The 144,179-nt window shown below is 46.3% G+C and overlaps 1 protein-coding gene across 1 annotated transcript; it reads right to left on the minus strand.

Moving 5' to 3' along the window:
- Positions 1-28,013: 28,013 nt before the first annotated feature.
- Positions 28,014-119,949, minus strand: LOC121833298. Its single transcript, XM_042286465.1, has 2 exons — positions 116,705-119,949; positions 28,014-28,113 (listed from the first exon to the last, which is right to left on the minus strand). The coding sequence occupies exons 1-2, from the start codon at positions 119,947-119,949 to the stop codon at positions 28,014-28,016; spliced, it is 3,345 nt and encodes a 1,114-aa protein (XP_042142399.1).
- Between the last annotated feature and the right edge of the window lie 24,230 nt (positions 119,950-144,179).

A 144,179-nucleotide genomic window follows, 5' to 3' on the forward strand; every position in this document is an offset into this window, starting at 1 on the left:
TAAGGTTGTTTGACACTAATGGCCTCAATTCACTTCACTTCCTGTCCTTTGTTATTCATTCTTTTGTCTCACGTTCCATCTAAATGTTTGTCTCTTGTTTGTTTGTTTTTACCTTCATTTTACTTTTTATAGTCGGTGACAGGTTAAGACTAAAGTGGAAGCTCCTCCCACCTCTTTCCACTATAGCAGGGTCAACGCTGGAGCGTTGGTCAGCGTTGGCTTTGCTAAAGTTGAAACAGGTGGGAGTAGTCTCCCCTGAACTCTTAACCTGTCAACGACTATAGGTCTGTCTCTCTTTCTCGTGCTGTCTTTCTCTCGCTCTCTTATTCTCGTCTTGATGTCTGTTCTTTTATGGGGTGACTTAACACTCAGTGAGATCCGAGACGATTAATGTGAACGCCGGAAGAGTTATTTGAAAAATGTATCGTGGCACAGAAGCCGGATGAGCTAAATAAAGTATGAAAACTCTAGATCATCTACAACATTCTTTAGCGTTCACCGCAATCGAGTTACATCTCTTTAAAAATCTGAATACATTTTCGAATATTATCCAGATATAAAGCGATGTCAAAAACGTACTTTAAGGTTTCATAACTTTCAGAAAGTAAAATTTTTTTTTCTAATAATCCGTTTGATTTTTTGTTTAGAACACTACCACAAAATGTCATCAAATGTTGATTTATAACAATGTTATGAAGCTTCAAAATAGGTTTTATTCCACGGAAACTTTCCAAGTGGTATATATAGTCTGCATTTCAAACTGTCAAGTTCACCTAAAGAGCATTTACTCAAAATTAGTCCCGTGAATCGGATCAAATAACATTCTTTGTTGCCATCATTCAAACAAAAAAAAAGGAGGACATTTTAAAATTAAGAATTCGAATGGATATTGAATTTACATGAAAATCATGGATTCTGATTAAAGCTGGAGGAAAAGCAACTGGTATTCGAGCTGAAATGGGGCTTCCTAGGAAATTTAAACTCGAGTGAAGCCGAAAAAAAAAATATATATATAAGCTCTAAGCAGGGTCGCTGGATTAATGCGTTCGCGTGCACTCAGTCAGCACTGCCGATGTTTATGGTTCTTTTGAATAAAAACTATAAAAAAACATCATTAATCATAAAGTAAAATCAACCTTCGTAATAAAAAGAAAAAAAATGAAGAGCCGCTGTATCTTTTTCCGAGCGAAACAAGTTGATTTAGTGCTCGAGCATGTCACAACAGGGGGACATACAGACTAATTATTCGCCGGATGAAACGATGGTTATAAAAAATTAAAAAAAAAAATGAAGAAGGCTAGCTACTACAAACTCAGAGAACCATATAACAAAATAGCCGAATACGCGCATAAAAAAAATATAGTCAGCATGTTTCCCGTAGAACCTAAAGAGTCAGCCGACGATCGCGTGTATACTCAGAAACGTAGTGAGCGCGCCTGTCAGCTCGGCGCAGCTGCGAGTCTTACGCTCGACACAAAGTCGTAGTACGCGACCGCGAATGTTCTCGCGCACTGTTCGCCTCCAACCCACCTGAACGCCGCGTGGGAGTATACTTCCAACTCAACTCAACCCTAACGCTGCGCAAGACAGACAAACGCACACCGAACAGAAAAAACGCACAGTTCGCCGGAGTGCCGAGAGCGGGCGAAAATGACGAAATGCGAAAGTTGGTTTGCCCGACTCCGAGAGTGCTCGGGGTGACGCAATATCTCCGACAATGCAACAGGCGCGCACCTGCTGCTCTGCCAGGGCTCGGCCGCAAAAAAACGCGCTACGTCCGTCAGTCGAGAGCAAACACTGTGCGGTTGCTGTGCGCCGATCTCGTTGGCGCAATGACAGTACCTTTCACAGGGGCCTGTTGCGATATGGAGAGAAAGTTTGCCGAGAACTTTTTGACGACTACTGTATTTGTCCTGTCGCAAAAAAAGTTTCCGTTTCGTGTCCTCAGTCAGGATCGAATATAAGAGGCCGAGTTTCTCGCGTTTTACTTATTCCCCTTTCCTCATCTACACCCTCTCTGCCCTCTATTTCTCATTCTCATCACGTTTTCAATATACAGCTTTACGGGCGTCACTTTGCAGCGATTTTGAGCTTGTGGGCTGTCGTCGGCCGCAATGGAAAACCCCTTTTCTCTCCCCTCTTGGCGCGAGGAGAGGGAAAATGAGTTTTCCCGTCGGCAGCGCAGCGCGGAGAGCAACGAGGTTATAAGTACCAGGAGGGGGCACGTTGCAATATTGGTGAAGCCTAGTCATAAAAAGTTTAGACGATGATGAGCCCAACGTGACCGCCGATCTCTCTGGCGATTGGTGCGCGTGACTTGTCACGTGTCAGATGGAGGGTTGATTGTAGGAGGACTCCTTGCAGGCTTGCGCGCGCTCCGTCCGGTAGGTTTTATCAGATCGAAGGCCAGACGAAGGCAAGCTACGGTAACGTGATTTGATAACGTTGGCCTGATAAGTTAGAAGAGTAAGGAGGAAAACGAGAAACGGCTGACGTACATGCCCTCTCCCACCCTTCTATCCTCCTTGGCGGAGAGAGAAGAGAGGGGAACCCCGGCATCCCGCCACTAACGGCGTGGTGAAAGGAGGGTGTGCCTGTCGTCTGCTTCAAACACTCGTTTTCAAACATTCCTCGCGTCACGCAAAATCCCCCTTTTTCACTATCCAGTTGCAATGCGTTATGTTAGATGGTTTTAGAAACTTCCGCCGCGCTTACCCACTTACTTCATGGAATACCAGGCACTTGTGACGGTCGTCAGTGGCGTCTACGACGCCAACCACAACGGCTATGAGAATTAACCACCACCCTCAGGCAAGTGATGGCACCATTCCATCCACATCGCGCGATCCTGCTCCAGCTATCGTTTTCGTTTGTTAGCACAATGTGGGCGAAAATACGACTTTTTTAATCGCTTTATTCCTTCCCCTAATCCCCTTCGCTCTCGTTTATCCCCTTCTATTCTTCATTTCTCATCCTCGTCCCCATTCATCTACCTTATCCTTATCCCCCTTCATTTCTCATCATCATCCCCCTTTTTATTCCTTTACCCCTTTCCCTGTGCACAGCAGCCAGCTAGGACACAAGTCCAGGCTTACCTCTCTGCCCTTCAATCACCATTATAAAGAACAAAAGAAAAAAACTAGGAACGTTGTGATTTTTCGTCGCACCCGAGGTTCAACCGGATCGTCGACCCCTCAAACTTTTCGCAAAATGCGACGAAATTCGACTGAAGAACAGTTCTGCCCGACGCCTACACTAAAAGTGTAAAATTATGGATAACTGATTGATGATATAGCTTACTATCTACCTTATAAAATTGTGACCAATATTTACACGATAAAAAAGGAAACATACCGGGCGTTCGTAAGAAAAAAAGAAGCAGTGTTTCCTGGCCCGTGTATATGAACCATCATCGCAGACAGCTGACACGCCGTAAAGATTGAAAGTATAACGTTACTTGGATCAAAATTTAATCGAGAAAGAGTAACTTTCTTCCTAATATCGTCAAAACAAGAAACGACACTTTTAGGCTTGTGTGGCATTTATGCCTGTCAAAAACCCTCGTCAACCAGCGAATATTTTTGTTTATTGCTGACAAGTTTGTTTCACTGATATAGAAGCTACAGGCGCCCACAATGCCATTTTTTGTTTTGACTATATTTTGTCCTAGATGTATGTTCGCGTGTAAAGAAATTTCATCTTTATCAATTATATTTTGATTCAAGGAACGTCATGCTCTCAATCTTTCATGTCCAATCCCAACCACTAGCGTCACATTTTCACGGAGTTCCAGCTTCCTGCGATGCGTATAACTCATTTCCGCGGGTCGAAAAACACAGTTCCTTTTTCTCGCGAACACCCGGTACTTTTAAAGCTTAAGTTACCTTATTCACCTGATGCAATATAAGACATAAACCCAACAAATATTCGCCCCCCCCCCCCCCTTACGTACGCCAGGTGGCGCCAGTTTGTTCTTAATTTCAATTGCGTATATGCGAATATTAGTCGGACGTGTAGCTCAGCTCCGCGATTAAAATTAGCAAAACTCCAACCTGGTTTCGCTCCCCAAATTGATTGATTCAGTTTCCTCTGAACGAGCGGAAAAGCTAAAGGAACCTTGCCCCCCCCCCCCCCCTCCCCCCTCTCTTTCCTTTTCTGTGTTTTCATTCTCCCTCCATCGCTGCCTCGCAAGCATGAGAGAGGAGGATGATACGGAAAGCACCTTCCTTACAAAAAAACAAAAAAAAACAAAAAAAAAAACGAAGTTGTACGTCGCAAATCCCCAGCGCTTCTGGTCAGAATGCGCACAGGGACGAAATGTCCATCGAGTCAAAAATGTACCACTGGTCAAGTGATACGCGTGTCAAAATGTCCACCAGCTCACAATGTCCAAAAACGAATGAACACGATGGGAATAACGACAGAAAACAAGGATCACGAAAGGAACAATTACGACAGGACTAGAGTTATACTCGCAACTTTATTACTCGAAAAAAAAAAAAAAAAAACAAGATTCGCAGCGACCTCTACTATCAAAGTGTTATAAGTTATGAAATGCATTATAGGGAATTGGTGAGGAAATTAGTGTGTCACGTGACGTATATTTCCCCGCTAAATTCAGCGGGGAAACTGGATTGGTGCCTAGGTCAAGACGTGAACTTCCCCGCTAAATTTAGAGGGTGGCTGAATTGGTGTATAGGTCACGTGACATCAGTTTCCAGCTAAATTTAGCGGAGAAACTGAATTTATGTTGTGGCCACAGGACGTGAATTTTCCCGCTAAGTTTAGCTGGGAAACTGAGTTAACGTATTGGTCACGTGACGTAAATTTTTAGGCTAAATGTAGCGGGGAAGCTGAATTGGCCTCTTTCCCGTGATGTCAGGTCATGTGACATCAATTTTCCCGCTAAATTTAGCTGAGAAACTGAATTCAAGTACAGGACTTTTTATCAGGTTTTCCCCTCTAAATTTAGCGGGAAATGGACGAACGGCCGGACACAATTTCGGGATTTGGGAGTAGGGTTAAAAGGTATTTCGTGCTTTAAAAAGGAAAACAGATGGCCCGTCATTATCGAATTACATTGTGTGCACAAAAAAACATCGCCTTACACGTGGTTTTTATTTTCAAGGGAGGCTTACTGGACATTACTTGTGCCCATAATGGAAAACCGAATAATGAAGGGAAAAAATTAGATTTATTTTATTTCAATCAGATATATTTGATTTATATCACCGTAGCTAAAGAATAGTGATTCTTTACCACTAGGATCCATATTTTAACATGGTAGATTGTTTGATCAATTTGTCCGATCACTGATAACTTTGCAGAAGAAAGAATTACTCTAAATGTAAAGTACACTTTAATTAACTACTGTTTTGATCGATGTAATCCCCGTCATATTAGAAGAAAAACAGCCAAGTTGCTTCGCTAGTTAAAAAGATATTGTAAGAGTTGAGGAGGATTGATGGGGCGACAGTTGACTGAACGATAGCAGTCTCGGAAGACCTGACTTTTTCCTCTACTCCATATTCACCAGAGTCACTCCCCCGTAGAGAAAAGGTCGGAGCCCGGCGTTGGAGCGCATGACGGTGTTAACGCTTGAAGCGCCCAACATGAGCAATGTCCGTTTGTTCTGATCGATGGTCCGAATGTGGTGAAAATGGGGCGACCTGGTGGTCAGAAACGGGGTTGTGGAGATTCAGCGAAATATTTCGTGTGGTCCCTTAAACTTGTTGAGCTGTTTATCGCACTTTCCCTGCACTCGAGACGGTGTCCATACGAGCACTTCCTCACCCACCGTGTATTCAACTGGGGTATGAGTATCGGAATAGCGGAGAACTTGCTCTTGTCGACACCTTAATCTGTAAATTCGTGAACGCTGGCGAGTTTCTTCCACACGTCATGATATGTCTTCAGCGCAACTATCAAGGAACATGTCATCGAGATAGGCCAAGAAAGCGTCCATCGTTGACAGGAGTTAACATGCGTACAAAAGATGAGATGGAGAATAATACGGGGAATTATAAAATAAATATGGAGAATTGTCGGTTGGCGTCGTCTGTTTCTGCTCGTCATGGCGTCTGGGCGAGTGCTCGGCAACTGAGTCTTGGGCTGGAGTTTGGTCCGCTACTGCGGATGACTACTTCAACGAGGCGGGACGGCAGGATAATAGTGGTGGCGATGTTCAATGTAAGGGACGAGGATGGCTCCGCACCTCCACCATACTGTTAGGACGATGCAGTCGGCAGCTTAGAGGACAGGACAGGTGATGGCAAACAGAAGATGATGATTTATCGACGACGAGCCGACCCGTGCGGCCTGGTGCGAGACGGTCGTGCTCGCCACTGCCCCGTCGTTGTCTTCACCTTCCTAACAATATTTATTAGGTTTTAGAGCGCAGCTCTTAGGCGCCCGTTTCCGGCTTGAGCCGCGTTGCCGTCGCCGTCGGCGTCGGCGTGACCGCGCGGTGCAATATGGGTAAATTTCCCCGCTAAACTTAGCCGAAAAAATTCCCCGCTAAATTTAGCGGGAAACATTTTACGCCAAATCTAGCGGGGAAAATTTTCCGCTAAATTTAGAGGGAAATTTTCCCCGCTAAATTTACCGGAAAAATTCCCCGCTAACTTTAGCGGAAAACATTTCCCGCTAAATTTATCGGAAAAAATTCCTCGCTAAATTTAGCGGAAAAATATTCCCGCTAAATTTATTCAAAATTTTCCCGCTAAATTTAGCGGAAAATTTCCCCTAAATGGGAGGCGAGCAGGAGAGGAGGAGAGGCATAGCCTCCTCTCCGTACCTTCCCCCCCTCCCCCTCCTCCTCAAGAGCTTCGCTCTAATTCGGCGTTACAGGGAATTGTAAACGTCTTTAATTTTTTTTTTTTTAAGTTCTGACTTTATTGCAATGGGAAATTACCTTTCTCGTATCCTTTTTGTTCCCCTGCCTGTTATTTATTTATTTACTTACAATACCTTACAGGCTCACTAAGACCAGATACAGAAATAAAGTACGCCACAAATATTACACAAAAGTAAAGTACAGGAGCCACGCAGTTTTACACAGACAAGTCAGTCAAAATATAAAAAAATGAATACATAATCGAATATACGACAGAAACCGATAATAATATACCATAATAAACGAAGCAAATGCAAGTAGGAAAGATAGACAAAAGTGCTGCTGCACACTGATCCGGGTCGTTCCTCCCAGTGTCGAGCGGTGAAGCTAAGATGACGAAAGATCGGAGTGTACGTGTTGAAACATATTTCAGACGCGTATCCTTACACCTGCATCTTAACTGCGTTTATTAAAAAAGCGCCTTTCGGCGGTATCCTCCTTCGGTGACAGGCATTCCATTCCGGTTTCCGTTTATTTTTACTTACCTTACCACACTCCGCTTCCCACCACTCTCTTCGATTCGAATTCTAATGATAAGCCAAACAGCAACTTAGCTTTAAAAGGAAACTGAACTAATTTAACTAATTTACTACACGTGCCCCCCCCCCCCCCCCCCCTATTCCTTTTTGTGTGTGTGTGTGTGTGTTATTGCACGAAAAGCAGTTATTTTAACACTGAAGCCGGGGATTAAGCCAGAAAAGCGCATTCAAGACAACCTTCGCTTGATTACTATCAAAGCAGGGCTAATACTCGTACATGACGCTTGGGGCGAGTGGCTCCATTTCACGGCAACAGGCCCCAATCTATGCGACGACGTGCCTTCAGAGGCGTAGTTTCTTACAGACGGTGGTGCTAGAATAGGGTGCCAGTAACTCTTTCCTGATTGATGTTTTCACCGCGTCACAATTTGTGGTCCGCTGATTTCCACCCGATGACATCACCCTTCTGTCACGCCGGAGAGCCTCTACGACACAGGGTTTCCAACTGCTCGATTGTGGTCACTTGGGCTATGGGCAGCTTTTGCAATGCGAGCTGTGATGAGGTACGAAAACATTGATTGTCTGCAAATGTCTTCGCCTTTCCGCCTGCATTCCTCCTCGCCACAAAAAAAATAAAAAAAAAAATAAAACAGCGCATGCGTTGTTGTTTGCACTAAACTCCGCAGGAGTCGTTCTTCATTGATGGACCCTCTCTTCAATCAAGGCTCTCTACATGGAATGCCGCGATGACAGCTCCCTTGCGTACGCTTGCGTTTCTCGCCAGTATTTACGCAACCAACCGCCAGGTTCGCTAGATCCGACAGCATGATAGGCCAGCTGGTGCGACGCAGTTTCTTGCTACCTTGGGGGCGTTTTTGATGCATGGGTGGGAAAGGATGCCTATACTCCGTGTCACTAGTTGCGTGCAGTAGAGGCGAAAGTAACGCCAGGCGAGGGGAGAAGGGGCAAGCACTAGGGAAGGCTGGGGACCGAGGAGAGAAACTTCCTCTCCTCTCTAACGTTCCTAGTGCTCTCCCTTTCTCCCTCACCCTCCAATGCCCTCCTCTCCCGTCCCGCCTTCCTAGTGCTCGCCCTTTCACTCTTCGCCTGGCGTTGCCTTCGCCTGCACTGCACACAACTTATGACACGGAGTATAACACACCGGTGCTAGTAAGTAAACGTTTCGTAAAATGAAATGTTTGCTTAAATTCTCGAATGAGCTTTGCTAACATGTTTACCGTGCTTTTGGGGATTCTAGGGCAAGATATGATAGTCATAGCTTAATTATTTAGTTACACAATTAATTATTAAACGTTCCCGCGGGCTTTTCATATTTCTCCTCTAACACTCAAGTCAGGGTGTGATTTTTCACATTGCGGACTTAGCACAAAAATGAAGAAGTGCACGGAGCTTTTGTGAGAACATTCTTTCGGAATATGTTTTAAAACATAAATAATTTGTGCCACAATGGCTTATTAAAAACAAAATACTTTAAAACAAGAATATCAAAAAAGCTGCCGTCCACTGTATATATATATATATATATATATATATATATATTCGTTTATTTTCACTTCAAAGGAGTTTGGAGAGCAGGGAAAAAAGCTGCAGTTGCAGCTTGACAGGCCCCCCAACACTTGACACACAGTGGAGTATAAAAATCAAACTAAATAATCACTCAAAGCATAACATTTACATACAGACCATTTAAAGTCTAACCATCAAAAAGGTGGAGTAACGATAATGCAGAAATAAACGCATAAAATGTATTCCGGGTGAAGTAATAATAAGGTAATGATAACGCCAATATTAAGACGGGTGAATTGGCATAAATGACATACATACTTACATACATACATACATACATATATACATAGCCAAGTAAAACATGAGGTGAAGAAATTGCAGACATCATGATGCACAAAAACCATACAAAAATACTATACAACAAGGTCACATAAAAAAAATACTTCCGTGAGCATTTGGATCATCCATATAAGCATAAAGAAAATTTTGAAAAAGTCGCATCAGTAAAATATGAAATGTGACTTCAGGGACTGTTTTGTAAATGTTTCGGGTGCAATGTTTTGTTTTGCGAGGCTGTTAAGGAGAACAGGCATGGTATGAAATATAGACCGATGTCCATACGATTTTCTGACTGTCGGTATTTCCCATATTTCGGGCTGTCGTATGATATATACGACGGTATATGTTTAATTAGATCAAATAATTGTAGCAGTGGTGCATTGTTCATTGTTACTGCATTTTTACAAAGAGAAATTAGTCTGAAATATGACAACATTGAGCACGCGGTGTATTATTTTCACCCTCTTAATATTGGGAAAAAAATTACAATCTATTTAGATCATTACCTTTTCAATATTATAGCTTCCCTAGAATCCCCAAGAACACTGGGAATATGGGCAGCAAAGTTATCTTTGCGTGTGTTTTTAGGGGCGAAGCTCCTTAGGGGCTAGCCATGTCCGTATGTCCGTCCGATGTCCGGCGTCGGGTGCTCGTGCACACGAGCACGTGAGCACGTGCTCCCGTGCTCGTGTAGGGCAAAAAAAAAAAAAAAAAAAAAAAAAAAAAAAAAAAACCTGCATCTTTACGTGGTGAATGATGTTGATTGGGGCGAAGCTCTGGCGGTGCCTGTCTGCGTAGACGGTGAGCCGCAGCATGCCGAGCCTTTCCTTCGTTTTCATTAAAGGGAAGATAAGGCACTTCTACATTTGAGAAAAAACGCTTGAATTGCGTTCATTTGGCCTTTAGAATAACAGATATCAAAATTATATTTCAATGCGACGCGCCGGAGAGCCACAAGAGCAATTTCAAAATAGGGCTGAAGCCCCGCCCCCCTAGCCTTGGGCAGCCAAAAGCCGTCGATGACGTCATGGACAGCGACTGTCTTTCGCGTTTTTCTCGCGTTTAACAATACTTACGCAGCAAATGGTTTGGGTATTCGGGTTCACGGGGTAAAAATACACTAGAATTCACTTCTAACTCATTTTTTCGAAGAAGCTCCGTAGCTTCCCTTTAATGTCAGAAAGAGAATGTGTGGTATGGAACGTGGTTATATACGCATTTGAGCATTTGACCGCAGAGTGACATGGATGAATACGAACGAAATGCTCGGCATGCTGCGGCTCACTGTCTACGCAGACAAGCACCACCAGAGCTTCGCCCCAATCAACATCAATCACCACGTGAAGATGCGGTTTTTTTTTACATTTCTTTTAGTGCACTCAAAAACCCTTTGAAGTCATTTAAAATGACCGCTGTGGGATCAGCGCCCTAAGGTGAAGTGGGGTTCAATGAGACGAATCTATTCTTCTAGGCGTTTTGAACTTGTAAAGCACAAATCCGACCACTGGGCAGTCGCACTTTCTAGCGAAACGCGAGGAAGCCCCGACAAACAACGGGCCTGCCAAGTTGGAAAAAAGAAATTCCAAAGAGCCCGAGCGAAAAGCTCCCCGCTTGGGAAACAGCCCTCTGACATGCAACAAGCCGCAGCCCGATGAAAAGAAATCCCTCGAACTCGCTCTGACAGGTGCGAGATTTTGAAGTCGCTCGCCGCCGGCGCTTGCGAAAGGGGCACTCGGTTGAATGCGCTTTAGTCGCCCAACCTTGAACCCAGAGAAGTGCAACCGCGTGATGTGGGTGAGATCGATGTGATTTTCTTATGTAAGTTTCCCCGCAATCGATGACTCGTCGTCGCCTGGAGCTTGCAACCCGCAGAGGCCAACTTCGCTTCGTGATTGAGGCACGTGGAAACTTTCTTTCTCACGCGCCGAACTCCCCTTTGGTCAGCTTCGACAAGTGTTGCAAGTTTGCGTAACTCCAGCGACAATAAAAGAGTTCTGACACGGTGTTTCTCGAACACGCCAACTGTCGTATACCGATGTCAACGAACGCCGAGGCGATCGCTGTGTGTTACGCGCTTTGGGGAGCGGGAGTGCCGGGCAAGACTCCCGAGCGAAGTCGTGCTGCCATCTGGTGGGAGGCTAGAGAAACGCGCGCGATAGGTGTCCGACGTTGTGCGATGCTAGCGCGACCTGGCATAAAAGTAGAGAAACGTGAACGCTCGATAATTGAGCGCCGTTTTCGAACTTGGAGAGATGCAGTCGTTATCGGCTTTTCAAGAACATAATAGGCAGTTTTAGTGAATCGTTCCGACCAGACTTGCGCTCGTTACTAGAAAAATATAATGGATTGCAATTACAAATTACCGAGCCTCAAATGTAATGGATTACTGTTACAAACTACTTCAGCTGAAAAGTAACGGACTACTTTACTCGCTACGTTACAGATTACTTTCACGTTACTTTTCCGCACATTTGTCCAGAAAAGAACAGAAACAATTTTGATATTTTTCAAAAATATTCTGCAACACTATTTTTCATTTCTCATACGCCCGTATTATGGTAAAAATGTAAAAAATGTAAACAGAAAATATTGTATATCAGAAAAAGAGTGTAGGCGCACTCGGTTCACCTGTAAGCTGACAAGGCACCGAAAGTTGCAACTACACCGGCCATCCCGCTAGCTTACGGCCTCCGGAAACGATCAATGGAGTTGTGCAGACAAAGCTAGCGGTGCGCATGCTCAGCAGCAGCGTCTACCTCCGCTACGAGATTCGGAGCTAAAGACGCGATCTACGAAAGCTCCCATTTGACTCGGGTGTTTCGCCCGTTACTCACAAGAAGAAAAGACTTGGTTATAACGTTACAATGTATAGACGCTTTGCAGCAGCTGTGCATGGACGCCGCCATAACTGACCTTCAGTTTTTGTTTCCTCTTATTTCGTTTACTTCACTTCATCATTACCATAGCAGGCCAGGTTATTGCCACATTATATTCAATTGGGTCCTTTTCTAAAGCATCGGCCTTTGTAGAGGATCGTCATCTACCGTTTCAGTTGCTCGGCATCTTGGTAAGACAAGAGAAGGTCAGCAATGGCGGCTGTAATTTGGCGCGTGTGTAAAGCGTCTATAGCCAACGCAGAATGCAGGTGTCCCAGCTTACCTTGATGTGTTTCCGTAGATCGAATTTGTTGTTCTTGCTAATAACAATGTGTGTATGTTTTTTTTTTTTTTTTTGCAAGTAAAGTATGCACTGAAATTCTAGGTTTCCGTTCTCCTTAATGCCCTGAATTTTGAACATCTCATTAAGAGATGGCCATGGAGACGACGGACACTCCATGGTTGAAAACTCGACCAGTCAAGGAAAAAGTGGCGGTTACAGGTTATCGATCGTTCATCGGTTCTCACTTTCATACCAATATTCGTGGAGATCAGGGGAAGAGGGTATAGAGAGCGAGAGAAGCCGTGGCCATCGGTCTGTCAAAGCAATAGAGGATCACGCCACTTTTACGCGTTCTCTCTCTCTTTCTATCAGTACTCCTTAGATGGCCTAATAATCCCCCCCCGGACCCCCCTTTATGTTGACAGTAAAGTGCGGAGTGGACTCAACCACCATTCCCAGACAAGTAAACCAAAAGAAGTATCGTCCGTGCCCTCGAAGACGATGCTAGACTCGCGCCGGGCGCTTTTCAGCCGTGCCTCAAGAGCGTACTAGAATAAAGTAGCTCACATCAAAGACAAAAAGAAGTCGACTCCCTTGCGCCAGGCTGCATCGTCTGTTACGCGAGTTGTGAACCCGCGAATCGGGGGGTGGGGTACGGACCTGCGTTTGATGTATGTGCAGGTGGCGGGAGACGTCGAAGAAGTTGGAAAGGGTGAAACCATAGGGATCATACATACTAACTCTAGAGGAAAAGGTCCGCCATTTTCCCATGCATTCTGGCTGCCGCAAGCGGCGAAGCATGCAGGCAGACCTTCGGGGTCCCACACATGGTTACCAACTGCCTACGATTTTACGAATATAATTATATCATCAGAGCAGTTTCATAAACTTCAACAATCCACAAACTTACCGGTGGAAAGATATTCGCTTTCCTTTCGAAGCTTTCTTTTTGCATAGCGCGCAGATGTACGGGCTCCCGTCAACACTAAACTAAACCAGATAGCCGGCTTCGCGGGTGGCCACGTCCCAGGAATACGAAACCGCGCAACCACCAGATTTCCGAGATTTCAACAGAAAGGAAATTAATGCAGCGTAATGAGTATACTGCTTTTTATAAGCGTTAGAATAGCTCACAATTTAGTATACAACGTTAAACTATCCCTGTCTATATTGATGAGAGTTTTCAGTCTTCGCGATTACCATTGCGACTGTCGTACTTCAGCTGGCAACCATTTGGTTTCTTTCTCTCGTGTCCTGTCGCTCTCTTTCGCGATCTTTCACTCGGGACCCAGGATGTCGGCGCACGGGATTTGCCCCTCCTCCTCACCCACCTTTACCCCCCTGGGTGAAACGGAATAAAAGACACAAACAAATAAACACGACGAGCTTCCTCCTGCCCGGAAGAAGAAAAACAGGATGGAGGGCAACGGAGAGCCTGCTCGGCGTTGTCTTACTTGATCTTTTTGTCTCGTATATTTGTACATGCCTTGCCCGTTTTCCTTGGTTCTAGTGACCAGTCACACAAAAAATCGTGTTTTCTTTTCGGCTATTCTCCCCTTCCTGATGTTTCCTATTTTGTTGAACTTGCTCTCTCTATGCTGCTGAATGTTCTGTTCCTATCGCTCCAGCTACTGTATTATAATCATATTAAAAAAAAAAATAACGTAGTAATTAGAGTAATCCGTTACCGAAATTATATTACAGATTACTACCGAAAGAAGTAACGTGGCAATTACAAAGTTACCTGAAAAAGTAGCGGTTTACAAGTAATCTGTTACTTGTAATGGATTACTTCCCAACTCTGGTACTGACACCTCCGATAGCGATACCCGGACTTAACTCCTTGGTATCAAGTTTGCTTTTAGAAGCTAATGTTCAGCTGTTAGAAAGCAAGAGTGGAGTCAAAAGACTAAGACATCTACGCTGTTTTGTAAATACATTTTTAATGTTATCAGTGAAATATATATACATTTTTGAACACCGGTTCTTCCAGAATGAATTATACCTTGACATTAAACCAATTGAAGCTTATACATTGTTCTCTCGTGTATTATTGTTCCCTCGAGCAATTAACGAATGGAACTCTTTGTCAAATTTAATGACGACCCTTCCGCCACTTGATGGCTTCGCAGACTCGATTACTTCTTTCGCGAGATAATTAATGGCCGCGATTCTAACATGGCATGCTGAAACATAGTGTGCCTTTTATGTTCCTGTACCTGCTATGGCCCACATGTGTGAGGTGAAGTATCCTTTAAATAAATAACTAAATAAATAAATAAATTGGGAGGGGACGAGCCAGGCATACCGGGCCGCAGAAAGACAGTGCTGCCCCTGCCGCAGATTCTTGAGCGCCCGACCTGTGGCCCATCATTGAAGAAATACGTGCGCAGCATATAAATAATATTTAAAAAGTGAATTGAGCATGAATGATGTAATCAATCACGGCTTAAATGTTAAAAAAAAATGCCCAAGAAGAGGTAGTTTTATTGCACGAGAAAAACGTTTCAAACACTCGCATTAATGATGAAAGCCCTCGATAACACGAATTGGATAAAACATAATCTAGCATGGCAAGCAGAGCAATGGCTGACCTGCAATTGGGTAGGAGGCCGAACGATAGGGGGCGCTTTATCGAGCTTGTTGTCACCACAACCCGGGGTTTACTAACAAAGCATAACATTGAGATTGAACCTCGCCTAGCACGGTGTGGGCACGAGCGCTCTGTTCTGACCAGTGCTTTGGTCGCACGAGGAGCGGCCTTCGAATCGTTATCTTCGATTTCTTGGATGAAAAACAAGCAAGAAAATTCGGTATGTTGTCCTTACAGATGAAGCGAACCGCTAGAGGCATGACCGTTCGATCTCCTCCCCAATAGAGAGTTTTAGTAGATCGTTCCCATGACTCCGATAACGATACCCGATACTCCGCCACAGCCTCCCTTGCGCTTGCATAGTATCGTTATCGGGGCTATCGGAGGTATCGGAACGATCTACTAAAACTCTCTAATAGTGCGAAAAATGTCTGAGCTCAACGAGCGAACCAGGACTTCCGTCGTTTCTCCGAGCGCAACTGTGCAAGGCAGTGAAGCTCGACGCACTCGCGCAGGTGTCACGCAGTGAAGCGTGATGTAAAAGCGCTGGTGCGCTGCGGCGAAGCTTGACGCGAGGACGCGAAGAATTCCTGGAGGCATTATTCGTCACTTTCGAATATATTTTGAAAAGCGCGAATACTCCAAGCACTAGAACTGTCTGGGAATCGAATGGAATAGCAGACAATATTCCAGAATCGTTAGAAGTTTAGCATACTAGCAGATCCCAATACTCACTGTACAAAAAAGAAAAAAAAAAAAACACACACACACACAAAACAAAAACGTAGCATGTTAGTTTTTCGAGGCTCGAATAAATTGCTAAATAGCACAAAGGAAATATTTGTTTGTTGACATTGAACAATCTCTACGGTTCATTTCAGTGCCAGATAAAATGAATGGCATTGAAGAAATTCAATGGTACATTTCAAAAAGCGCAGCTCGTCGATTATCGTGTCACCCTCGTGTCCTAACTTCCGCCACGCCCAATAAAGCTTTGCAGAAGGGATCATTCTTTAATTTCAAGTGCCTTCTTAAAAAAAAAAAAAAATTCATCCCACAAAACAACAACCGCAACAACCTGTATTTTCGTGTAATGATTATGTAGTTGAAAAGTCTGACTTGCTAGAAAAAGAAAGTCATTTTGATTGTTCAGACAAGCACGCACGCAGCATTACTACACTTTTATTACCCTTACCTTATGCCAGCGCTCGAGTCCAAGCTGTGCCACGCACACGATCAAGATGACGTAAATAATCCAATGAACAATATTCGTGCTGGGTGAACATCAAGCTCTGTGGAAAACGAGAGGGACAAAGCGCCCCCTATAGTTCGATCTTCTCGCCGGTAGCTGCCGTTGTTTGACAACTTATGCCTTCGCGATGACTGCTGGTCATGCAACGTCACCTACAGAACTCGTCAACCGACAATGCCGACAAAAGGCTGCCCCAGCCCAACACTGGGCAGAGCGTTCGTGTCAGCTTCTTTGTTTCTATTCTCCGAGGGCAATTAGCGTGTGCGTGTCGTCAGAGAGGGAGAGAGAGAGATGCGTGGAACCTCCGGAAGAGCCGCGTCACTTAGGCTGCTAATTAGGGTTTCCTTGTTCCCACCGTTAGTTGACGCGGTCGCCGCCAGAGCGCGTCGATCTCAGGGAAATGGAAGATGTACGGCGCTTTTCGTATTGCTACCGAGCCTGAAGCGCGTCTCTGACCAATGCCACCTAGAAGACTAGGCCTGCGCATGACGTCACCACTAGTGGCTCCCCGACCTTCTCCAAGCGGCAGACGCGTTTGTCTTGGCGTCGCCGCGTGCTAGCCTCAGTATCGTTGTGAGACGCCGCAGCACGCGCTGACGGCGATGCTGAAGCAAGGGTAGGCGGCGCTGCTTGCATTCACTAGAGATGATGATTTAACATCATTGCTATTGGATGCACGCAGCGATTTGGATGCACGAGCTCGGGTCGCAGAAAAGCCGGCGTCGGCCTCGGTGTCGGTGGAATGAGAAAATCCTGATTGGTCGATAGGGTCACGACGTCACGGTCACATGACCTCGCGCGGGAATGTTAAGCAACACACAACGCTCACGGGAAACGTCACGTTGCGCGTGGAATGAAAGTGATTAAAACGTGACATTAATTCGAATTAAAGGTCGCCGAATGTCTCAATGACTTCACTTTATAAAGTAATTCACTTTCCTCAAAGGCAAAATTCAAAAATATTAGGCGGGATTCGAACCCATATTTTCTAGCTTGCGAGCCAGACACGCCACGCAGGCACTTCTTTTTTTCTTTAATGCATGGAAATTTTTACACCAGACATAAAATGTTGATACTTATGGGTATATACAGTTACAAGACATGCACTTTCACACCGCATATACATACCAATATCGCAGAAACACCTTATATTTCGCATATAGTGTACATGTGGCCAGTAAGTATGATAAATTTTCACACAGAAATTTAATCGACAAGCGTAATACAATGGCTACAAAAGGATATATCGTCAACGGAGCTTTTCAGAAATTTGGGTGACCCAGACATGCATGCATCGAACAAGGCAAACCACTCTGGTTGGCTGAGAGGTGAAGCGTATACTCTCTTCACTTGCGCTATCTGTTCCAGAAAAAGCGATCTCGTCGTACGGGGTCTTCTTACACGTCTAACCAACATTCGACATTTGCATTGACTGTGAAGTCCCGTACCGAACATGTCGTATACGGGGACGGCTTCGTTCCTAGCGAACGGGAGAAAACGGAGACTGTAGTCATTAAGAATTACATATTTTTCAAGCGTGTTTTGCAAAACATCTCCCCCCCCCCCCCCCCCCCCAAAAAAAAAAAAAAAAAATCGTCGTTGCAGTAAACAAAACAGTGCTCTATGGTGTCTGACTTGTTACAGAGTCTGCAATTAACAGTCCACGGTACAAATATTCCTTTTCCATGGAGGTACGTTTTAGAGCGCAGCTCTTAGGCGCCCGTTTCCTGCTTAAGCGGCGTCGTCGTCGCCGTCGGCGTCGCCGTCGCCGTCGGCGTAACCGCGCGGTGCGTTATGGGTAAATTTCCCCGCTAAATCTAGCGGAAAAATTTCCCCGCTAAATCAGCGGAAAAATTTCCCCGCTAAATCTAGCGGAAAAATTTCCCCGCTAAATCAGCGGAAAAATTTCCCCGCTAAATCTAGCGGAAAAATTTCCCCGCTGAATCAGCGGAAAATTTTCCCTGCTAAATCTAGCGGAAAAATTTCCCCGCTAATTCTAGCGGAAGAAATTCCCCCGCTAAATCAGCGGAAAAATTTCGCTGCTAAATCTAGCGGAAAAATTTCCCCGCTAAATCAGCGGAAAAATTTCCCTGCTAAATCTAGCGGAAAAATTTCCCCGCTAAATCTAGCGGAAAAATTTCCCCGCTAAATCAGCGGGAAATTTTCCCCTCTAAATCTAGCGGAAAAATTTCCCCGCTAACTCAGCGGAAAACTTTCTCCGCTAAATTTAGCTGAAAAATTTTCCCGCTAAATCTAGCGGAAAAATTTCCCCGCTAAATCTAGCGGAAAAATTTCCCCGCTAAATCTAGCGGAAAAATTTCCCCGCTAAATTTATCGGAAAAATTTCCCCGCTAAATTTAGCGGAAAAATTTCCCCGCTAAATCTAGCGGAAAAATCTCTCTGGGGGTCATGTGACCCCACCAAGGTCACGTGACCCCCCCCCCCCCCCCCGAAAACACGTGAACCTCAGTACCCTTCCCTCCTCCTCAAGAGCTGCGCTCTAATTCGGCATTACAGGGAGTTGTAAACGGCTTTCATTTTTTTAATGGTAAGGTTGATGTATGCAATTTGGAGAAGAACGTCTTGATTGCGGGAGGCATGCCCATTTTCTTGGCTCATTTGAAAACATCATTGATGGGTTCTAGCGCGAGACGGGTACGATAAAGTGGTATAGAAAACAAACTTTCCGTAATATTCCTCGACAGTGTCTTCCTTGACATGCTAAACAAATATTTCAATGAAAATTGTGTTTTCAGAAAATGGACCTGGATGGATGGATGGATGAATACGGCTGAGCCCTTTGGATCGGGCGGCAGCTTACGCCACCTAGCCATTTTGTTTTACCATTTAAGCTTAGAATATTTAAATGTGAAATCTATATTCACTCCGCAGTGCAAAGAAAGTGAGGCTATGAAACCCCCTTGCCATCAGTGAATAAGAAAATACCTAGTTTTCTCTTGATTTCTGCCACCATTCACTTAATCTTTGCTTGGTAATCTCTACAGTCTTGAAATCCACTCTCCCTTTGCTGTCTCTAAAACCCAATGACTTTATTAAATCTATATTGTCTTTGGTAGGCATAGGGTGAAGCCCTTTACAGTAGAGTATCAAGTGCTCAGCCGTCTCGTCCTCCTCTCCACAAGCAGTGCACACTGTATCAATTTCCTGGTACTTCACTCTGTATGTTCTGGTTCGCAGAACACCCGTTCTTGCCTCAAACAGCAATGAGCTTCCCCTAGAATTGTCATAAATGCTTTCTTTGGCAATAACTCTTTTGTTTAATCTATAGCTTTCCAGAGCCGTCTTTGTCTGCATTCCCTCAAGCCACCGATCTCTTTCTGTGGCCTTAACTTTCTTCTTAACTGAGACTTGCTCTTCCGTATCTTCGCTATAGCCCAAAAACTTTCCTCTTAATTTCCTAGCGCGCTGCCTCCACTTTGTGTCTACACTCCTCATGTATAAATAGCTGAAAACCTTTCGTGCCCATTGCTCCCCGTCCATTTGCCTCAACCTATCCTCAAATTCTACCTTGCTCACCGCTTCCCTGCTCTCAAATGATGCCCATCCCATGTCTCCCCGATTTTTTTGGCGACAGCGGGAGTGTACGCATGCGCAGAAGCTTACTGGAAAAAGGTCCATTGAAGGTATCGACTACTTCCCTTTAAAATCCCCAGGGCCTATTTTTCGACGTTCTGCCCTTTGAAACTACAAAATAATTTGAACTCTCAACAAGGCGTGATTGGAGTATGACTAAGGAACCTGTGATTCGCTTTTTTTAAAGAATAATAATCTGGACACTAACTAACTGACAAAAATATGACGTAGTCATAGTTCTAAACCACCAGATTCGAGAGGAAGGAAAAGGTTTTTCCTTTTTACACGTTCCCACGTTGAGCACCATATCAAAGTGGCAAATATTCGATGGAATTTTTGGATTTCTGTTCAAGCGGAGTGAAGCACTTGAAGAACGTACATAAGCTTCGAAGCGAGGAATATATTACAGAAACTTGCTCTAGTAAAAATAGAAATGTATCTATCTTTCCACGCATCAGCCTTCCTTTTCAGTGTGGTCGCAAGGGAGGACCAGTACGTCGAGCTACCACGAATTTGTGAGACCGGTACTCCAAGATACGTGATCAGACATAAATTCCACGCTATCTACACAAAAAAACAAAAAAAAAAAAGAGAAGAAAACGTGGTTTTGTGGTTTAGGAATCGTAGCAGTTGCCGTTGCATTTGGATGGATTCACTGAAGCCCCTGTGATTGCGAAGCAACGCGCTATTTGGTCAAGCGCTTTCTCCACACTCTTCTTGTGAACGCGAAAAAATCCAATATCGTCTGCGTTTGCGAGGACTTTGACCTCAACATTTGCCACAGAGTATCCACGAATACACTATGTTTTCAGAATGCTAAGGCATAAGGGCTCTAAATACAATACAAAAACGAGGGGAGAGAGAGGGCAGCCCTGCCTTACGGAAGATTTGATCTTAATTTTATCTGAAAGTCTGTTATTGATTTTCAGTCGTGTCGGGGCGGGGGGGGGGGGGGGGGGGGGGGCCATGCATGTAGCAAAGTCAGATTCTTTGCAAAAGTGTCTCTCCTACGTTTACGTGCTCAAGAAGGGCAAATATAAATGAATGACTCACGCGGTCAAAGGCTTTTGTAAGGTCCATTTGTACAAGTGCAACCTGGTCATCAGTTTGACACAGACTCCAGGACGGAACGGGCAACATGTACGTTCGTCTGACTAGATCTGCGGCGTATCCCACAAGTTTGGTGCTCACCTACCAGCTTTTCTATTACGCACTGAAGTTTTTCATTGAGCACTTTGGCGAAAATTTTATAATCTGCGTTGCAGAGGGATATTGGTCTGAAGTTTTCTATCTTTTTAAGCATTTCAGGATCCTTTGTCTTGACAGCAATACCGTGTTTCCACGGTAAAATGACGTGGGAAGAGTCTTCTGTTTGTAGGATTCTTCAAATACAGCCATTAAAACAGGAGATATATAATGTCTTGGAAATTTTGTATTATAAGTTTCCGCTTAGTCCGTCTGGTCCTGGTGTTTTCCAAATTTCGAGAGATTTAAGGGGGCCCTAATTTCGTTTAATGTCTTGGGGCCTTCAATTAGATTGCGGTCTTCGTCGTCAAGTGTTGGCATCTGTGTGAGTAGCTGTTCGATCTGTCTTCTCTTTCGTGGGTATTACTGATTCAACAATATTTGTGTAGAAGAGGTGAAAAGATTTAACTATTTCTGTGGCATCAGTGAGTATCACTCCATCTTTGTTCATTTCTACTATTTCCCTTGACAGCGCGTTACGCATTTTGTGCTCTAGAGGTCGTTTCGTAGGTTATTCGCCGGGGAGTAGGCGTTTCTTCCACGAGTGCATTAAAGCTCCGCGGTAGCCTTCAGTTTCATACTTTTGAAGATGGGCTCGTACTATGTTAACATCGTCGCTGTACGTGTCTGAATTTAAGCATTCAAGCTCGTGCAGGGTTACTAAATTTTTAAAAAGGTCACGCGGCTGTTGTTTGTTCGTTTATGATCAAATTGTAGAGAGTTTGATTGCGATGTTTTTTTTTTACTTCTTGCTTGAAACTATCCCACTTTGCGAAGATGTGCATATCAGCGTTTTTAATGTATTCTAAAAAATAAGGAGATGTTGAAAATTGCTCATCACTTAGAAGCTTTAGGTTGAGCTTCCATCGTTCCCACTGCTGATGAACACCTCAGAGTCTGCGCGGCCCAAAGCAGACATAACAGGCAATGATCAGGAAACGAAACTGGTCTGATTCGGTAATTACTCATTGAGTCAATTATACCGCCCGAGACGCATATTTTGTCTAATAGTGCCTGAGACGTTTATTGGAAATGGGTGTAGCGTATCAATTCGCCTTTTTTATAAGCTACATCAACAAGGTTATGGTCTTGAAGCGTGTCCCGTAGAGCGGCTGCACTTCCGTCATACCTAAACTGTGTCAACGTTCGGTCGTCTGCGCTGCAAACACAGTTAAAATCTCCCATTGTAACTATTGTTCTGTTTGTGTTAAAAAGCGGCAAAACAAGTTCAAAGAACGATGTTCTTTCTTTATGAGTATTTGGAGCATACAGGCAAATGAAGCACCAATCTATCTGCCTAAAACAAATGTCGCAGGAAATAAGGCTCCCTTCCAGGTCATTAAGAATGGAAACTGATAATAAGTTAATAACTCAAGCTGTTTAAGAAAAAAAGGAAACACCTGGCAGAGACTCTTTTGGCTTTCCTTACGCACATTACGTAATCCTTAAAAAGAGGTTCTAACGCTTCCGCGATGCCTTCAATTGTAGATATTTTTGTCTCCTGTACTGCCGCAGCGTTCACTTTCTTTTTTTCAAACAGCCTGAACAGCTGAAACTGTTTCCTACTAGACCCTAAACCTCTTACATTTAACGTTAGGATATGTAGTCGAAAGGCGGGATACATCAGGACATTTTAGTGGTTGACCTTGGTACCCTTGAGGTTTACCAGTAGCTTCGAATACGGCTTGTGCCGCATCAATGCCGGCTGGCGATCTTTCTTGGTCCTCATGGAAGGGAGCTCGTCGGCAGAGGAACGTTTGATCGGGCGGGGCGTTGAAGTGTCTTCGGGTTCATCAGATGGTCTCGACGTCTCAGAGGCCGGTATGATGATTGTGGATTCCGCGTCCATATCGTCATGCTCTTTGCAACACTTTGTAATCTCTTCGCCGAGAATTGTTGACTCTGATGATGAAGATGACGTGCCGTACTCATCAGGCGGTGGAAGTGACTCTGAGAGGCCCTCATCCTTGCATACGTTGATGGCAAATGGTACTTTTGGGTGCTTCTGTTCCACGAACGTTTCGATCGTTGATGCCGCCGGTGTGTGCCCCGAGGCGTCGAGGACCTCGCTGGCATCCATAAGCAGCTCCCCTTGTTCGTCAGCCTCTTGGGTTCTCGATCCAAGGAGCTTGCTTGCATACGTTGTGACACAATTATCAGTCGTGTGTCCGTACCGTCCACATTAAAGCAGCGGGGGGTCTTGCACTGGCGGCGTACATGCCTCACTCTATTACACCTGAGGCATAGAGGTGGACGTCCTGGCACAAGTAGGAGGCACTGGTATCACAAAATCTTCAGGAGATGTGGCCCCTTCTCAATCGTGGTTCCGTCGCGAAGTGTGATGTTGACTTCTCTATTTGAAGCGCCCATATGTTCCATGCCGGGCCATCTCCATTTCTCCCGGCTTATGCTCCGCACGGTTCCGTAGGCACGCAGGGCCTCAGCGACACGTCGATCTTCAAGATGGTCTGGTAGCCAATGGTTTTAATGTTGATGTCGCGAGTGTCTGAGTTTATAACCAGACATTTTCGTCCTTTCACGAGAAGTACTTTCGTTGACACAGCTTCGCTATCGCGAGCGCGTTTGTGCAGGTGACCATCCAAATGTGACTTATCTGATATTGTCCGGTTGCCTCTACGTCTTGGAGATATATTACGTCTTTAAGGGCATCGTGAAAGTCTGGCGCTGAGTAAGGCCTAGCGATTATGTCGGCATAAAGGAAGACGGAGTTTAGAACCAGGTTGACGGTTTATCCAGGGGACCAGGGTTTATCCAGGGGACCAGGGGCCCGAATCTGGACACTTGGCGAAGACAACGGGGAGAAATCTGGCAGCCGTGATTGGCCAACTCCGCGCTTGACCTTGCCACCGGTCAATCAGAGCCGCCAGATTTCTCGCCGACTTTTTTGCCAAGTGTCCAGGTTAGGGCAAAGAATAATTAATCAGGGGGCGGGGGGCGGAAGGGTGGAGGGGCTGCGTGATTGTGCGCCAAAGGGTTGTGTAGTTTTTGTAAGGACATTCGTGGGTGTATTCGGCTCAGCCTGGAGTCTGTTGGGGGTGTGGAGGGTGCGTGTATGCATAAATAACTGCTAGCGGAGGCACGGCGGTTGAGGTGTTATCCGGCTGAAACCTTTTCTGCTATTCACGCTCAGCCGCTCTGACTCTCAGCTGCTGTTCGCTTTCAGCTATTCAGCTGTCAGCTCGACCGTGCACAAAGGCTGCCGCGGCAACAAGATGGAACGCCGCGAGGACAGCGATTTTCCCTTCCGCTCCTCCGTTTTGTCAGTATTTTTGCAACAACCGTCCGGATTACGACATCGAACAACAATACTGGACGGCTCTTGTGACCTTACTTGTTGCCTACGAGACGCCTTCTAGGCAGAGTAGTATACGGCTGCAGGCGCAACTGCGCTCCCGAATGGTTGTGAGGGTTCGGGTGGGCTAGTTCTTACGCTGCTTTGTTACACACTGTATCAAGGAACAAAGCGATGCGCGGCTAGAGCGAACGAAAGCGCTGCATACAGTCGGTGTTGCAAGCTTGCAAGGATCGTACCTTCGTGAATCAATCAAATATTGCGGAACATTTGCTCCAACAAAGACATTGACGAATATATGGAGATCATAGACGACACGAAGCCGGGAGTATAGTCGCTGGGAGCTTCCCGTTCTGGCACTGAACAACCACGTAACCACTAAAGCGAAAAAATTTGCATCTTTTACTTTCGACATTGTTTATTTGTCACAAAGGGCAGGAAGCTCATCTCCTTCCTTTGAAATGTTGCGGTTCCGCCGCGTAATCGCGAGGCGAAAATTAGAATATTTCCCGATCTGCAGCCACGAGCGGCGGCCATGAGAAACACGCGGCATGACGTCAATGGGGGTCTTGTAAAAAAATAGGAAGTTGTGCAAACACCTGCTCGATAAAAGGTAATTTTTCTGTAAATCTTGTCGTTTCAGCATAAATACAAATGCGTAAAAAACCTGGTATCATCAGCAAACTTTTATTACACGGAGTTTTACTGGCGCCATCTATCCGATGTCAACAAAACCGTCAGCTCTATCTGCTGCCGCGAACAGCCACCAGAAGCCGGAGGGGGATGGGGCAGAGCCGGACGGGGATGGCCGGACCCGGATGAGACTTTCCTCCTTTCACCATATTGTTCGCGCTGTGCCTGCAAGCACGTGGTCACGCGGTCGCGAGCGGATGAGTTCTTGCTGCTCACTGATGGCTCTAAACAGAGAGCTTCACCGGAACTCCGCACGTCCCCCATTGACGTCACAGCGCACGCAACTCGAAAGATGATGAAAGAGTTGAGAGGTGCCGAAAACCTCAATATTCGTCCATTTTTAAAATAAAAACTAGGACATGCAGGCAGAATCGGTTTTTTATTTTTGTTCTTTACTTCAGAGAGGTCGAGACACCAACTCCCAAATTATTTAATCAAAGCATTGAAATTGTTGCACAGCTCCTTTAAAGAAAAACAGCTGTGCATGAAAGCTGTTTTGCACGCTGTGCAAACTCTATTCAAGCTATCCCAGCCTTGAATAGAGTTAATGCAAGCAGCACACACCGTGCGTAACGTTGCTATGAACGAATCTATGAATTATTCAGTTGCCTGCACAGGTTTTATGCGATAACAATGTATTCCAAAATGCAAAAGCACGGCCCAACATCCGGCGCTTTGAACTGGATAAAAAGAAAATAAAAAAAATAAACAGGAAAGCTGACAGTGACGCATCCTCTCCAAAATAACAGAGAAAGAAAGCAGCAGCAAAGAAGCGTAACAAACGTACTCTTTTTCCTGTTGTTGTCCTTTTGTGCATTTCTGAACGCATTTCATCGGAATTCTATGACTACTTCAATCCAACGCCTGTTCTGATTCCTACGTAAAGTAACCTCTTATTTTTAAAATAAAATATAAAGAAATAGAAACATATATAGTAATCACGGAGAAGTTCACGGAATTTGTTTTGTCAGTTTTGTTGCTTTTATTTCAGTGTATAGACTGACACGCTGTTTACAAACAAGCCCGTGTTTGCCCACACTAGCTGCGGGCACTGCACGTGCGTAGAAACCGAATTCGCGTGAAGTGAAGCGTCTGCGCATGCGCAGGGCTGCCGACAGCGCCACCGCAGCAGCGTGACGTCAGGGCCGCGTGTTGGTCTATAGGTAACTAGTACACTCTAAAAACAAAACACACACACACAAAAAAAAATCGTTCTTTAAAGGTTTTTCGACGCCTCAAGAAATCTTTGGACTCATGAAGAACGGTTTCGCGCACCCTCGTGTACGCAGTCCTTGTGTCTCGGGCCACGTACGGAGCTGTGTGCTTCCAACTGACAAAGACCCAAGTCGAAAAACTGGAGACCCTCTACCGAGCCGCCCTTCGGGTGATCACCGGCTTGCCTCGCCACACCCGAGTGGAAGAACTATATCGCTACGGAAGACTTCCACCCCTACGGTTCATTATACAAGATTGCCGCGAGGGAACCCAGGACCGCCGTCTCCTCACTCTTCAGGGGCAGCGCCTCCTTCTCTCAGACGACCCCACCATGGCGGCCATTTTAGACGAGGTTCCACCGCACGTGCCGCCGTGGATGGACTTCCCCGTCACGAACGGCAGACCACTCAGCCGGAAGACCAACGCCCAACGCTATGGGCCGCAGCGCGCCACTATCGCCCGCGCACTCAACGAGCCCTCAACGGACCCCACGGAGATGCGGCTTTTTACGGACGCATCCTGGAATCCGAACACTCAGATCGCTGCCGTTGTGGCGAGAACCGAAGACGGCTATCATCGCCTACAAAATTACCACCTAAACGAGACACCCTCCACCACCGAAATGGAGCTCCGGGCGCTTCAAGTCGGTGTAAATTGGATTCTCACAGACCACCGAATTGTGAACGAGCAAACCAAGACGGTCACGATCTGCACTGACAGTTCCACAGCTACCCACGCCTTAATCGGTCCTCCCAGAGTCGGAACCACGGAGTACGCCATAAAAAGCGGCTGCAACATAATAAAAGCACAAAAAGACGTCGCAGTGAAAATCCAGTGGGTGCCTGGGCACTCCGGTCAAGCGGACAACGAGGCCGCGCACGACCTGGCGAGCGAGGCTTGCACTTCTCGCCGCTCGCAGGGAGTGCCGATCTACCGTCCATCGCTTGACCACAGCCCGGAGGAAGAACGACGACGACGGAAGCAAATTCGGAAAAACCGGTTGAAAGATCATGTACCACCCCTCGAGAATCCATTGCCTAAAGGTCTACCTCGGGGGGCCCAAGTGCTTGTTGTTAAAGCGCGAACGGGCTTCGCTATCACAGAAGACATGGTGGCGAGGTGGCGGTACAACCAACTGTGCAATCAAGAAGGCGATCCCCCACCACCTCCAATCACACGTTGCAGCAGCTGCTCCGCAGATCAAGCACCGACCATCAGACATCTCATCTGGGAATGTGACGGACTAAAAGACGTCAGAGAGAAGCACCGACCACCAGGTGTGACCTCCTACGAGGGGTGGGTTACTCCGGTACAGGACCAAAAAACGACCTTGCTCGCACTGTGGAGCTTCGCTTGTGAAGCCTCCATAGTGCGCCGCCCCTAACTCGTAACACCCCTTTAGCCCCTTCCCAAACAGGCCAAGTGCCACCCTTTTTCGGAATAAATTTGTTACTACTACTACGCCTCAAGTACTATCGCCCCCTGGCGCACTAAAAAGGCAATTTAAAAAAAAAAAGACTCTTTCGCATGAAAAAGAAAAAAAAAAAGAGAACAGAAAAGAAAGAAAAAAAAAAAAAACGGAGCTTAAAAGTACTTTTTATAGGGTTTTCCCGAAAAACCCTTTTAAGGGGTGGTTAAAAGAACTTTTAAAATGCGGAATAGGGACAAGCCGAAGAGTTCCTAAGGGTTATTTTACGACCAGATTATTTTTAAGGAATCCCTATCGCCAAAAGTCCCATGAGCATATCTGCTTCGCGCACCTTGAGAACGGATATCTCGCACATTTCTACATTCTCAACAACGGCGTCCCTGCAATTTTCAGTTCTATACCAGTCTTCTGCGGACGTTTCTGTGCACCGTTCACCCCCGCAAAGCCGCAGGTGCACGCTGCTCGGACGTTATACAAAAGACACGGCATTCGCTGGAGACACGGTGACAGAAGTATGTGCGGACGTGCCTCGAGCGTGTTGAAATTATGTTCGCTTCGCACATACGCGTGCCTCGCGTCGAACGTGTCTATAAAGACAGTTTTCGTATCAGCAATGTGACCACGGACCCCGTGCAAGGAAGAAAACACACAACAGACAGTGTTTAAAAACTGGATTTTTTTTTTTTTTTTGCACGATGCATAAAGCTACGGTTTTAAACATTCGAGAAACACATTCAAAACGAAAGCGTGCTTATGTATAGACCCTTGCATCGCCTGTCACCCGGGCGAAAAATGCCGAGTCACTCAGCTGTGAACGCATGCGCAGGGTCTTATATACTCCACAGGGGAGCGACAAACAGCGCATGCTCAGAAAGCGTTCCACAACCTAGCAGACAAAGATGACAGAGCGCAGAAAGCGATTTGTGTAAAGCTCTATAAAGCAAGCATAACGTGAACGAGACGTGTCCGCAGGTACTGCTGTTATCTTCAGCGAACACCCTCTCTTCTGTATGATGTGTGAGCGCGGTGCGTCTTTAGGGGTGAACGGAGAGCAATCATCGTGCCGCTCCTAACTCGGAGGCACGCTCGGAGGCGAGCGTGGATCCATTCGGTCGTTGTGCACGCGGGCAGATGCGTATAGGGAGTATTCACTAGACGCCATATTTGTGGGTGCTGTTTAGAGCGCATGCTCAGAACGAGCTCACATCAATAGGCTGCTAAGACCGGCACTCTTGCTGGTGCGGAATGCACATTGCAAAAGGACTGTGGAAGCTCGCCATCAGCACGCTCTCAGCATTCGCGCACACAGCTATGGCCGCCAGTGAATACCCCCTATACGGCGGTCGGTGTCTACGATTGCTCGCCTGTAAGTGAAAGAGCCACTTGGCGCGTGTCAGTGAGGCAACCTTCGGGGAGGGATGCGTAACCCAACGGCCACAGCTGCGATCCGGAAGCAGCGCGTTCCTCTCGAGGTTTGCCTCACGCCGGCTCTGGCGAAAGCTGCATGCGCTTTCGTCTGACCCCGGCGGTGGTGCAAACGGCGCGTCGAATGAGATCGTGCGCGGCACGGCGCATAACACCACGACGCCATGAGCCTTTCTTTAAGTGCGCGGATTTTAAAGTTACGCTAGTGTAAAGTGCGAAAGAGCCGTTAAGAACGTTGTCGACGGGACGAAAGTTACCTGGGGGACGCTTGCCGAAAAACCTTGCTTGCTGTATACGGGTGGGATTCACTGAACGTCATATTTGAGTGCAATGTTTAGAGCGCATGCTCGGAAAGAGCTTACATTAATAGGCTGCTGTGGCCAGCGATCTTGATGGTGCGGAATGCACGTTGCGAAACAACTGTGGAAGCTCGCCGTCAGCACGCGCTCAGCAGTCGCGCGGACAGTCTTTTGCAGACTGTCTTTTGTATGCTGTATGCTGGACTACCTGAACAGTTCAGCAGTGCAAGAACTGACGCATTCGATTCATCAGGAAGTTGCACGGCCGCTGCACTGGCGTGTTCGATTCACCCCAGTTCTGTATGAGTTCAGACCCAGTTCCTCAAAACCTTTCACCGGCTTCCGAGCCAGTTCAGCGCAGTGTTGTACGGAACGTCTTTCCAAGGAACGGCGTTCCTGGAACGCGTTCCTTTTAGGAGGAACGAAGAAACGCCGCCGTTTTATTTTGCATCGCTGGAACTGGAACGGGAACGCGTTACATTTTTACTGGAACGGAAAGAGTAACGGCGTTCCTTTTTTTTGTTTAGTGGGGTCATTTTCATTCTATTTTTACGCGGGAAATTTTAAAAGTATAAAAGCTATATCTTTACGAAAATATTGTTTTTAACTCGTTCACGTTTTGGTTACTTATTTTATGACTTATATTGTGTGGTACTCGTTTAGTAAAAGTCGGTTGCTGGAAACTTAGTAAGCATCAATGTTTTTTTTTTTTTTTTTTTTTTTAAGTGCCCGAGACTGCGGTACAAATACCAAAACGTTTAGTCGCACGAAAAGACACGAAGAGGGACGTTTCAACTCAGCTACGTTATTTGCTTCCACGAATCCTCATACACCCAGAAATCTAAGGCCAACTACAGCCATTTCTGAACTTTCATAAAGAGACCTACAGTTACAAAAAAATCACAGGTTACTATACATCGAACGCACTTTTGTTTCCCGAACATTGGTCACTTAAACGATACACAGAAATTAACCTTTAATCCTTCTCCCTTTGTCCCCCACCTTCAAACTGAACAACGAATCCAACCTTCACAAAGAACTACTTGTAGTTTTCAAGACTGACCTTCCAAAAGCATACCCTCTCCTTCACTTGCTAGTCTTGAGGACAGCAACATCGAGGAGCAACTGCTGTTAAGTTCGAACAAGGGACTTTGTTAGATTGAAACGTGTCAGGTTGTTGTAAAACGCTCGTGCAATGTGGGGTAACAGTAGATTTGGCTTGTCTGAATCGTTCACCACAAACATGAATCTGGTTAAAAGCTGGGATTTTTAAACTTGAATATATCAACAAATAAAACCTTGATTCCGCTTGTTTTCTTCTCCTGGTGCCCCTCCATCACGACATAAAAATTCGTATGTTCCCATTTGATGGGATAGAAAAAAAAAAGAAGAAGAAAGCTTTGCTTGATCTAACCAAATATGGTAATTAGAAAAATACAAATGTAAGGTACATGTAACGGAACGTTCCATTTTTTAAACTGTAACGGGAACGAGTTCCTTTTCTCACAGGTGGAACTTGTAACGGGAACGCGTTCCCAAAATTCAGAAGGAACGAGGAACGAGCTTTCGTTCCTTTTTTTTGAGGAACGTGTACAACGCTGGTTCAGCGTTCGTGCAGAAGCAGACGACGAGTGCAGGCGGCGATAACAGACGACACTTCTCGTCCGTATCTGCTCGCGGTGCCATTTTCTCGGAGTCCTTGTTCAAATGTCTGCGATGTTTAACAAGAACGCCGAGACGAAGGTTACATTTCCTTTAATTGATGAAAATATTGTACCCGTGGTGGACGCAGAAGCGGGAGCCTAACGGAGGGTAGAAATTAGCTCGAATATATGATAGTCCGAAAGCGTGTTACGCCTGCTCGCGCGGGTTTGGCTCCCCGTGGTAAGTGTTGAAAGATTGGCTTACGTAACCTGTTTGTTTTTGATGCTAACCGAGTATTCAGAGTGTTTATATTCTTCCTAAAACACAAAGTAAACGTTTCACACTTTTGAAAATCCCCCATCTTCAGTAGCTCTTAGCTGCAGATTGACGACTGGGATACAATGCAGAAGTTCGCGATTTAGTACATTGGCACCCGCATGTCCCTGCAGCTGAGCATAGTACTGCATGCTTTGTCCGCTGGTGCCTGTAAACGCCCAATAACGGACCTAAAAGAAAAAAAAGAAACGCCGGGAATCGGCATTGCCGGCGCTTGGTGCAGTTTCGCGCGAATATCTCTTGAGAGTCAGAATAGGCGCTTCAGTGCTTACGCGCATTTCACGCATACAATTCAGCGTCAGTTCCAATAACAAAATTTCATTGTCAAGGTTGATGCTCCGGGTTATACGCTCATCTTAATACACTGTTAGTTTCGACCACGAACTTCTAGTGGCGCCAATAAGATGCAGAAACCCGGTTTTCGCTTGTCATCGCACTGCGCGACACTGTTAGCGCGAACATGATTTCGGCTCGTTTTCGCATTTTTTTTTTTCAAAAACGTACTTACTGACGATCATCAAACTTTACCTCTTAGATTATTACCCCAGCTGAGCACTTTCCACCACAATAGTAGTTTCGATGGCAGGCATTCAATATTTAGAAAGAAAAAAAAAAGAAAAAAAAAATCTTCGATGGCTTGTTTGCGTTCCTTGTCATGGAGTGCATACTCTGCCGCGCAGTGCACGCACATTTCAAAGTACCTTTCAAACGCTGGATTATGTCGAAAGGGGTCAGAGTGGGGCTGCAACTTGTAACCTCGTCAGAGCATTAGCTACGATCATGCGGTTCCCGTGATGCCGAAGTGCATTGCGTAACACACTCGATCGTTCGGCTTCTCTTTCTGAGTGCCATTGTAACCTTTCTTGTTCACTCGTAAAAAGAATAAAGAAAAGATATATCGTATATGTCGACCTCGAATACCGCGATACCCATGTCGCCGCGCATCGCTGAATCCTTTGACCGCAGACGGAAACGAGCATTTAACGTGCGTCGGTCCGCAACCGGGAAACTCCAGCCTTGATTGCTTCCGATCGTCGTAGAACTGCACATCGACCCAGCGCACCGATCTAGAACACTTTTTCACAGTCGCGTCTCAAGAAAATACACAACGACATAAAAATATTCGGTCAATACGTTAAAAAAAAAAAAAAATAAGTACACAACTTATCCTCTCTTTTCGAGTCCCGTATCCAGTCGTTCCACAACAGTCCAATTCTGCAGCGAGAATACGCCGGAAGTTTTGTTTCTGACATTTTATAGACATTTTCAGTTTGTAAAATGATACCAAGAGGGCAGGTGTGGGTTCCTAACGGGGCCAAAAAACCGGGCGCAAATGGATCGCGCACCCTACAGCGCACGCTGGCACAAGAAACGTCCAACTACGTAATACATAGTAGCCACCAGTGCACATAAGTCACTGACCACGAAGCGATCGCTTAGAAAGTTGCAGTTTATATTGAGGTAGCGTTAAGAGAGATATAAGAAGGGCATAAATGCACTCCGGTTTTCGAATTGAAGGGTGGTTACGTGGCCGTGATGCCCTGTTCCTTTTCGTAACTAGCTTTCGCTGGAGCCGCGTGAGTTACTCGAAATTTTACCTTTTAGTTCGATTTATTTTAATTTAGTTAGTTGCCTCCTCCTATAAAGTTTGACGCGAGATTTTGATAGCATACTCATGCATCGCACAACAACTGTCCTGTTTCCCTTCGTCTGTGTCCCTGTATTTTTTTCGGCGCTTTTTTGCTTGTAACTTCGCAAACTTCACACTTTCCGCACGGAAGCGACAAGCTCTTCCATCACCGAAATGAGCAAAAAAAAAAAAAAAAAAAAAAAAAAAAAAACTTGTTATATTTTTTTAGCTCGTTTAAAGGAGCGATGCAACAATTTTTGTACTGTGCACAAATACCGCTTAAATCGGATCCCTAACGTTAATGACCTATGAAACACGCGTTCGTTTTTCACCCCACGCAATAGAAGTCCCAGAAAAAAATTTAAGAAAAACGAGCGGCGTTCACCCCCTCAACTCGCAGCCAGAACAAGCGGCCACGTGATCTGGAGCCGATTATATGCCGCCAGTGTTGATCATAGCCACGCGCAGGGGTTGGCCAAGCGCAGGACACGCGCTGAGTTCCAGACATTGTTATGGCTCGGCTGTTGTCGTCGTTGCAGCGATTGGACACGGGTCACAACCCGAATGCTTCTCGAGCTAGCAATTGTCACGAGCCCAAGTCGAGTGCCCACGCAATGCTCGGGTCCAATCTGTGAACCGCATTCAAATATCGTCACTTGGGTGTACTGCGATCCCCGAGTTACGTCATCAAATTTTGCAAAGGAGAGATTGAATGAAAATGATCGCTTTTGTCCTTGAAATTACACCACAACAAAGGAGTTTCTTGGCCAATGGTGTTGCGTGTGAGTATCCTTGAGTCCGAGGTGTGCCAGTAAGCAAGTGTAGAGAGAAAAACATTCCAATTGAATATCGTTGCACAGCTCCTTTAAATATGCATGTTCTAAAAATAGACCAGTTGTCGAAACCGCGATGTACACAGATAATACATCACATATATTGCGGATGTTATAGTTGTACTAACAATGCCGCCTATTCCTTCTTGTGTACACTCATGTCTCGTTAATATGAACCCCGTTAATATGATTACTCCGCTTTATAGATAAAATTATCAACCCCAAACTACGTAAATAGATACAATTTTATTATGAACAATTTCGTTCTTGAAAGGGGGAAAAAAGGAGGTTAGGGAGGTACCCTTCGATTAACGAGATATAATCTGAATCAAATCAACATTTTCACTGACAAACCGAACACGTTCGGATGTTTCCGGGAGGTAATACGCGGTGGGGGAGCAGGGTGCATATTGGCATAAATCGTAGCTCTTCTGATATGGTAATTGAGAGCCCGTAAATCTCGCATCGGGAACGCTGCCCGATGATGCTACTGGCAGAACAGAACGATTCCCTGTTTCCGTATGCGCGGTTGCGTCCCCGACCTTCCACCTTACGCCTATTCCGGGTCTTGCACATACGGTCGGTTATCGCGGTGCTACGACGAGATCTTCGCGCCGAAAAGTCCACGCGTATGTATTTATACCGGCTCGACCCAGATCGCCAAGTTCAACTCAAAAGCTCGCGCACGATTTATTTTTAGACGCGGCGACATTAGGCGCTGTAAACAAAAACAAACAAAAAGAGTACATGACAGAAAAAAGAAACCTGCACGAAAAAGGAATACAAGAAGGTGACCACCCTTCTCCTCTTTCCGCTCCTCTTGCAAGCAGAGAAAGAAACGAAAAAGAGCACAGTTAAAAAAAAAAAAAATTAAGAGTGAGCGGGCAAGAAAGAGTTCCCAGGGCCCGCGTAATAGTCGCAATTCCTAAGTCGCCCCACAGACGCAGTCCCAGAGGCCGGTCTTACGCGCGTCGTATCGCCGGCAGTTTCTCTTACCAGAAGTAGACGGACTACTTTTCCTCCCATAATCTCTCGGCGCTTTTTACTTTTCCCATTGTTAATTTTAGTCCCATGTTCTAGCGTTTAATTACGATTCAGCGACGCGCTCACGAACCTGCTCGACACCAGAAGCAAGCCCGTGCCCGGCTGCCAAGCGACATCGCCATCTCGCTTTTCGTCCAATGGAAGCGGCGGCACCTGATGTCGTCACGGACCCTCACCCGCCACCATTGGTCAGTTTGAAAACGCGACGCCGCCGCGCCGCCCCCAACGGTCAATTCACCCGAAACGGTGCGGTCGCGTGTATGAGGAAGTGAAACTAACTGAAGGCAGTTTAGTGTACTTACTAACTAACGAAAGAAACAAACTGTCTGGTGTTCCCCTCTCCCCCTCTGAACGCCCTTTCCATCCCACGACACGCTGCCGAGCGCGCCGAGCGCGCGCTTCGTTCTCATTGTCGGTCCCTTAATCGCGGTGGCGACCGTGTTGGTGAACTGCGAGGCGTCGGTCATCACGAGCCGGGATCTCTTTGCGCAAGCCCACGGCACGGTACATCTGACGAGACCGGGGCACTCGGAAAGAAGCACGAATTAACAAGAAACGGTAAAAAAGCAGCGTCTCCTTCCCCTCTCGATGCGTGCGCGCGGAGGAGAGGGCAGACCCCAGCAGCGACCTTCTACGGTGCATTCGGGCTTTCCGAGGCCGAGAAGTTTCGGCGCGATTCCTGTTTCACCGTCCAGACCACGGTCGGAGAACCGTCTGCATTCAAATTCTCGTCCGGAACCGGCGGCACCGCAGCAGGCCGCTGGAAGGCCTTGGCACTTCTCCTCGGGATCTCCGGTAACGCGCGGTGCGTACGATTGAGAAGATATCATCGCCCCTTCTGCAATCTTCGATATAAACACGTCTGATTCACCTTCACCGAGTGATCCCGCCGCGAAGAAACCAAGGTGTGCTGGTGATTGTTGGGTGAAAACGTGCTTCTGGATAAGTGAGTGAACGACTGGTTCAGGGGATTTTCATCTTCACGAATTCGGATATTCCATTCGACTCCGGCTGAAGCTGAAGTCAACATCGGTTACGACGCCGAGGAAAGCTAGTGCGGTGATCTGTGAAGTGTTTTCATTATTATTATTTTTTTTTTTTTCTGACGCGAAGACAGCGGGAGGATACATTCATCGTACCAGATCAAGGACTTCGAGTGATTTGTATCGGTGCAGAGCTTATCACAGCTGAAATGACGATTTTCGAGTCGTAGCGTATTCTCTGATAGACAAACCTGCTTACGAAGTGCAGCTGTTGCTTGTTGGTTCAAGCCTGAGCTTGCGACCTTTCGAACGGTGTCGTGGCGTTTAGAATGTTTACGTCCAGCGAAGATGCTCTGGATAGTCTGTACGTGGTGGACGGATTTCTGGTTTCGACAAGGTGTAAAGCAGGCTGCAAACTGGACATCGACGGCACTTCATTGTGAGTACAGCCATTTCTATTTTCGATTTTACCAACTGCGTTGTAACTCATTGAATGAATTCATATAATAGTTGTATTATGTAAAACCCATCGTTTTAAACATTTATGCTTGAGGTTCTACGCAGTCTGATTGCGTAAATTAAGGGAAACGAAGATAACGCCAATATCATAAAATAATATTATCGCTTGCGTCTATAGACGCTACACTGTACAGGCAACTTCACATTCGAGGCGTAATTTCAGTATGGAAGACTCAGATTTAGTCAGCGATAAACCGGCTACAAGCTTCATAAATAGACTTTCTGCATCAAAAGCTATTATCGCATACAGAAGTTGTTTTTTGTATGTGAGGACCGTGAACAAGCACTGAGAGATTTGAAGTCGCCGTCAAAAGTTGTTTGCAGCGCCCTCATGTCTGTTTGCGATATGTCTGCTGATTGCGTTCACTGCAAACGAAACGACCACAAGAATTACGTCACCGGGACCGTGCTTCGTATGTCGAGTGGCAACTAATCCAAGGATTAGCTGCGAGGAGCAATCACGAGCGAAATAGGCGCCCGCCCTTTTTGTTTTCCATCTGTGATTTGTCGGTGAGAGCAACGTGACCCACCCGTCTACATCATCCACGTAATATATGAAACATGACTCTCCCGCTGCCTCTGTCGTTGCTATCGTTTCGGTGGCTACAAAATACAAGATTTGTACGCCACGCGTTTCTAATAACCCGTTACTTATATCTAGTTTTCTTTTTTCGGGAACGACTTAGTTGCTTTTCGAGTGGTAAAGCACTTCCATTACTTTTTAATAGACTAACGAGTAAAGGTGAAATTAGTTACATCGCGGGAGAGGGGGGGGGGGGGGGGGGGAGTGTGGTGTACAGCGCAAGTTACCCATTTTATTTAAAGAAGAACATTCGCTCTAAGGATCTTGCTGTGCTCAAAAACATAGAGAGGTATATGCGTCAGCAACTAGCTAGTTCGTCAAAGTCAGTACATACCTTTTGTGATGTCCAAGTGTCTACATATATGCATAACTGATGCTTACAAACGCAGCGACACTAATCCCTAGTTGATTTTTCCAATCAAAGTATTGCATCATGTGGGAGTTTAGAACGTCCATGTCCAAAAACCGGAAGGCAGCCTGAGAAGAACGATACGTTCAGGATAACATAAGTAATGCGTTTCTTTGGAGCTCAAACAATGAGCTCCTTTTTAACCTCTGTAACGTAGAATTAAAGGACTTAGTTACTTTTAAAACAAGTAAAGAGTGACGCACTCTAAAAAAAAAATCCGTTTATGAAAGGTTCTTCAACGCCCCAAGAACTCTTTCAGCTCGTGAAGAATGGTTTTGCCTCAGGCACTATCACACCCTGGCGCACTAGAAAGGCAACTGGGCGATGAAAAACTCTTTCACGTCAAAAAAGGAACTTGAGGAGAATCCTTTATAGGTTTTTTTTACGAAAAGTAATTTAGGAGTTGCTTAAAACAAACTTTTTAGGGTGCAAAGTACGTACAAGCTCTAAGCCCTAAGGACGGGGTCACACTGCTTATACATCGTACAAAAGACAATCTGCGTACAGATTCGAACCCGAGTCACCGCGAGATCCGTGCTTCGAATGCCCCATGGCAATGAGTTCAAGGAGAAACTTGACACGCGGCATTCGAACCACAGATATTACGGTGACTCGAGTTTGCAGACTGTCTTTTGTATGATGGATGTGCAGTGCGACCCCGGCTTAAAGGGATTGTCCGGTCAAGTTCCGTATTCAAGAAAACATTTAGACCTCATTGTCAATTGCTGGGGGAACATCTTCTACGACAAAGCCAAATTTTGTGTGTTTCCTTGGAGGAGTAATTGTATTTTAACCAAGCGTGCATAAACGGCGTGTTCCTTTTCCACCTTCAGAGTAGCGGAGTTCCTGATGTAACATAACGCAAAGAACGCGCCGAACTGAAGTGCACTTCGAATTTTGTCCTCCATGCGAACTCTACGACATGGTTCACACTTACTGCTGCGCTGGAAAGAAAAGCTTTGTGAATGAAAGGGGACTCTCGTTGTGCTGGTGTCACGCTCCACACTTCTCCCCGAGATTTACAGTGACGAGTAAAATGCAACGCTGTGGTGCGTTGGGGTTACTGTGTTCCCACGGAGGAATAATAAGATCTGACAATTGCAAGCCTCGTGTGAGGTCACATCAGGCATGGGAGTGCAGCCATTGATACTTGCGAAATTCGGCATGGAGTTTCGTATAATTACACGTCATTGATTAGACTAAATTCGAATGTGGTTTAATGGAATAAAAATGGTCATGTTACTAATCATTAGGCTCTCGCCAGGTAACCATCACGAGATATTGAGAACTTCCGGTTTTCACCGGAAAATCTCTTTAAGAGTGATCTTATGACCAGATACTTTTTTAATGTGTGGTATTAAGTCACTTTTTTCAGTAACGTGCACTTGTCTGCAAAATATCACCGACGCCAATGTCTAGACCAGATTTATGCGCAAAGCGTAGGTGTGCGAAGTCCTCTCTTTGCGTGAATAGACGTTTTCTGTTCTGGGGAAAAAAAAAAAACAAAAAAAAATTTCAACCTGGTGTATACGAGAAAATACAGGTGAGGCAAAACAAGAATGTGTGACAATCACGGATTTTTCGTAAACACTTTCCAGTGACGTGGAGAGATCAAATCGACGTCTTACCGCATACCAGAAGGGACGACATTCAAGATGGCTGCGCCCTTGTCGAAAAGATGTATACGAGTGAAAGGAGGGCATTGTTCGAGGTCGTGCGCTCGCGTCCGTGGCTCCAACATTAAAAAAACTTTGATGCGTATGAATTCTATCAAAGGGCTTTATTCAACAACGCTGCCAGCACTCCAGTGGTTGCAACACACTCACTTCTAAAAAATTAAAATTTGAGGACTATTTTCTTTTTTACTGCGTAGAGGCGTAGCATTTTAACACGCGCTTTGTATTCACGCAAGTCCAGGTACACTAAATGTTCCAAGAATAAAAATAATAATAATAATATATAACAAAACAAGAACTTGCGAGCTCTGCCTTAGAACCGCGTGACGGAGCTGCAATTGGTGGCTTTCAACGCTTCGCTATCGCAACGGAACGTTGTTATTCGGCAAGAGCTGATAAAGCCTCTTTCGCCAGCAAAACGAAGGCCGGAATTTGATCTCGTTTAGGTCGCAGTTCTACTGCTCTTACATCGTACAAAAGACATGGTGTTCGCCACAGGCATGATGATATAACTATCCGCGGATCCGCCTCACACATCTTTGAAGTATGTTTGCTCCATGCATATGTGTGCTCCGAGCACGTCTGCAGAACGTTTTTGCTTGACCAATGCGACAGTTACACGAGAAAGAAACAGCGAGTGTCGGCAAACTGTCTTTTTGTATGGTGTATTAGCATTGCGACCGCGGCTTTAGCAGAATACGATTACGGGCAACTTTCCAACACGCCTATCAGAGCTCCCGCGTAAACGTCATTCAAATGTTTCTCTGCCTAGCGTGTCTATGACTAAAACTTGCCATCGTTTTAGACAAAAAAAAAAGTTTCAGACGTGTCATTGCTTCTTTAAGCCGAAACGAAGTATTGTGACGTTGCTTTTACAGCAGACACGCCGAACCAGTGAAGTTCGTCTTCCTCCAGCACTTTCCGTTGACGTCACTAGCAAGCCATATAGGGCTTTCATGTAAAGTTTCCCAGGTAATGACATCCATACTGCTCGGTCCCAATCAATACCACCTAGAAAACAAAACCCGCAACCACCCCCACCCATCCACCCCCCCCCCCCCCACACACACACACACTCGCGCAAACACACACATGCACACACACACTTACACACACAGGCAGACAGACAGACAAACAGACAGACGTTCTCACCAGATAGATCCAAGAAGCGCTACCGCCAGGGCGTCTTGCACCGTCTTATAACAAGTGGGACGCTATCACGCGGCGACGCCAAAATGCACGCGCTCGCCATTTTGCGTCATACTCACGTCGAACATTGGCATGTTTGTCGCGAGTCAGCGCTGTGTTTGTGAGCTCCTTTTGCTTGTCTTCCGCCTTTTGAGCTGTTTTTTTCACTTCAACGTCTTTCAAATGGAGCAATGGACGAATGGATGATATTGACTGTACCCTTTGTATTGGGCGCTAACTTGCGCCACCTAGCCTAAAAAAAAAAATAAAACACACACACACATTTACACCTTTCCCCTAAATTTTTGCTTTAAATTCCGATTTTCAATAAATTGCTTATCTCGCTCCAGTTTAGCTTCAAACTCCTCTAGACCATCTCCACCAGTCTTCTTACCCTAAAATAACATGCGCGAGCAATGTTGCGGACACAATATATATTCCCCGCAAGTTGCAAGTCAAGTGATAAAAAACGCTAAATTTAGGGTGATTAAAACAAGGTTTTTGATTCTATGCTAATGTTGATCGAAACATAATTAAACGAGGAAATTTTACAATGACAGCTTTCTTTTGGTTGAAACACTCGTGTCAGGTCAGTACTTTAACTTGCTACAATTATATATATGCGATAGCTTTGCGTCCAGAAAGGATAACGCAACTCTAGAGTTTTGTTTCTTTATTCGCACTATAAACACTTTATATTGGTGCACGACGAAACCCTAAATTATGGGGCACGTAATTTTGTGCCCCGTTTTCATGATTCTTCAAGTACAAGTTTAAAATGCTTAATTATCGGGTATAGAAACGCCAACTCAGCTTACGTCGAACAAAATATATGGTGTCCATCACGGATTTACCAGGAAAAAACACATAACAAGCACTTTTTTTTTGTTTCTACACAAATAAAATAGTTTTCATTATGTCTAAAACATACATCATCGCGAAGGCACTTTTCATGTTAGTTTCCTGCATACATTCAAGATGGCATTGACATTTTAGCTGTGGGTAAAGTTTCCGAAATGTATAAAACAAAACTCAACAGTCAATATGCATCTGCTTCAACTCTGAGCCACTGCCAGACTGTTTGTCGAGCTACTTATTTGTGACGTTTAGCGAACCTTTGCTATGTTCCGCGTACCGCACTACTGGGGCCTTTGAAGCATGCTTTTAAGCTCGCGCGCCAAATCAAGTGCTTACGCAATGCTCGAGTTCAATATACGAGCCGCGTTCAAATATCGACACTCGAGGGACTATGCCAATAATGTGTCCGAGCCACGTCATCAAATTTTGCGAAAAAGAAATAACAAAGAAAAATCCCCGCTCGATTTTATTCTTAATCTTACACCGCAACGAAGACGTTTCTTCAGTCTTGTGCGAGTATACCTGGATACCACTAGTGCCAGTAAGCTTAAGGTGAAAAACATTGCAACTGAATATCCTTGCACCGCCCTTTTAAGCTTCGAACTAATCGATCATGACAAAACTCAGGGGCGGCACATATCAAACCCGGCCGAAGTTTTCCTGGTCTTTCCAGTGATATGATTTGTGTTCTCCTTTTGTCACTTGCCATTGTCAAAGTGAGTGAGTGATTGCGCGAACACACGTATTTATCAGCGGGTACGACCAGCGTCTTGCCTAGCGGCATCACCGTCATGTTGAAATCATCTATCAGGTAAATTGTGATGGTCATTTCGAAAATGCTTGGAGTAGACACGCACTCACTTAAAACCTTTTATTTTTTCGATTCTTATACAGGAAATTCAAATCCTGCGGTGGTACATTAGCATAAGCGGGCTCCTAGAGGCTTCGACTTCTCCGGGAAAATGATAGAAAGACAATCTACCGCCGCTCCGATGAACACTGAGAAAATAATTAGACGTCGTCTGGACCTCCATCGATTTCCTTCATTCGCCATTCCGCTGAAAGCTGTCAGCATGCGATCGCGAAAGCAACCAGAAACGAGGTGTTCAGAAGTCGCCGAGCGATCTGCTCTGGCTAGACCGCAGTCTTCTTGCTAGGCACGCGTCACTTCTGCTGTAGTCTCGATTCGGAAATTCAGCTTCATACGTAAAGGATATATCAATGCCTGAACGAAATGCTCACATTTGCAAGCCTTTTATGTCTCCACGCTATCAGGACACTCTTAGCATAGACTCCGTCGTATACGCAGCCGCGTATAATTCGGCATGGCAATATTAATTTTATTTGCTGACTTCATGCAAAGATTTGTTACATGAAAAAAAAAATCAGGAAACAATAGGCCTACAAAACACTTAAATAATCATGGATGAATAGAAATGTATAAATACTTGTAAATTTCTCGCAGTACATAGATAGGTCTTACCCAAACACACACCCACACACACACAAAAAAAAGAGATGTAGAGTAGCGTTTCGGTTCCGGTTGCTTTTCTACGTAATTTCTTTAAATCGTGTGAGGAAAGCCATTCGACCGACACCTTGTGATGAACGTTTTTGTTCTTGTACATCTGGATTTGTGTTAATATTTTCCACTCGCTTGTTGTCTGTTTCTTGATTATTTGAGCTCGCAAGCAAAAACTCGTTGTGTTGCACGAAGGTCTTGTGCAAGGAAGCCAACATATCAAACCTACCCCTTAATGTGGAACAAAAGCAGTACGCCCACGAAGCAAAGTAATCCGTTAATCGGAGAATTATTCGATTTAATGAGTGTACCAATTTATCGGGTGGAGAAATTTAATCACCGTATGGTCTTGTTTTAATTACAGTAACCTTTGCGTGTATTAAAGCACCACGATATTCCCAATTTTTACCAACTCAATGGCAACAGGCAACACTTTAATGTCCGCTTTGATTAAACTGCGGTGTAAAAAATCAGAAAAAAAAAAAAAAAAAAAAAAAAAAAAAAAAAAAAAAAAAAAAAAAAAAACGACACTCAGTGCCGTCCGTTGTAATCTTTCGCAGTGCAGTAATTAGTCCGAGCACGAAAAAAACAACTAGCCAAATCCGAAGCACAGTTGATATTCAGTTTCATTGTTGCACTTGACACATTTTATTATGTATGGCAGTTAAGATATCCGGAGTGCATGTAAATTATGCAGATTTATCAGCAAACAATACTTACGAGAAAAATGATTTGAAGAGCATTTGTATTTGCGACCCCAGCGACATATAGGGGACGCCTTTATCGGGCAAATATGGCGGTCTAATACAGGTCGTGCAATGCCAGGTGCCAGCCCAACAACGCACAACGCCGGGGCATCAGCGAGCGAGCATTGGACTCAGAATGGTTTGCCCCGTTTTTTATCCTCAGCCATGTTTCGAACTTGTGGTGATGTGTGGGCATAAGCGAGTTTCCAGAGGCTGCACTTTCTTCGAGGAAGCAATGAAAGGACTGCCTAGTGTCCTTACACGGTGCTGATGAACGCTGATAAACGCGGAATGTCTGGTTCACGCCGTTGCGTAGGCTGCGGGCAGAGCAACCTGGATAACGAGCTGATACTACAGTTACCACAGAGTCACTGGGGCAACTATTCCATCGCGCAAACCACCGACAACGTGTAATCACGGAAGCCACGAAAAACGAGCAGAAATCGCAAAAGGACTTGTTCCGGCCAGTTCAGTATTTTCCCTAGCGAGAAAACACTGAACTGGCTGGAACGGATCCTTTCGCGATTCGAACTGGCCGTTCGTTTTGCTGGAGTCGCGACTCGCGAATGCTTCGTTCACCGGAGACTATATAGCCAAAGCTACAAGCGCCAGCTAGCCTGCAGCTGCGGCTTTGAGGCGTGAGTTCCTAGCGCGAGCGCTCGAAGAACGTTTCAAAGCCTCGACATCGTGCTCTCGCACTTGTAGCATTGGGGTCAATCTCCACTTAATATATATATATATATATATATATATATATATATATATATATATATATATATATATATATATATATATATATATTTGTGTTATAATGCAAAAAAGAAAAAATCAAGGGGGAGATCTTACACTGCGGAAGACTCGTGATTGTAGACATAACTCGCGGCCACAAGAAAGCCAAAGCCGCGGTCAGAATACGCCATACAGACACTGTCTTAGTCTACAGACACTGTCTAAAGCGTGTTTCGCTCTTGTGTGACCCGTCATGTTCGTGACACGAAACCTGTCTCCAGACGTGTGTATAGCATACACGTATATGGACCAAACGTATTTCCAACATGCCCTTGTCCGCAGATACTTCTGTCAAGATGTATGCACACCGTGTCCTTTCGTACGACATATTAGCAGCGTGACAGCGGCTTCGTTTGCAATAGAGAACGTTGGATTAAATACTTTGTTTCACCTTACGACAGCCTGCAGCGGACTTTACCAGTCGTCCCCAGCGAATCCCGGACTGTGAATGTTTCACGTCACAACGCGCTCGGCGCGTTGTAACATAGAATCCTCTATACTGACAACGCCTGGCAGATGGTGTTTTGACCGAGCGGGGTCCGTGGTGGTGGAGGGGCGACTCGAGCCAGGAACTGGGCTGGAGCTCAGCGGGAACAACGATGAGCCGCGATCTCTCTCAAAATGTACACTGTTTATTTACATGATGTACAGTTGGTTCAAGACCAGAGAAGAAGTTTGCTTGTCAAAGTTCGCTCATTTTAAGCACTTGGTTCTCCCCAGGTCCCTAGGTAGGGACCCCTACATCGGCGGATAGTCGGCCAATCACAGAAAGGTGTCTAGTTCAAACACCGCCCCACATTCCACTATTACGCACACTGAGCCGCCGTAAACACTTCACCGTCGGTCTAGACGGCGCCGAGAGTCTCACCAAAACACCGGCTCGTTGGAATTCACGCAGCTGGTCAAAACACCGTCCGGGGCAGAGACGTGACGTGCCGACATTCGACTCTTCGTGTCTACGCGTCGAATGAAGGCGTCCTGATGATTTCATCGCCCCGGATCGTGCCCTGGTGTGAAACCTGAGATGTTGTTTTCCCTCTTCGGATGCTATATCCAGACGTGTGTACACGGCAAAGTCTGGCTGTATCACGGCGCCCGTCTGGTGCGCCCGCGGGGCAGGCGTGCTTCCGAAGCGATGCTTGCACCAGGCTCACTGAGTCAGATGACCTTGAACCCGCGGGAGGCGCTCGACGAAAACAAACGGCCAGATGTAGACATTGTGAAAATGGTCCGGGGGCCGTTCATAACAATGGGCACGAGACGCGGCCGCCGAAAGGGAAAAGGTAGAGCGGAAGACAACGGATGAGAGGAGAGGCATGTAACGGGCGCCCCGCTGCGGAGAGACGCCGAAACACTCTTCTCCCGAGCGATGGAATGTCTACTCGTGCTCCTCGCGTTCCTCGCGCTACCGCTTCTTTGCTCGCCGGGTTTGAAAACCGTGTTTCAGGTCGTCGCCGCTGCAAAAGCTGTGCGCTGAATACCAGATTCCCCGAGAAATTCTCTTTACTACCAGATTCTCGCGCTCCAAATCTACGACCGGGCACTCTATGGCTCCGCCGTCGAACTGCCAGGCTTTGTGAGTATAAAGGAAGCTATGGTTCTGTAGCGTCCCTCCCCAAAGGCAACGTGACACTTACACTTCATTGGGTTGTCTCGAATGGCTCGTAGCGTCCGCGGTGGTCCAAGGTTTATCGAGCATCTTGAAACGCTGAAAATGCGAGTGAACTGCGATAGGTAAAAGCTTCAGTTACACGGAGATTTTAACCTCCCTGGTAGATTGGTTATTGGACCTTGTAAATAGTGGCGATTTTATCGCGTCAAATGAGGCAGCTGGGTTGCCATCTTTTATACATTTTTGTGGACTGAATCAGCTTACCAGCTTCGAAAACTCCGGGGGTAATGTTCTTGACTTAGTGTTTTCGAATATTCCGATCAAATCAATTAGTACTGTTTCGATCCCTCTAGTACAAATGGATGGATATCATCCACCTCTCGAGGTTCAAAAATGGCTTCCAAGAGAGTTGCACGCATTGAACAGACCCTCCGCTTACTGCTACCCCGAAGGAGATAATCTGGGAATGTATGGATACATTCATGATTATAACTAGAGCGATATTCTTGCATTAGATGGTACCGATCTTGCAACAGAAGCGTTTACTTCAGTTGAGCAAGACGCCTGTTAAAACTTTCTTTATTCCAAAGCGGATTTGTCAGCTTTCCATTTTCCAGGACTGGTGTTCCAATCAATTAAAACGTAACTTCGGGAAAAAAAAATTTTTCAATAAGCTTAAGAAGAAAAAAAAGGCAGTCTCTAGTTTTTGGTACACTAAATTTAGACTTTATCGTGTTCTCGCCAAAAAAATTGTACTCGTGCGATAAACAGATACATGTAATAAGGTGGAGAACTGGGCCAGTTGGTTGACGTTATACATGATGGGGAAAACAGCTCAGAAAACACGAACTACGAAGAGGAACACACACGACAGGACAGCATTGTCCTGTCGTGTGTGTTCCTCTTCGTAGTTCGTGTTTTCTGAGCTGTTTTCACCATCATGTAAAACAGATACATCTTGATGATGTCAAGCTCAGTCTGAACCGCCGCCCCAAAATTTTCTGGAAGCTTGCAAAACATCACTCCCGTAACAATGCACATGAAATTTCACTGCGGGATTGTTTTGACGGAAACACTTTGCTTAACTTCAGGTGTCCACTAGAGATCTATTCGTGAGCCTCCTCTGTTTCTGGTATTTTTAACCATAGAGCGTCATGTGTCAAAAAAGCTGAGCTCTTACTGTTTGCGGATGATATTGAGGTTTTTATGCGCGTTGATACTCGTCTTGATCGCAACGCAATGCTCTTTAGGACGACGTGAATAACATACTGCAATGGTCTTTGGCGAAAAATTTACCCCTAAAGCCTACCAAAACGAAGGTTCTTTCTTTGAGCAGACGACACGCTGTAATGCACTTTACTTACTCTTTGGGAGGAACTCCAATCGAACGCGTCATTGTAATGGAAGATCTCGGTGTGTGCCTTGATAGCGCGTTGTCATTCCATGCTCATGTTTCTTTTATTGTTGATCGTGCGGCATGAAAACTCTCGGTATAATATCTCGTATAACTTAAATGTTGAAACACTCCGCTTGTATGATTCGTTTGTTTTGTGATTTAGTTTGTTCACGGCTGGAATTTGCCTCAGTAGCTTGGAATTCTCTAACACGTACACAGCCTTTAAGCATTGAATCGGTTCACAAAATAATGATACGGATTGTATATAACATACACTTTCAGCGTCCCCATTATTATGATTATGAATTTCTTTTCAATAGTGTTTTACTTAGGCCTCTGTCGAATAAAAGATTTAAGCGTGATTTTTTTTTTTTTTCTTTGCACAGGGTGCTAAATGGTTGGATCGATGTTTACCTACTTCTGAGTTCTGTCGATTTTCACGCTCCTTGTCGCGTTACCAAAAATATTACTGTCTTTTAGGTTCAATCTATTTTCTGAGCTCTCACCAGTGTCCCGTATGCAAATTTCATTTTATAAAATCGCATCCTCTAGCTTGGACATTTTCACGGATCCCTCAGTGTTTCGCCTACTGAAAGTTGAAACTGTAGCATATTTTGTGCGAAGTACGCGGGCCCACTATTTGTAGACACGTTAACTTGTACATTTGATGCTGTCCGTGTGTTGGGTTTCTTTTGATCTTCTTGGGTGCGCCAATGCGAAAACCCGCGTGGTTGCTTTTGGGCACATGAAGTAAACATTAGTACTATTATTACTATTATTAATGCGAAAGTGTTAACTGTCTCATGGAGCGAGCGGACGTCATCGGTTTGAAGCGACAAAACGGCACCTAGTTTCCTTCGGTTTCATTGGCTGGCGCATGTCGACGGGGCTCCGATTGGCCGATGCGCTCGTCAGTTTCCACGACCGCTCACCCCATGGCGCAGCGTGTCCATCAGCGCGGAGCGTCCAAGGTCACCAGGCGAGCACACGCGCTGACCGGCGACGAAAAGTACGCAGCAGACGACAAAGGCAGCGGACGAGCGGCTTCCATGCTTTCGCATTCACAACTCATAAGGACTGCCTAGGTGTACCTCGATCTTTTATTATTGTGATAAGGTTAAGCCGTGGTCCCCACTGCTCATGTATCATAGAAAAGACACGCTGTTCGCTGCAGATATAAGGACAGTATTATCCGCACGCCTGAAGCATGTTGGAAACATGTCTTCTTCCTACATGCCTCGAAGATGTCTGCAGACGGTGTTTGTTTGACCAACGTGACCGTCGTGTAAAAAATAAACACACCTCAGACACTGTCTGCATGCTGTCGTTAGCATGATATATTAGCTGCGTGACCGCGGCGGAAGGTGAAACGGAGCATATAGATTTCTGCGTTCTCGGTGTCTACTTTATTCAAGTTAGAGGGGATGAATAAATGGAGGGATGGTAATGGCTATACCCTTGGTAACGGGAGGCAGCTTGCGCCACTTAGCCTAACATTTCGTCATCCCTTTTTTTGTTTTTAAATTTGTATAAATTGTATTATAACAACCCCCCCCCCCTTTTTTTTTTTAAAGTGATTCCATTGCTTATTTTTATCTGCATCATTATTTTGCTATGGGCATTTGGTGTTTCTCGGAAACAGCACACGGACACAAGATTCCCCAGCTTCCAACCGACATGCGCGTACGCCGACTATTTGGATCTGCTTCCGGTACCGATGAGAGAAGGATACGAGATAAAGGACGGAGGTTCCCGAAGAAGCCTCGCGGACTTTTTCAATGTAGGTTGTGAATTCTTTCCGGGTCAGCGCAAAATAGAGCTGAAATGAAAGAGTTGTTCTTCCCGGGGAGCTAGGATTTTCCCGGGTTTCTGGGTTTTGGCTTTCCCCCCATTTGAACAAACCAGCTCGGGGTTAATTTTTTTTTTTATTTAGTGTACGCCGAAAACACTTGACCCTAGGTACGGTGTATTACGAATTAAGAAACCACGGACTCCGCATAAATTTTAGGCGGTGAGAACTATACTATGATTCGTTTTTTTTTTTTTTTTTTAGATCGTGCTTTATGACGAGACGTGACAAGTTTTGAACTGGAGAGTATGATGATTTGTGTATGACAGAAGATTTTTTATGATTTAATAAAGCGAACACTTCTCAAGGTGCTCGCTCTATTGCGGGTGTAGGCCGGTTCGTCTTGTGCGCATTCGTCATAGGCCAACTGGTTATGGGCACATTCGTCACAGCGGAACATTCGTCATAGGGGAATTTGTCACTAGGAAAGTTTGTCACTGTGCGAACCGGGTATCCGAGTTTGGCCAACTTATATTCACTTGGCTTTGCATGCAATACAAATTAGTACGCTACATTTTATTTTTACTCAAGAGAAGGAAGATCCAAACAAGTCATCTTTGTACTTAAAAAACAACAGGTTTATTGAGCGAAACAAAGATAAATTAAAAAGCGATATCCAAAGCTGTCGCCCTCAAGGTGTCAAGACGATTGCGACCATTGAGGCGGCTCACAATGATCTGAAGACGCCGGTTGCAGTCGGCGTGCTTCTTCGACGCACCTTCGAAGGTGTCGTGCCGCCCGCTGCTTGAGCCAGCTTCATATCTGTCAAGGACTGCTCTCTCTTAATGCAGCCCAGGAACGCCCAGATATTGGGAAAACTGCGGCCCACGTTGCTCTGGCATAAAAAGAAAAAAGAACACGCACACACTCGTGGAGAAAGCTTTTTGAGTGGGCACCGTACTGAAATTTTGAGCCACAAATGCAAAAATATACTACAGAAAACTTCCAAGTCCTCAGAGGATTAGGTCAGTTCTTACCTGCTGTCCCCGGTGCCACGCTTCGATGCTGTTGTTCGTCCTTGGCCTTTCTGCTAGTGTTGATTCTCTGACTGACCAAACCAGAGGAGGGAAGGTGACCGACGACAAGCCGTTTCGACACGGTTTCCCGATATACATGTCTTCGAAGTAGTCCAGCACGAGTGAGGCATCGGTGGGGAAACTTCGAGGAGGTTCTGGAAGGCCCCGGGAATGTCGGCGATTGGCAAGAAGGTCAATGCTAGAAGCATTCTGATCTGAAAATCCACAATAAATAAAGTAACCAATTGGCTTAACTGAAGACAACAATAAGACGTATAAATAGAATGCCGCATACCAGAACAACAAACTCGTCATCTGAATTGTAGCGACTCTGATGACCACTGGAGCACACCTTCCTGTACACCGACTGGGATAAGTGAAAAAAAAAATCCCTGCAATTTAGCACCGGGAATCATGGCTTGTATTGAGTTGAGGGCAGCTATCTCGAAGTCCGTGTAAGCCACCTCAAGGCAGGTTGGCCCACGAAACGCTCGGTGGCCCTATTATTGGATATGTGTTCAAACACTTCAAAATATATTCGCTCGTTTTAAAGTTTTTCGACGTCGTGCTGAGTCACAGGTTCATGTGACTCAGCACGACGTCGAAAAACCTTAAAATGAGTGAACATTTTTTTTTTGAAGTGTTGGAACACATATCCAATAATATTGCCACCGAGCGTTTCGTTTTATACGTTTATAACAGCTCTTGAATGCTTACCTCCTGTAGCTAGCTTCAGATTTGTTAGGCAGCAAGCCGTAAACCATTGGCACTACCACGCCAATCACTGTGGCATGCACCGTGTACAGTTGGTTAAACTGTGCCGGGGTGGCTTTAAAGGTCCCGTCCGCGAACAACGTAGTCGCCTGAGCCAGACAGTTCAAATTGCGCTCGGTAGCAAAGATCAGGATTCTTTCGCTCTCGCCTCTCCGCTGCAATACACTTTACCTTAAACTGTATAGGCATTCGTATGTCGGCTCGGCAAGATGGTACGCTGTACTCGAAATTAGCCTGTTGCCTTTGCTTGCGGATTGTGCGCCGAAGTGTTGACGGAGCAGGAATCTGCGATGCAGTGTCGTCACTGACACAGGCAACCGCATCCAGAAATATTTGGTGCGGTGCTAGACGGCCTTCTATCAGAATAAAGAAGCACGTTAGTGAACTTGTTTTGGGAATAGAAAAGCAGGAACAGATTTTGGCACATACCAGCCTTTTCCTTCATCTGATGACGAACCCGAAGCACGTTTATCTCGGTGGGGTCATCGGCATGCGCAAGGTCACTGGAATAAGAGATTACACGAGACTTGGCGTGATCGGTGACTACTTTAGTTTGACAAACTCCTCTTCGCCGGCAGGCCCAATACAATGTAGTTTCGTTAACCTTAATGCAAGTGTATACGAATGTCCTTCGTGAAGAAGCATATGGCCACCTCTCTTAGTAGTAACTATCTCCATTTAGAAATCGGGAGTGAGATGGGAGATGGGGAATCCGAGAACAACCGTCATGATAAATCCTAAAGCGGGCCACAAAAAAATAAAAAAATAAAAAAGAGAATTGGGTTTGGTGGGTTTTTTTCCTGTTGTGTACTTTATGTTCTCGAAGGTTTTTGTTAGTAAGGTGACCCAAATAAGACGACATGCAGGATATAAAGCCTGCATGTTGCCTTAACTTGGGGTCATTGGGATATGCTTTTGTTCCCGTTCGTACCGGAGTCAACCTCGCTGACCTTGTAGGGATTTGGTTGGGTGACCCCCTTTCGCAACTTTCTTAAGAAAACGAAATAGAAAAAAAGAATGTTGAATGATCTTGGGGTCATTGTGTGACGAACTGCCAGCGTGCCGAATCTTCCTATGACGAATTTTCCACTGTGACGAACGGGCCTGTTACCAGTTGCCCTATGACGAATCGACATGTGACGAATGGGCCGTATCCCCTCTAGGGTATGTATGCTAACTTTTTTTTACGGGCGAACCAGGTGTGAACATCTAAGAGATGTTAAGCCGAGGTTTCTTTTTGTGGGCTATAGACCGACTGTGGTTTATAATCCGCAAAAGACGGTGTATACCATACAAATAATCGCATCCTGCGCGGTGCCATCATTTCCGGTGCCGTGAAACACGTTCTGAGCATGCGCAGGATCTCTCTTTTGTAGGGCATGGCAATTAATCGCCTTCCGACTAATCAGTTAATGCATAAATATGACTTGGTTTTGAGTTTAATTTTCAGGAAAGTAAAAATGTTTGGGATAAAGAAAAGCAGCGTGAAGGACGAGAACAGGATGTAGTTGTCCTTTCTGTTGTTCTTGATCACCGTAACTTTACCAGAACGCTCTAATTATTCGAGTAAAATGCCTGCTTTACTACTTGTGACGAATGGAAAAGGCTACACTGCTCCATTCCACAGTTAAGCACTTTAGCACTGCCTACGATTGTCATTTAGAGTGAATGCGAGGCTTAATATTAATCTTCTGTTTTTTACTTTTTTTTTTTGTGACACAACGTATAGTTTGATGTGACACTGGAGATTTGTCATTAGGAATATAATAAAAATAGTAAAAATAAAACAACGTGTAGCATTGACTTTGTTTTTTAATATTTTGCCCGAGAGTTGACGGAACCGAAAAATATAATAATTAATCGATTCAAAGCTCGCGATCAATCGGGCTCAATTTTTTAATCAACGCACAGCCTTATTCTTTTCTGGAATATCAGATGCCACGCATGCATCCACAGCCGTATGACTCGGCATCTTTTGCCTGGGTCATAAGCGCTGGAAAGCAGCATAGCACCTCGATACCATCGCCGAACGCATAAGAAAAAAAAAGTACTCGTCGTGCAAGGACGTAGAGAAGGGGATCACGACCCTTCGCGTCCAACAGCCACGAAGACAGGCATTTAACGCCGTTCGGCCTCCGACGTGTTCTCCTTGAGCGCGCTTCCTATGGCTAACCCGTTGGTTCCGTTTTCGACCTTTCGAAAGGTCCAGTTTCCCGCTCATACATGACGTCACGGACCGAAACCGGTCGCATAGAGAGATGGGTTTCGCCGCACCGCCGACAGATGGCACAGCGCTCCTGCGGTCGTCGAAGCCCCGCGTGAAACTTGCTGCACGCGTCGCACGATGGCGCTCGTCGCTTTATGGTCTCGGGGGCTGTGAAGTAAAGCACTGCACGGGTCCGGGCCAGCCCGAAAGCCCGAATGTACGGTCAAGAAAACGAGGGCACTCCAGTCGCAGGGCGTTTTTTCCCCTTTGCTTTCCAAACTAAAAAAAAAAAAAAAAGAAGGAAACGTGAGCTTGATGTGCACTTTCTCGAGGGGGCCTTTCTATGCCACAAAAGATAAGCTAACTATACATTGATAATTTTATGATTATACAGCCTTTTGAAGCTGCGCTGGCGTGATTGCGATTGTTCCTTCACACACAAAAAAAAGAAGAAAACATGTAGATAGAAAAGTTCTCTCTGAAGCGAATTGAACAACGAAAAGTCCACTATCTCTTCAAGAAATGCTACAGTAAATAAAATATTGCCCACTTTTTTCCCCCTCAAAATCACTTACGAAGTGCACATTTCACCCATATTCTCGAAAATACATAATTTAAATCCAGATATTTATTATGTCAAAAAAAAGGAAACTCGGCATAAGTTTGAAATAAATTTACATCAAATATGCTCGGCGCTTTGTGCACGCGCGTTCTTGCTTAGTCGCCGGGAGGCCGATTCTTTCGTTTCTGACAGCTTCGCCGCGTGGCGCCGCTTCTCGAAGCATCCGTATTCTGCGCCAAGCAAAGTTCCCGTAATACGGGAAATTTTGTCCACGACTGTACCTACTAAGAGGATGTACTTCAAGTAAAGTACAAGTATTTAAAACCTCCTTAAAATAGTACTTTTAGTACAATATACTTAAAGCACTTCTCAACACTGTCGTGGTCACGGTTAGAATTGGCCGCAAATTTAATTAAGCTGATTTAAATGGCACGCACTCTAGCGCTAGAGATAATATTTGTTCGCAAGAAACCGCCCGACCTAAATGAATCGACCGCAATTTGTCTCTTCTGAGAGTCTGACTTCGTCTATGATCCTATTAGAGATGTGTGCGGCCAAAAGCGTCGCTGTGGTCAGCTTTCCACGATTGGCCAAACCATCGGCATATGAGCACGGTCAGATTGTCAACTTTGGCGGTGTTAGTTTCAGATTGCGATGGCTCCTAGCTTCTACTGTGCTCTTTAAACACACCATGGAAGTCGCCGTCGCTCCCGATAGTAAGTAGCCAGAATAACGACTGGTGACGTCACGGGGAGGCAATTCCCAGTCGTGACGTCACGGAGGGAAACTATAAGAGGGCGCCACCGAAACATCTCGGCGCTAATAGGGCCTATTATAGGCAGTAAAATTAATCCGGAGAGCTATCCTCAACATAAATGGGTCCCACGGCTTTGTATCCCCCCCGAGAGCGTAAATGACCAATCGCAATGATCTACAGAGAAACCTGGCGAATGCTATGACAGAAACAAAATTCTAGCCGAACATCAGCCGATGATTTTGTCCACGTGCTCGAGATGGTCGAGGCTCGACTTCTGCGTCAAAGAATTTCTCGTCGCCTCGTAGTTCGCCGATCTCTGTGATTGGGTCTTTGTGATTGGTCTGTCTGAATGATGGCAGTGTGGTCAGGTTCCCGTGGTTTCTCTCTCTGATTGGGTTTCCGAGCCTGGGTTTCTCTGATTGGTACCACCGATCAAGCCTATGTGATTGACTACCCGTAATAGACCTAGGGTGCCTTCATGTGCGCTTTGCTTAGGGTGGAGACATCTGGCCATTTTGTCCCACACTTTTATTTTTATTTTTTGTTCAGAAGCGCGTGAAGGAACGTGTCCCTGCACGCGCTCGTGGCGCTGACTGCGCTATGGCGACATTTTGTTTTCGTCGATTTCTTTGTATTTTACCCGTGAGCGCGTGCTGTCGGCATCGGGTACTACAAAGGGTGGCATCACCCTTAACAGAAGGACATTGAGGCACCCTAAATAGACCATTTGCTATATTACCCATGCGTCAAGGTGAATGCAGGGATTGGTGTTCCACGCGCCACATGTGCGCGCCTTCCCCGTATAAAAGATTCGAAGTAAATAACCAAAATAAAGCGTTGACAAACGCGCGTGCAAGATATAAATTGTTTTAGGTATTTGCTTTAGAAAAGTTACTACTTCTGAGGCCAGCACGTGCGGCGCGTGGAACACCAATTCCTGCATTCTCCTTGATGCTTGGGTAATATTGGCGACGGGAGCGATCGAAAGCGTCGCTGTGGTCGACCCATCCCAACTGGCCGAATGCTGACTACGACGTCAGCAAAGGAAGTCTCATCGACGGAAATAAGAGGAATGTAAGAACTTCAATTTTGACGGTGTTGGCGGTGTTGCTTTGAGAGCTCTGTGATTTCAGGCTTCCACCATGCCCATTACAAACACCATCGAACTTGTTGTTCACAAGGTAATGACGTCACGAAAGGTCACCAAACGAGGGTGCCACCGAAACATCTCGCCGCTAATAGCAATAGGTCTATTGAACCGTTCGATTGGCCCATGTGATTTTTTAATTGTACGGGGTTTGTGTGATTGGATCTCTCGTGATCGGTATTCACGACCGAGCCCTTTGTTATTGCGCATCCGTACCTATGTGTTTGTGGCTGAGTCTTTAATGACTGGGCAACTGTGATTGACTCTTGTGGTTAGTCATATGATTGGGTCTTAGTGAATTGTTTTTTACGATTGGAATCCACGATCGAGCTGCCCTAATTACGCATCCCCACAGGGTCTTCGTAATTTGACCTGTGAGAGAGAAGCTTAAAATTGGTTTACATGGCTAGGCCCCGGGAGTCTGGGTCTCAGGGAAGGGCCGACGTGATCAGGTCTACGTGGGTGCGTCTCTGTCATGAAATCTGACCCCGTTCTGAGAGGAAGACCCGAGATGTGCTTCCACTTCAAACGCGCGTACGACTACAGTTGTCCGCGAAATTTCTGAAAATAAACAAACATTAAGGTCCCTCCTGCCGAGCGTGGGTGCTTGACCCCATTCCAGATCGCCTGGATTCAGGAAACGCCGTGCGAGGAACGGCAGAATACGTAATCGACTCTATTTGAAAGGGAAAACGCTACTCTTCTTCGACTTGTTTACTTGGGAGCTAGTTTGCGATATAAAACAAGAAAAAATTGCAAATGATGATATTCGTTTTGCGAACCGTGACTAAGTGGTGTGTGCTCCACATTTCTTACGTCCTTATGGAGAAACATGACAGCAAGCGAACTGATCAAGTTCAAGTTTATCATTAGGAAGTTTTAGTAGATCGCGTTCTCATAGCTCCGATAACGATAGCCGATGCTCCCCCGACAACTTTGCACATACATCGTATCGTTATCGAGCTTCAGAAGATCGTTCTGATAACTCTGATAACAATACCCAATACTCCACTGAGGCCTTTACGCATGAGTCATATCGCTATCGGGTATCGTTATCGGATGTGTCGGAACTATTTACTAAGACCCCTATTGACGGCAGCGTAGAATTATCGGTTATCGTATGTTATGTCAGCAGAGAGGTTTTTGTTTCTATGATTTTGAGGGTGCCTTAAAGGCCGACGACCGCTTCGCGCTTTCCACTTTCCCCCCGCTTCCTCCTCTCCCCCTTCTACCCTGTCTACCGTTGGCTGTTTCCTCCTCCCATATGGTGAGGAGGATCTTCTGCCTCGCAGAATCTCGAGTCTGGTCGTCGGCCTTTAGTGTGGATGTGTCTGGGAGTGGTGGCGTTACGCCGCGATGGCACTGCCGATACATTTTGCGATAGATAGTCTGCGAACACTGTCCCAGGCACGTTTTTAAGACGGTCCTCTCACATTGGTCATACAAAAACTGCCTGCAGACATGTTCGAAGTATGTCTGATGCAAATGTGCTTCGAGCCCTCAGATAAGAGACCCTACTTAAAGTTTCATCACGCAACATTGGCCGTCTGTATACGAGAATACGTGAATACAGGTAGGTGGCGCAAGCTACCGCCCGTTATTAAAGTTACAGCCGTTAGCACCCATCCATCCATCCATCGGATACGCGTATTCAGACCAACTAACTTAGGTAACAATTCCCAAACTTCCAACTTCTCCTTATACAAAGTAGAGTCACCTCCTTTCCAATTAGCGAGCTTTATGTTTGCAAACATGTCAAGTGTGCAGTGCTCAAGGAAAGGATGAGAGGGGGGGGGGGCACAAGAGAAACTTCGGTATTGCAAAGTTAATAAGAACAATGGAGCTGGGGTCATTTCATGACTAACAGACGCGTACAAGTGTAGCAGCAGCAAGCAACGCCAACCTGTACAGTTCACGCACCACTAAACCTCAAAACCCAACACGTCGCAAAAAAAAAAAAAAGTTGTTTTGGGATTGTTGGTGCGGTTTAGACAACCTCACGGTCTCCTAAATTCCAGGGGGCCGCCAAAGTTCTCGTCAGCGGACCAGTAATTCGGTTGCGGATAGCGACAGCCAGCCAGCTCGTAAACTGGAACTACCGCGCGGGAGTGTGTGAGCTCTACATTCTAGACGAAACCGAGCCGCGGCGAATGGACACTTTGCTTCGTGTCTTTCTGCGGGCCGTATCCTTCTTGTCCACGTCAGTTATGTGCGTCTTTCTCCGCGTGCGAGTGCAGCCCGCACAGATGCCCTCGTTCTGCGCGATTGTACTGTTTTCTGCTCTATTGTGTCCGTGTGTCTCTCTCTGAATGTGTGTCTTTGTGCGCCTGCGTCCGTACGTCCACGCGTGTAGGGTTGTCAACGTGTGCTTGTGAGCGGACATCAGGTCTCTGTGCGAGCGCACGTTGCGTGTTCGGGATCGTTTGCGTTGGTCGCGGTAATTCGCTTAATTCTTAATTGTTGAGGCTGGCCAGTGAGCGATTTTCAGTCCCATAATCTTGTGCGCGATATGAACTATGAACTACTAACCCAATGAAGAACCCTCACGATTCAAAGAAAGCTTCTCTGAGCTTACCACTAAAGGCAGGTTCACACCATTGCGTTTGCTAACGACCGAGTTGTGATCTCTGACGACGAGAAATAAGCCGGCGCTGACGTCGTGTATAAGGTGGCCCTAGAAATGAATTTCACTAGACCGAAGGTTTTGGGATATCTGCGAGATTGAATATATGTACTATTCACGAAAAATGAACGTTTGGAACATTGTCAAAGATTTTAAAGAAAGTAAAAAGATTATGATGCGCGAAAGAAATAGGTTTGGAAATCGCAAGGGTTTTACGGCTGCCCGATGGATGGCGCCAGTGTGTTATCTCGTCCTAAGAGATCACACGGGGTTATAATTGTTGCATGGTTCCGTGTTCCCGGGTAAAAAAAAAAAAAAAAGCTTTTAGCTTTTTTATTTTGGTGAAGAAGGAAGACCAGTGAAGCTGTACTATGGTGGGAATGAAGTAATGGCCGGCCACAAGTTGGCAAGCTAGAGTGGAAAGGCTGGAAAGGTTGCCGCGATCTATGAGCAACAGCGACAAGTAGACAACCGGCAAGCCGGTTGTCCGGTTGCCGCCGTCGCTTTTAGATGGCGGCAGCTGCCCAGAGTTCTGTGTCATAAGGTCATTTGAGGAGGAATACAATCCTGGGGAGACTAGCCCCTAACAGCTCCGCTGTAAAAATCCGAAAAAAGCTCGCCGGCAATTTTTTTGTCAACTCGGATTTTCCCGCACATGAAGGCACCCTAGGGAGCCTATTCCCTAGGGACCCTATTCCCGGCAAACCCCCCCCCCCCCCCAAAAAAAAAAAAAATAAAAAAAAATAAAAAAGGAAAAAGCTGAGCTTTACAAATGAACTTTTTAAGAGCACAGGCTCAGTGGTCCTGAGGGAATCCCCATTCAGTTTCCTTTCAAGGAAACTGAAGTTTCTTTTTAAGGAGACCCCAAAAGGCAGCAAGCGCTCGGTGTACAGGCTCCTGCTTTTTGGTTGCCTCAGGCTCTCGGGCGTGTTGACGCTAAGGCAATAAACACTTTGGCTTTGACTTTGAAGTCTAGAACAAGTACTGACAAAAGGAGTTTGCCTTTTAGCACGTCGACGTTCCTCCAGGGAAACGCGGGCCATGGTACGCGGGCCTCATTTTTTACTAAAATAAAAGTAAAGAGTAAAATAAACTCTGAATTTAAAAAATGGGGATCTAACAAAAATAAACTTTGATAAATCCGGGATTTGTGGAGAAAAATAAACTCCGAAAAACACCCTCCAAATTTTACGAGAAATAAACTCCGAAAACACGTAATCCTACTTATAAGGCACTTGGTTGTAAGCTTTCGCAAGTGTGTGATCGAGTATATTAATTGTTGGAAAACGCAAAATATGCCGCTCTCCGCAGTCGAAGCTTTGTTTTGATTTCCATTACCCATCAAAGATATTTTAGTGAATTCTTATTTGTGGTTGGAGTCAGTGACGTCGTTGGTGCGTTTATGTTGCAACAAATGTGGCAGTCGCGCGCTCGCAGTTGTTAGGTGAAGTACCGCCTGCACGCAAACTTCCTTGTGAGGTCTACTCAATCAAATCTGTCACGACTGATGCAAATGCGATCATTTTCGACAATGGCTCACTGTATTTTTTTTTTACAAAAAAAATCTCTAGTATATAGATGCATTTCATTCTTTTGTCTCAATCTGCACGCAGAAAATTTGTTCTCCGAAGCGCGAGAAACGAAGAAACGAGCAGAAAGAATGCACAAACAATCCGCAAAAATAATAATAATAAAAAAAGCGCGTATCGCGAAACTACGTAAGAGAATGCACACGATAAACTGCCTTCCCCAACGCGGGTGTTTCACAGTCTGTAAGAGGTTTCTCCAAGTCGTCGTGAACGTCCGGCGGCGGGCCTCCCAACGCGCCTCATCCTTTTCATCGCGCGCAGCGCAGTTGCCCAGCTTACCCAATACCATCTTCAGGGAACAAGGCTTGCGTCTTCCCCCCCCCCCCCTCCCCCCCTAAAAAAAAGAAGAAATGTCATTACTAGTTGATTTATGCAGTGCCGCCTAACTTTTGTCTCGTCGAGCTGCGGCCTGCTTGCCGCTTGAGGTGGGTCGCGGGGATCCACCAATCATGACGTCACTCGCAGGCCTTGTCTTCTAGGCGGTGTTGCCTTACCCAACCGCGAATCTGCGACATTGTTGGAAGCCCTATATACCGACGCACGCCGGCGCACGTCGCTCGCACCGTAGAGAGACTTTTGCAAGCGTCGCCGCCACCGCCGCCGCCGCCGCAGCGAGGAATTGCGTAAGTCGCAGCAGCAGCGGCGGCAGGAGCCCCACACTAAAGACACTAATGCCCCTTCGCATCCCCCCTGGGCGAAGCATCGTCTCGAATGACCAACGAGATGGAATGCGAATGCCCGGAATCCAGCGCGGCGGCTATTGTCTCGTAGCGCGAGAACGCCTCTGCATTGTCTACGGCGGCCCGGCGTCGTGGCGGGGAGTGCACGTAGATCCGAGGAAATGTCAGAGCGTCGTCCCCCCGAGAGCGAGCGGAGGACCGAGACCAGCGTCTCGTGAGCGTTCTGTGACAGGCGTATATCGTTAGAAGGTCTAAGCGTTTCTTTTTCCCTCGATTTTATTGCTCGTCTGAACGGGCGTTGTTCATGTAGACTGAAAACCGGCAATGAGTGGAAGGATGCGCGTGGAAAATCGTTTAACTTCTGAGTACTCATAGTTTGGGGCAGGGTGAGAAAGTTTGCTGGTGCCAGTGAGGCTGCTTTTGAATACTGTGATCAGAACGGGTATTGCAATGCCGCTAGATATAGCAGAAATGCAACTCAAGAAATTGCAAGTCACAACGTTCTATTTAATGTATATTTGTGGGACAAAATAAACGTAATGCAAGCAAACGAACATTTGCAAGCAGACACGCTTCAAAAGCTAGTCTAGCTACGGCCACCGTGTGTAAATAAACCTTTTCTTGGTGAACCATTCCGGCCCCCAGGGCATGCGAAATGCTTGAGCATCAGACGATTAAAACACACAGCAGCAAAATGACGGCACACAGTTGCCGTACTTAAAAACGGGTAGATACTAGTTTTCTCAAGATTACATCTTACTCCTTCGGATGTTTGCGGGGCGTTTTCTTGCCACGCGAGAGAAAGGAATTTATAGAAAAATCTTTTAGCCTTTCCACTCTGGTGAAGAAGGAAGGGCAGCGAAGCTGTACTATGCTGGGAATGAAGTAATGGCCGGCCGCAAGTCGGCAAGTGAGAGTGGAAAGGCTTGAGAGGTTGCGCCATCTATGAGCATACCTCGGCAAACCTCACTCATGAGGGCCCTCACTCACCCTCACTCACCCTCATCTTCACAGGTGAGGTGAGGGTGAGTGAGTTTTTAAACCAGGAAAATTCATGAGTGTGAGGGTGAGTGAGGGCCGTGAGGGCGGTGAGGGCCGTGAGTGCGTGAGGGCCGTGAGTGTGTGAGGGGCGTGAGGGCGTTGAGTGGCGTGAGGGTCATGAGTGCGTGAGGGGTGTGAGGGCCATGAGTGTGTGAGGGGTGTGAGGGCCATGAGTGCGTGAGGGCAGTGAGTGGCATGAGAAGCGTGAGGGCCGTGAGGGCGGTGAGTGCATGAGGGGTGTGAGGGCCATGAGTGCGTAAGGACGGTGAGTGCGTGAGGCCCCCCTCAGACGGAGCATCTTTCTCAGAAATTTTGGTGTTGATGGCGGGGTGTTCTCTAGCTTTCCCTAGATCAACACGAATTGCTGAGATCGGGTCCGGCTCGAAATAAGCAAGCAACTCGGAGCAATTCGAAGGCATTTGAAGCGGCTGCATCTAATCAGGGACGCAAAATTTTCACGTCATACCTCGTGCCGGAGATGATGACACCGAAAGACATGGTTCTGGTTTGAAATCGATCGTTTTTGGAAGTAAACTGTTTCAGAAAGGTGCATTTGTATTCTTAACGAGATTTAGATGCATAAAAATAGTGCAAGAAAAATAAAATTTTATGACGACGATGGCAAACTGCAGCAATTGGTTGCTTCGTGTGATCGCGGGTGGCCCGTATTGCTGGTGTTGCGACGTCAAGTTTCTGGGCGAAATTGCCCCATCTGAAGCTGGCCTGGGTGGCGTGAGGGCCATGAGTGCGTGAGGGCCATGAGTACGTGAGGGGCGTGAGGGGTCTGAGGGCCGCGAGGGTGGTGAGTGCGTGAGGGCGGTGAGTGGCGTGAGGGCCAGGAGTGCGTGAGGGCGGTGAGTGCGTGAGGGGCGTGAGGGCGGTGAGTGGCGTGAGGGCGGTGAGTGGCATGAGGGCTATGAGTGCGTGAGGGCCGCGAGGGCCGTGAGGGCGGTGAGGGCGGTGAGTGGCGTGAGGGCCGTGACGGCGGTGAGGGCGGTGAGCGGCGTGAGGGCCGTGAGGGCGGTGTGTGGCGTGAGGGCCATGAGTGCGTGAGGGCCGTGAGGGCGGTGAGGGCGGTGAGGGCCGTGAGGGCGGTGAGGGCCGTGAGGGCGGTGTGTGCGTGAGGGCGTGAGGGCCGTGAGGTTCAGTGAGGGTGAGTGAAGGGCTGAATGTGAGTGTGACTGTGAGGATGAGGGTGAGTGAGGGGCTGAAGGTGAGTGTAGCTGTGAGGGTGAGGGTGAGTGAGGGGCTTAGGTGAGTGTGGCTGTGAGGATGAGGGTGAGTGAGGGTGACCTAAAATGCCGACCTCTGTCTATGAGTGACGGCGGCAAGCGGACAACCGCAAACACAACACTCTGGACAGCTACCGCCATCTATGAGCGACGGCGGCAACCAGAGTTTTGCGTCGAAATTCTTTTGCGGGGGACACGATTCTGGGGAAACTAGCCCTTAACAGCTCCGCTGTAAAAGTTAACTCTTTATTGATTGCTCTCCATCAGCAGCATCAGCGTGACACTAAGTTTGTCAGCCATGACTCTTTCGCGAAGAGCTAATCAGTAGCTCCAAAAGCTCCACGAAGATGGCTCCTCGTTCGCTGTCCGAGGCTAAATCCTTCCCGGAACTCTACAACGAACGTTTCTTTCACATTACGTCTGCACGCACGTTTTTAGTACTTTTCAAGCATTTCAGAATTACCATGGGGTTGTAAGTTTGGAACGGTTGCTGTGCAATGTTACTTTATTAACTAGGGCCACCCAATTTCGATTTTATTAGGAATGAAAAAAGAAAGTTTCGAGAGCAGGAATTGGTATGTTCGAGTGAATGGAAATGTTTTTGTTTTGGATGCTCGAAAGAACTTGCCGTTATACTTATTGATCTTAAAATAGAACCACGTCACACGAAATACCTTACAGTATTTTCTTACGGCGCATATTTCTTCACCTCGTCTTTCCAGCAATAGCCTGTTTGTCCTAAGTGTGAGGACAACTTATTTATTTATTATTTTTATTTTTAGTCGACGAAGGATCTGGCTCAGTGAAATCGAGTGCGAGCTAGGCACGTGCACTAGAAACACCCTGCGCGTCGTATACGATCCGACGACGCTGAATTGTGTCGGTGGAGATCCGGACGAGTCGTGCGACGCGTCAACCCGTCCTCGCGCACGTCGCTAATAGTCGCTGAGACCTATCGCTAAGAGTCGCCACGAGAAGCGGCCACCGAAATGAAAAAGGTGGAGCGGGAGACAACGGATGAGAGGAGAGCCACGTGACTGGCGCCCCGCTGCGGCGAGACGCCGAAACACATTTCTTCCGAGCGAACGAGAGTGTTTCGGGTTCTTGCCGCTGCAAAAGCTGCGCGCTGACGTCCAGGTTCCCCGAGAAACGGATCTCTGATGCTCTGTGCTACCAGATCCTCACGCTCCAGATCTGCAACCGGGCACTCTATGGCTCCTTCGTCGAACTGTCAGGCTTTGTGAGGGGCGCGCTTCATTATGTTCACGCTTGCCGCTCATTGGCCGCTGAGCAATAATAAGATGTTCAAGTCTTCCCGTGCTTCTTAAGCTGTCATTGACTGTATCGCTTTTACTGTGGAACTAAATTCTAATGAATAGATTAATTTAAATTCCTTCTGATATAGTAACACCTTCTATAATAATTTTTAGTTTAATTTTTTTTTTCGAATAGGGAACCAAATCGTATTTAAAGTTAATTAACAATTACCAATTTAATAAAATAAACTGAAATTCTTCAATATTTTTAACTGAAATACATTTACTCGAAACATGACTGAAATGCAGTCGGTTATCTCAAATTTGAAAACGAAATGCCGAATAAAACACACAAGATGTTTAAAAAAATTATTAAAAAAAACAACAAAAAAACGAGACAGCGGTAAGGCACACGTGCAACATAGCGACGTCCGACGAAATGTTCAAAACCGCACGCTTGGCGTAGCAACCAATCTCGATGCAAGCGAAGTAGGTCTGTGGGACACATACATACATCGTCCCAACAACCGCACACACGGTCTTTCTTCGGAAGAAAGGTTCGAACTTTCCGTAGCGGCATACAAACCGGATCTCTCGACGGAAACTATACAGTTTCCGACGACGGAATGATACGAGGTGCCGATCGGACTTCACGGTGAATCGCTTCGCCAGGCGAAGAACAGGAAACAAACCCGCTTTCGTCGCTATGCAACCTTGATAAAAAAAATAAAAAAAAAGGAGAAGCGAGGCCAATCAGTGATGCCCTGTTCGTGCCATCTTTGCTTCGGACGGGCAGTGGCGAACAAGGTCGTCTGCTTGCTCAGGTTTGCGGCGCCGATATATCCGGCCAGCATGAGCACTGCTTTCAATGATGAGGCAATCGTCTCCTCTCATTTTCTTCGTGCGGGTCCACTTTTTGAGCCTGGAGTTTTTGCACAACGTATCACCTCCGCCACGCAAAGTGGCGCGGAATTTTTGTTTTCTAATGGGACACATATAGTGTGAAATGAGAAGGGTTAGAAATGCGCTTTCGGTGTTCACATGCCCGTGTTAGTTTAAAGGAACCATGAAGGCAATTTAATTTTTTTTAAAAGAGAAGGTGTTTTCGGAAGCATTGGGGTCCTGGCATGTCACACAATTTTTCTAGAACGCTGTGACTCTTATTTCTGTACCTGCAAATAAATTAGCGAAACCGAAACAAACATTCAGATTTCTTCCCTTTTTCGCCTCTGGAAAGAGAAGTGACGTCAAGGAGCACTGTCGGCATCGATAGGATTTAGTGCACTCTCAGTGTGGTGCCCGTGGTTCGCTCTAGTGCATGGCGGTCTGTGAAGAAAACCTGGAAGAAATGGACGACAACGCCGCGCTCGCAAACGTGTTTGAGCTCCCGTTCAGCGACCTCACGCCGAATGAACGGGAGATGCTGCTAAGGACGCAGAACTCTGGATTGGCGCTTTACGAGGGCGCTTTACGAGGGACTAAAAGCAAAAGTCCGCCGCCCCCGGCGCTCGTACCTCTTTTTCCTTTTTTTTTGTCCATGGTTGCTCGGTGCTTGTTACGCGCCCCCCAAGGTAGCAGTGCGGGATGCGTTCAACCAGTGACAAACGGAGTGATCGCTTCAGATTATGCTTTTACACACGGTATGAAACCTATTAATTCCCGACTACAACTTCAAAAGATTATCCAACGTTCAAATAAACTTTTTTCATCACATCTCACCACCGAAACCGAAACCAAGAGCGCGTCTATCGTTTGAACCAATCGCCAGACGAGGAGCCCGTTGTCGTCACGCTTCGGCGCACTTTAGTTCACCTTTCTGCCGCCGCCTCGGTGGGGTCTCAGGCATCGTTCCCGGCGCTATTATTACCGCGCCTGTTTGCTCGATTGGTGCGGCACCCAAACTTCTGTTCGGGCTAGAACTTGGTCAACAGTATCTGAGACGTGCCTAACATCCATTTCAATCGTCGAATAAAACTTCGAAACTGCCTTCATGGTCCCTTTAAACGCGTACTTCCGGCGAGGAATCAAGAAATCGCAAATAGCTTGTACGAGTTCATTAACTATTCGAGTATTCGAAAAGCGAACGGTCTAATGCCTAAAATATTGAATATTGTAGTTTCTTTTATTTGATTTTTCGTGTCCGCAAACCTAGTTGGCTCACTTTGTTTTTGATGCATCTCAGGAATGGAACTCAGTGAGCTTGCAAGGCATTCAGCGAACTAAAACCTATACCTCGAAAACAATGACTAATTACGCCAGCATTCCACCGCCAAATTCACAATAAATACAAAGATAAAGTCGAATAACTTTTGCAGCAATCATCTTCTCAGTTCCCTTCTTGCTCCGTTAGTGCTCTTCGTAATTCATCTTATTTCGCACGAATAAAAAAGAAAAATAATCTTTGCCAGCTTGCATTTTAAGTAGAAAAATATTAATTCTCTCGAAAGAAAAAGAAACATAACTTTTTTAGAAAAATGTATGTATTGAAAGGGGTAGGAACGAAGTGGGCGCTTCCGCGGTATTTTACGTACGTTGAATACGCCCGCACAAATAAATGCAACAATCTCACGCAAAAGAAAAAAAAAAAAAAAGAAATACAGCACTGAAATTTCGTTTTGGCAAGTTGCGTTTTCGAAAGCCAACGAGACCAAATACGTTCTGGCAACAGCGAGGCTATTATATACAGCGGTTCCACAACACCCGTTGAGCGAGGCAAAACGAGATGTAGATCATCTTTGTTCGTCCTTGGCTGAAGAGAGTTACTGCGTCCTTCAAAACTGCCGGGATTCCGAGCTGCACCTCCCAGTACAAACTCGACCCTTTTCCTTTTTTATATGGCTCACAGTGCGTTCGCTCGAGGAAAAGTAACTTTAAGAGAGCTTCATTCCCCTGATACGCCATCTGGAAAAAAACACGACGATGTCCTGTTCTGGCCTGGAAACGGCCCAAGATTCCTCAAGCAACAACTCCAGAGGATATTTTCCTCTTTTTACGGCGTTAAAGTTTCGACACGCTTAGGAAAGTCAGCAGCTTCTTTTTTCATATATTTACGTGAAGACATGTAACAATAAGGAAAGTGTCACGCCCGTGTTTATATCAGTCAGAATGTGAGGATGGATTCCAAGCGTTCCGATCCGCAGTGCACATTTTTTGAGCCAATCCTAGTTATCTCACCGTAGAGCCGCGTGGAAACTTCACTGTGAATCGGAAATAAAATTGTGCAACTCGCTACTTCAATATCCTTGGATTGGATGAAGAGAAAATTGAATTGACTCCAGTCTGCTGCAGAAAAAAAAATCTACAGGAGAAGTTCTATTTCCAGCACTCACTCATTGCATGCCTCCTATCTGCATTGGATACACATGCTCACTATACACTGAGGTACTATCGAGGATAGAAAGCTCACACTGGAAGCGAAGCTTCTACTGCACATATTATGTTGCAACAGACTACAGAGTGTGAACATCACCAGGCATGCTTTGCAGAAAACGTAAACGCCCAACCAAAACGCCTAACAAGTCTATCGAAGTAGTTAAACAAGAAGGGCATTGCAACATCTGCCGGTTAGTTGCACATGAAATCGACATGGCTACACAAAACACCATTTATTTGGTCTCTTCCTCTTTCTCTCTGTCTTGACATGGCTATTCAACAAAACTTAAATCACAAAAAAAAAAAAAAAAATATCATGCCTAATTGCAGGAGCAATAGCTCAGTGTGGCTTAGCGACTCCGGATCGGTGGCGGGGGGTCTCAGACCACCTGACAATATCGGAGGGGGGTCCGAGACCCCCCGTGCTTCTATTGACTTTAGGCACTGGCTGTGGTCATGCTCCGAAATTCCAACGTTTTTGAACGAGAAAATATACAATGTAACTTGCACGTTAAGTCTACCACGCTACTACTGACGGAAGGACGAAATAATTTTGCAAGCTCCCGGCTCAAAATGCTTATAAAGTGGACTTCCATTCGTCACACATTCACAAAAGTAACTGTATTCTGTGGGCCCTATATTTTGTCTTTGAAATTTGAAATGTTCACTTCAGAATGTCATATTGAATAACAATGTATATTATGGCAACTTAAGAGCACTCTCTTTGAACTGTAAACGTGAATGTCCCCGCCTTGTTCACTTCCTTCGAAGACCTCTAAGGTCTTCGAAAGAGGTGAGTGAGGGAAGTGAAAGAAATGATTTTATTTTAAATAAAAAAAAAGAATTCGTTTAATAAGGAACGTTTGGTGTCTGATAACATACAGCAAATATTAGGAGAACAAATAGAGCTGGGCAACGTTTCGCCCGCCTGTGACTTCATCTCTTTGTACCGACCCCCTCCCCCACTATTGATTCCAGGTTCAAGCACATCTTTATAATTGAAAGAGATTGTACTCTGAAGCCCGTAACATTACATCTCTGCTGCCCCCCCCCCCCCCCCCCATACACACATACACACAGACACACCCACTGAAATATTCGGGTAGAATAATGAACATTTGCTGTTTCGCATTCATGTCTCAATATGTATGCCAGCATTCATAGAAGCTTGTAGTCCGCTTGGGTCATTAAGCACTTTTAGCCATCTTTCAAATTTTATGAAAAAGGGGCGTTATAAATAATAATACGGCGGTAAGTCGACCTGGATTCGAGATCATGCAATACTGGGAGATATTATCCACATGTGTGTTGCATTAGCAGAAGTAATCGAACCATGGTCTTATCAGTCAATTATCTTACCATATAAAGGTATTTTCTAAGGTGAAGTTTTGACTACAGTTTTATTTTCTAGATGTCTGGCCTCCTGAGAGAAGAGCCAAACCCTCGAAGCACACTTTCGAAATCCAAGATACGAGGCACAAGATATTCCCCTACAAATCCTAAATTGACCCTTCCTTTCCAAAAAGATTAGCATTCCAGAACCAAGAGACGCACGTTTGTTCTGTTTTAATACGGAATTATTTAAACCTCGAAATTTCCAGGACACCAGCACTTGACCATCCGCAAACCTTCGTCTCCCTTGCGTTGGTTTAAGCTTCCAACTTGAAAGTCAAATTTCAAAAGTGACCGGGACGAGCACCCCCCCCCCCCCCCCCCAAAAAAAAAAAAACAAAGTAAACCCAACGGAAGAAACCAGACACGGGAGGTCGTAGACAGCGCCATCAGATCAAGCGTGCAAAACCAATTTGTCAGTCGCGCATACCACGCGAAGACGCGCTGCCTAGCCTGGGCCCCAAAGGAGGCCTTCCTCGCTAGATGGCAGGCGAATCGAAGCGGGAACGGGTTTTGAGGCTTTTAAAAGAGGGCCCCAAGGGCGGAGACCAATGGGGGTTTCCCTGGTGGTACCAGTAACCGATTCCGGAGTGATATATGTCTGCAAATGGTACTGCATGGACCGCGCCTCGATTCTGGAACACCTCACGTCACGGAGATGGTTCCTTCCAAGAGTTCTCCTATCTTTACGGACTTCGAGTAGATGCTGAAAACCGAGGTATACGATAATAAAATAAGCGGAGAAGGAGTTCTGTTTGGGCAAGGCCGGAGCGTGCGACCTTGCGCTAATGGATCACGATCGGCCGCTGCATCTTTTTTTTTTTTCCTCCGGGCAAAAATGATTAGTGGTTCGGGATAATAATTTATGATTATGGACACTGTGATTCGTTCGTATGATTTCTCTGGTCGTGTGCCCATGCCACCTCCAGCGCTTAAGGTTTTTCTTTTTTTTTTTTTCTTTTTTTCAGTGTTTCCACTAACGTCAAGAGAGGGGGCTTGAGTCACGTTTAGTCTGTAGTGCACCGAGGGTTTCCTTGAAGTTTTAATAACAGGGTGTTTTTTTTTTTGTCTCTAGTCACGACGTCTTCTTGGGAGACGTTTTCCGTTTACAAGTTAGGCTTACTCATCATTTCTTTCTTCTCGTATTTATGTGATATCTGGCAAGGTTACTTCGAGAGGGCTTTGAGCCAAGACAGCCTCACGGGTTTTATTTCGATTTTTTTTTTTGTGTGTGTTTTTATTATATCCCGATTTTTCGGGGTTTCTGACGAAAACAATTTTCAACAAGTGCTACTAAAACGTGAACCGCCACTCATTCTTCACCCGTTGAAGTCACGATCAAAACTTTCAGCAGCACAAAAACACACAAAAATATATCTTTTCGAAATAACTAAGTAGCTGCGCTGAAATCGATGATGTAAGGATTTACCCAGACGACCACCCGGTTGCGGTGGTATTTTCTTTACTCGTTAACTGACAGACATCTTCATGAAAGGGTTGATGAAACTAAACACGTTTCATCGGCCCCTCCATGAATAATAATAAAAAAAGGCATGTACAGTGTCTAGTATTAAAATTATTTATTTGTACAGTTGCAGTATGCCTTTAGGCATACTGCAACTGTACATGTTTCATTTTGTCCTGAGTTGCTTGTAGAACGACACAGTTAACTTTGATGAGACCATACACAAGGTGGCCATTCAGAACCCCAATGTCAGTACATGTTTCACGATATCATTTCTCCACAGAGAGCACATAAACCAAGTTCGGGTTTTGAAAAACAGCTTTTTTTCTCAACCGCAGCATGCAGCAGTGCACCTGCCCGACCAGTGAACTTACTAATGAGTAACAACCACATTAGCGAGCGGACAGCACACACATAAAATTCGTTGGCTGCGGCAGAGCCTCGCCTTCGGGGTACCTTGTACACAAAAACCGTTAGGCACACAAATTACGCGCCTCATTACGAGACCCCCGCAGCGTTTACGTGTCAAGGACGCCTGTCGGTTCTTCCTAACTGAATTAGCGCCGTGTTTGCCCGCTGACTTTTTGTACCCTTGTTTACAACACTTTGCGGTCAAAGCTGACAACCTAATTTACTGGAGGCTCTTTAATTCTGGAAGAACTGACTGCGTTCGAAACAAAGCACGCCTAGAGCTAAATATAATTTTCAGAATAATAGTAAAAAACAAAAAACAATTGGTAGACTTTTTAGAAAATTGTTACAACCCGTTCATTAGCTGTTCAAAAAAGTTATCGTGTTTTTTTTTTATTATTCTTTAATCTGTACATTTGATGATTTCTCCGAGAAATGCGGCGTGTTCCGACCTGTCCAGTATCTTATACCTAAATCACAGACGGTCTAAGAAACTCAGGGAGTGATTTAATATGCTATTATGTATGGCGTCCGTTATTCTGCAGACGAAAGCTACCGCGCATGCTCGGAACGCGTTCTACAGCCCAGTAGACAAAGATGGCGGCGCGCATAGGCGGCTATTGGAATGGTCTACGCTTGGTCACACACAACCCACTGCGAACTATACAATTGAAGCTGCTACCAACCGGGTCAAGTGGGCCCTTTTTAAAAGAAAATACGGCAAAGTTAGCAGACGCCATTTTTGGGGCACGAAACGTGTGATTGGACCCGAGTTCACGCCGAGAGCTGATGTACACGTTCCCGAACGTTGGTGGACCCGGAAGATTGGAGCAGCTGATACTAGATGGCGCGCGCTCTGAAAAAAAGAAAAAAGGGCCACTTAAAAACCGGTTATTTCTTTTTTCCCCAACGTGCTTCTCAGTGCGCGAATCTAAGCGCGCTGAAAAGCTTTTGTCGGAGCAAACCATTGCCACATTTCTGGGACATTCTGTGGAAGGAAAAAAGCTTTCGAGGGAATATCAAAATTCTAAATGGTACCTAGGCAATTCAAATTCTCTGGAACATTACAATCGTTTGTCAAGAAAAGCCGAAATTCATAATTTTATGAACGTGGCCAGTATGATTCGATGCAAAGAAACTGAAGAGAAACTATATTTTTCCAAAAGTTTAATTTCTGCTTATTGGTATCGTACGACTGCCATCCAAAATACTCCCGGGAAACATTGCGCTGTTTGTTGTTGTTCGGTTGTTTTGGACACTCGCAGGGCGTTGATGTCCAAGAAAGTTAAGAATGAATATCACGTGGTGCATTTCTCAAACAACAAGCAGTGAATAGTTAAGACGCGCTCAACACATACAGGTGTAGGAAGCTACAAACAAGTTTATTTATGCTGTATGCCGAAATAATTATTACGCCATCTGGTGTAGATGCGAGGAGAATCTGTACTCTGCGAATTTCACCGGCCTGTAGCCATCAAGTACTCCAGATGGATTGTTTCCTTTTTTTTTTAAGACAGCCTAAAGCCCATGCGCAGGAACGGTGGACTTTAGGCAATCACGCATCTAAAAGTTATCACGGGGAAAAAATTAGTACCTGAATTGTCACCAGGATTAGAATTTATATTGAGAGTTCCTTTCAGAAATTTCGCGCTTCATTACATACAGCTTTTAGGAGATGTCTTTAATTACGAAAAAGGCTCTGCGCCAACAAACCGGGCTGGGAAAGAACCCCTCTTCAATATCCCGGATAACGTTTTTTTGTTGTTGTTTTTTGTGAGGAAGTAGATAAACTCGGCATTTATGTGACATCTCATTTACACGCAGGTAATAACACAAGGTAAGGGCGCAAACGAGCTGGTGGTGGTTAAACATTTCGACAAAAACCCCGAGACTGGGACAAAAAGGGGCGGACAAACACAAAGTCTCTTTAGAGACTTTGTGTTTGTCCGCCCCTTTTTGTCCCAGTCTCGGGGTTTTTGTCGAAATAATAACACATCGTGTATTAAACGCGCTACTTCGCTGGTGTCTCGGTATTTACCATCTTCGTCACTCAGCTTTTCCTGAGCACATTTATGCGTAAGCGTCAAGGAGAGTTTTCTCTCTTTTGTCTGTTTTTTTTTCGGTTATACACAGGATGACTCTACACATTTGGCAACCATTTCGTTTTGCTTTTCGATTAAAAACAGTGGCTAGTTCGGTCGCTCCCTTCTTTGTTTTAAGAGAAACTCAAAGGTCAAAGGGCAATTATTATAGCCAGGACCCACATTTATCTGCTGGTCATTCCAACGTGTTCCGTTTCGTTCTATCGCGCCGTATCCTGTCATTGCATACGCGCTTATTTCTATCTAACTTGCCTTAGGAATCTCCGTACATAGCAATGCCTCCCTAGATAGTATTGCTTAAAAACACAAGCGCTATACCACGGAATGCTCGTTGAAGAATCCAGATTTAAGCAATAGATTAACCTAATCGAACTCAATTTTTTTAAATGCTTTTAGGGAATTAAGATAGCAATGAAGGCAAGTTGGTTCATGACTTAATAAATTAAAAGCAGCGCGCGAAAAACAACAACATTACTACAGGAACAAAGAGAGAGGCACACAGGACGAGCGCTAAATTATCAACTGAACATTTAATTTTTACAAAAGGAAGAAAAAAAAAACTGGCGGAAGCAATAAAGCACTTTAAAATTAAACAACCCCGTACAACGACGACGTGTCGCCCACCCGGCATCAAGAAAATGTACATCTTTTTTTTTTTTATGTAGGTAAATTGAAGACTGGCTTACGCAGTGCCTTTCGCCTGTTTTTTGGATTGCATGTGCCTCCAGAAGCTCTCCTTCCACATTTGTACGCTCCCTGCCCATGATTCCGGTATCTTCGAAGATGGGGTAACACAGGCAGTCTCTCCAGCGCACGCACAAGTGGCCTTCGGTCGTTAGCAACAAAGAAAGGGCATGCTTTGTGAAATGTGGGCTGTCGCTCTTAGACATTCCGGTGGTTAACTTTTCCAGGAGCTTGCTGCCAGCATTGAGTATCTTTGAGGTCATTTTATTTGACGGCGGAGCTGTTAAGGGCTAGTTTCCCCTGTTCAGTTTTGTGTCCGGTACCAAACAAAGTGGGCACAAAACTCTGGACAGCTACCGCCATCTATGAGCGACGGTGGCAACCTTTCCAGCTATCATAGAAGCTTGGATAGTTGGGTGAGATGGTGGGAAATCGGCGTAGGAAACAGCGCGCAAAACAGACGAGGACGAAGAAGAGTCACACGGGACGAGCGTACAGCTTCACTGCTCTTCCTTCACCGAAGTGGAAAGGCTGAAATTTTTTTCATTTTCTTTTTTTCAGTAACACGCATCGGACACACATCACTCGGGTCCCATTCATGCTCGAAGTGCGTGCCCGAAATCTGGCGGCCTCGAACGAGCTACTGGAGGGTGCGCGCCTTTGAAAAGCGTCTATGGGGCACTGGTCCTAAATTGGAGGTCAGGCCGCCACTGTCAACCTGGACTTTCGCTCGGCGACCAAACGCCATCGCTGCACGCGATCGTCGGGAGTATTTCCTGCTCGGACATAAGCGATCTCGCCATGCGGCAATTAGGAACACGCCACGCCCAACTGAGAGCGTGCACAACGCCACGGCGTTGAGCGAGAAACAATAGGCCCGGCCAGTCTTGGCCGCAGCACAAACGGCCGGCCTTGTGCCGGACTCTGTCCCCGCGGTCGGTGAAAGCGCCTGTGTCGCGTTGACTCGGTCGCTCGCCTGCCGCTGCTTTCCCTCGGGGGGAAACGCCGTCGTGGCTTAGGGCTGGGAGGAAAGGTGTTCGAGAGAACATCAGCGCGTTAGGCGCGGACTTCTTCGAGCAACGGGGGAGAAAACCCGATCGATTATATATTATATACACTGGAGAAAACGCCTGGGGGCTCATTTTTCTGCAGAGCGCGCTGGTGAGCTCTCTACCCCCGTTTCACCTCGAGTACGACCGTAGACGACGATCTGATGGAGCAGATCAAGCGGCGCCAAAATTGCATCGGCACGGCTCTCGTCATCTTTGTGCGTCTGCGACCGGCGACTCAACCAGTTTCGCACTGCGCTTCTTCTCTGAGTGATTGGGTTAGCCGTTGATATCGAACGCAGAAAGGCGATTAGCGTGTCCGGCCGGTGCACTCTTCACACGGCTTGATTCGTTCCATCGGGTAGTATGCGGAATGCAATTTGTCTGCTTCTTTTGTTGCAGTGACGTCAGAACGCCGAGATCTGATTGGCTCTGATTGAAGGATAGTGGGTAGACCTTCAGGGGCAGCTTGCTTCGAGGTCTACCCACTATCCTTCCTTCAGAACCAATCAGAGCTCGGCGTTTTCTGACGTCACTGCAACCCCTGCAAAAGAAGCAGACGAACTTGTTCTCCGCATAGCGTCGAATACGGCCAGAATTAAAGCGGTATTCACTGGACGCCATATTTGAGGGCGATGTTTACAGCGCATGCTCAGAACGAGCTCACATTAATAGCCTGCTAAGACCGGCAACCTTGATGGTGCCAAATGCACGCTCCAAAGGGACTGCGGAAGCTCGCCGTCAGCACGCGCTCAGCAGCAGCGCACACGGATATGATTTGTCCTTGCATGTAGCAAATTTTGCACAGACTGATTTTCCCGCATCGTCTTTTGGTGCACGCGTTCCATTTATCGTGGTAATCGGCACAGCGCATTTTAGAGCGCAGCCCTTCGGCGCCCGTTCCCGGCTTGAGCGGCGTCGGTGTCGCCGCTCAAGCATTATGGGAAACATCCCATAATGCACCGTGGTGACGCACACGTTGCATTATGGGACGTTCCCCATAATGCACCGCTCGGGAGGGAGAAGGAGGAGGGAGAGGGTAGGAAGGAGAGGATCGAGGATGAAGGAGGAGGATGTAGGAGGATAGGAAGGAGGAGGATGGGAATAGGAGGAGGGAGGAGGCGAGAGGATGAGGAGGAGGGCGGAAGAGGGAAGGAGGAGGAGGAAGAGGGGGAGGAGGCGAGGAGCACGGGAGGGTTATATGAGGAGGGAGGGGGAGAGCGTACGGGTAAGGAGGAGGGGCATACCGTCCTGTCAGGTTCTTTAAGGCCGGTTCTCACATGCAGCGAAGCGCTGATGTAGCGCTCCTCACGTGCCATCAGCTACTTATCGTATGCCATGAGCAACAGTTTTGACGGTGCGATACAAAGCTGCTGAACGCTGTCGTCAGCACGCGCTTAGCGCGAGGTTAGCGCTATGCTTGTAGCGCTCCGCTGCATGTGTGAACGGGCCTTTATGGTAAAAAGAAAGGAAACTGAGAGGTCCGTCTGATTTTTGATATCAAAGAAATATATTTGCGCCAAGTTACTGTTATACTTTCCAAATCCCCGTAAAGAAAAAAAAAACGGAAACTTATTAGCAAATAAATAGAAGAAAAGGGCGTACATCCAAAGTTCGACTCGCCGAGGTTGGCACTGGTTTACGCTGGTGGTAGAGGCCGGTCTCGTTTGGCTCCAGCTGCCGGCGTACCGATGGTGACCAGTCAACCGGTTGTTGGGATGGCTCTGCCGGGTTGCTCTTGAGCCAGGCTTGCCGTTCAGAGTTGACGGTGAGGACAGCTCGGCAGACTCCTATGTACGACAGCTTCGCCGGTGTATTCCGGAGCCAAGCTTTTCCGAATACGTCCGCTCTCCCCCCCCCCCCCCCCCCCCCCCCCAATCTCCTCCTTCTCCTCACTTCTTTTTCTTCCTCTTTTCTCCGTCAGTCTCCTCCGATTTTCTTCTTCTTTTTGTCGCCGTATTGATGACATCATTACACGTCCCCTCAGTACCCTCCCCTCCTCCTCCTCAAGAACTGCGCTCTAATTCAGCACTACAGGGAGTTGTAAACGTCTTTCTTTTTTTAGACGTACCGCACCGATAGGGCTGTTTGCATACAATTCTCCGGCAGGGCTGCATATTTACTTCACACTGAGTTTGCTTCTATGTAACACATATCTGAAATTATAATTATTGTGTTTTCATGCCACGGAAACAAACATTTCCGTTTGTTATTAAAATGTTTTTTTTTTTTTTTAATATGGGCATTTCCAGTTTGCAAAACAATTCTCCATAATGTTAGTCATCGATAATCATGAATCAATGCCAAGATCACAAATAATGAAAAATGAAGGCGGTATGTTGTTCATTTTTGTCATCTGCGACTGGGTTAGGGAAAGAACTGCAAGGTTAATCAGGCTGGAAACCCCTGAAAATTGTAACCATTGCCAGTCACCACCGTCTTATCTGGCAATGGTAAAGCCGTGGGTAAATTCTGTAACCAAAGAACTTTACTATTCTTTTTTTTTTCTTTACAGGGCGTAGTTATGAGGAAGTTTTAGGGTACCGTTTTTGCACATCCGATACGATACGATGGACCCTGTGGTTCGAACTGCGCATGCGCTAACACAGAATATTCGCATATTACACGTCTGCAAGTCCTGCTTCAGGGCGCTGCCGTTTTGCTCTCTGGGGTGCGCTTGGACGCGACCTAATCCGATTACGAAGCCTTGCTAAGGCGTCATAATCGGATTATGGCCGCGCCCAAGCGCGCCCCACTGGGCAAGATGGCGGCGCCCTGAGACCACACTTGCAAACGTGTATACGCAGTGCGTACCGGAGGGTCCATATAGTACCGTATCGGGTGTGAAAAAACGGCTCCCTAAAACTCTCTATTCTTTATCGAAAGGTACCGCTGACTATACTTTACTCTCAAGAGCTCCTGTTTCGGTATACTGCTCAGCGAATCAGTCGGAACTTTGATCATTAGGCTTTTTGTAGTCAATCAGAAGGTTGATCGATTTCAATGCGGCCGTCTCTTCGTCGCTGGGCTGCGTGAGTTTTGGGGCGCAACTCTGGTCTTTATTCTCATTGACTAACCCGACTGTATGAAGACATCCGACCGGTCTATTCGAGTGCATCGCGGGGCTGTAAATGTCTTGAGACGTTTGAGAGCATACTCAACAGCGTCGTCTATTCCTTAACACGGCTGTGCTGTCAAACATGCTGGACAAGTGAAAGGCGTGGTGGAAATCAGCACACAAAAAAAGGAACCAATTAAGCAATGAACCCTCGTTTCAAAGGCACTTATATATTTCCGTTGCACGCGCGGCGCCTCGCAAGAATTGAGACATAGACAAACACGCGGCTCGTAGCCCCTCCTAATAATACACTCGTGTCTTGCCGTAAACATATTTACAAGGTTTGTCCAAAGTGCCGCCTATAAATTCCCGCGTGCTAACGCACTTTGCCCCCACGCCGTACGTAGGAAAACGGGGGAGGGGGTACACAGTGCACTAGCGGTTTCACGACTGGGCGAAGCCGGCGCCCGGTCACAGTGTGGGCGCATAGAGACACACAAAACACGCCGAAACATCTTCCGGAAAGAAACTGCGCCTGTCAGAAAACCTCACTTCCGTCTTGGCTCATCTTGCAACTAGTCCCCGAGCCTCGTTGCACACCGTACTCATAACATCCTACCCTCCCGCGTTCCAGCGGTTATGAATGGCTCCGGCGAAGCATGTGGAACTCCAACAACGCCAGTCCGCGTCAGACCGAGCGGGACTTTTTAAAAAAAAGCTATTAGCGGACCAGAAGAAGGATCGCGTTAGTCGGGTCCCTGTTTCCCGACTGTGTGCACCGCGAAACGAACCAATGCCACCTACCTAGAAGGCAAGGCCTGCTCTTCGCCATCCCCAAACGTCATGACTAGTGGGCCCACGCAATTGCCGCCAGCACGTGTCGCAGCGTCGCGCAACGAACGCGACGCCAACACGCGGCGACGCCAAGATGCACCCGTCTGCCGCTTTGCGGCGCCTTCGTCGAGCTTCAGCGTGGTTGCAGCTTGGGGCGGGTGGTGGACCACTAACAATGACGTCATGTGCAGGCCTTGTCTTGTAGGTGGTAGTGAGCGAGCAACACCTACGCCGCAAACTGCTTAATGCGTAAGCAAAAAAAAAAAGAGTTTGCCGAAACAGTCGGATTGAAACGGCAGAAGCAGCGGAAAGGGGCATCGCATGCTCGTTGGAGTCGTTCACCTCCACTCATATTCCAGAAAATGTTGTTTGCGACATAGGAGGAAGGACCGCAAGTGCTGCGCGTGCTCGCGCGTTTTAGTTGTTGGGCTTGTCGGTGTTTAGGGACGGGGGTGTATAGAGTAGATGTGTATGACCGTCAGTGGGAGGTTTTTGTTAAAAATAAAAAAAAGAGGAAATTGTTCAGAAACTAGGAAGTCCGTTTTGGGTATGGAGTAACAACGACCCCGTCTTTTGTGGCGCTGATAGGGAAGCTGTTTTCTTTTTTTAACGCGTTGTATAGCTGTCGCTTACGAAATGATTCATGTTAGGGTTCTTTTTCCTCGTTAACCTTTTGATCTTTCCAGGCTTTTGTAGCACGGGGATGGTCACGTGCTTTAACCTCCGGAACGAAACGAGAAATTTTGTGGTGTATGAATAGATGCAACAAAACAGGGAAGATAGAGAGAAACGACAAACCGAAATAGCGCCTTGCAGACTGACCAGTCAATAGCGAATATCTCTATGAGGTTGGAGACAGTTAACGTTTGCACTGTCCGTCGTTCATATGTTGCCTTATTTGAAGCTCGAACATATAGTATCTCGAGAAGCTTTAGAAGAGCAGCTGACGGCTTGCTAAGAAACCTAGCTAAGTTAGTCTTAAAATATGAGGTCCATGGAGCGAATATGCGCCTCTAAGACGCTAACCTTGTCTCTCACCATGCTCTGGCTGCGCATGCACGCTCGAAGCCCACAACACGCGGAAGAATTACCGAAGGGAGGAAGATTTTGCGCTGGAAACGAGACAACTGAAGCTCTATCCTGCCGTTCTCGCCCTATCAGTGACTACTGTGGCTAAACCCATACGCGTCCCCAGCGTACACGCAAACAACAAAATCAACGAAAAAAAGAAAGAGCCCTCGAGTACGCTACGACGATTGTCTCCCCCATTTCCCACTTCGTCGTCCTCGCGTGCTTCCAAAGGCTTCGGGCAAGGCTCCGACGACAGTTTACGACAAAGCGCCGACAGCCGGGACCGAAGGAACGAGCGCCGGGAAGCCGAAGGACGAGCGAACCACGCTCAAGTGCCGGCCGAGCCAACGGCCAGCCAAGTGCACCCTTGAGGCGCGCGGATCTAATAATGCGACCGCGCCCTTCGAGCGAAACGCGAACAAAAAAGAAATCTCGAGCTCCGTTCGCAGGCTGCCGTGCTGACCGACAGGGTCGTTAGGACTCAGGAGTGACCTAGGGGAACCCTCGAATGGCAACCTTACTTTCTTGGCTGCCGTAGAAAGCCACGCCCCGAATACCTCTTTAACGGAGTGACGTGTGTGCCACGGGCTGTCAATCGGAACCCGAGATCTTTCGGACGTTTTCAGTGCAAACGGGGTACACAAGACGAAAGAAACGTACCTGGTTGGCTTCCAAGAAACGTGAACCGAGTTTATGTGAGTGACGCGGCGTGAAAAGCACCGACTTGACAACGTGGGGTCACGTGATCTTGTCACGTCACGTCACGGTGTCGCGAGACACTGATACCTTGACAGCTTAACCTCGCGCGACGTCACTTGATGTCACGTTGACAGGGTGTCCGAATTCGCGTATTATATGTTAATGCATCCTGATGCCACACGACGTCACGTGGTCAGGTCAGGTGACATCGTGCCACGTGACGCGACGCCGTATCATGCCACGCTTGATGCCTTAACGAAAGGACGTGACCGCGTGTCGCTACGTTCTGTCACGATGTCACGCTGCATGAACATACGAATCTTTCGAAGATTATTTCTGATGCTGCGACGTCACGTTATCGGGTCAGGTGACAAAACGCTCAACACCTTAATGACTGCGTGACGTGACGCGTTGTACCACTGACCGTATTTGCGTATATCGCTAAGGCATTCTGAACCCGTGACATCACGTAATCCGGTTGGGTGGTACTGTGTCATTTGACACCTTAACGTCGTATGACAGTGTGGCGTCGAGTGATATCACTTTGTCAGGCTACCCAGATTTGAGTATATATTGCTAATGCATTCTGCATACCGGACGTCGAAGGAGCGGCTTAATTTTTGCGGGCTCCACCAACCTCGATTTTCATCTCGAACGTTTTTCAGTCACTTCCAGCATTTGAATTAGATAACGTGAAGCTTAGCGTAAAACTTATTAATAACGTTATCAGGGTTTGCATTAATCTTAATCAAAGAAATGTGAAATTTACTAAAATTACTCTTACATGTGTATGATGTATCAGGCAATAGGAAGTTATCAAGTTTTGACACCTAATCCCAAAACGTTAATTTTCTATGATGTTGTTCTTGAGGATGCGGAGATACTTACGATATGTAAGAAAATACTGGAAAAATATATATATTTTTTTTTGCGAGCACCGCATATTTGTGTTTCTTCACGATTAGTTCATCAGAGTAGCTGCGTGCGTTTGTGGCAATAATTGAGCCGTAGAGACAACCCCTAAGTCTAGCTACAAGCCATAGACAAACAAAACTCGCTTCGGTACGAGGTTGGAAGAAAAACGCCTATTATTAGTACCAAGGCAATGATCCGACCGTTTATTCTGCGCCAATAAATGCCGGCTGCGTAGATCACGACAAACAACTAACTTACTTCTCGTCCCACGGAAATCTCGATATAGCGCTCATCTCAATCGTGTTTCCTCCGAGAATAGGACGAGCAGCAACAGAAAAATAAGATACACACAGACATCTGCTTAAAACAATCTGAGTAGCATCGCCGCCGATCCTTTTGGATGACCTCTTCTTAGCGTCGCTTGCGTCCTCGCAGGCTCAATTTCCGCACTCAGGCGACAGAGGCAATTCAGCGACGCCGCGGCGGCCCAGAAATAGTCTGCAAGCAAAACTAGATACTGCGCTGCAGGATTGACGGATGAGACCGGGCAATGACGGGTCACTTTTCCTCGAGACCCCGTCAGGACTAACTCGTAGTTGGAGTCCGCGTCAGGACTAACACATGTTTAAACCTGGCCACGGATATTTCGGCTTCCAGCATCTCCAACACGTCTACGGAAGTGCCGTCGAGGTAAAGACGGCGCATTGGTCTACGTCAGTGGTTCTCAAATGGGGGTCCGTGCACCCTTTAGGGTCCGCGAAACCCTGCCTCATCATTCTGGCCCGGCAATAAAAGTTGTCGTTTCTCAGATTGAGAAGAAACGTTCCAATTTTCGGGTGAGCTTTCTCGTGTATACGTCACTAAGCCATATCTACTTCACACTAGCCCTTTAATATATCCATTATGTACATCGATATCATCATTAACCTATATCTTTTCCTTCCCCTCACCGCGAACGGGGTCCTTCCTCATCTCCGCCGATCCACGAGGGGTCCGCGAAACATCCATGGTTGAGAACCACTGGTCTACGTAATTCGCAGCATCTTACGACATGTAAGGATACATCCAAAGCCCAACCTCGCCACAACCTTTTCTCATGACTCGTTGCAGAGAAAAAATAAGCTAGTTGCAGTAAAACATTCTTTGATTGAAACTTCGTCGAATCTGTGCTTGAATCCTCACATGAGATGTACTATAGGCAACAATATGAAAAAGAACATACTTTCTCACTTTTTTGACGTACCTACAAATTTCGGAGCATCTTATGGTCCTGGCTCCCGACACGGTGGCGTAGCCGGGAGGGGGGGGGGGGGGGGGGGTTATGGGTTCTCCCCCTCCCCCCCCCCCTCCCCATTAAAAAGTTTGGTCACGTTTTTGCAAGGGCTAGAACGGAAAGTTTTGATCCCACACTATACACCGTTCGACAGGTTGAAGTTTAACAAAGGTTGTGGGAGCCGCGTATTACTTTGAAAGAGTATTGCCAAGTACCGAATTCCGCTGCCTACATTAATGGATACCATTGAGTCTTTCTCACCACATCAGTAGTTTTGATGACAGACTATAGATACCAGAACAAAACAAGAAAAAAGACACAGGTGATCATTTGTTCCTTTTAAGATTGTCGCGATATGTATAGTGGCCTGCAATATGAGCTGGAATGCGCGACCGGCGGTCAAACGCTGTCATGCGCTCGGAGGAGTGGGGAGAGGTATCACGCTCGTAGAGTGCATTTACAAAGTTGAGCCCCGTCACTGCTGCTTTCATCCTTCGATCGTTCGCGCAGTCTAACTCATGTCGCAGGCCCCTGTACGTAGAATCACACACACACAAAAAAAGATTCTATATAAAACCTTTGGAAAGTGAAAGCACCCAGCATATGCACGGTTGCACAGTTTTACCTTAGCAGGTACAACTGAGAACATGCAAAGGCTGTGGGTTTGACTGAAACGTGTTTTCACACTTTATGTTACTTTATCGTATCTCGACGTATTTCGCGAGGCGGAACCGAAGAATGAAAGAGGGCGAACGACATCCCACTCTTTCTGTACCGGAAGCTTCAAATCCGCTAAAGAAACTCAAGGTAACGGCGACTACCAGTGAAAAAAAATCAAATCAAAAGTAAAATAAAATGTACCACGAAACAGTTAAAACAAATTAACGCGCGAGATAGCTTAGCCTAGAAATCTGGAACATCTCAGACGAGTCAATATTTGCTACACACACCATTCGAAGTCGGTACGCTCGAAGCGCGTACAGATTAACTCACGAAAGATCGAACACGAGCAAAGGTCACCGAACTGTGCGCACAGCCTACGTCGGATGAAAAGGCCCAGCAGTGAAACGAACCGAGGATTGGCAAAAAAAAACAACAAAAAAACTAGATTAATAATCGCCACTCCTCTCTCTCTCTCACTCCCCCCCCCCCCTCACCCCCAACACACACACACAAACTTCTGGCCGTTCAATGCGCACAGTTCGAATATTCCGTTTCACCTTAGGGACCCCAGCGGACGCTAAAAGCCATCCATTACGGAAGGGGACCGAGGAAAAAAGCTGCATAAATCCAGCTTGTTCATGCTCGAATCACGTTTTACGTCATACGCTTCGATGCCTTTAACATGTCTCCAGACAGTCTGCGTATGATCAATGTGACTCTCATGCGAGGAACGCCTCACACTGCCTGCAGACCATGATGTGCGACCGCGGCCATAGAGTAAGTAACTGCGTATATGGTCCGCTTTCGGAGTTGTTCCACTGCAGAGGCAAGCAGAGCGCGTGCGCAGGAGCGGCGTCTTCGATGTAGACAGCGTATGAACTATCACGTGACTAAACGCCCCGCGCGTCGCTGCGCTTCCCTCGAGGGTCACGTGACACTCACGGGGCAAGGGATTGGCTTCGATAGTTCGTACGCGTGCTGCGCGCTCCATGCATCGTAACGTGAGAAAAAAATACGAAGTACGCGAGTAAGGCATTTTGAACGCGCAGCGTTCGCGAGCGCGTCAATGCGCTCACGCTGTTCCCCGGCGGGAACGAGGGCGCACTCGCGCTGTCACTGGGAGCTCCACTTCCGGTGAGCGCATATTACACATTGTCTCGGCAGCAGCCTGTTTGTCTCTCGACGCCCTTTCGGCGGCGAGGCGGCGAACTGCCTTTGTTTTCGAGGGGGGGTCCTCGCTGCTCCGGCCGAGCCGACCTCCTCGTCGTGATTTATTGCGAATCGCCGCGCTCGTACGCTTGTTTTCCGCGCTGCCGCACTGTCGTTTCGGCGATGTTTGGCGCTGATCGTGACGTAATCGGCGGATCTTTAGAAAAGGCCTCTCGGACTCGGGCAATACATTATAAAAGTCGAGGCCTTAGCCTGTACCCCCCCCCCCCCCCCTCCCCAAAACGTCATCACTAGTGGAACTACGCGGCGCCTCTTAGCGCCTCTTGCAGCGTCTCACAACAAACGGGACGCTGTATAGCAGGAGGCGACGCCAAGACGCAGGCGCGCGTCTGCCGCCTTGCAGCGACTCCCGTTTTGCCGCCTTGGGGCGCGTCGGAGATCCACCAGCGATGACGTCATGCGCAGGCCTTGCCTTCACCAGGTGGTGTTGGCTCAGGCGGCCGCGTAAACGGCGGGCACCGCGTGTTTGGCTAACCTGTTACAAACCGGACCTCATTCATGCTTTGGGGAGCCCGCGCGACTTTGTTTCAAAGGAAGCGGGTTGCGTCTGCGGCCACTCGCTGGCTTTGTCTGGCCTCTCAGTTGTCTTTAAACACGTTTATGCTCACGCCCTGTTTGTCAACGACCGCTAAAACCGCAGGCACACTGTCCATGCGTCATACAGAAGACAAGGAGTTCGCTGCAGGCACGATGACAAAACTATCTCCGGACACACGCCTCACGCGTGGCCGAAGTATGTGTGCTTCGTACAAATGCACACTTCGAACACGTCTGCACACTGTTCTTTTGTAAGACCATAGTGACCTTGACACGATGAAGAAGCACGCCCCAGCAGCAGATTGTCTTTTCTATACAGTGTATGAGCAAACGCGACTGGGGTTTTAAAAGAGTGTATTTATATATTTTTTAGAGCGCAGCTCTTAGGGGCCCGTTTCCGGCTTGAGCGGCGTCGCCGTCGCCGTCGGCGTAACCGCGCGGTGCATCATGGGAAGTGTCCCATAATGCACCGCGCGAGCCCTCCACCGGGGTCACGTGACCTCGTGGGGGGTCACGTGACCCCCCCCCGAGGTCACGTGACCCCCCGAAGTCACGTGACTCCCCTGAGGTCACGTGACCCCCTCCTCGAGGTCACGTGACCCTTGCCGATGTCGCGTGACCCCCCGATGACGTCATCGTCACTGATGACGTCACCGGCATCCACATCGTCATCTTCATCATCACTGATGACGTCACCGGCATCCACATCGTCATCGTCATCATCACTGATGACGTCACCGGCATCCACATCGTCATCGTCATCATCACTGATGACGTCACCGGCATCCGCATCGTCATCGTCATCATCACTGATGACGTCACCGGCATCCACATCGTCATCGTCATCATCACTGATGACGTCACCGGCATCCACATCGTCATCGTCATCATCACTGATGACGTCACCGGCAACCACATTGTCATCGTCATCATCACTGATGACGTCACCGGCATCCACATCGTCATCGTCATCATCACTGATGACGTCACCGGCATCCAGATCGTCATCGTCATCATCACTGATGACGTCACCGGCATCCACATCGTCATCGTCATCATCACTGATGACGTCACCGGCATCCACATCGTCATCATCATCACCACTGATGACGTCACCGGCATCCGCATCGTCATCATCACTGATGACGTTACCGACATGCGCATCGTCATCGTCATCATCACTGATGACGTCATCAGTGACGTCACTGGTGTCGTCACCGGCATCCGCATAGTCATCGTCATCATCACTGATGACGTCATCAGCGACGTCACTGATGACGTCACCGACATTCGCATCGTCATCGTCATCATCACTGGTGAAGTCATCAGCGACGTCACTAATGACGTCATCGGTACCCACATCGTCATCGTCACTGATGACGTCATCAGTTACGTCAGTGATGACATCATCGGCATTGGGGGTCACCTGACCCCCAAGGTCACGTGACCCCCCCCTGGTTAGTTTAACCCCCCCCCCCCCAGTGCCCTTCCCTCCTCCTCCTCAAGAGCTGCGCTCTAATTCGGCGTTACAGGGAGTTGTAAGCGGCTTTCATTTTTTTAAATAGACGTTAACGGAACTTCGCTTGATTCCTTGAACTCGGAAATGTGTCCTTCTGTCTGTCCGTCCGTGCATTCCACCGCTAAATTTAGCGGGGAAGTTGTTGTCACGTGACGCCATGACTTGATACAGTGATGTCACCACGTGACGTCATGGTATCAAGGCGACTCCGTAGCTTCGCACCGAGTCGTCAAGTGTACCGCTAAATGTAGCGGCCAAATTGACACCCCGTTACCTGGCCTTTTTTAACAGACGACAGTTTGCAAACACGAGTAACCGCAATATCCGTGGTTCAAATGCCGCGTGCCAAGTTTTCTTCTTGATCTCATTGCCATGCGGCATTCGAAATGCGGATCTCGCGGTGACTCGCGTTCGAATCTGTTGGCAGACTGTCTCTTGTATGATGTAGATTGTATAAGCAGTGTGAACCCTGCTTAATGCTCTGAGGCGTCATGTCAGGTAGCATCAATTTCCCCGCTAAATTTAGCAGAAAAAAAAAACTCAATAAACCATATACTCTTCACTTTCCCAAAATGCCTGATCAACGCGTCCTAAAGAAATTAAAACGAGACTTTAATAAATAGCGGTAAGTTGAAGTTATTTTTCTTTATTTGGGACAAGGATAAACCTGTCAAAACAATCACGAAAATTTAAAAAAAAGAATGTGGTTTACGGAGATTATCCCCGTGCTTTAAAAAAAAACAAAAAAACACACAAAATCAAATTAAAAACAAAAAAACTAGAAATCGCGACTGGGCGTTTATATGGCTAGAAAACGCGGACAAACAGGGAGATGTATAGAAATTACAAAGAAGATGCAAGCGAGCTGCTGAACTTTCAACATTGTAAAATCCGAGACGTAGGACAAAAGGAGAAGAAAAAAAGGGACAACACAGACACAGGTCTCAGACTCCGCTAAAAAAAACCACAGGTCTCAAACTCAGCTGAGTTTGAGATCTGTGACTATGTTGTCCCTTTTTTTCTTCCCCTTTTGTCCTACGTCTCGGGTTTTACAATGTAGGGAGATGTCTTCGCCTATGCTGGGAGCGCCTCCCTTCATAGTCGGGGACGGTGATGTCTGAAAGGAAAACAACTACCTGGAATGTCGATGAAACCGCGGAGAAGGTGCCCGGGGAGGACTTTGGAAGGTGCCAAGGTCGAGGATTAGCCGAGGCGACCGAAGCATTCGTGGGGGGGTTCAGCAGTCGGATTGAGGAAAGTGGAAAATAAGTAGCTGTCGGCTTCCGGAACAGGAGTTCAAGGTTCAGAAGGACATTGGCCACATTCTCTGCATTTTTTGAGCAGCGTTTCTTCCCGGCGCCAGCCGCTCACTTTTGTTAAACCAATACCACGTAGAAGACAAGGCCTGCATCTTTCTCTTTCAAACGTCATCACTAGTGGATTCATGCAGCGCCTTCTAGTTTGGGGTGTCAGCATCGCCGTAGGCGCGTGTCGCAGTGCCTCACAACGAGAGCAATGCCGCCAAGACGCACGCATTGCCGCGTTGCGCTGTCACTCGTCGAGACTCAGCGTGTTATCCGCTTGGGGCGGATCGGGGATCCATTAACAATAGAGAGCTTTAGGAAACCTGAGTAAAGCGCAGTCGACGGACCAAACGATCGGTACCTCGGATCGGGAGATAAAAGCGATCGTTTTCCGTCGAACGGATTTGTGAAAACCGCGTTTGCAGATGATCTACAAACGTCGGTGCAGGTCGCGCCCCCTGGCACCGGAAATGCGCGATGGCTCCGTGAAGTGTGTAAAGAGGAGGCATGCTTTTTTGGGGGGAAGAGTGTTTGGTAATTTTGAAGAACTAAAGAAAAAACATTTCCCTTTTCAGAAATAGCTTGAAGCCAAATTTGTAGAACTAACCATATTTTGTCTCGTTTTTCGCTAAATCTGGCGGCGGGATCTCCACGGTGACTGAACAGTTCGTCTGCTAAAGGAGCAGATGATCTTCGCGGCAATTATGGCGCTAGAACTTCTTGACGATGAGTTCGAATGAGTGACTTGGCTACCCCAAAAAGGAGGAGATTGTTGACGGCGACCTCGCGTCGATGGGTCAAGTGGATGTGCTACGCGAACTTCGCTTCCACAAAGCCGACGTAGCTCATCCTGGCTTCGCGCTGCAAATCCCGAACGCCCTAACTGCTAACGGCTGAGTCATCGGACAAAGCTTGAACCCGTGTCGTCGGCGCATTCATAAAAGGGGATCGACGCTTCATCCAACTGAGCTATGCCACATCCCCGCAAACTGAGACAAACGATCAATATAATTCTTGGAAAGCGTTCGTGTCTTGCTCGTGTTTTGTATGTTTTCTAGTGTTAATTTGTCGTGAATTCGACTTGATTTTCTCACCGCCACCGTGACATTTCTTCTAGGCGCAACCAGAAATACTTTCATTCCCGTTTGAAGCTTCGGCAAACCTTTTCCCTAAGCGAAACAGACGTTCTATTCACGAGTCGAGACGCTTCTTATGTCAGCCGCTTTGGCCACACAATAACAGTTTACGACTTACAGTTCCGACACGGGACTACGGTAAGGCAGCAGTGACCTCGCGAATGCGCAGTCCATACCGGAGAGCCGATCGTATCGTATTGTTCGTGCAAAAATTTATATGGGTACTTAATTTAAATGGACCAGTAGACGATTATGAAACTTCGCTGCATCAGTGACGCAAACGATGGAGGATGACAGCTGTATGGTTACAGCTCTGGGCAGTGGTAGTACATTTTATGAAGAAAGCAAAGGCGAGAAAGGTTCCCCCGGGTTTGAAGGGGGTCCAAGTTGACTTTTAAGAGAAGAAATACTAGTGGAGTAGTCGTAGGATAATAACATGAATTGGGCGGCTCGGTTTCGGGTTGACTCTAGATGGTTGATTAAGTATACTTGATGATTAAATGTATTCAAGACAAAGCTTCTAGATTTACAGCTTGCGACTTCTCCCGATTCACAAGTGTAAGCAGTTTAAAACATCGACTTAACTTGTCACCTCTTCATACAAGAGGGCACCTCGCACGCTTATAATTTATTCATAAACTTCATTACAGTCCCTCGCCTTTTAGGGACTCTGTCCTACTGCCGGCTCACCATATCGTCTCGCTTAGATCGCCCTTTCAAAATTAGCTCCATATTTGCACTAACCAACATGTCTAGAAACTCTCAACTACTCCTCGCTATATCGGATTCAAACAGCCTCCCCAGAGAAATTGCCTCCATCAGTGACGATCAGTCATTTGCCTCCACTCTAAGCATCTTAAACCTTGAATAATTTGGTATCCCTGCAATATTTTTTGTTGTTAGTGTCTTGTTTCTGATGTACATGTTTTTATTGTGCGCCATCTTTTTTTATATCTTATGTTTGAAGGCCAAAATTGAGCCAAATGCTTTGTACCTTCAATTTATGCTTTGCGCCTTTCGTTTTCGTCTTCGTCTCTTCTTGTTGCCAATTACGCTAAACGCTTTGTACTTTCAATATATGCTTTGTACCTTTATTTTTTATTTTTGATCCCATTTGTTGCTAATTCCGTCAGATGATTTGTACCTTCAATTCATGCTTTGTACCTTTATTTTGTTTTATCTGTCTCTTCTTTTTGCCACTTGGCTCAGTTGTACAAATATTTGTATTACGTCTCCCTTATCTAATGCCTTAAAGGGCCTTTGGGATAAAATAAATAAATAAATAAATAAATAAAATATGGCGGAACAAAATTCTAATTTAGGTCTTACGTGTGTTTCGTATGCCATCTTTCGGACCATGAGATATGCCTCTTCTCTTCGGTTACGTCCGATGATCCGAGTGTCCTGGAGACTTGCGCAGTAATTGCTTCGATGCGAGGTTACGATGAAAGGTTAGGCATTAGTATTATGCCAAGATATTTATACGCTGGAACAGCTCCAATCGTGCCTTTCTCAATGGTATATTGAAATGTTAGAGAAGATATTTTACGAGTGAATTGGATTAGTTTGCACGTCGATTTGTTAATAATCAACATCAGCCATTTTTCGCACCACACGTTAATTTTTGTGAGATAGCTTTGAAGCTTGAGATTGCCTTTTCAGATGATATGGTGTTATAAATGATGCAGTAATCTCCTAATAGACGCATTTTACGGGAAATGTCTCGTTGCAGGTAGTTAATGAAGTTAAGAAAAATGAAAGACGTTTACGATTCTCTATAATGCGAAATTAGAGCGCAGCTCTTGAGGAGGAAGAGGGGAGGGTAGGAAGGGGAGGGTATTCTTCTCCTTCCATTCTGTACCCTCCTCTCCTCCTCGCGTCCCACACAGCGGAAAATTTTCTCTAAATTTCCAGCCAAATTTACGGAAAATTTCCCCGCAATATTAAGAGAAAATTGTGCCTCTAAATTTAGCGGCAATTTTAAGCGAAAAATTTCCCGCTAGGTTTAGCGGGAAATTTAGGGAAAATTTTCTCGCTGAAGTCAGCGGTTAACTTTCCCCATTCAATTTAGCGGGGAAATCAACGTCGCGTGGCCTCAACTTAAATTCAATTTCCTCTCTAGATTTAGCGAGGAAAATGACGTCACATGACTTCGTGTCACATCACCTATGAACAAATTTAGTTTCTCCGCTAGATTTAGCGGTAAAATTGACATCACGTGATCTCAACACCAATTAAATCCTCCGTTAAATTTCCCGAATTGAATTGGTGTTGAAGTCACGTGAGGTCAATTTTGCCGCTAAATCTACCCCGGTTACGCCGACGCCAATGCCGACGCCGACGTCACAAAAGACTAAAATTGGCGCCTAAGAGCTGCGCCCTGATATGGTTAGTCTGTAAGCTCATGAACAAAATGCACAGAGCTGGGTTTCACGGGAAGCCGTGCTGTTTACACGGAAGCCGTGCCGTGAAGACTAGAGACAACATTGTTTTGAGGATAGGTGAGTCATGATATGAGAGTACAAGATGTGTTCGAGAAGCTTTGAGCGCGATACAAGTTAGAGGGATGGGGCGATGATAGAAGCGGAAGTTCGTGTTCCCTGTTTGTAGTCTAAAGACGACTCTCCCAATCTTCCAGGTCGGAAGGTATGCAACGTTCGGAGAGAGACTGGGTAAATGTGAGATATAGAATTCCACTAGAAATACTGGCTGAATTCTTTAGAATCTTGACGTTACACTCTAAAAAAAAGGGGAGTAGTACTTCCTCCCTTAAAGGAGGAACTCGCGTGTCCCTTATATTGCTCTATAAAGGGAGGAAATTTCCTCCTACAAAACGGGGAGGAAATTTGCTCCCCTAAAAAGGGAGGAAAATTGCCACCTTTTTTTCTCTCAATGGAGGAAACTTCCTCCCCTCGTGTAAGTGATATAGCTTTCAACAGATGGCGCTCAAAACGGCAAAAAAAAAAGTCGGAGAGGCGTTTTTCTTTCTTTTTTTAGGCTTTGCCGACTTTCGAACGCTACATGGTAGAGATGCACATACATTACTGAACATACAGAATACACGGACACACATAGATCAACCACGCACACAACAGCAACAACGCAGCAACACCGGACCCCCTCGTCTCTTTTTCTTTTTTTTTCTTTCTCTCTACGTACGCCAAGTTCGCACTAGCTCTATATATGGCAGTCTTATTTTTGAATCCGACTTTTTCGGTGACTGCTATCATTTGGCACATAAACGCGGAAAGGTGGAGTAAATATTACTCTTACGTAATACATTTTATGAATTGTCTTGTGGAATAGCCCCCATCTCTTAATTCAACACCCCGAGCAAAGCAAATGTAGATCATTAGGCTAATTAACTAAAATTTAATAATTTTCTTCTCAATAAGTTTGATGAATTATCTTGACAATGCAGTGCTGAAATACAGTACACTGTGCTAAACATTGCAATCAAGCTATTGCTTGATTGCGGTGTTAAGTGCCAGTGTAATTATTTTCAGTTTTGGTGGGGTAATTAATCATTTTAAATGTTGCACAAGTTCAACGGATTTTCAAACAAACAAGATTAATGATTTTAACAAGACTTCTTGAAACAGCAGAGAAGATATCTTGGTTCATGCTTTGTCACCGGTGTTACAGAAATTTAGAATTGTTTTAATTTACTAATCTGGAGCGTTTTTCCTATAAAAAGTAAGTGCTGGGCGTGATAAAGGCCCACGAACCATGACTTTGGTATCCTCAGCAGACAACTAAAATAAGACTGTCTTTGCTGATATAATGCAACCGCTTGAAAACATCACATTGCCCGAGTCAGAAAGTTAAAAAGCCCGTGTTGAGAGTTTTAATAGATCGTTTAGTCACTCCCGCAACTCCATACGCAATCCGTTATGGCTTCCGCTATATATACCGTAGCGGAGCCGCGTTTTCGTGTTCTAGTAGAGCGTTTGCAGCCCGGTGCAGAATATAGCGTTCCGAAAGCTAACGCAACGCTCTTTCCTTCCTGTTGTCTCTTCCTTACGTAACTTTTTTGCGCTGTTTAAGTCAAGATGTCTATCCAACTCGCCCAGCAACTCATTTCGGTATAACGCAACGGAACTCTTTCGGACACTAAAGCTAAAATAGTGGTTTGTAAAGCAATTGTTAGTAATCTTCTATTCATGTCTCTAGCTAAATAGTATTTAAATTTATTATCGAGTGCTTATGTTCATGTTTGCTTCCTTTATAAGTACGTCCAGTACGTTTGCGACGAGTTTGAGATCCAGGTTGTTGACGCCGGGTTAGCTGCGCTCGTTTTGCGACACAAAAGGGATCGCGTGATAATAGACTAAGTCAGCCGAATAAAATTAAAAAAACGTAAAAAACGGAGTTTTTCTTTTTTTTTAGTGCGAGTTTTGACATGTAGCAGGAGATGGGGGCGCAGCGCAAACTAAAAAGAAGCAGCGGTGAACCGTGGGCTCTGTCGAATCATGCGTTTCTTCAAGCCCGCGGATCTGCCCTCCGCCCCCACTTTGCCCCGCAACGAGAATGGAATGTCTGTACTACCCTTTCTTCCAAGTGGACTCTTCCCGAATGCATAGTTGACCTTGCTTTCCGGATCCGTTGCCTCGTCCCTTCCCCGAATCGTCATTGCAGTGTCGTTTCTTGTGCGGGGATATGGTCTTTGAAGAACGCGTGTTCCCGCAAGCCGGTCGTTTTTCCGATGTGGACGGACTACAGCGTGTGTCGGACGGAGTCGCTCGCCGCAACGCAGTGCTCGTATGCTGTTCTGTTTTATACAGAACTGAAATAGACGCCTCACGGATTACCTTTCGCTGTATGGTTCGTACGCTTTATTTCAAGAGTATACGTTTCTCGCGGAGGTGACGGCAACCAAGCTACCAAGCGCTCAAGTTGCCGTCACCGCCATTAAACATGTCTGCGGTGGCAGCGGTGGTTCGACCGCCGCTGCCGCCACGAATATAGAGGAGGAATTTTCGTCCCTTTTTCAAGCGCCACTAGGTAGCGCTGCATGTGGATCGGTGAAAGGGAGGAACAAGGGCAATTTCCTCCCTTCCGTTGGCGACAGGGAGGAACATCGTTGTTTTCCTCCTTTTCTCCTCCCTTTTTTTTTTAATCTTCGCAAGGAGACCTTAGAGTCACTGACAGCATAGGGAACACCAGGGTGTGGATTACTATGCTCACGCTGCTTGCTTCGTGATTGATTGGCTCTTTGTCGTTCTTATCGTCTAATGCCGCAATCTGATTAGCGGAGGAGAGATAATGAGATGTTCGGGCTCGCCCCGCCCTTTGTTTCTGAAGCTGTCAGCGTCGCTACATATCTAAATGAATATTATTACCTAATCTCTTTAATGAACGCGATAGTAGTATTCCAGTAAACACCTACCATGCTGCTTCCTTTTGCTTTTATCATAGCCGCTTGACTAGGTTCTATATGGAGTGAGTGGCTCATTTGTACAAAGCCTCAGACGGAACAAATTACAAAAAGAAACAAAAAGTCTCAAATTTGCACAGTCATCCTTGGGAGGCAGACGGCTATAGAAAGGAATCTTCCCTTCCCAGCCCTTCACCGACTTGGCGACGGAAGGGTTAATCAAATATCATGCTCCCAACGCGGCAGGCAGCGGCTATTTGATTTTCCACCGAGCTTTCACCCTGCGATGATCTCAGTCGAACTCCTGTACGCGATCTCGGGGAAACTTCAGAAGCCAGGACCACTTCAGAATTGCGGCCCAACATACTCGTACTGCCGTGTGCAAACATCTTTGCCTCCTGTGCTTTCGAGTGCAAGGAACCTGAATGGTAAATGAAATGGGCTTCCAAGGGTTTTATAACGTTAAATATGTCAATGGTGAACTAAACTATGAGGTCCCACCAAAGCAAACATGGACAGTTTGGTATAATTTTGTCGTTTAATGTGACAGACTCTCGGTTTTGACTGTATAACTGAAAGCACTTCCAAGTAAGTAATTCTCACCATTTTACGCACTGCTCTGGCATCCACGTTTATTACTGCAGCGCATTTTGTAGAGTCCTCCACGAAGCCGAAATATTACATCGTTGTATCTGCGACAATTACTGCATACCTCAAAAAACAACTATATGGAATTTGAGCGCTAAAGCGTAAAGTTTATTTTCTTGTGGTACTGTACTACACACGAAGTCATCTGCGTGTGTGAAAATAAAGCAAGTGTAGTTTTAGCGTAAGTTTCTTAAATTACGCCAACCTAAAAATGATTTCTCAGAAATAAATTGTTTAAACATCCTAGTTAGATATTAAATATCCATTATTAACCAGTTCGCAATTCTGAGATTGTCACCCAGAGGGAGCAGCCTCAACTATTTTTATTAGATAACAATTGCTTCACTGGCTCCTACAAATATCCACTCAAGACAATAAACCAAAACAAACATACAAACACACAAACATAATTAAAAAGAAGTAAGTCTGCTTGTGCCCGACTTCACTTCAAAATGAAGTTATCCGTAAGAAAAAAACAATTTGTTTTCTGGTTTGAAAAACGCACCGATAAGCCGGATCGTTCGAGCAAAGCGCTCGGTGTATATAGTTTTGCATTTTCCATCTCCATGAAATAAGATTATTCGCCGCCTTTCTCCTTATTATTTTATTTTGTTTTTCTCTCCTCCGTCTGCACTTGTGCATCGGTACGCTCGTCTTCCCATAAAACTCGTTCGAGATGCCGGTCGATCCGGAGGTGCCGTAGCGACGACACACGATTCTCCCTCCAGGTTTCCGCTGACCTGCTCCCAGACCACGTCGCCATCTCAAGATCGGGGAGGAATTCGGGACCGCGCGGTTGTTCGTAACTTGATCACGTTGGCGCTGATTGGAGGAGGGATAAAACGGCGGGTGCCAGCTGCTCGAGTCTGTAGGGTTGTAATCGACACTTGCCGACCCGTGTGCGGTAGCGCGTGTTGTTGAGCAACAAGGCAGAGACAATAAAGATATCCGTTGTTTGGCTGAACCGAGGCAATGCATGCGTGGTCATGCGGAACACAAGATAATTGTCATCGGTTGACATGTTTTCCAAGAACATAAAGTTCGCTTTGTTTTTAATTGATGTGACGGAGCTGGTGTTTTAACACTTTTCGATAAGCCTGAGAGTGAGAGTATTCACATGAACTCTGTACCAAAAGAAAACAAACAAACAATAAAAGCGTTTAGTTCAGCCACCTTTTACGCTTACGGTAGTTGTCAAATCCTTCGTGTTCGTCCTTTATGTTTGCGCATGCAAGTTTACGTCTAAGTTTCAGTCGCCTTACTGGGTTCTACTGCTCACGAGATGGCCGAAAGTTTTACATGGCTGAAATCAAGTACTGTACTTGAATTGCTTCAATAGTAGCTAATGTCGCATATCAAGTAATTCAGTAAGTTAAAGCTATAGCCTCGCCCATTTCGCAACAAAGACAATATCGATCAGCGAAACATCATTCTAAAACATTTCAAACAATTTGCTGGCGCGTTTCTATACTACAGCGGTCTTTTTTGAGAATAGAAGTACATATATTACAATATCTTAAAAGCATATTACGTGTATACATTGTTAGCATTTTTGAAGTTTTAATTCCATACCGACTGTGGTCACTGAAGTAACCTTCGTATTTGTATATATTTGCATCTGTGCTTAAATCAAGTCAGAATTCATAGAAGCAATTTGGCGGTTAATACTTCGGTTAAGCCGAAAGCATCGAACTAAGATCGGCAGGACTACGCTCAGGTTCAAGGTCAGGAAGAACAGGACACGCTGTCAATTCTCATTCCGTGTCGCCAGGGAGCCGGAGCGTGCGGCGCCCTTTCAGAAATAATAATACCAATGATGAAAAAAACGATTTACCAATTCCGAACGCTTCTTGACCCGTCCAACAAACAAACAAAAACATTATCATAAATGTAAAAAAAAGAAAAGGGAATTCGAAGCAAAGCCGACGGCGGACAATGGTCTTCTGACACAACCTCATTTGCAACTCCCAACCCTGGCTTTTCACCTGGTCCAATATCTCCGCTCCCGTGGCCGTTCGCCCTCCTCCGACGGAATGCTTTTTCTTGCCTCCCCAACCCTTTCAAAGACCCTGTGATTACGCCAAGGCGAACAATATGCAGGCGTCAAGCGAACTTTGCCCCCTCCGCGCAAGTCCGCCAGGAAACATTGCACGGCGTCCCAGCCTCTAAGAGAAAGAAAGAAAACAAGAAAACAGCAATCCCAACAACAGCGTTGAACCACGTTCGACTTCGACCAGCGAGCACGTCTCCGTCGACCGCGAAGACCTTCGAGCGGCTTCGCGGCTCTTTGTTCATCGACGGCTACAACGACTGACCTGCAGACGCGGAGGTCTCAATCGTCCGATGGTCCTCTCTGGACAACGTCCTTCGTGGGGCCGTTGGCAAGGTCGACCCCCTTCGGAAACAAGAAAGGAGGAGCGCAGCGCCACGCTGGATTAAAAGCGTCCGTTCACACAGTTGGCCGCTCTCTCCCCCTTCGCAACAATGGAGGGACTCTGTACTTTCACCGTCCGTCAAAACTCGGGAACCTCTCCAGGTATCCCAAGCTTTAGCGCGCTCTCTTTGTAGACCGACGCGCTCCTTGGCGAAGCATGCGGAGGTCGTCGCTTCGGAATAGCGTCTCCGGGGAATTCCGACAATAGTACTCCGGTCACCTCGAAGCTGACATTGCGGCGGAAACTACGTGCTCATTCGACAAGTCGTACGTTCATCTTTTACCACGTGACCGCGCTCCCGCCCCTACCCACGCACGTAGAACGGGATCAGGGGATGAGAGGGGGCGGTTCACTGGCCAGGCGAGCACCTAGCTCCCACCGCACTGTCAGCTTGGGGGAGAACGGAGCAAACATTCAGTCGATTCGAGCTTGGTAGGCCTCCTTCAACCAGCGCGCGTTGCTGGCCGAGGCAGCAGTTCGAGGCTGTCAGCGTGCCCAAGGGGTTACCTAATTTTATGACGAGCAGCAACCTTTGGTTCTCTCGTTTACAACCGAGCGAAGAGCCCAAGCCTCAACAAATTTATTTTGATTTCTTTTTTTACACGTACGTTTCTCGAGGGCCACGAAGGGTTGTAAATTGGGTCTATTCAATCCGGTGCGCCACTTTTATAGGCGGTCGCGCTCGATTTGCCAGCGAGAGAAAGTCGCTCGTTCGCAGTCGAGCAGTGGGGTGGGACGTCGCGGCCATCCATCATCATCACGCGCCATCTTTCTGCCGGTATTTGGGGCACGGGTCCAAGGCCCTGTTTTGGGCTGCTCATCCTGCGAGAAAAGAAAGCCCGCTTTTCGGAGTTTGGCATTTTTTTTAGGCGCTCGCCTTCGCTCCTCGTTGTGCAGGTGAGGGCAGAATCGGTGGCTGCAGTTTTGAGAGGTTCGGCGGCTAGTTCGCTTCTGTTGTCCCCCGACCGTATTATAGATAGCATCGTAGGCAGGGTGCTTCCACCTTCAGTACATTGACGGCGAAAGGGCTTCCCGAAAGCGATGAAATAGCCGGATGTTATGGGGAGCTCACCGTCAGACTCGCCAAGAAAATTTCAGTGGCCAGGCTGCCTCCATCTGTCGATTTGTTTAAAACATCCAAGCCAAGTTGATGTTTAGTTGAATCAAACACGATTAAGTTAAATACTACTCCGTAATTGTAAACGTATACGTATTGGCTTCAGACCGCCTCATGTACTCAGAAGTTTGACGAAAATGCCCAATGTTTACAATGACTTGAAAGCCCATACGCATAATCAACTGAACTCAAGAAAATCTAAAACGTAATACTCGCAAAGCAACGAAAAATGCAGGAACAAGAAAATCAATACATAACACCGTGCAGTTTCCCCAAAGTATATTTCTATATTTCTATAAAGTCTATACTTCTAGTTTAACTGAAGTGTTGAGGAAAAAGGGGGATGTCGGGAGAGATGTGGGCCAAGTCGCTACCCGGCAACGCATATTTCTGATGTCCTTCAAGCGTTCGTGTTAGTATAACAGCAGCCCCTGAAATCCAGACGTCGTAATGACTGCGATGCATTTCTCAATAAAGCACTAACAGCTTCCATATGGTCGCCTGCCTTCAAGCGCCTGTCTTTAAGGCGTCGTCAAAGGCAACAGGTTGGCCAAGCCGATGAACGACCAAACGCCTAAAACAATTCCCGCCTTCCACAACGCTATCTTACCTTCCCCAACGTTTCGAGGAACAACAACGACCGCAGCAACCAACTGCCGACCGCTCTGACAAAGTGAGGCCAATATTCATCACAGCAAAACGATTGAGCCAACGTTCCTTGCGAAGCACCGGCACCGCGCAAACGAGACCAAAGACGCGAACGACTTCCTCTAAAAAAAGAAAAAAAAAAAAAGAATCAGCTGTTGGAAGGCATTTTCAGTGACGCTGCCAAACGCATCTCGGAGCAAGACCGTTTCCCTCACACAAGAACATCGTCGGAAAGTCGTCAAACTCCGTTTTGCTTACATCGTGTGTCTAGCGCCATTTTCCTGGTAACCTCGAACCCGGTTTCGTTCCGACGCTTACGAGACAATTAGCATAAGGGCGATGGAAGAGAATAATGCCCCGCTTACGTCAAACAGTTCCTGACTTGTGCGTTCTTATTTTTATTTAAGTCACTTTGCTCGAGAAACAAAAAAATAAAACGATAATACGAAAACAAAAAAGACACGCTGAAAGAGAAAGAAAAGAAAACCTCACCCGTTTCTTGCGGATTGCGGGAAAGAACTGTATTTTCTCGGAGAGTCCTTGAGACGACTGTTGCTCCCGGTACCGGTTAACCCTCGCAGATCATTTGTTCCCAAGTCGAAGCCGTTGATGAGACCTTTCTTCATGTTGTTCAACTCTTTGGTCATTGCATCTTGGCTCCAACTCCTGGTGAGAATGAATCGTTGCGGTGTCACGGTTCAGGCTTGACGCACGCTACGCAAACAAATTTTTTTTTTTTCTTGCATTTGAGTTTTGGGCGGAGAGGGGTTCTTGTTTGAGACAGAAGGGGATAAAGGGGTTAGTGCATCCGTGTCGGACCCCTGACTGAGGCAGTTCAACCTCAGGTCAAGGTCACGTTGGGCTTTCGTGGAGGCGAAAATTGCGATTTGGTGACTTCTGGTTGGCGATAGGTCGGACTGGTAGCAGCAGGTTTTACTCGAACAGTGCCACCTCCCAAAGAGCTTTACAATTTATCCTTAGGTAAAGGGACACTGACAGGGTGTTTATTCTCGCCAAGGTGTTTTATTCGTGCATGACATACGAGAGCCCAACTACCCAGACGGGGGGTCGATGGCCGAGTGGGCTAGCGCCAGACTTGTGCACGTTACAAAAAAAAAAGTAATCGATTACAATTACTATTACTCTTGGCTAAAAAGTATTCGATTAGATTACTTGATTACTCGACAGCAAAAGTAATTGGACATTACTTTAAGAAGTAACCGTTACTTTTCCGATTACTTTATTGTGTTAAGACTTACATCTTTAGCGCTCATAACAATGAACTCTTTCCAACCCATATCTCACATTTTCGCAAGTATTGAAGAAAAAAAAACGGGTTCCCTCTTCGTGGTCGTTGCACCTTCACAATGCGGACACAAGCACAGAATTCGTTTGAAGACGTTTAAAGATTTGGGCTTTCGCCAGTGTGTGTGTGTGTTGGGGGGGGGGGGGGGGGGGTTCTAGATCTTCTTAAGCTTGAGCAAGGGTTGTCGCTAAAAGTTTGCCTCGCTCATTTTATTATTCACATGTGGATGAGCTCGCATGTTATACAAAAGAGCAGCAGCTCCAGGATTTGAAACGGATCATGGGTAGTATCCATCAGCGGAAGAGATCGCCCCGACCACTTCTCAACTCGAAACATTGCTTGTCACAAAGACCACGTAGGGGAAATGGGGTAATATTTCAACTGCCTTTGTTATATTTTGCATCTGGTTAAGGCATTCTACGGTTCTGGTTCTCCTACGCGCTGCGAGTAGGTACCCTAAACAGGATTTTTTTTATTTCTGTGTGTGTGTGCGTGAGGGGGCTAGTTTGAACGAAGGACTCACAAACCTACGTTCTGTTTCTTCGAACTTCGCCCTGAATGGCCTTTGTCACGCACTGTGGCTTTCCTGGGGCTTCCCACTCCCAGTCCCAGCTCGAAAAAAAGAAAACGGACATTCCACAGAAATGGTACATAGAAAGAGATTGACCTCGTTTCATACAGCTCCACAAAAATCTTTCTTTTTTCCATTCTAAAAAACAAGCAAATTTTATTTTTGTTATTTCATAAAAAAAAGGCGTGTGCCGGGGGTGGGGGGGTCCTGTGGACAAATTGTGATGGTTACAAGTAATTTTATTACTTCAAAAGTAATCAGATTACTCTTGTGATTACTGCCTAATAAAAGTAATCAACTGGTTACAAAATTACTCCAAAAAGTAATCGATTACAAGTAATTTGATTACTTGTAATGCGTACGGTACAAGTCTGGCTAGCGCGCACCAGCTCGGAGCACGTGGAGAGAAAGGTCGCGCTGCAGAACCCAGGGATCCTGGGCTCAATCCTTCTCTCTGCCCGTTTCGATCTGGATAAGCATCGTACCGTGGTGCGGTCGTGTATCACTACCGCGTGGGGCACGCTAAAGACCCCAGGCTAGTGGTTCACTGCTTAAATTTTTCGTCTATAGCTGGGAGACAAGTCGCCCGTTGAGGCAGGCTAAGTTCTAGGCTGTATAAACATACACACACCCAAATTCCTCTTCCAACTACCCAGAACACAATTTGCCGCTCAAAGTTCGTTCTCTTCCCGCCAGAAAACCGCCGATCGAGGACTGGACGGTTTTAGTCGCGCTCACACTCTTCTCCGCGGTTACGTGCCGTTTTGTATGGTTCAGGCACAGCCACTAAGTATAATCAAAGTCATGGGTCATCGAAGGTACACACTCAATATTAAAAATAGAAAATGAATAGAATTCCCATTTATTTTGTGGCTTCTAAAACCCTGCAAATTCGTTTATTGAAAAAAAAAAAGTTGCACAACCACGTGACTTCCGCCAACTCTCTCCTGTATTGTCCTTCTTCCTCCCAAGTGCAGTTTCGGTTTCGGATTCGAGCAGCTCAGCTTTTTTTTTTCTTTTCACTTTATTAAAAATATGTGTGACGCTGTAGCGAACTATTGATTTGATAGTCCTCTGACTACCCAACCACTGAACTTGTCTGCAGGCAGTTTTTGTATGCCCAATTTGACACAAAGAAGAAACGCGCCTCAGATAATCTCTGCACACTGTGCAGAGATTATCTGAGGCCTATTTGAGACACATCACTTTGTGTGATGTATCGGGTGTCTCAAAGAGCGTCCAGGCTCTTTAAATCGACCAAAAAATTCGGTTTCAAAACCTATCGCGCTACGATTTTGTGCAGCGTTTCCCACAGTTGGTGCATTTGTTGTATAAAATTTGCAGAGAACGAACTTACCTGAGGAAGAAGTAAAAGATAAAAAAAGTCTTAACTCGTATGGAAACCCAGCAAAGACACCGGTCTTCAATAAACACGGCGCCCTTTTGTCGGAAGACCGCGGTCGCTTCCTTGCGTTTCCATAGGGGTTAATCCTTTTTCCTTTTTTTACATTTTTCTTGAGTAAGTTCGTTCTTTCCAAATTTTATTTGAACGAATGCGTTACCAATGCAAATCGTAGCGCGATAGGTTAAGAAACCGTTGTTACCGGTCGATTTAAAGAGCCTGGCTACTTACTACCTGAGACACCCACATATTAGCGGTGTGGCCACGGCTTTATGTTAAACTCCACTAAAGCCGCTGCCAAACATAAAACAATTAAGTTTCAGAAACCTCTGCGTCAAACAATAAAGGGGCGAGGTAATTGTTTTTTTTTTTTTCAGAAACCTAGCGGTACTAGTGCGACATTTTGCTTCGTTCATGCGGACGCATTTTCATGTATACTGGCGAGGTTCGTATGAAACTTTATGACTATTTTTATTTGAGGCAATAACATATCATACAGATAAACGGGGGGAAATGCCTAACAATACAAAGCATTTTTGGTTTTATAAGCTCACAGTAACGGTTATAGTGATAGAAGAAAATAACGATTTTAAGTGAGGTTAACAGTAATCTCGAGGATTCTCTTTCTTTTATCTTTCATCACAACCCTGAAAGACTCGTCTCTATTTTGAGCCTTCGTTCACAAATGGCAGGATTAATTGCTTTCCATAAGACTAAAAAAAATGTTTTTTTTTCTGTTTTTTTTTTACTGTTACGGTATTGGGCGAGGCATGCAGCTTCACTTTTAATGAGTACAATTCCGGGCACTTTTGGAGCAACCTTCATGAAAAAAATCATGAGCGCTTTCAATGGTCTGCAGTTCTGGAGACCTGAGGTTGTGCGAGGGGGCTTGGCGCTTGAGGACTCTCCCCACGCCATTGCACACACTTTTCCGAAGTTCTCGCAGCTTAAAAAAATCGATTTGGTCACCTCTTGTCTCTTCGCCCTCTCGCACAGTTGAAACCTATCCTTCAAATGACTAGCGTCCCCATCGGAGATGTGGACAAGTTTTTTAAATATCGGAATGTTTTGCTCCTGCCACTCTTCAACTGCGCGCAGAGCGAACAGTGTGTGTGTTGTATGGTGCACGATGTCGGCGCTGACAACTTCGAAGCTGTAGATTTTGCGCTCTGTTGTAGCGACGCGGGTGAAGAGAGAAACGATCTTGTTCTTCCGATAAAAGCATTTTACCGCTCGCGGAAGAACGGCGCTCTAGTTTTCCGCAAAATAAAAATGCACGAGCCTTGACATGCGACTTTTCTGAGCTTATAGCAAGCCGCTGCACATGTCGCATGAATGAATGGGGGAAGTACTTTGTTACGCGCTTTCTGAACCCATTGCGAAATGCGTTACTTCCCATTTGTTTCTCTAACAGTTCGCTAGATTCCCACGAAGCTACTTAGTTTTATTCGTCTTCTTTTATTGGTAACGATTCCAGGGTTAAACCATTTCTTTTTGGACACACCTTACAGGCCAGCAAAACGCGCTCTTTAGTTGGGTTAGCACACAGGCAAAGTATCTTAATGTTTTCAAAACTGAATTCTTGGTCGCCTACGTTTCATATTGCTGCCGGGCAAAGAGTAGTTGCTCCCTCTCTCAGTTTTGGTTAACTGTGTCTAAAAAACTCAGATGAGCTACGAGATATATGCATAGATCGTGCCGGCGAACCAAAACGAAAGGAAAAGGCTGCCGCTCTCGAAGGCGGCGCGGCACATGAGTTTTAGCTCTGGTAGCGCCTCCTGGTGATCACATTCTGTCTATACCTTCTTCCTTTTTATCAGGTGCTCGGATTGTCATATGGTAGTCGTTTGTAATGTTCATGGTGACCCTGTTTGTTCCGAATAAACAATCACAACAGTTACCTAAAAAGGGGAATCGACGCTCATAAAGTTAAACAGGGTGGCGGCCTATCTATGTCCCACTCGGCCCAAGTATTGCCCTTTCGTTCCCCCTTTCCGTCGAAAAAAATAGCCGAAGCAACTTACGAGAACCTTGAAGGTACTTATATCTCAATAAGAAAAAAAAATATAAAAAAGGCGAAGTTAGTGAAGACGCGCACATTGCTGAAAAGCGAAAGCAAGCGCCGAAGCGGCGCGATGCTATCAGAACAGGTAGTTTCACCTGATATCATTCTACGAGATTTGGAACGCACGTTTGATTTCGGAAACATATAAATTGTGAAGACGGAGATTTGCCAGGTTTCAACAAGCCTAGCTTAACTATCGTGTAAACGAAGTTGTGGGAAGAAACAAAAACAGAAATCATGCGCGCTTCTTGAGGTGCTTACCGGGCCGTCGCTTTGTAATGTTTTCCCCCTCAAGTGCTCTATTAACTCGCGGAAAACATTAAAAACGTCCTATATATTTGGAGAACATAATAGCGCTTCACGAAAGGGACGAAGAGTAGGAACGAGACAACACAATGCGCTAACACAACGACAACACAATGTCTCGTTCCTACTCTTAGTCCCTGTCGTGAAGCGCTATTATGTTCTCCAAGTTTCAGTACCAACTCGCCCAAGAATCCGCATTACTCAATGTCCTATATATGTTTGGTGATCTGATATAACAACGCTTAAACATTATTCAAGACAGTTTCGATTTCTCTAGTTTACTAACTAATCTAACTGGACGTGTGGAGGAGCCCCTTACCACATTATCCTATGAATACTATCGACGTACAAGTTTTGCCGAACTGCGTTTGGATTCGAGAAAAAAAAAACTTTGATCATGGTACAAAAATAACTAATATTTAAGTGAAAAACGAAATGACAGAGATATGCGTCGTAGGATGGAGTTTCAATTATGTCTTCTTTTCAAACGCACTGCTTAATATGACAAAACCACATATGTCAAAGAAATTTTATTGCACTTATAAGGGAACATACAAAGCTCTTCATATAAAAACTTCGAAAACATAAAAAATACGCATTTTCTTGAAATTACGTTCAATTTTGTACTTTTAGCTTTTATTCTTAAGTTTACAGGGTTGTTTCTTCTATATAAACTAAACCGAAATTAAGAATGTAATAATTTTTAAATAGGCGTAGATACAAGCTTTCATTTTATATGTTTCTTATGTGAACTTCAATCCTTTTATACAAAGTATTAAAGTAGTTAAAAAAGTTCTCATTGTTTTGAAAAAGATGATCTAAACGTTGCCAAACTCCAAAGTGTGCCACTAGTGAAAACTGTAAAAATCGCAAGACCTTTCTTTTTCCCTTTCGAAGCCCAAAAATCAAAAACAAGAAACAAAAAGAAATACGTTGCTGAATTTGCAGTTTTGTTCTAGTCACACATTTTCCGCCAACATATATTTTTTCCAGAGTTTTTGCGGTTCCATCATTTTTTTCCTGCACGATTTGAGATAAAATCATCCGCATATGCTCTAAAACCAACGCTTCTGGTGCGGAAAAAAGATGCTCGAAAACCCCAACTGAAATTTTCGCTCGCGTTGAATTAATGTCACAATTTGGTCTTACTTGAACTTAAGATCTGGTATTGAAGGTCGGTATTCTAGTTCTGTGTATTAGAAGAATTTCAAATAAAACATATTGTTAATGAAAAAGAAAATAGAAACAGAACATGCATGTTGGACGGTAAACTAGCGGATGAATTATTTCCAGCTTATTTCACGAGACAAGGTTGCAGAACTTCTCGCTCTTATAAGCAGCTTGTCTCTTGTAAACCAAAGACCTTAATCTATATATTGACACCATTTTGTGATGAAAAAATGTCGACAATTAAACATAAGGAAAGCGAAAGCAAACAAACTTGCTTTTGCAGATTCGCAATGGCGTTGATGTTTGCCTTTTCCCCCCTCCTAATTCTGAACTTTGTATCTACGTTTGCTTATAAAAGTTTATCAGATCTCTCAAAATAAACGCGCGATTTCATAACCGAGCTGCTTTAGTCCAGTCGCCTGACCCTTCTCGTTCACAGCTTATTTTATTCTTACGTTATCACTTTTTTTTAAAGATCACACGATCCCTGATTGTGACATTTTATTGCGTCCACTTGCAACAGAACCAGTTAGGCTTGCTAGTCGATGCAACACCTCACCGTCACGACATCCAACCCCCCCCCCCTTCCCCCCCGCACACACATACACACTTTTTGCCACACACCACTTTGAGCATGTTTACGAGCCGACACGGATAAACTATATATATATAAAAAAAAGAAGGCTCATCTTAAAAGCACGCTGGTACACTTGGAAACGAAGCTATAAATAGGCGACTGTTAAAAAATTTAATCCCGCGTCCCTGGTGTTCGAGACGAAACAACCTTGAAAGAGATCACGAAACTCAACTAGTATTCCGAGAACCCCGCACAAGCTGAAAAAGACCCCCTTTCCCTCAGCACTCTCGAATCCCTCGGTTAATTTTTGCGTCGATAAGAACGTGCCGGCATCTCCTGAGGCGCCTCGCTTGAGCTACCTCATCTACAATATAGCCTGAGCCACCACCTCCCCCTCCCCCCCTCCCCCCCAAAATAAAAAAGAAAAAGAAAAAGAAAAAAGAAAAGGGAAAAAAGAACTGCGTCCAGTAACCAACCACCGTGGAAGAATTTGTTATTTCGCGTCAACGAGCCAAACTTTCTTTTGCTTGTTTGCAGGAAATGAAACCCTGTCTTTTTTTTCTCCATCCAAGCCGTCGTCTTGTTTGTCTGTCTGCATGCCTCAATTAATTGCTGTTTTGTTTCTTTCTTGGGGTAACGCGTCGGACAAAAATTTTGCCGTGTAAAATCCTCTTAAGCTTATTTAAAAAAAAAAAGAGGGAAAAAATAGCAGTGGTGTGGTGTGATATGCGAAAGCCGGCGACAGTCCGCCGCTGACGTCAACTTGCCGAGAATGAGCAGAGGGCGAGGGGAGGGTCCCCGGCGTCCGATTGGACAGTCCGAAGTCGTCCTTGTCGAAGCCCGCGGTGTATCGCGACGGCGTCTTCTCGAGAACGACAGGGCCGGACGCGTGGAGACCTTCGAAGGTCACTCCTATTGACTCGCCCCTTGTTGTTGCGGTGGACGAGGCCTCGGCGGCGTGTGGACACGGGCGGCGTGGAAGATGCGCGATAATTCGGGCTGAGCGTGTCGCGGGTGCAACGCTGCAGGATGCGTGACCGATGTCAAGGGAACACACGACGGCGCCGCGAATGAGCGTCGAAGCGAGCAACTCCGAGCCGGCAAGGAGACAAGAAAACAATTTGGATAAGGTTTTTGTGTTTTTTGTTGTGGTTTATATGTACTACACGCACAAAGACCCGTGTGTTGTTCTGCAAACATACACGCAAAGCTCGAAACCGTTCCCAAGACTTACGAGCGTTCTCGGCGTAATGTTTCGGGGCAAGGCAACGTTGGTCAGGGCGTTCTTTATCGTTTTCTGTTGTTCTGTCTTGGTCACGATACAGTCACCGACAAATTGAGAATGGCTGGGAGTAGCTTCAGTTGTCCCGCCTCCAGCGCAAGCTTCCTACCTTCGACAACGCCTCAGCGCTAATAAGCGGAGCAAAAGCCGCCACCAGCGCCGAATATTACCCCCGCGGTTAGAGCGTAAACTAAAAGTGCGACACAGCGGCGACCAAGCAGCAGCCCTCGACGTCGGAATATAGGAAACGACATTTAAAGCGTGAAATAGAAGCGTTCAATCTCGCAGCAGCAAGCATCGCAACTACGCAGTTTGCTCTGGTTTGGAACGCGCGTTCGTTTATTCTACCGTTGAATATGAACGTGACGAAAACCTCGCGTGCGCCAAGTTTTCAGTCACCAAGAGTTACACCTTTTTACTCTAGCGACGCTAAAACGGCTTATAAGTTATATTCGTCGAGTCGCATTTTTAGAGCCCATGCCTTACCGCAACCGCTAGCCTTCTACCTGCTCCACGAGTGGTAACTTTAGCGCACGAAAACACATCTAGCAGGCCGGGTCGGCTTGCTAGATGACGATTTTTACCGCCATATCAAGGCCGCCGTGACGACAAATAAAAAAGGAACTTATTTTAACAATGCCTTTGTAGAATTCAGTCATTCAGATAACGATTTTTACCGCCATTTCAATGTCGCAGTGAAAGCGACTGGCTAAGTTAAGACATCCGATTATTTGAATTAGCCATTCAATTAAGGTAAGTCATTGAATCATCCTACCAAAACAAAAAAAGCTAAAGCGCGGGCGCGCGTCTACTCTTGCCGGAAACGAAAGAGCACGACTCTTAACCAAATGAGAACTTGTAAAAATAAAATAACAAAAATGTCGGGGGAAGTTGAATGAAAACGGTGTCTTCTGTTTTTGCCGCCGCCGTGTTGGTGGGCCGTCGACAGCGTCTGCTTTTCCTAAACACCCCCTCGGCGTCACTCGTGCCAGCGTTGGATGTTGTACAAGTCGTACCGCCTGCCAACGTCGGCGATGAGTGGTACGCTCTTGGCTTTTTGTTTTCTTTTTTTGCCGTCGTCCGGACTCTCCGCGTCTTTCTCAAAAGATTGTCTCTTCATTCGGGAAACAAGAGGTGCGCGTTCGTAAAGACCTACGCCCCGCCGCTCTTCCTGATAATTTACGACACGCAAGCCAACATGTGGGTGCTACGTGCTCGTTTGGGTTCAACGGGATGTCTGCCTGATATTCGTCACAAGCTTTGAAGCGCGCTGCAAGCTAGAACTGTCATTACTGCAGTAACGACAGTTTATGATGACTTATGATGACTGAGCCTCACGTGAAAAATCAGCATTTCTGACACAAGTATCGTGGTTTGTAAAGAAAATAACCTCTTGTCTTTTCACAGTGACAAAGTCAAGCCAGTAATTTGCTGACAAGGTTGAAAACAAAGGATTAAAATTACGAAGAGACGGTAAGAAAATTTGTGGAAACTGTCTGAAGTGAGAACAGTGCCATGGCACTGCAGTCACTCCCCGTAGGGTGGAAACCGATGACACCAATCCAAAGCGGGACTGAACTTTTTAGGCAATAACGGCGCATACAGTGAATGAAAACTTAGGGAACGCAGCGACCAGGAAAAACCACCATTAACACCTCCTAGAATTTGCGTCAGAAGACCCGGTCATACCGCTCCGATTCAACCGAACAACAGAACAATAGGGAAGTGATCATGATACTTTGCAGACGGGTCAACAGCTTAATTCCACCGGCTTGCCGACCACAATCCTTCATCGTAATGACCGGCGACACGGCGCCTTCTCCTCGAACCCAACATTATCGCACCTGAAATGGAGATAAATGCGCGCGCGATCCAGTTCAGTTCTGAGAGTTCACACGGGGTGATTTATTATTCGTGCCGTTGTATCGCCAATCGGAACACATTCCACGCACCATGGGGTTTCGGAGCACCGACCTACAGCCTCAAAGCCGTGGTTATAGCGCTTCGAAATGTCGTAATTAGTTTAAGTCGGTCTTTGGGCTTGAGTTTAAAAGTTCGTATTCCTCGTGCATTTGAAAACGTGCCTCTTTTGTGATATTCAGAAATCTCCAAGCGCTTGGGGAAGGCTGGTGCCTGTACGGAGAGACACTGAGAGAGAGGGAGAAAGAAAGAGAGAGAGGAAGATGAGTTTTCGAGGGAATGTCAGAGCGCGGAGCTCTGATTGGATAGATGAGTGGGTAGAGGGAAAGGCTAGCGGCTTTTATTTCTACCCGCTGTCTCCATTCAGAGCGAAGAACAGCGTCGTCTGTTCCACGCTCACTGTCTCGCGTTCGGCGTTCGAACAGTGAGTAGAGCCGAAAGCAGCTTGCCTTCCCGTGTACCCACTAATTCGTCCAATGAGAGCTCGCCGCTCTGGCGCCCATGCACGTACCAATCTCCTCTCTCCCTCAGTTCTTGTCTGTGCGCGTTCCACAATGTACTCAAATGCATTGCAGGAAAAGGTTGGGGAGAAACAAGTTACGACATCGAGCAAGTTGTCTGTAATCAGTGGCGCGTTTGGATAATTATGCTATAATTACTCGGATCACATTGGCAGCGCACATTTCCTACCCGAGCCGTCTGCCCCTTTAGATGTAATCTTTCTCCTTTTCTGCACGGGTTGTCCGATTAAATTACGTGGACCACTCAGCTAGCCATTTTGCGATTAAGTAATTCCGCTCGCGCACCGTAGAAAGCGCGACAATTGCGTTGGTTGGTGAGAAATTGGCTACGTCGTTGTAATCCATGTGTAAAGGGTTTCCAAAGGCGTTGTTATAGTAACAGCCAGCATAAAAAAAATGGTTACAAATTCGAAAACAAATTTGCACACTCGACATTAATAGACTACTTAACAGGACAGGAAAAGTTCAACTAGATATAGAGTTCCGAATTTACAGGTGTCTAAATCTCTCTTTTTTTTTTTTAAATTGGTGAGTGCGTTTTACGCAAAGGCGCAACTTATTTGTGTATTTTTTTTCTACACTCTAAAAAAAGCCCGTGCGCCTGCTTTCCCGCACAACACTCGGAGAGCCAATCACCGCAACTTATAGAGGCCGCTCAGCGAATGACGATGCCGAAACATATGTTTAGACCAAAACACCCAGTCTGAGTTGTGACATTAAGCAATGCAAAACGTCACGCTTGCATTGCTTAATGTCTCAGCTCAGACTGCGTTTTTTGCCCTAACATATGATTCGCCATTGTCATTCGCTGAGTTGCCTCCGTAAGTTGCGGTGATTGCCTCTCCGAGTGTTGTGCAAAAAAAGCCGACAAATGTTTTTTTTTTTTTTTTTTTAGAGTGGGTTATATTTCTCATTCGGTTCAGAATATTGAAACTGTCTCCCGCCGGCGTGTAAGTTGCGATCCCACTACACATAGGCGGACGTACCAAAGAAGTTTCGCAGCGCCGACCGTGCAAATTTATAGCTGCGACTAAAAAAGAAAACAAAAAAGGTGTGACTTATTTATTTATCTTTCTGTGGAAAACCGCCATTTATAGGGGGGTGTGCGAGTTAGAGATTAGAAAATACCGTACCAATAAAAACAAAACCAACTTTGATGGCACACACAATATTTGGAAGGGTATACGTGCTACGTTCCATAAAAAAAAATCAAAATTAAAACAACAGCAACAAAAAACCAGAAAAACAAGAATGTGTCGCACAATTACTGATAGTTTTAAAAACTCAAAGCGTGGCGAGTTCCAGCCATGTTACGATTTATCCGGAGCCAATAAGATTCTGGCATTGGCAGATAAGAGCTTCAGAGAACTAATCACGAAGAAAGAAGCGTGAACCTAACAGGCCGCATAGAAAATTTCTTGAGCCGGGGGTGACGAGAGATGCGGCGCTTTAAAAACCAATACCTGACCTCAATTTTTAACCCTTCCGAATTTTGACTCCTAACCAAAAGTCCGAAAAAAACGAGGAATATCAATACCCGCTACTCGAATATATGCCAATCGGAAATGGCAAGTCGTCTCCCTGAGCATTTTTACATTGTTAACGCACGTAACAACAACTTTAAAAAAAAAAAAAAGAAACAAGGGAAAAACGCCCATGCAACGAACACTTCTTTATCTCCCTTATGTCAAGTCGGTGTTGCGTTCACTTTTCCGCTCGTGTCTCCGCCACCCACGATGCGTTGCCGCCACGTAGGAAGTCTCCCACATCCACCCGCGCGCTCGTTCCCGGTCGCGGAACTTGCCCGCGGAGAGAGGAGAGGTATTCTTTCGGCGACCAGCCACCCACTGACAGAGACGCCGGTGAATGGAGTCACGCGTTGGTCTTCGCAGTCCTAGCATACCCCGACTAAGAAACGCGATCTGTGATACACCATTTCACGTAAGGTTCGAGCACAGCTTTCGGTGCGCGATCCGATGAAGTCGGTCGGGCGTCGCCAAAAGTGCACTGTCATGGCGGTCGTCGTCTTCGTGATTTTGTTATTCCCCGCTGAATCGATGTCGCACAGTGAATGCGTCGTAATAGCCCGTTTCTATTTTTTTCTGCGCGTGTTTGTTTTTGTTGATGACGGAAGAACGCATCAATAAGGCGAGTGCCGTGAAGCCTAGCTTCGGCTACGCGAGGCCTTGGTGTGAAGCGGAGTTTAGGATATACTGTGGCCGACGCGCTCTCTTATAGCGTACGAAGTAAAAACTCGGGTTTGTATCCAGGTTTAGAAAGCGGGAAGCTTGTGGTGGTCGTTGCTGTTGATGGGAAAGTTGGTCAGTGCAGTCCAGCTACCATCCTCGTCTGTTTGACGTGCATCGTGGAGTAAGAATTACGAGGCGGAAAGCTGGTACAATGCAGCTTCGTGCGCTTCAGAAGACTCAAAAATGCAAAAACAAACATCAAACGCAAAAAAAAAAAAATATATATATATATATATGTCTGGGTTTTGCGGCGCTTGCGGATAATTAACCGAGAAAAACATGTAAGAAAAAACAAACCCACTTCAAAGTTTCGTAACACAAAAAAAGAAGAAAAAAAAAAAAAAAAAGAAGCGAAGTACGTCATAAAATTCGCGGCTCAGTGACATCAGTAATTCGTTTCTTTCGTCGAGATCCTTCGGGCTTCATCCATCATAAGCGACAGTTTTTTTTTGTTTGTTTTTTGTCGACAGGCCACATTTTGGTCCGAGTGCATACAATTCATAGTGAGTGAATTGACTCTCGACTATCTTACAACTATAACGCTAAAATTAGAAAAAAGGGAAGGTTAATCGTCGACGAATCTGTTCCCCAGCTTCAGCTAAATCACATAAAAAAAAACACAAAAACATTAACCAATTTTGCGCCTACTCGATAGGGCTCCCATGAACGTGCTGCGAATAAGAATTGACCACGTGTTACACTCAAACGACGTGTTAGCCCCGAATTCGTCACGATCATTAAGACACAGCTCTCCGTTCACGTTGCGCAAAGAAGGCAATGAAGGGCCCACCGTCTGCGACCCCGACGCCCCCCGATACGTTCGACGCCGATTCACTTTACGGCAAGCGGACGCCATCAGTCACCCCAACCAATCCACCACACTGGCCACATCACGTGACAACGCACCCTTCGCGTCGTCGCTACCCTCCCGAAGAGCACGTGACACTCCCGCGCCACCGGATTGGTTTGATTGGCTCGTAAAGCGTCCAGTGCGGTTCGGCGATGATGAAACGGAGTCTACTGTGCATAGCTCACGCCACCCATGCTGTGCAGTCCGGTTCTGACGGCCGACCCAGGTTGGGCCATCGTCACTGGCAGCCGCCGCCGCCAAAGTGCCCTTTTAATTGCAGCAGCGAGGGACGTAACAGCCCGACCACGTAGCGTTGGCCAGGCGTCGGCACGGCCGAACAATCGGCCTTTAAAGGCTGCTTTCGTTCATCCTTCGGAACATGTTCGTGACCGGGCCGAATGCAAATTCGGGTTTTTGCGTCCGCTCGGATCGTCGTAATGGGTCTGCGTGCGTCGGAGCAGACGGACCATTATGTCGGTCGAACGGCGTCCTCCGCCGCAAATCAGTATACGACTCGTGGTGAGGCGTGCAGCAAGGAGAAAGTCGGTTAATAATATTAACCTTACATCTCGGAACCGTGACCGGGGAGACATTGTGATGAGTTGGTTTCGTTCGTCTTTCTGGTGAGCACTGTACCGCGAAGAGGGATGAAGCGAGAATTGTGCGTACATCGGAACAGTTATGCCCTACGTCACAATTGCGTTTTGACTTGATTGTGATTTAATTAATTTTACCTCAAAGGCATATATAGTGATGCCTCAAAGGCATATATAGTGATGTCATGTATAGTGATGCGTTACACGAGGGTGAAAGCAAAAAATTGGGGTAAAAGTGGTAAAAAGTGGGATGTGTGTATATATATGTGGAGGTAAAAACAAAATTAAAATAAAAGTAGTGACAGACGTTGTGCTATATCTAGGATTCCGTACTTTCGGAGCCTATTTCTCGGGAAATTCGGAGGGTGTTTTTTTTTAATTATAATGCAATTCAATGCAAAGGGGCAAGCGAGCTGGACAAGAATGATGAAAAGAATTTGGAGTTTATTTTTCGCTGGAGATTCGGGGTCTATCGAAGTTCATTTTTGTTAGATTCCCAATGCTTCGAGGTTCGAAGTTTATTTTAATGCGTAAAATAAAAATAAAATTTGAAAACAAAATAAATGAGGTTTGTGTACCTGTCACAGGTTTTCTGATATTCTCTGTTTAAACACAAAGGACTGCCGACCAGGCGATAGGTCCACGCCTCGGTGGAGTCTTGCCAATGAAGGGGAGACCACAGTTTTGCAACGAAACGAATTTAATCCTACAAACAAAACAAAAGAAAACACAATAAAGGTAAGCAAGTGCCGAGCTGCGAAAACAACAGGACTCGAACACACTTCACCCGGCCGGTGCACGGGCGGCGAAGATAAATCACTCAACGCACAACGAATTAGGCAAAACCCAAAGTCTACCGCTCAATACAATGCAGTAACCATCTCTTACGCGGGAGCTTCCCCGAACATGAAAAAAAAAACAAAAAAAAAAAACTTCGGAGCTTAAATGTTATCAAATAATACAATCGGACACCCGTGAGAATAAAAACCAAGTACAGAAATACCGCTTCCTTAATTACTATAAAAAGGAAAGTGCGAGTGGAGGGGAAATCTCGTCTCACAGTGTCCGGGAGTGACGGTCTTGCGAGGCGCTGTCCGAAGGGGGAAGGAATGGTCCCGGTGGTACCACGGTGGGTTGGACGGCTTGAAGCGGCCACACAATCACACACACACACTTCGTCGTTGAAGTCTTCCCCAGTCCGGACCTGGCCCGCTACCGTTGAGCTCCACGGACTCGACGCTTCGATTCCCCGCCTGTTGCTTCCGAGTTTCCCGCTCACACTGCTCGCCTTTGCCCCAAAGAGTCCCCCTGGACGGGCCCCCGCATTCCAGCACGCAGGCGTGGAAAACAAAACAAAAAGAAACCCCAGGACGCTGGCCCGCTCGTCCCTTCATCCTCCCCCAAAGGGAGCATCGCTTCGTTTTCGGGGGAGCTGGGTCCCAGACCTCACTCCCCGCGAATTTCTTGGAAGGACGCGTCTGGCCCGGGAGAATGGATAACGTAACACAGTCGGATTTTGTGACATGAATAACGTAACATAGCCGGATTTTGTGACACTGCCCCTCACTTAAGAAGATTCACCCGTGAATATTTAAACTAACTCTTCACAAAAACTCGGCGAACAATAGCGCACAAAAGAAAAAAAATCAAAGAGTACATATACTAAGCAAACCAAACTGCGCTCCGTATGAGATAAGCCGTTCACATTCCAACAGTGGGAAGTTTTCATATTCGGAGGATACAAACGAAGTACGGAGTAAACATAACATACATATACTGGCTTAATAGACAAAAACAAAGCCTCATTACTGAGGCGGACTTACAAGCGGCTTAGGAAATCAGCGCCCACATTTTCGCTGCCCTTGATATGTTCGATAGTGAAAGGAAATTCCTGCAAGAGGAGGCTCCACCTCAGCACTCTACTGTTCAGATGCTTCGCCTGATTGATGTACTTCAGCGGCTGGTGGTCGGTTTGTACGAGGAATTTCCTACCGTAAAGGTATGGACTGAATTTCTGCACTCCCCAGACCAATGCCAAGCACTCCCTTTCGATTGTGCTGTAGGCGGCCTCACGAGCAAGCAGCTTCCGGCTAGCGTAAGCCACCGGATGTAAGCGGCTGTCATGCTGCTGCATTAACATAGCTCCGAGACTTGTGTCGGAAGCATCGGTCCTGAGGACAAAGTCTTTTCCAAAATCTGGGAGTCTCAGGATCGGCGGATTTGCGATCCGTTCTTTCAGCTCGTCGAACGCCGACTGATGAGCGGTCCTCCACTCCACCTGGTTCCTTTCTTTTTTCTTCGTGAGGTCCGTTAGCGGCCCACTGATCTTTGCGTAGTCGGGAATAAAATCCCGGTAGTATCCCGTCAGTCCGAGGAACGCCCGCACCTGGCGCTTGGTGGTCGGCACACTCGCCTTCTCGATTTTGTCGAGCGTCTTTCCGAGGGGGGCGAGCTGTCCTTTTCCGATGCGGTGGCCCAGAAAGTCAATTTGTTCCATCCCAAACTCGCACTTGGTTGGGCGAATGGTCAGTCCCGCTGCTTGGATACGGCCGAACAGTGTCTGCAGTGCAGTGAGGTGTTGCTCCCAGCTGTCGGTAGCCACCAACACATCGTCGTAGTAATGGGCCACGTCTGGGATTCCATCCACCACCTTCCGCATCAGTTTGGCAAATACCGCCGGAGCGGTCTTGACCCCAAACGGCATGTACCGAAAATGGTACAGTCCCGAAGTCGTCGAAAATGCGGTCTTGGGCTGGGAATCGTCGCTGAGTGGGATCTGCCAGTAGCCCTTCACGAAATCCATCTTTGAGAAGTAGCGTTTGTTTCCGACGGCGGCGAAAACGGCGTCGACTCGTGGCATGGGTTCGGAGTCTGGAACTAAGACGCCGTTTAGACGTCTGAAATCGACGCACAGCCGATTTGTTTCGTCCGGCTTCTTGACGAGCAGGACGGGTGCGTTGTACGCAGAGCTGGATCTTTCTATTATTCCGAGCCTGAGCATTTCTTGCACCTCTTCCTCAACCTTCGTGTGGGTCGCAAATGGCAGTGGGTATTGTCGCACATAGATGGGGGTATCTGTAGTCTGCTTCAGCTCGCACTGTATCCATGTGGTTTTTCCCGGAACGTCGGAGAAGATGTTCTCATGGCTGCGCATTACGCGGTCGAGCTGTGACTTTTGCTCAGCACTAAGCTTCGATGAAACTTTCGCGTCTCCGGGGCCCTCCTCTCTCTGGAATGCTGGTAGAGGGATCGGCTGGTCATCTTCGGTTTCCGTCAGTGAGAGAACCGCGCAGGCCTGTCGCTCGTCTTCCTTCTCGATTCCCCGCTCCTCGTATTTCTTTAGTAGGTTAGCGTGGAACAATTTCAGGCCGGTCGCGGTCTGGATCTCGTAGTCGACCTCTCCTGTTTTTCTCGTAACGAGGAAGGGCCCCTTCCACTGCAGCAGAAGTTTGTTGTTGTCCGTGGGGAGCAGTAGGAGCACCTTCTCTCCCGGCTGGAAACTCCGCTCCTTGGTTTTCCGGTTGTAGTATCGAGCGTAACGAGCTCCCGACCTCGCGAGTTCCTCGTGGGCGATTTTGCACGTCTCCTCGAGGCGATTTCTGAGGTCGAGCACGGGTTCATAGGTGGTCCGGAGCTCTGCGTCGAGCTCGACGTTGGTCCACACCTCTCTCAGAATGGCTAGCGGGCCCCGGACGTGGCGACCGTACAACAATTCAAAAGGCGAAAAGCCGAGGCTCGCCTGCGGCACTTCCCGGTAGGCAAACAGCAATGCGGGCAAATACCGGTCCCAATCCTTGGGTCTCTCGGAGCACATTCGCTTCAGCATGAGTTTAAGTGTTCCATTGAACTTCTCCACCAATCCATTCGCCATGGGGTGGTAGGGGGACGTGTGCAACTGTCTTATCGACAGGAGCCGGCTGATCTCTTTCATTAGCTCGGAAGTGAAATTCGAGCCCCGGTCGCTTAATATCTCTCGTGGCATTCCGACCCGCGCGAACATCTCGACCAGGGCCTCTGCCACTCTTTCGGTTTCGATGCTGGGCAAAGCCACGGCGTCCGGGTAGCGAGTCACGTAGTCTACCATTGTCAGTATGTACCGGTTCCCTCGGCCCGATGCCGGAGCCATCGGTCCCACGATGTCGATAGCAACCCTCTGAAATGGGGTATCTATTAAGGGGCTCCCACCCAGTGGGACGCGAGGGACCTTTCCTTTCGGTGTTGTTCGCTGGCACACGTCACACGATAGCACGAACCGCCGTACGTCCGAGCCCAATCCCGGCCAGAAGAACTCTTCCAGGATACGGCTCTTCGTTTTCGCCTGCCCCAGGTGTCCCGCCATAATGCTTTCATGGGCAACCTGCAGCACAGTTTTTCGGTAGGTCTGAGGCACCACGAGCTGGCGCGTCTCTCTCCCCGACCGCTCCCGGTATACTCGATAAAGAAGCCCTTGCCCCTCTCCGGTTGTATAAGTGATCGTGGCCGTCTTTCCCCTGGCCCTTTCCCCAATCCGCTTAAAGCAGGGGCGCAGGGTGTCATCCTCTTCCTGCTCCTTTGCAAAGCTCGGCGTGTCGATGGCCAGCCCTTCGATTTGAGGCACGTGTAGTTTTTTCAATCCAGTTTGTTTTTTCTTACTCTGGGCCCTGGTTTCCACGGCACACACCGGAGTTAGGGGATCTTCCACTTCCGCCCGGGTTTCGCGTCCTGGCTCGTCTTGGCCCTCCTGTGTGTCAAGTTCCGCCGGGTCCTCCTGAACTCGCCCTGTCGGTATCGGGTCGTCCCCCACCTCTACGTCAGTCGCGGGGTCGTCCGGTTCTCTAGCGCCGGGAATATTGCCGAGCACGAGGTCGTACAGGGGCCCGTCCATGCACAGGGCTTTGAGTCCTCCGTTGAAGTAGGGCGTTTTAACGTGGATATGGGCCTCGGGAAGCATTTTCACGGTTCCATCCAGGAGATACACCGGCTTTTTGGTTCCAGTGAGGAGGCCGTCGTCGACCAATCCTCGTCTTACGATGACCGTGTTACTACCCGTGTCGCGCAGAACCGTTATCTTTTTCTGTCCGATTGTGCCCTCAACGACTGGCATTCCCTCGACCAGGAACTTATGACGCGGGGTCATTACCGCGTTGACAACCGGAATTTTCGTCCCATCCTTCAGCTCTAAAAACCCATCCGTGACGTTTCCGTCCTTTCTGTCTTGTCGGGGCATATAGATGCCCGACGCCTGAGGTTTTGTCTGGCCCCGGCAGACCTCCGTCTTATGTCCCTTCCTGCCACACCTTTGACACGTGGGCACCTGTCCGGTGTTGTACAGGCTACGACATTGTGCAGCTTTGTGCCCCGTCTTATTACAGAGGTAGCACCTCATAGCGGGCCTCGGAGGCCCGCCCCCCTCGCTACTTTTCTTCGCTGAGGGTTCGGCCTCGCCTTTCCCGGCTTTCCCCAGGTTACTGCGACCCTGCGCGTCCAAAAATTGGTCGGCCATCTCCAACAGTCCTTCCAAATGTGGCTGTTTTCTTTCCTTCAGGTAGATGGCCAGGGCTGGATGACAACCCTTTAAGAACTGCTCTTTGATGATCAGCTCTCGGAGACCTTCAAAATCTTTGGTCACTGCGGCCAGCTCGACCCACCGGTCGAAGTAGTGGCCAAGCCTGGCGGCGTATTGAGTGGCCGTCTCTCCATCTACTGGCTTCCCATCACGGAATTTATCGCGAAAGCCCTCAACGGTGAACCGGAACCTCTTGAGCAGCGAGGCTTTCACTTTGCCGTAATCGGCGGCATCTACGGGCGGCAATCGCCCATACACACTAAGGGCTTCCCCCGTGAGGCACGTGCTTAGGGCGGTGGCCCATTGGCTTTCTGGCCACTTTTGACTTAAGGCAATTCCCTCAAACCTTCTTATATAAGCGTCGAGGTCATCCTTCCTTTCGTCGAAGGCGAGTAGGAGCTTGTTCGGATTCAATTTCAAAACGCTGTGACCCTCGCCGTCAGTTCCTGCTCCGGATGAGCGGTTCCCCTCCTTCTTGTTCTCAAGCTCTAGCCTCAGCCTCAATATCTCGAGCTCCCTCTCGGCGGCTGCTTTCGCCGCCTCTTGTTCCCGCTCGGTAGCCTCCCTAGTAGCTTCTCGCTCTAGGGCTCTCTCCTCTCTTTGCTTGGCGGTCTCTTCCTCTATCCACCTTTTTAGTTCTGCTCCCGAGAGGTCTAGTTTGGTTCCCAGTGCCACGAGTTTTTCAATTTCCATGTCTGGCCTACCCAAGCTCGCCGTTGGGCGAACTGCGGAACCACACTTCCCTCAAATCACGCGGTTTCTACTCGCAGCCCTCCAAAGGCAAGTCTCCACCATAGTCAGCCAAGTCCTGTCGCGGACGCCAGTTTTGTCACAGGTTTTCTGATATTCTCTGTTTAAACACAAAGGACTGCCGACCAGGCGATAGGTCCACGCCTCGGTGGAGTCTTGCCAATGAAGGGGAGACCACAGTTTTGCAACGAAACGAATTTAATCCTACAAACAAAACAAAAGAAAACACAATAAAGGTAAGCAAGTGCCGAGCTGCGAAAACAACAGGACTCGAACACACTTCACCCGGCCGGTGCACGGGCGGCGAAGATAAATCACTCAACGCACAACGAATTAGGCAAAACCCAAAGTCTACCGCTCAATACAATGCAGTAACCATCTCTTACGCGGGAGCTTCCCCGAACATGAAAAAAAAAACAAAAAAAAAAAACTTCGGAGCTTAAATGTTATCAAATAATACAATCGGACACCCGTGAGAATAAAAACCAAGTACAGAAATACCGCTTCCTTAATTACTATAAAAAGGAAAGTGCGAGTGGAGGGGAAATCTCGTCTCACAGTGTCCGGGAGTGACGGTCTTGCGAGGCGCTGTCCGAAGGGGGAAGGAATGGTCCCGGTGGTACCACGGTGGGTTGGGCGGCTTGAAGCGGCCACACAATCACACACACACACTTCGTCGTTGAAGTCTTCCCCAGTCCGGACCTGGCCCGCTACCGTTGAGCTCCACGGACTCGACGCTTCGATTCCCCGCCTGTTGCTTCCGAGTTTCCCGCTCACACTGCTCGCCTTTGCCCCAAAGAGTCCCCCTGGACGGGCCCCCGCATTCCAGCACGCAGGCGTGGAAAACAAAACAAAAAGAAACCCCAGGACGCTGGCCCGCTCGTCCCTTCATCCTCCCCCAAAGGGAGCATCGCTTCGTTTTCGGGGGAGCTGGGTCCCAGACCTCACTCCCCGCGAATTTCTTGGAAGGACGCGTCTGGCCCGGGAGAATGGATAACGTAACACAGTCGGATTTTGTGACATGAATAACGTAACATAGCCGGATTTTGTGACAGTACCATTCACCCGTTGTCCCGAAGGAACCTCGACGTGCTAAAAGGCAAACTCCTTTTGTCAGTAGTTATAGATTTCAAAAGAAACTGAAGTGGAATATTCTCGGAACCTTCTGCTCTCATAAAGTTTAGTTGCAAAACTTTATATTTTTTTTGCTGTTTATTTTGTAGCTGTGACATCGAAATTCGGAGTTTTTTTTGGATAAATACAAATTGACACAAAATTTAACGGTGAGCGTTTTTCGGATTTATTTTGATTTATCTAAAACACGGACCCCTGGCCTATAACGTATGTATGCAATAATAATGCCAAGTAAATATTCAAGACGAGTAATATCAGGATACTATAGAGACTAACAAATGCGAAACACTCAAGATAAATATATCATTCTTTCGGAAACCAATACATCAACAAGGACTTGGAAAATAATTCGAAGCTTCTGATTTATATTTGCACATAAGCGTTGTAAGGAGTGCGATTTCACTCTAAAAAAAGCCCGTGCGCCTACTTTCCCGCACAACACTCGGAGAGCCAATCACCGCAGCTTACGGCGGCAGCTCAGCGAATGGCGATGCCGAAACATATGTTTAGACCAAAAAGCGCAGTCTGAGTTGTGACTTTAAGCAAGGCAAAACGTCACGCTTGCATTGCTTAATGTCGCAACTCAGACTTCGTTTTTTGGTCTAAACACGTGTTTCACCATTGCCATTCGCTGAGCTGCCGCCGTAAGTTCCAGTGATTCACTCTCCGAGTGTTGTGCGGGAAAGCAGACGAACGGGCTCTTTTTAGAGTGTACAACGATCGTAATACCCAACCTTTATTATTATTATGTTTATCAATATTACCAACTAAGAAGCATTTAGAGGTCCCTATATTTGGAGCCTAATTGGAAAGTCGCACTACAATTCTCGGATGTGATTTCGAAGGAACTGCTGCTTCTTACACCTACATCATTAGAAAGAAAGACTGCGAGTTGCCAATACCAACTTGTGCTCTCAGGCAACATGCAATAAAAATGTTTTCTTTAGACAATACGGAATGATCAAATATCTTTCTTCCAGTTTTTATTTTTTGTTTGTTTGTTTTAGAGACGTATGGACATACACTGTAAGGTTCCGTACAGTTTTCTTATTTTTTTCTTTTTCTTAGATGCAACATAGTTCCTTTTTGGTTGTTGCAATAACACCACATTTGCAGTGAGATATCCTATCGAAACCATAAGGGTGACCAGATGAGGCAATCACTTGAAGCGTGAAGAGAACGTAGCCCTACGCTCACTCACCAGTAGAATGAAGATGTGAGCGCGCGAGACGTCGCTTGCAAGATGGAGATGTAATTCTCTCAGAATGTTCATCCGTCACCACACTCTCGTACATTCTTCATGTTTTTTGTTTTGTTTTGTATTTGTAATCGTTCACTTTTCCTCTCGACTTCAAAGAACATCCGGAAGTGTATTCCGCGGCTGCCACGGAGGCGTCATTTATCATAATTTATTTCAGCCCCTTCCCCGAACTTTTAAGCGATCGCTTAGCGTCTGGGAAGTCACGCTCTTAGATTTAACAATCTGCAGCAAAGAAAACATACGCATCACGCGCGAATGTTTTAAGAAAAAGAGCCAGGGACGCTGTAATTTATTTTCCACGGGACTCACGGGGGTCGTGCGCCTTGAAATTTACAATCATGGTCTTACAAACCCAAGCAGGGTGTGCTCAGCGCCTAGAGCCACCGACAACTTAAGAACTCATTTGATTATCTCTCCGCAGCCGTTTAGCCTCAAAGATCCTCTTAACGGGCTCGCTATCACAGATAAAAAAAAAAAAAAAAACAGCAACAACAATAACAACGCCGTTAGATTGTTGCAACTCGGTGTCCAGCAATTACGCGAAATCGGTCTGCAATTCACGCCGATCCACGCTGAGGTCTCAGAAACCTCCCCAACTCCCGCTCGCGCTGACATCAACTGGTTGAACCGAGCACGCTGTGGAGACGGCACGAAGAGCTACTTTTCCTAATGACGCCTCCGATTGTCTTTTCGTCGCGAAGCAACAAAACAAATGGCTCCAAGTCGTCCATATGGCACTCCGGGTTCTGAGTTCCGTCGGCCGAGAGAAAGCGTTGCACACAGACGCACCACGCGCAGCCGACCGTGAGAACGCGAGTAGTGTGAACTAGTGCGAAGAGCTAGCTGCACGGGCTTTCTCTTTGAGACAAGAAGTGCTAGACTTTCAAGGCTTCTCGAATCATGTATCTCCCATTTCGTACTTTGGTGTTGCTCGCATTTGCTTTTTTTACCCTACTGCGGTAAAATTGCGTCTGGATAAAAGTAAGTTTCGATTCAGGGTATATTTTGATCCGCCGTGTCACGCAAAAGCATGGATGTTCTATTGGAAGAGCCACATCCCCTATAGTATAGCAACCTTCGCTTAAAAGCACACGTGATATATCACAATTAAGTTTTAGTAACTTCTTGCAAACGAAGAGAGTGTATTTTAATGCAACGGTGGTCCACACAAAAATGCAGGCACGCTTATTATTTCTTATTACTGGACTTTATTGGTGTATTGCGGGTAATGCCGTTTTTTATCGAGTAATAGGTCCTTGCGTCTACTTTCCTGTAGTACTCACATACCCCAATCATTGCGCGCTGCATATAAAAATGCAGCGAATAACGAGATTGAAAACACGATTCTCCGTAAAAATGCGATCTGAGCAGAGAGCATTTTCCCGTGAAGACGTCACCTCTGTCCCGTAAACCGCTAAATTTTTTTTTCTGCCGATCGCGGTTTTTCGTGTTCCCCGTGCTCTCCAGGAAACGAGACCCGCAGGCTTTGTTCCTAAAGGGCACGGCTATTACTCGAGCAACAACGGTATAGGTTATCCATCACCTGCGAAAATATGTCTTCCTGAGAAAAGCGTCGATGTTGCCTGAATATATGTATACGTCTTAGTAATGCATGCACAAGCACGTGCTACATGTGCAACATGATGGTCCAAGACTTTACACCCCGATTTAATTCAGTTCAGTTTATGAATTCTCAAAGGCGCTTCAATGAGGGGCATTACATACGGGAGGCCGGGCGGCGGAGGGACTGTTGCGACGGCTCGGTTACTGGGCAGCGTCCTGCAGTTTGCTTCTAGTAAAAAAGAAAAAGAACACTGAAGGTTCACTTTGTTAGTATTTTTGAGGATTGGCGCATGTAAGAAATAGTGTTCAGTCCGGATGATTGCCCGAGCTGGCTACTTTCGTGCGGGTACCGAAAAATATGACATGGTAATGCAGGTGATGGTGATGATGATGACGATGATGTACCTCATAACAATAATTATGATAGAACCCGTGTTCAGAAAGCAAGATTTATTAATCGGTGGTCGTACAGACGCTGTTGTCGCATGTTTATTCTCCACGAAGTTGAGATTCAAGAGATTGATTAATGTTTCGCTCTGTAAATATCTCAAATTGCAAGACCAGGAAATGTATTTCCACCTCAATGCACAATAAAAAAAAAAGCCAAAGGGCTTTTTTATTGTTCATTAATTTCCATAAAATGGTATATTCTTCGAATAATTCCGGCAAATATACGGGTATGCGAAACATGTGTTTAAATATTCTACATCACCACAGCTGCAAGCTTATTTGCTTGTCTACAAATGCCTTAATTTATCTATTCATTCTGCGATTTCGAATGTTGCCTGAACTACTAATTATTTTAACAGGACAGTTTTTTTTTTCTCGCGTTCTTCGTTTACATCCGACAATAGTGTTTACACCGAGTATTGCTCCAGGAAGACGTCCCCACCTGCCCCATTTTTGTTTCGAATACGCGGCGGTGTGATATTATTCGAGGGTTACTGTATACGGAGCCGAAACAAAAGTGAATAGCGTCAAGGAGATGCCGCGACTTCAACACGACAGCGTAAGTGACCCAGTGCCTTGGCTGGTGCCGTAGTCTGTTTGCTTGCTTGTTGTCGCTGTTCTTGCTGCTATTTCTCGTTTTGTGGTGTCTTGTTGCGGCGCTTTGTTGCCGTTGTAGAGCGTAATTTCAGAGACGCGCGACGGGTTCAACCAACAGCACCTAGAAGACGAGGCCTACACCATTTCCTCCCCTACGTCATCACTAGTGGATCCACGCAGCACCGTCTAGCTTGCGTCAGCGTCGCCGCCAACGCGTCTCGCAGCGTCTCACAGCATGCACGACGCTAGCAGGCGGCGACGCCAAGACGGACGCGTCTGCCGCTTTGCGGTGTCTCTCTCGTCGACTTTCAGCGTGTTTGCCGCTCGGGACGGCTCGGGGATCCGCTAACGATGACGTCATGCGCAGGCCTTGTCTTCTAGGTGGTATTGCTTTAACCCGCGGAAACTCAATCTCTCTTTCGCGCATGCGCAGACCGAGAGCATCAGCGGGGGACCGGTTGGCCCCACTGACACAAAGAACTGGTGCGGGAATCACCGCAGTTTTGGGTCAAATTGCCGGCTCGGCCAATTCAAGACTGCTATTTTATTCCCCCCCCCCCCCCCCGCGCCCCCCCCCTCCCCCCCCCCCCCCCCCCAAGCACACACGCGCACATTTTTTTTATTTTTTTGTTATTGCGACTATTTGATTGCGGTTGCCGGCGCTGAAGTCATCGTTGCGTGTAGAAACACCGATCAAGTATTGGCGTGTTGTGCGGAAACCGACGTGTTGGTGTTTTATTTGGGTATATATCTTGTCGAGTTACACAAGCAGATAGAAAGGCAATCCTTGTTTTTATTTTCTTTACTAAGCATTTTCGGGTGCTATGTCCCAATCTTGTAGAAAATCGGCATAACATAAAGCAGTTTTTTTATTATTTTATTTGAAGCATAACCAGCAAGAGAAATAAGTCAATTCGCCGTATGTGCGTTACAATTTTCCATCGGACAGGTAAAAAAAATGCAGATTTTTATATGTTCACTGAAATTTACCATATCAAACTCTTCGTAGGGAGTAATGAGACGGATATGTGTCTAGCTGGTAGATTTCTATTAAACTGAAGAAGCCAGAAGACAAAGATACAAAAAAGAGACATCACTACCTGATGTTGGAGGATCTGACATATAGTTGACCAAAAGAGATCAGCTTTATGCTTATTCGTAACGTCACGAGGCGCTTACATATGCACAGAATGTTTATTTAGTACATATATAACTTTGGAGAAACCGAAAATGGACCCAAGTCTCTAAAACGGTAATAACGCGTTCTTTTTGCATTCTCTGCCGTTTTTTTTTTAAATTTTTTACAGCAGAAATGATTTTCAATTCAGTGATGGTGATGCTGCGGTACATGAATCACGCTTTCTAGTTTGTGGATGATCGAGTTTACAATAAATATTGTTGCGCACAGATTTCTCGCATGAAAATATAAGGCCAGGCCCTAGCATCGGTGGTATTTAACGGAGTCAGAATTACTTACGCATCACAAACCTAACACTTTACTGCCGTTCCAAGCTGATCATCCAGGCGGCAACCATTTTGAATGGCGCCAGCGCGCCTCTATAGTTTGTGAAAATTGCAAATTGCCTCAAGAAGTTCCGAAATCTTAACAAATATGTGGCCTTTCTGACTTCATTGCTTATCATCCCTGATCTAAAAGTTACGTTCTTGTTTAAGTGTATGTTTAGCTGTGTCTGAAACAGAAAAAAAAATTAAGAACTTGCTCGAAGAGAATTCCGGACTTCGTCCGTTTTTCATTTCAATGAATTCCGTAGGCGTTGGAAGTATGTTATCACTTTAATGGCTGAGAGCACGAAAGGCAGTCTTGACAGAAGAGTGCTGCTGATAGTGTTACGTAAATATAACACCCTCGTGGAATCTTTTGGAGCGCCTGATATTTTTTTCCGCTACCAATGCATTTCTTTAATACGCTTAAATACCTCTACCTGCTCTTTATAGTGTCACCATGCACCTTAACCAGCCAATCATACCGAACTCTATAGTCATATCTTAAACAATCCTGTAAAGTACAGTTCATACACAACATTAACATATACCCTATTGATTTGATTTTAAAACACCATACAATATCCTTTTCGTTAGATGGGAAACTCATATAAAAGACTAATATGATGTATTACCTCACCGACCATTCAGTGGACAGCCGTAACAATAAATCAACTTTGTTTACCTGGGTCATAGCATCTGTCTTCGAGACAACCAAGCGATTTATGTTTAGAAATCTTTGTGAAGATAACATTTTACACCGACCTTACTATTTTAATACAGATTCTCAACTGATTTCGGTTGCTTTCAGCGTTATATTCGCGAGTCAATTTTGCCTCGCGTAAATTCAAAAACGGTTCCAGAAAATTGCGCCTATCATATCGTCTTTGGAAGGAAGGCAACAAGGAGTTTCAGTAGATCGTTTTGATACTCCGATAACGATACAGTGCATGTGCAAGGACGCCCGCGAAGTCGGTATTGCTATCAGAGTCATCGGAACAATCTTTTTAAACTTCCTAGTAGATATCGTTCCGATTCCTGCAATACCGATACCCGATAATGATACAAGGCATGTGCAAAGTCTTCGGCCGAGCGTCGGGTATCGTTGTCGGCATCATGGGAACGATCTACTATAGCTTGCAAGTACATCATTCCAACATCTCTGATTGATAACAATGCATACTGACACGATGCGTACGCAAAGGCATCAGCGAGGTATCGGGTATCCTTATCGGAATTAGCGGAACGATATACCAACACTCCCTATTAGGGAGTTTTAGTAGACCGTGTTTCCCGCTCCGCTAGCCCTCCTCTACGAAGAAACCGCCACTGCGCCTGCGCGCCAATGGCCTTGGCGGTAGAGGTCCGGGTAGCGGAGGGGCTTAGCGGAGCGGGAGACACGGTCTACTAAAACTCGCTATTAAGAGCAACATGCCGAGAAGCCGTGCCCGTCGGAAACCCGTCGTCGTTATCGGGGGAAGTTGAGTGGCAGCGTCATCTAGACGTGCTCCGGTGTTCTCTATTTCGAGGATGGCTTTTGTCTTTGGGACACAGGGAGGAACGACACCGATTTAGGTCACGGTCGCCGCGCGCCTTTAGCTTTTCTTGAAAAGCGAAACCGCAGGGGTGTCTCGAACGTTTCCGCTTCAACGGAGACTCGACGCACAAACCGCTCCGATTCTGCGACCATTACAAGAAAGGAGTTTCCAGGAAACCCTACGTCTTTTGTGTGTTCTTTTTTAATAATTTTTTTTTTTGTCAGGGCGGATTTTTAACCAGAAAGCTTTTTTTGCGGTCAGCGGGTTTCGCATCTTTCGATTTTGTTTTGAGGACATCGGGGAGCCATAAGACTAAGGCCGCCGACATTGCTTATACATTATACAAAAGACCGTCTGCAGACTCTGTCTTGGACGCCTTCCTTCCTTCTCTGACGGCTCTTTTAAATCGAGTCAAGTCAAAGTGTGTTCTTATTACTAAACAAGTTGTTAAGTCATAAGATATTTATTTAAGCATAGGTCTCAAAGATAAAAAAGAACTGTTAAATGGACTCCTTGATAATAAAGGGTTAGTTAGCGATCAAATCTTAGCCCAGCATTTAACATCAATCAAAGAAACAACATTGTAAGTAAGCAAGGAACAGAGTTACACAATGTAAATTTGTACGCCCGTGATAAAAAAGATATGCGATACCAATTGAAAAGTACGACAAACTAATATGATGGAATTCTAACGCCAAAACAGAAACAGAAAAAAACATATCGATATAGAAACTTCAAAGTTCAAACAGTTAAAAACGAAACAAAAATAAAGAAGACTGTTGTTGTTTCTGTATGTGTATTGAATCTTTGCACACGTGGATAAAAGAAACGAGGACGGGTACACATAAAACATGCTGATGAATAATACAGACTGTTTGTTTACCTGTATCGCTTTTATGAGCGAATGGAAATACGACGTGGCAGTGAGTCTTTGTGAAATAGAGTTGCGTGTTTCGGGGTTGCGATGGAAGTGAACGTGAATGCGCCGGAGTTAGTTCTTATGCAAGGGCGCAGACAGTGACGCTTCTGAATAAGAACGCAAAGGATACACGGCGTTTTCACGCATACATTTAACCGATGAGCATATCGTCTGGTTGTTTACAAGCTTACATGTTAAAAAAAAAAAACAAAAAAACTATACGGTATGCGAGGCAACGAGGTTATACGGTATTCGATTTGTATGACATCGCACATACACAAGCTGTGTGCATAGATGTTCATAGCACACATACGTGTGAGGCAAACACGCCCCAAATAAGTTCGAGGTACGTCCGCTCCACGCCGCAGACGTCAACCTGTCGCAGCGAACACCGTGTGACTGCGGCTGAAGAGTAATCCTCACGTGAAGGCAACACAAAGAGCCTACAAATGTTATAGTTTTAAACCGCATTAAAGAGCCCTCACGTGTACGCAGGTTGCTTTAATTGTTACGGTTGTTACAAGTACTACATTAACTTGCGGAACGGCTTACCCTTACGTGTGAGCGGTTGTAGAACTCCCTCGGTGCAGAAGTCGTTTACTTTTTTAGGTTAAAGTTCGTAGCGCTTGGTTTGCTCCTGACTGATCTCTAATTTTTTCGTTGAGCATGATTACCCTGGCCTCGGCACTTCGTGGACGCGTAAAATAAATAAAATAATGATAAATACCTCGCCTACGTTCGCAGCTGCATGCCCAGCAGGTGTTAGACGCTTGGAAGATGGAGGACTCGGGATGTAAGGTACTGCCGAAACGTGACTGCTCTTGCGCAAGTTAGAAATTAGAGCTTTAGGATATGGGTACGTGACCCAGTTTCAGGCGTTATCGCTCATTCAACGCCCCTCGCTTCCATCACGTTGGTACGCCAAAATAAATATAAAAAATAGAGGCGTTAAGCCAAATTGGGGTCCGCACCTGATGGAATGTTAACAACGTAGTCTTTAATGATGACAGATTGGAAGTTGAATGCTCCAACGAGAAAATCTAGGGTCTAGCATTATCAACCCGGGCAATGAAACGTTTTTCGACATCGCGACCTCCCTTCTTCTGTTTCTGAACATTCTACAAGTTTGAGACTTAAGCCGTCCGTATACGCTCGATGCAAAGCGAACCCTTCAGATAATGAAATCCTAAAAAGAAGCGAACGGGCAAGTCGGACTAACACGGCGTGTCGCTGACAGGGTGAAGGATAATGGAGAAAAAATATGAGACATACATCGTTATTATTCAGCTGTTACAGGCTCGGCGTACATATTCAAGGATTTTCCTTTTAATCTCTAGCTTTACAGAAAGACATGCGTGTTTAGGCGCCCTATTTGCGGCGAACATGTCAGACAACCAGACTGATTCCCGGCTATCAACGTATGTTTGTTTTTCGTGCTATCACGAACAAATAGACGGAGCTCGGACGTCAGGTCGCCTGATCATCGTTCATTCTAAGTTAAAAGAATCAATTTAGAACGCGGTGCGTCTTTTCTCGCGAAACAGCGTTTATGCACGCAATGCAAGCCCTAAATGAGCCTATCGCACAGCCCGTACCGCTGCAGAACTTGGACCAAAGCGAAAAACTACGGGCCCGTTAAGCCAATGGGGAATCAAGTACGCGTTGTGTCACAGCGACCACCGATCAGATTCACCAATCAGGAGCCGAGAAACCGCCGTAGCTCTTCCAATTCAAACTGACGAGACAAATGAAGCGTTCGGCATAAGCAATGATGTCCCGCCTTTTGAATTTTCTTGCTCCCCGTCTCCACTGGCCTGAGTCCACCGAAGTCGAGAATGGTTGCCGAGGAAGAAGCGCAAAGGTCATCCCGCATGCATGCAGGCTTTTAGCGAAGACGGACCATCGTTCAACTCCAAAAGCGTCCCCACGGGAGGGAAGGGCTCACTTTGAGTGCATTTATCGCGTCAGGTCGATTTATATTCGGAGGGCCCTCACAAGCCGCTGCTCGACCTTCACGAAGACGCAGCTCTGCTGTTGTTCGTCTCTTGATTTGTTCCACTGCCCGCATGAGAGTGAAAGTGGCGCTGGCGCGCTTCGAAACCGAGTCAGTAGGGCTGGTCGGTCTAATCCTTTAGGCACTCCCGCGTTTGATTTAGGAGCCGGTCTCTTGCAAAAGACAACAAACAAACAAACATGTTAAACAGAAAACCGAAGTTGCGCGGTGACTCCGATTCGCGGGAGCAGAATGACAAGCAGCGCTCCCGTGGGCAGTGGGAGTTTTTGTGGTGTCTTAAAAATGACCCTTCGACGGTTGCCCCCTTTTAGCGGGGTCACCCGTTTTGCAAGAATGCCAAGGTCAAGGAATCGTTTAGTGTCCCATTAGTTTTTTTTTCTTTTTTTGGTGGCGAAGTTTAATTAATTTTGCCCAAGAAGGTGGGCGCCTGGCTACTTATCGCGCCTTAAGTTCGACTTCCAATTTATTCGGACATTGTACTGCGTATCTGCTATGGAATGGGAGCCTTCGGTTTGGAATCCTAGTAACGCAATACACTTATTGCTCAATAATAATTGGGGTTGTGTGGATATTTATACAACGTGTAGTTGGTCAGCCATTTCAAAGTTGCGACGAGTTACTCGCTGTAGATGAGCAATTTAGCCAGTGCAGTACAACCGCTAGCCTGGGGTCTTTAACGTGCACCACGCAGTAGGGGTACACGGCCGCACGCCGGTACGATGCCCATCCAGATCGAAATGGGCAGGGGTAGGGATTGAACCCAGGATCCCCAGGTGCTGCAGCTCGAACTTTCGCTCCACGTGCTCCAAGCTGGCGTGCGCTAGCCCATTCGGCCACCGATCACCCTTTATTGCTCAATAAATATTCCACAAAAACCATTGACATTTGCACATTACAAATTGACATTACAAAACAATCGTATTTTTCACCCACCATGTACGAAAAACAAAAGCGATAGCTGCAGGATGGTTGCGCAATGCGGGCGGAATGGTGCTGTGACGTACCTGAGGACGGAGGTACGGCGAGGTTAATTCTCATTTCGTTGTGGATGCCACTGACGACCGCCATCAGTGCTTGGTGATTTGTAAAGTGGGTAGGCGCGGTGGAAGTTTCTAAAACCATCCAACATTACGCGTAGCATCTGGATACTGCCGAAGTGGGATTTCGCATAGCGCGAGTGATGTTTGAAAACAAGTCTTTTAAGCAGACGACACGATGATTCTCCCTTCGTCGCGCCGTTACCGGCGGGATGCCGGGCTGCGCTTCTCTTCGGGCTGCGCAGCCGACGGGAAAACCCGACTTCCCTGGCCTCGCGCCAAGAGCGGAGGGAGGGGCTTTCCCCTAGCCCGTGACGTCGAAATCTCTGCATAATTTCGGCCGTAAAGTTATCACTTTAAAATCCGTCTACTTTTTGTACGCGCCCTGACCCCGTCAACATCTGTTGACTTTGTGTCCGTGGCTCCGGTGTATAGACCTGTGTTCACAACAGGATGATTCAAAGTAATGTAAAACTATTTTAGACGCGTTTTCCCGTACATACTAAAAGGTTCATGTGATGCAGCTTTTTTGTGGGGAACTTAAAGAAATGATCGCAGAAATTTCTGCGAAAATACTGCAAGGCTCATCGAATAATTCGATGAGCACCCACCAAATATAAATAATTCGTAATTCAAATAGGAGAGCTAATGCGTATGTTCAAATCGTAATACACAGCCCATTAAAAAAAAGGCAACACATAATAGACGACCACTAAAATGGTTTTTACGACTGACCTCTCATCCCACAAGAAGCGAGCCAATTTACAGAGAAATTCGTTCGGCGTTTTCTTGTTATTTACGTTCAACAAAAAGTCTTGCCTCGGTTAACTGACTCGCATCGAAGGATACTTGCATGAGCGCGTGGCTATGGCAAGCGCAGCTTTTAACGAAGTTGCTACCACGAACTCGAGCATTCCGTTTCGCTCCATCTTCAATCCAGGGTGGAGGAATGCCACTTAACGAGCTCCTTAATCGGGGAATGCAAATCTTGGAGGCAGTTCTCACGCCGTCCCAGTTGCTACATTGTTTGTCTCTAACCAGACGCGACCTGCTGCAACTTCACTGTGCTCCTCGGGCTGCTCACCTTCGTGGCCATTGTCCATCTCGAGGGAGATTAATGCAGGTAGAAACGGAAGGAGGGGAGGAAACGAGAACGTGGGCTGGCGTCAAAGCGTCGAATTTTTATTGCGAGGATAGAGGGTGAACGCGAAGCCTAGTTGCGTTTGCTCTGCCCAATGCCTCCCTACAGCCAGAGGGAACGAGAGCGTCGTCTGATTGCGACGTTCGAACGCCGAACGCCAGACCCTGCTTTCGGCCCTGAGTTCGGGTTTGGAAGGATAGTGGGTTGGTGTTTGCGTCTGCACACAATCTTTCCAATCACAGCTCGGGGCTTTTACGTCGCCGCACGCTCTTATCTCGTCCTCTCCTTGAGTTTTTTTTTCTTTCGTGCACGTTCCAAACTCACTCTTGGACTCAGACACAGGCGGAAGCACAATGTAAAAATTTGGTGGCGAATTGTTTAACCTATACAGGACCACGATGATAGGTCATCGTGACGTCAGCGCTAGTCTTTTGATTCTGGACAAGTACGTCGAGCTACAAGGCATCACGATCTTAGTTGATTGAGGTCGGTGACTCTCTTGCCCAGTCACGTCGCTGCCCGGAAGCACCTCCAAACTTCAGAGCAGAAAACGTCCCACTTTGTCGAGACTGCGAACAGGACGTAAAAACTGGCATAAAGGTATACTTACTAGAAGATACGCAGACTCCAGAAATCAAGGGTCGTAGGCTTGCTCTCAGAAAACAAATAGAATACAAAATAAAGTAGAAATTTCCGAACTTCCCGGGGTGGATTTATAAATTCTATAACATGGTCTTTTCTGAGAAATCGCCACGAACAGGATGCCTCGTTTCTTTACCGAGGTATGCCCGCGTATACCGTCGGTATTACCTAGCGTTCACCTATACTGCCCAGGTGCTCACATGGAGTTTCTGCCATTGATACACTAATACCTTTTTTTAAGTGTACATGCCATACGAACAGTTTACCCTAACGAAATTCCTCCGAGACGAATCTATGCAGTTCTCCCTTCTTGCCAGCTCTGATTCTTGGCGAAGTCTCATGCACCGCCTCGTGCGCCAGTACCGTCGCCGTCGCCACTGAAGGACGTAGTCAGCTGCTCCGCTACTCTTTCTTATTGGCCTAAATCGCCCCATTTGCGCAACGTAATCGACCGAGCCACATCGTAGGTACTCCCGAAGAAAACAAAAAAGAAAAAGACAACTTAAACAAGGGCAAGCATATGCTGCCAAAGAACACACAGGGCTGCTACTTGCACGAATAGCCCCGTCTCTCCAAGTAAGAGTTGTCTATAAACAGCACTATACATTAACTGATAACAACGTCGCCGCCGCCAAACAACGCTAGCTTCCTCCGACCGCAGCGCGTCTGTGGTTTGATCTGAGCCAAGTCAGAAGCTGACTGCGCACCGCCCGCTACAGCACACCCGAAATCCAATTTGCATCACCAGCCGCCACTCTATCTGTACGCACGCATTTTCCGGTTCCCAGCCGTGCGCACGTGAATGAGCGAACCGCATTTTTTTTTTTTTCTAATTATACCGGCAGCAGTTCTGCGAATGAATGCATTTGCATCTCTGGAAGGGCTGTAGCAACCTCTAAGCCAGGGAGACTTCTGCAATGCAACAGCGTTCCTGGGGCTGCTTGGTGATCCCCTATTTTGGCAAAACGGTTCGATGCTGCGTCTTTTATTTTTGCCATATGTTGGATTTAATTCCCACCCTATAGTAGCTTTACTATGGCTTGATGCACCTTCAAGTCCATGGGCTATTGACACAGGCTGTTTGAGACACAGAGGGCGTGACAGATTATGCCCCCGATTCTCGCTACGTGATTGGTTCCTCGGCGATTTTATCGGCTAATCCAGCGGTCTGATCGGCTGTCGAGTAATAATGAGATGCTCGGGCTCGCACCGGCCTGTGTTTCCTTAAGCTGTCTATAAGCAGCCGTACCGCACCGGCTAAATTTCTCATTCACAGGGGGTCATCAGACGCGCATTCGTGCTATCACTGCCTAACTTCTCGCTGAATTAATAGACACGCATAACAGCGGAGGGCACCCACACGAGTGTATTTAATTATTAATTAATTCGAAGTCCGTAAAATACAACCGGGAGCCCATAGAGATAGAGATAAGATTAGGAAAAAAAAACCGTCGATAAGTTTAGAGGAACAGCCGAAGTAAGGCCCAAACGAGCTGGCGGAGATTACTAGACATCACTCAACCCCGAGACTGCAGGAAGCAAAAACGACACACACACACAGAAATTCACACGCACAGGTACGCGCACGCACGCGCGCACACACAGTATCTAGAGTCCTAGACTGTGTGTGTGTGTGCGTTTGTGTCGTTTTTGCATCCTTCAGTCTTGGGGTTGAGTAATGTCTAGTACTTAAGCTTAGGGGATTTTTTTTTGTAGGAGAAAAAAAAAGGGGGGGGGTAGAGAGAAAAGATAGCAAATGTTTTTTTTTTTTGTATATTTTGAGCGACGTATTTTAATCCCAGTTTTACTTAAATTGAGGTTTCTGAGCTAGAGTTGCAGTTTCAGAATGGAATCCAATCAATATCACAAGACATGTCTTAATAATAGTGCAGCTCCTAAAGCCTGAACATGATACTCTCCATGCGGCCTGCAACGAATTACACCCAGTTTCATAATTACCTAGCAGTCGCTGTACCTCATAAACTACTTAACAAAAGCAGTCAGCGCTCATCTCTGGAATACGCCTCTAACCCTGCCCAGAGACTCTCAACCTGTCAGTTCCTAGAGTTTCTTGCGTTTGCACCTGCAACCGCACGCATTATTCTCAAAAAGAAACCGATAATCGAAAAAAAAAGGGAAAGTCGTTCTCAATCGTACAGCTTCAATATATTAGAGGTCCCCATCAGACACGACACTAACGCATATATATATAGACGCGTGACCGCCACTCGAAGCAACATAAACAAGAACAAAAAGATAAAAAGAGCGAGTGACTTGAAGGATCGCTTCTGGGAGCAGTGGAGACGTCCATTGTTTAAAGGCAACATAAAGGGCAGCTAAGCTGTTGCCGGAGGTTTTTATCGATCCATTTTGTCGGCCAAGTGCAAAAATACGACGAAGTGACGGACAAAGTGGAAGCTAGGAAGAAGGAATAAAAGCTGTTCTAAAGATCTCAGGATAGACAAACAAAGAGCTAAAGTTCTTCTGGACTTACGCAGGTCGTGACTGAACGAGAAGGGTTATTCTCTGGACGCAACAGTTTGAAGGATGAGACGTCAGAGGGAGAGAGCTCAGTCAGCGGGCCGAATGCCAACGACGACGGTTCGTTCGGGCATCGGAGCGATTCGGACAGAGCGCCGGTTATTATTTGAGTCCACAACAAACAATAGTTGGGTCGACTCATGACAATTCGAGGAAGACGCACCCTCAATCACTGCATACACCTCCTGTATACGGGACGCGGTAGAACACAAACACCGCACTGGAAGCTGCGCGTGCGCACAAAGAAAACACGACTCGTTCGTGTTTCTTGTTCTTGTTTTTACGGGACGAGAACCCGATTTGTTAACAATGTTCCAAGGGGGCCTAAAGCTGACTCGATGAGCTGCAGTGTATTAGGCGGACGAGTTTCGAACGAGCTCGCCGAGAGTCTGTCGAAGGTCGACTAACCTGCCTCGACGGCTATCTCCAAGGTAAAGAGACGCGTTTCTTTTTTGATCGTAATCTAGTGACTTGATTTGGTCATATCTTTATTTTAGTTCATGCCTCCTCCCCGTTTATATTTTGTTTCACCGTGACTTGGCAAGGAACGAACGCTACGGGACTTTTCAGCCAATCAGAGAAACAGAAGCAAAGCACGTGACAGCTCTTGCCAAATGTTCAGGGGCGAGCAGTTGAAGAAGAGGGAAACGAGAAACTACTCTCATACCCGAACCCCATTTTGTGCGTCCCAAACGTCACTTCGCCGCCCCTCGGAGATTATTAGCCTGTCAGTCAAAATTCGTACAAAAGCGTGTTTCTTCATCCTGTCGCTCACGGCTTGGACTACGTGGGCTGCGCGCAACTAATGAAACAGAATACAGTCACGTGTCTCCCTCCTACACTCTGATTGGCTCAGTGGAATCTCCAAGATGTTCCGTGCGCCTGCTCGCTGACGCTGGTCAGTTTGCTCAAATTAATTTATTTCGCTACCAATACCAAGCGGTCAGGGCAGGAGCATATCACAGGTGACGGGAGATGATGACACGTGTTAAGAAAATGAACATTTGGATTTTTAAAAGTCGCGGAGCGGAATGAAACAATTCCTAAGTTAGCGCACTCGCTTTTTTCGTTAAACCTGCATGATGCACGATCACGCAGACAAGGACCATGCGGTAACACCGAGCGAAGACGATCCCTGCCACCGTCTCCGCCGCCATCCGCGCAACCTCTGGCGTTCTTCGTTTTTCCGCGAGAGGGCGAGCGACGTGCTGCACTCTAAGAAATGCCTGCGCGTCTACTTACCCGCAAAACACTTAAAGAGCCAATCTCCGCGAGCGAGGAAATCAGCTCAGCGAATGATGAGGCGCAACATCCGGTTAGACCACAAAATGAAGTCTGAGTTGTGGCATTACGCAACGCAAAGCGTCATGCTTGCATTGCGTAATGCCATAGCGCAGACTAAGTTTTGAGGTCTAAACAGATGTTCCGCATCATCATTCCCTGAGCTGATTTCCTCGATCGCAGAGATTTGCTGTTTGAGTGTCTTGCGGGTAAGTAGACGTGCAGGCATTTCTTAGACTGTAGAGTTGCGAACAGAAGCAGACAGTGAATCGAAATAAGATCTGAGGGGACGTTGCGGTCGCTTCTTTTTTCGGGACCGAAACTAGATGCCAGTTACAGCGCGTTCGCTTTCTGGATGTTCTTTGCCTGCAAAGCGGGTGGTCGGTCAAACGATTTACCGGCTATTCTGGGCGCGCGTGAACCGTTACCAATAATGGCGATATTCGCTGATGGAAAGCCCGTCATGTCTCTCTCTCTCGGCACGCGGACGTGCGGAGATGGTGCGTGCTGATTTGAGAAGCGAGAAACAATCGTTTTCAGGCCTGAAGACATCCCAAACGTGCGTGGCGAAAACGAGGAAGGCGGTAGCATCTCGAAGGCGTGTTGGTAGACGTGAGCTTCATTTAAGCATCCTTGTTTTGTTACGTCCGCAAAAACAAAACAAAAGCAAAACAAAAAAAAGAATGCAGGTGGTTCGTTGACCCTGCCGTCCTAGACACGTCTTTGTTACAGGATGCCGCGTTGAAAAGGAGTGGAACAGTGACATGCAATCGAGGCAAAAATTTGCTGAAAATAAAACGAAACACGCTTGTTTTAGGCCTAATAAACGCCTTGAGGTAATACTTAGGAGTCAAACATAGAGTAATCATGCCGTGAAGCCTGTTTACGACGTTCTTTTTGAATAATATTAAAACAGGTGACCACAATACACCAATCACAATGTCTTCGCTGATATTTAACTGTACTGTCCTGAACCGACGAATCATACTTATTATAGTTAAGAAATTAACGAGAAGTCTGACATTTCTTGTTTACGTCGCTGTGGAGAGTATTTTTTTAGCCAATTTGCAGCAATTTAGAACAAAACGTGAGCAGTGGGAAACCTTTAACGCTTCGCGTTGTGATTTACACAGAATATATTGGTTGTTGTCGATTCATATAAGGGGAATGTTTTCGCCATCAGCTTGGTTTCAGATGAAACATCTTACGTTCGAAAAAAAGGTTTCCTAGAAATTATCACATTTTCCTGTTCAAAATGTCGGCCGCAATTTAAAAAGGATAAACACTCGCGACACTTTTTTTTTTTCTCTCCACAGCTGACATATCTCGCAAGCTGCCCCCTAAGCCGAATTCCGTGAAGAAAATTACGCAACAAGAACCAAGAACGCAACTAGCACACACACACTTCACAAAAAAGAATTATAAACGTTTCGTTGACTGAGAGTGGATTAAGGGGTCACGTGTTTCGGTGCCCTCGCAAGTTCACGTCCGATTTGAGATTCCACGATGAGGAAGTGCCGACTGGCCTTCATAAAGGTCGTTCGAGAAAGCACCAAACAACATGAAAAATCCTTAGTCGCGCAACAAATCATCTTTCCAATCCCTCCGCGAAGTAAAAAAAAAAAAACAAAAAAACACGAGCGAGCAAAATTAGAAAAAAAAAAAAGACACACGAACAGCACAGGTGACCATACAAAAATAATGCGTTCTCTCAAGAAAGGTCAAACGAAAGTGGACGTAATCTCCTTCTATCAATAAGGAAGTCAGGCGAAATCGGGTTTGGTCCTGTCGTTGTGCACATAAAGCGGAGTTACATCGGCGATTTGGAAAGGGAAAGTCGCTGTGAATGAGGACAGTGTCGGTTCATGTAAAGTAACCTTTTTGGCTTTAATAAATCGACTAAAAGTTCAATTATAGAGCCCGCGGAGTCGCCAACAGAGAAAATACCTTTTAATGTTGTAATAACACCTTCACTTCGATTAGGTGTTGTGAAAGCAGTCTCTATATGGTTCATCCATCAAGCTTTCATATGAAGAGTTTCGACAGTACTGTGTCTCTTCCCAGTGATGCCATCGTGCAATGAACTTAGCACGTCCTCAAGTACCCTCGAGTCACAATTTATCTATATTTTAAAATCATAATTATTACGAGGTAGCCCTCCTTCTTTGTAGACAAAAATATAGAAAACAAAATATTAAAAAAAGAAAGGAAGAAAAAATTGCGAAACTTTGGTTCGACCCTTGATGCAAGTGGAAAGATTGGGCACAGAAGCGATAAGCGCTATCGTAGTTTGGATTTAGGCGTCTTCTTATCAATGTCAACCCCATTAGTATCAGGGGGTAGTACCTAAATTTTAAGATTTAATCTCAGTCATTCAAGTTTTAGAATTCAATGATGAGAACGAACTTTCTAGAATGCGACTTTATCCAAAGCAATTCAGCAAGGCGGAGTCTTACATTAAAATTCATGGAACATAACTCAACGTACATCTGAAAATTTTGTTGATCTATACTCTATGACATACAAAAGAACAATATTACTTTGTTACGCCCGCGCTTTAGCGGGGCAGTTGTCCATCCGATGAGAGTTTTTTTTTTTTTTTTTTTTGCAGGTCGAAGAGAGTCGGTTTGTGTCCGGGTTCAAAACACAATTAGTGGACCTTTGTTTGGCCACCTTAGTAGCTGGAAGAAAAAAAAAAAAAACTGCACCTGCCAATATAAAACACGACTACGGCAAGCATACGTTGTTGAGTGATAGCCAAAAAGGCATCTACTTGCAGAAAAACAACCAAACCCCCGCAGGGAAGACTGCGTAAAACCGTTTTCGTTGCAGGCCGGCGATTGTAGGGCGCTTGACAAGGCCGATCTGCCAAGTCTCCGAAGTTGGCTCATTCACACGTGTGGCCTGGAAGGGCGAATAACTCTGCCGCCAGAGCAAACCTCCTTGAGGCAAGGTTGTTGCGTACGCCTGGGAAGGTCGACTTGAAAACCGCGGGACTTGGACGATTTTTTTAGCTCATTGGAAAAGGCGAGCCACGCTGCTATGAGAACAGCTGCATATTTACAAAAATGCGATCGCCAGCACCATGCAGAAAAAAGACTCGAAATACACTTTCTGGCAGTTGTGCCGCTATTTTTGTATGTTGCTTTCTTTCGGAGTCTGCTGATGTAATATAGCTGATTTCGTAGTAAAGATTCGTGTTTTTAGCATGTTCATTATGCGTAGTCAGGATTGTTTGCTACAAGAAAAGATATGGTTTAAGAACTCCAAGAAACAAGACGTGCGCTTAATTACGCTCCTTTCCAAATAACTGCCCTTTCTGTGGTTTCTTTCAAATGATACTCGCTCAATTAGGAACAAAACCTTCGGTAATAATAAAATATTGATGAGACAAGATAACTTCATTCTCTCATCAAACAGAGCAAACCTTTCATCACATACAAAGTGGCTGTTTCATAGACGCTACAAAGAGAGGTAAACTCGAAAGCACGCTGGCTTGGCTAAACAGTCGGCCTTTCTTTATAGCACAGGCGCTCAATGCCTGAGATGACCCACACAGGGAAACGCCTTTTCACAAAAACAGTTGTTCGTTTCCTAAGACAAACACGCCTTAATTTCTCTCTCTTCAACAAGTACTTCGGTGTTGCTGAACTGTACCCTGTACATTGAATGAATCAACCCTCGCAATTTTCGCGTTCTGCCTTTTCTGTTTTCTTTTCTCTCTAATTTTCTCTTTTAATTTCCTCATTCCATTACAAAGCAGCCAACCGGAAAAATTACCCTATGTTAACCTTAATGTCTCCTTCCCTCCTTAGCTAATACAATTATATCTAAGCAAAACGCCGCCCTATATTCCACGGCGCCTAAACCTGCCAGAATGCGAAACGTGTCTATCGCCTTGTACTCGCATTGCACAACATACACGAAAACGCGGACGAACCATGCAATTTATCGACCACGAACCAGCCCCCACCACGACACGCCGGCGTCGCCCGCGGGAAAACCCCAGAGGGGTCCACTGCCAACCAACCCTTCGCAGCGTCAGTACCGTCGCCAAGACCTTTCATCATCCTCGCGTACCACCCGATAGGAATTCAAGCGAAAGTGTCAGGCCGCCGAAAACTCCCATTGACTTCGCCCTCGTCGTCGTCCTGCGGGATACCTAGAAGAGAAGGCCTGTGAATGACGTCGTCATCGGTGGACCCCCCCCCCCCCCCTCCCTTTAAAAAAAATGAACTACTTATTTCCGAACGCACATTTATCCACCCAAATGCAGCGCTAGCGGTCCGACCTAGAAGCCAATGTTTCAGTACTAACCTTCATCTTACTAAAAAGTCATAAGTGATTCTTTTTATTATTTCAATGGAAATATAGGGAATATTTCCCCCGTTTTCGGTAACTAGCGCCATAGAGCTTCATGTTTTCCACGAGCTCTGTGGGCTGCCATTTATCCGTCTAAAAGTTTTTGAAAATAACTTAGCTTTTTAATAAAATAACTGTTAGTGCCGAAACTCTGCAATCTGGTTTGAACCCCTAGCGCTAAATGTTTCTCGGAGAATGAGCGTTCGGGGATGCTTAGTTTAATTTTGTGGGAAAAACAAAAACACTAATTTCTTATTTTGCCCCACCCGCTACTTAACTTAGTTCTTAGCCCAGGTCGTGCCTGTAAGTTGCACGACGACGAAACTCTAGATAGACTATCAAAAGATGCGAGCAAGGTATGTTAGCATTGTCAGAGTTATCCCCGACGGAACGCGCTAAAAAGCGAGGAGTTATTAACGACGACAAATACACCAAGCGGCTCCTGCTTCGTTGGAAACGACACATTTAAAGTAACGAGAAAATAATGTATCACATTCAAGCTGACGTAGCCCGTTCTTATTTAATTGCAGTAACCTGTAACGTACCTAGTCACTTCATGAGACAGTAACGAGTAACTGTACTTAGTTACTCTACTTTCAGTAACGTGTACTACATGTCTGGCGGATCCACTAGTGATGACGTTTGGGAGGGAGAGGCGTAAGCCTTGTCTTCTACGTGGTATTGGCCAGCCGGGCGAAGAAGGAACACCGGCGGCGCACTGATCGAGGCGAAGAGGCGACAAGGTGACGGCGGTCGGATGGCACGCGCTCCTCAAAGCAGCCGAAGAAGCCGATCTGTCTTGGGCACTATCTTCGCTGGCCCAGCGCCGATCGCCACCAGGAAAAAGCAGTGTCGGCGACTCGCATCAGCGCGAGCGGACGCTTCTCGCAAAGAACTAAATGCAAAAAAAAGCGTTCGGTGCCGCCGACCGTCGAAGCTCTTCTGACGATGTGATGAAAAAGGGTTCGCGAAACGAGGAGAGGAACGACCAAAAGGGTCTGCCGCGACAACCCGCAGCCTAGCCTTAGGCGTTCGCCGGAGGCCTTTAGAAAAATAAAAGTAACTCGTTGTTTGAATGTATGGCCGCGGGAACTTAGCGTACCCCAAGGAACGTACGATGTCTCCGCCAGGTGACAAATGTAGCCGAGCGCAGTATACCACCGCTACGTACTCGTTTTCTCTGTAGGTCTGATCGCGGTCGACGCTACGACGTGACGAAGGCATTCAATCAGCGCCAAAAATGCATCGTCACGGAGCTAGTCGTCTTTGTGAGTTGTCTATCACCGGCTTAAGCGATCAGGCACAAAGCAAAGTGCAGGATTGCGGTGCGTTAACTGTGCCTGATTGGCTGGTTGCTAGCAGACGACTTGGTGGAGCCTGATTAGCTACACCGAGTCATTCCGTTGGCAGCGTTCGAACTCCGAGTGAAAAGGCCCGGAGTCCTTTTAGCGTTCACCATGGCGGCTGTAATGCACGACCGCACGCAGCTGCGATGCTCGCTCAAATAAAAATCGGGTAGGGGAATTGAATTATCGTGGGAAGCCAATGTGCATGGTTGTAGGCAGGGCGCCTGACTTGCCGATAACTTCCGTTCATGTAAGCAAGCCAGCGTACCACCCGATTAGGTGGTATGCGGCGCTGCAATTGGAGTTTTGCCAAAGTCGTCTTCACGTGCCTGCAGCACACGCGCTTTCGAGCGTGGGACAAGAAACGAAAAGAGATCGATTAGACGATATCCAATGCCTCCGATAACAATACGATGTAGTGCAAAGGCGTAGGCGGAGCATCGGTTATCATTATCAGAATTATCGGAACGATCTACGAAAACTTTCTGATTAGATTTGATGACAATGATTGCGAGTGTGTTCCACCGCATTTTTATTTATTTTTCTTCCTCCTTTTTTTCGCGCCTAAAATAAAAAAAAAAATAAAAATAAAAAGACGAAAAAGGCTTTCAGCATTTCCAGGCGTTCCGTTTTGTGTTGCGCGAGACAAGAAATCCGGAACTTAGTGCAGTCTGCTTTATATTCGAGGTGCTTGTCTTACGAGAAACTAATAAAAGCGGACATGCGAGTTGAACAAGTCATGCCAAGTAAGCCGACAAGGAAAAAAGAAAAAAGAATACACCTTGAACTTTTGAGTTTGCTAAGACCTCAGTCCAGCCCCAGCTGACCGTTTCAGGAAGAGAAG

This window comes from Ixodes scapularis, unplaced genomic scaffold (assembly GCF_016920785.2).
Source record: "Ixodes scapularis isolate PalLabHiFi unplaced genomic scaffold, ASM1692078v2 PGA_scaffold7__128_contigs__length_106722199, whole genome shotgun sequence".
NCBI classification, from domain to species: domain Eukaryota; kingdom Metazoa; phylum Arthropoda; class Arachnida; order Ixodida; family Ixodidae; genus Ixodes; species Ixodes scapularis.

What these genes read in the sequence shown, in the direction of transcription:
- LOC121833298 (XM_042286465.1), bottom strand. Translation starts at nt 119,949, where the DNA reads ATGGAAATTGAAAAACTCGTGGCACTGGGAACCAAACTAGACCTCTCG. An exon ending in GAGGTGCAAGAAATGCTCAG is followed by an intron (nt 28,114 to 116,704) that starts GCTCGGAATAAT and finishes TGAAAATTGCAG; the next exon opens with GGACGCCGTTGTTGAGAATG.